At 41.1% G+C, this 121,896-nt stretch overlaps 1 protein-coding gene, 1 non-coding gene and 1 pseudogene across 2 annotated transcripts; 1 reads left to right on the top strand and 2 right to left on the bottom strand.

Moving 5' to 3' along the window:
* The first annotated feature begins 2,366 nt into the window (after window positions 1-2,366).
* On the top strand, window positions 2,367-2,500 carry LOC142452292 (small nucleolar RNA SNORA84). Its single transcript, XR_012785309.1, has one exon. It is a non-coding gene; the product is annotated as a small nucleolar RNA SNORA84 (small nucleolar RNA).
* Window positions 2,393-94,442, bottom strand: LOC142451655 (antigen WC1.1-like). The gene is given in 20 exon segments (XM_075553367.1): window positions 2,393-2,496; window positions 17,021-17,119; window positions 19,612-19,758; window positions 20,983-21,066; window positions 21,290-21,385; window positions 21,776-21,913; window positions 22,275-22,307; window positions 22,515-22,829; window positions 22,906-22,947; window positions 28,719-29,033; window positions 31,061-31,375; window positions 31,480-31,563; window positions 33,127-33,441; window positions 33,531-33,839; window positions 44,018-44,332; window positions 53,367-53,681; window positions 75,898-76,212; window positions 76,290-76,382; window positions 93,972-94,286; window positions 94,364-94,442. Coding segments are annotated over 20 exon segments (3,828 nt in total).
* On the bottom strand, window positions 81,049-81,695 carry LOC142450320 (small ribosomal subunit protein eS8 pseudogene; annotated as a pseudogene).
* Window positions 94,443-121,896: the final 27,454 nt, after the last annotated feature.

Below are 121,896 nucleotides of genomic sequence, written 5' to 3'. Positions count from 1 at the left end.
TTATAGTCTTCTTTAATGACTGTATTTAATGACTTAATGATTTATATGTAAATCCAATATTGTATGGTATATTCTAGTCTTTCACCTCCCACTGTGATCCAATTGTTGTTATTGTATCCCTCCGCCCCCAAAACACATTACTGTGCTTAAAGAATTTTTTATGCCTTTTGCATATATCTGACAAATGTAAACATATGTAGATATGCCTGCCAGATAAATGATATAATCATTCATTCCTAGTCTTGCTGTCTTCCTTCTTAATGTTTTCTTTTAAAGAGAAAAAGGTTTTAAAATAAGATATGTATTTTCTTTTACTGTTAGTTGCTTTCTGTGTCTTATTGAAGGAAACTTGACACATCCCAATATAATGATGATTTCTCTTCCATTTATGTCTGTGGTTCTCAACCTTCCTAATGCTGTGACCTTTTAATACAGTTCCTCTTGTTGTGGTGACTCCCAAACCATAAAATTATTTTCGTTACTACTTCATAACTATAATTTTGCTACTCTTATGAATCGGACGACCCTGTTCAAGGGTCATTTGACCCCTAAAGCATCGCGACCCACAGGTTGAGAACCATTGATGTAGATAGAGCAGGAGGACCACAGGCAGCAGACCTGAGTGAATCCGGGTTCAGCTGAATGAATTCAAAGTTGGCAAACCACTGATGGCTTCAGGGATTGGCAGAAGATATAACAGGAGGTGGAAAAACAGATGCTGGATCTAGAATCCCCCGAAGTGAAGTAGCTTCCACATAGTCAATCTATACTGAGTAGGCCACACCCCTGATTAAACTTCCCTCAATTTTTTTCCAATCATAATATTGGGGGCTCCTACAACTCTTTTCACAATCTATGTTTACAACCATTTATCAAGCACATTTGTACTTTTGTTGCCATCATCATTCTCAAACATTTGCTTTCTACTTGAGCCCTTGGTATCAGCTCCTCATTAAAAAAATCATTTTAATAGGGGCTCATACAACTCCTATCACAATCCATGCATACATCAATCATTTAAGGCACATTTGTACATTTGTTGCCCTCATCATTCTCAAACATTTGCTCTTCCTTCTTACTACCCCCTCCCTCATGAACCCTTGATAATTTATAAATTATTATCTTGTCATATCTTGCCCTGTCTGACATCTCCCTTCACCCACTTTTCTGTTGTCCCTCCCCCAGGAGGAGGTCATATGTAGATCCTTGTAATAGGTTTCCCCTTTGCAACCCACACTCTCCTTCTACCCTCCCGGTATCGACACTCACACCACTGGTCCGTAATGGATCATCCATCCTGGATTCCCTGTGTTTCCAGTTCCTATCTGTGCTACTGTACATTCCTTGGTCTACCCAGACTTGCAAAGCAGAATTCGGAGCATGATAGTGGGGGTAGGGGGAGGAAGCATTTAGGAACTAGAAGAAAGTTGTATTTTTCATCAATGCTGCAATGCACTCTGACTGTCTCATATCCTCCCCAAGACTCTACTGTAAAGGGGATGTCCAGTGGCCTACAAATGAGCTTTGGGTCTCCACTTTGCACTCCCCCGTTCATTCACTAAGTAAGATTTTTTTGTTCTGATGATGCTTGATACCTGATCCCTTGATACGTTGTGATCACACAGGCTGGTGTGCTTCTACATGTGGGCTTTGTTGCTTCTGAGTTAGATGGCCAATTGTTTACCTTCAAGCCTTTAAGACCCCAGATGCTGTCTCTTTTGATAGCCGGGTACCAACAGTTTCTTCGCTACATTTGCTTATGCACCCATTTGTCTTCAGCGGTTGTGTTGGGAAGGTGATCATCATAGAATGTCAATTTAATAGAAGAAAGTATTCTTGCATTAAGGGGGTACTTGAGAGGAGGTCCAATGTCCCTCTGCTACCTTAAAACTAACCTTATAAATATATGCACATAGATCTATTTCTCCATCCACAAGTACAAATATACTTGCATATGTACATGTCTTTATCTAGACCTCTATAAATGCCCTCTGCCTCCCAGCTCTTTCCTCTATTTCTTTTGACTTCCCTCCTGTCCCACTATCATGTTCAGTCACAACCAAGGTCTCAGCAATTCTTCTTAGTTACATTACCCTTGATCAAGCCCAACCAGGCCTCTAACACCTTCCTCACCACCGATTTCAATCGCTTGTTGTTCCCTTGTCCCTGGGTTTATTAACACCACTATCTTTCCCCCCACCTCCCTGTCTCCCATGTCCCCATGGAACTATCAGTCCCGTTGTTTTCTCCTTAAATTGTTCATCCAGCCTATCTTATTTAGACAGACCTGAGGAGATAATAACATGCACAAAAACAAGACAGGGCACAGCCAAGCAACAATGTACCAAAAAACTACAACAAACCATGCCCTGTGGTTGTTGGGTGCTGTTGTTCAGGTACAGCGCTCTAGTTGAGGGCAATGGGCCAGAGCAATACTGTGATGTATGCATGTGGGCTGTTCCTTTTCAGCAGCCTCCATAGCCCGGTCACTGGTACCTGGTGAAAAGAAGAAGAAGAAAAACAAACAAACAACCAAAAACCAAACCAATGACAAAAACTAAACAAGAAAGAAAAGGTTGTAGTTACTTCAAGGATTGTTTGTTGGCCTTTAGATGTGTTTCCAGTCCAGTCTGTTGAGGCACCATGCTCAGTCCCAAAGTCCACCTTCAGCATTCCCTGGTGATCTGGCTGCTCCATTCCCTTGCTGTTCTGTTACACTCTCTTGATGTTTTGCCTCGATGTGGCAGTATCTGATCGGGTGCAATTCCCTCAGTGTATCTCCGGTGTTGTCTCCTGTAGTGTTATGGGTCAATGAGGGATGTCATGTCTCATAGTGGGACCGGCCATGTAGTCCTCTCTGTCGACTGGCTGTTCTAATTGGGAACATTGACCTCCAGGCCTGATGACATGGAGAACAGCCAAGCAGACTTTAACAAATGCAAACAAAAATCTAATAATATCATCAGAGAAGCTGGAGAACACTTAAGATCTATATCTGATGCTGTGAAGTGGAAAAACATTAGAATTATTGACTTACCGGAGGAAGACACATCAAAGAAGTCATCTACAACAATAGTTAGAGAATTCTTGGGGTAGAGCTTCCTCAGTTTTGTGAATGAAAACCAGGCAACCATTCAGAAGGCTGAAAGAACACCAGCTAGATTTGATCCCAAGAAGAAGTCACCAAGGCACATAATAGTTAAATTATCCAACTTTGAGGAAAAGGAGAAAATCATGAGGGTAGCTATCACATATAAAGGTTTCCACATAAGAATATGCTCAGACCTATCAGCAGAAACTATGAAGAAGAGGAGAGAGTGGAGTAACATATTCCAAAAATTGAAGGAAAACAATGCAAACCATTAATACTCTACCCAGCCAAATTATCGATCAAGATAGATAGAGAAGTTAGAGTGTTCTCAGACAAGGAAAAATTCAAAGAATATGTTAGAAGAAACTCAGCCCTACAGAAGATCCTTGCCAACACAGTATGGGCAGAAGAACAACACTCACCAAGCATAAATAAGAGACTACCACATAGAACAACCTGACCCAGAGGGCAAAAAAAGAGAAAACAGACTTCAAAATAGCATTGACTTAAATATAGAAAGACTTGAAAGGCTATTGAGGTAAACTTTAAAAAAAAAAAAAGGCAAATGAGGTTTAGGGAAAAAGCTAAAGTATAGAGATAATCCTGGGGTGAGGACCAGGTAATATGGCAGGTACCAGACCAAATACAGGGATACACATGGTAGACAACTAAAATGGAGGTGGGGAAAGGAAAATAAAAATAAAAAAGAAAAGTGTAGTGCTGATACAGGGCACTAACCCACCCAAGGGGACGGTATTGTTTTTGTCTCCACATGGGTAGAGGTACCAGACTTCAACCCGATGCTACAAATGTGAATGCAACATTCCGGCGTGGAGTAAGGAATCAGTGGAGAGGGCTGGGGGCCGGCTCCAACCCCAACTACTAAGGGGCCATTTGCCCCTCCCCTCAGAATAATTTATTTCAAAGGACGGTCCTGAATCTACAGCTCCGGAAAAGGGGCATATCTGATGGGACACCGGGGAGCAAATGAAGGGGGAGGAGGAGAGAGTGGAGCACATTCTGGCCCAGCAGGCCAGGATTTCGATGTTCCCAATTAGAACATCCCTCAATTGTCTGAAGGCTATGACCAGATTTTTTAAAAATCATTTAATTATGTTTGTTTACAAGTCTTATCACAATCTATCCATCCATCCATCAATTTTGTCAAGCACATGTGTACATATGCTGCCATCATCATTTTCAAAACGTATTCTTTCTATTTGAGTTCTTGGTATCAGCTTATTTCCTCCTTTCCTCACCTTTCTCCCATAAATTATTATCTTTTTCATGTCTTACACCAACCACAGTCTCCCTTCACACACTTTTCTGTTGTCCATCCCCCGGGGGGTTGTTATATGTCAATCATTGTGTTCCGTTCCTCCTTTTCTCCCCCCACCTTACCTGCATCCTTACTCTCATTATTGGTCCTCGGGTGGTTATCTGTCCTGGATTCCCAGTGTTGCAAGCTCTTGCCTGTACCAGTGTACATGCTCCTATCTAGACTGATTTGTAAGGTAGAATTGGGGTCATGACAGTGGGGCGTGGGAGGTAGGTAGGATGGAAGCATTAAAGAACTAGAGGAAAGTTGTGTGTTTTGTCAGTGCTATACTGCACCCTGATAGACTCTTCCCTCTCTTGTGTCCCTTCTGTAAGGGGATGGCTATGACCAGATGAAGGAGGGGGTATTCTTCACAGAAGATCCTATTATGGAATTCACCACATTATGTTACACCATATCATGGGAAAATTCTTACCTAGCCAAGTTGACATAAAACCTATCTTGGAATGTCTATTGAAAATCACTTGCCCATATATATATTCTAACGTTTATTTTTTTTAGTGTCCATCCTTGTATAGGAGTAGAATATAAAATATTTTTCAAAAAATATAATTAAAAGATAAAAATTAAAAGTATACACTTCATTTCTTTTTTTAAAGAACACATGATGTTTATTAACTAATAACCTGTAATATAACCACACTACTGATGTTCCTTTCCCAAATTAGTTACAAGAATATTAATACTCCATATCCAACCTCTTTTTTTAAAACATTTTATTAGGGGCTCATACAACTCTTATTTAGACAGACCTGTGGAGACAATAACATGCACGAAAACAAGACAGAGGGAAACAAAGCAACAGTATACAACCAGACAACAAAACAACAACAATCCACTGACAAAGAACAAAACAAAACACATCAAGAAAGAAAAGCTTGTAGTTAGTTCAAGGATCATTTGTTGGCCCTTAGGAGTGTTTTTCAGTCCAGTCTGTTGGAGCACCGGGCCCTGACCCCAAAGTCCACTTTCAGCATTCCCTGGGGACCTTGCCACTCCATTCCCTTGCTGTTCCACTGCACTCCCCCAGTGTTTTGCCTTGGTGTGGTGGGATCAGGTCAGGTGCAATTCCCACACTGTGTCTCCAGTGCTGTCCTCTGTATCACCCTTGGTCACTGAGAGGCATCATGTCTCATAGTGAGGCAAGCCATGTTGTTCTCTCTGTGGACTGGCTACTCTACTCAGGAACATCATCCTCATGGCCTGGTGGGCCATGCTCTGCTCCACTGTCTCCTCCTGCCCCTTCATCTGCTCCCGTGTGCTCTGACCAGATATGTCCATCTCCCGAAGCTGCAGAATTAATGACGTCCTTTGGAACTAATTCTTTTCAGGGGAGGGGCAGGAATCCACTTAATTTTTGGTGCTGGGGCCATCCTCCCAGACCTCTCCACTGGTTCCCTCCTCCATTCCGGGATATTGCATTCACACCTTGTGGCACTGGGTTGAAATCTGGTCCACTTTCCCTGTGGAGATATAAACAATACCCTCCCCTTGGGTGGGTTAGTGCCCCATGTCCCCACTCCCCTTTTCTTCCTTATATTCATCCTTTTATTTTCCTTTCCCCACCTCCTCCACTGTTGTCTACCATGTGCATCCCTGGTTTTGATCTGATCTCTTCCATACTACACAGTCTTCACCCCAGAAATGTTTGTATACAGTAGCTTTTTCCGCTATGCCACTTTTGCATTTTTTAAAAAATTCTTACCTCAGCGGGCTCATGTTGTACTTGTCCTTTTGTGCCTGACTTACTTCGCTTAGCATGATTTCCTCCAATTCTTCCAATGCCGCTATGTTCCTCATATGTTCATCACTGCTTTTTAGTGATGCGTAGAACTCCATTGTATGTATATACCACAGTTTTTTTAATCCAATCGTCAGTTGATGGAAATTTGGGTTGCTTCCAGCTCCTTGCAATTGTGAACTGTGACGCAATGAATATTGGAGCACAGATGTCTGGTCTTGGTTTGTTTCTTGCCTTTTCTGGGTATATGCCCAGTAGGGGGATTGCTGGGTCATATGGTAACTCTATTTCCATCTGTTTTAAATTTCGCCAGATTGATTTCCATACTGGCTGTACATACTTACAGGCCCACCAGCAGTGGATGAGAGTTCCATCTCCCCACAGCGCCTCCAACACTTGTTGCTTTCTGATTTTTTGAATTGGGCTACCTTTGAGGGTGTCAGGTGGTACTTCACTGTTGTTTTAATTTGCATTTCTCTTATCGTTAAAGATTGTGAACATTTTCTCATGTTTGTTGGCCATTTGGATTTCTGCCCCTGTGAAATTTCTGTTCAAGTCCTTTGCCTACCTCTCAAGTGGGGTATTCGTTTTTTTTCTTTTTGGAAGCTAGCAGAGTATTGTAGATTTTAGTAATAAGGTCTTTGTCTGATGTGTCATTGCTAAAGATGTTTTCCCAGTCTGTGGAATCTCTTGTTACTCTCTTGGTGAATTCTTTCCATGTACTCAAGTGTTTTATCTTCAGTATATCCCAATTGTCAATTTGTGCCTCCTCTGTGTTTGTGTCCTTCCCTATTTCTGATAGCCTGTGTATTCCCTGCGCCAAAGTTCTCAAGTTGGTCCCAATTCCCTCATTGATGGCCCTAATAGTTTGGGGTTTAACTTCAAGGTCTGTGATCCAACTTGAGTTTATTCTTGTGCATGGAGTGAGATAAGGGTCTTGCTTCATTTTTCTGCATGTTGATATCCATTTTTTTCCAGCACCACTTGTTAAAGAGGGCATCTGCTTCCCATTTGATATTTTGGGGCCCTTATCAAAGATCAGCTGTCTGTATGCTGATGCTTTTATTTCTGGGTTTTCAGTTCTTTTCCATTGGTCTATCTGTCATTGTACCAATACCATGCAGTTTTGAGAATTTTGTTTGTATAGTATGTGCCAAAGTTAGGTAAAGCAAGCCCTCCCACGGTGTCCTTTTCTTGAGGAGTTCTCTGCTAATTCTGGGCTTCTTCCCTCTTCATATGAAGTTGGTAATCAGTTTTTCCATTTCTTTGAAGAAAGATGATGGTAAATGTATTGGGATGGCATTAAACTTATATAGTGCTGTTGGCAGAACTGACATCTTAACTATATTACGTCTTCCAATCCAAGAGCATGCGATATTCTTCCATTTGTTGAGGTCGCTCTTGGTTTCTTGTAATAGTGTTCTATAGTTTTCCCTGTATAGATCTTTTTTTTTTTTTCAGTCAGGTGTATCCCTGGATATTTCAATTTGTGTTTGGCTATTGTGAAGGGTACCACCTTTTTGATCTCTTCTTCTGTGGTCTTATCTGATGTGTATAACAGTCTGATGGACTTCTGTTTGTTGATCTTGTATCCTGCCACTCTGCCAAACTCCTCTATTGCTTCCAGTACTCCCCTTGTGGAACTTTTGGGGTTTTCCATATATAAAATGATATCATTTGCAATTAACGATAATTTTACCTCTTCCTTCCCAAGATGAATACTTTTGATGTCACTTCTTTGCCTTATGCTGTTAGCTAAAACCTCCAGCACGATATTAATTAGGAGTGAGGACAAGGGGCATCCTTGTCTGGTCCCCTTTTTCACTGGGATTGTGTTAGTCTTTTCTCCATTGACTACCACTTTGGCTGTTGGTTTTTCATATACAGCTTGTATTGTCTTGAGGAACTTTCCTTCCATTCCTATCTTCGCTAGTGTCTTAAACAGGAATTGATGTTGGATGTTGTCCAATGCTTTTTCTGCATCTATTGATATTATCATGTGATTCTTATACTTTTTCATGTCAATGTGACAAATAATACTAATGGTCTTTCTTAAGTTGAACCATCCCTGCATCCCTGGTATGAATCCCACTTGGTCATGGTGAATTATTTGTTTTATATACTTTTGTATTCTGTTGGCTAGTATTTTGTTAAGGATTTTTGCATCAATGTTCATTAGGGATATTAGTCTGTAGTTCTGGATTCTTGTGGGATCCTTCCCGGTTTGGGTATCAGAGTTATACTAGCTTCATAGAAGGAGTTCGGGAGTTTGCCATCTTTTTCTATGTTCTTGAAAAGTTTGTGTAGGATTGGTATTAGTTCTTCCCTGAATGCTTGGTAGAATTCTCCAGTGTAGCCATCTTTTCCAGGGGATATTTTTGTTGGTAATCCCTTGATCACCTTTTCTATTTCTTCTATCGCTATGGGTCTGTTGAGATTCTTGATGTCCACCGAGGATAGTCTAGGGAGGGATTGTTTTTCCAGGAATTTGTCCATGTCTTCCAAATTGTTGAATTCATTGGAGTACAATCCTTCATAGTACTGTGAAACTATCCTTTTGATTTCACTAGGGTCTGTTGTAATGACCCCTCTTTCATCCCTTATTCTTGCTGTTGAAATTTGTTTCATTCTTTCTTATGTTAGGTTTGCCAGTGGTCTATTGATTCCATTTATCCTTTCAAAGAAGCAACTTTTAGCTGGCTTTACTGAGGTAAGCCAAAAGCCCCCAGCCCCTCAAAACCCCGTGAGTCTGTGCCTACTTATCTTTATGATGCACCTCCTGCAATCCAGCAGCGTTGAATTTCCCTGTAAGCAACACTCCTGGGCTGGATTCTGCGGAGTCCCTCTGGTATGTCCACTTCATTTCTTAACATAAATCTTTTCAAAGTCACTCATTTTTGCAAGCCAACACAGCCAATAATCCATCCCTAAAAAATGAATTCTTGGGAATTTAACCAGGACAACACATTCTTTATAACATTATTGACTTAAAACTTAGTAAGATTAAGGAACAAAAGAAGCCAGTGGAGCCAAATCACGACTGTAAGAGAAGTCTAATCAAGTCCCAGAAAAATTCTTGCAGAATTTCCCTTGTTTGATGAGAAGAATGAGCAGGAGGATTGTGGTGCAGGATGCTCTGGTAAAGCTTTCCTAGGGATTATTCTACTATAGTGTCGACTACTTTTTCAAAACATTCCGCTTGCAAGCAGACGTTATTGTTCTCTGACTCTCTAGAAAGTCAACAAACAAAATGTCTTGAGCATTCCCTGAAACTGTTGTCATGACCTTTGCTCTTGACTGGTCCAATTTTGTTCTGACTGGACTGTGTCCCCTTCTTGGTAGCCATTTATTTGATTTTGTTTTGTTTTTAAAATGATATCAGAAAAGCCATGTTTCATCTCGTGTTACAATTCTCCAAAGATACTTTTCAGGCACTTGATCCCACTGTTTAAGATCTCCAGTGACATCTCTGCTCGAACACACACTTGAGCCCAGGGTGCAGAACATTTGCTCCACTTTAGTTTTTCAGTCAGGATTGTGTGAGCTGAACAATTGAGATGCCTATGATATTGTTATAGTTTCTACTGTTAGTCATCAGGCATGAACAAGATTAATTGTGTCTTATATCAATGTGTGTGGTTTGTTTAAAATATCAAAATGTTGGCTTTAAGTTTATTGCTCTGTGATTTCTTTCCTTGAGGATTTGATTGTCCATTCTCTCTTTTATTCTTGGTGAAGTTTGTATAAGAGTTGTATTCAATATTACTTGACTATTTGAACGAATTTTCCTTCGATATCATCTGAATTGGAATTTTTTTTTGCTGGAGACTTTGTTGTTTCTATTACTATCAAAGGTTTATTTTATCTTTTTAATTTTTTATTGTTAATTGGGAAAAGTTTACAGAGTAGACCAGCTTTCTATTCAATAGTTCACACATATTTTGTTTCATCTCATTTTATTGGTTTCAATCTCCTGTTGGAGGTTTTATGTTTTGTTACTTTTAATAAAGATTCAATTTATTTAACAGAGGTAGACTTATACTTCTTTCTTCTTGATTCTGTTTTTGTTAGGTTATGGTCCTAAATAATTAGTCAGTTTCACCTGTAAGTCAATTTGCTCCAAAGCCAAATCCAAACTCACTGCCATCAAGTTGATGATGAATTACAACAACCCTATGAGATAGAGTAGAATTTCCCTTGTATGTTTCCAAGACAGTAACTCTTTACAAGAGGAGAAAGCCTCCTTTTTTCCTCGTGGAACAGTTGGGGGTTTTGAACTGCAGAGCTTGGTGTTAGAAGACCAAAGCCTAACCACTACACCATAAGAGCTTCTATCTAAATTTACTAGCATAGTTATTTAAAACATGTTCTTATAATAATTATAATGAGCATTGAATCTGAGATATAACATTGATTTAATTCCCAAGGCTTATAATTTGTTGTTTCTTTGTGCTCTCTAAAGTAAGAGACACGCGGCTTGGTCAATTTTATTAGAGTTGTTGAAAAACTAAATTTTATATTTAAAGCACATATAATTACGTAATTTTAAAATTCTATTCTGTTTTTTGTGCCAGCATGACTCCCCTAGGAACATGTGGACAGGTTAGCCTGTCAATCAGGTTGCTGCTCGATTACCAACTTCATATGGAGTGTGAAGAAGGCCAGAATTAGCTGGGTCTTCAGCTCTTTTACATTTGGCTGTATATTTGTCGTTATACCAGTATCACACAGTTTTGACTACTGTGGCTGTATGAAACGTACTAAAGTCAAGTAGAGCAAGCCCTCCCAGAAATATCAGCATAAAGGCAACTGATCTTTGATAATAAATGGAGCTTTTATATATATACAGAAAAATGAAGCAATACCCTTATTTCATTCCATGCACAAGAATAAACTCAAGGTGGATCACAGACCTTGAAGTAAAATCCCAGACAATTAAGGCCATTAAGGAGGGAATTGGGACAAACCTGACAACCTTGGCACTGGGAATAAATTGGCTATCAGAAATAGGGAAGGATACAAATACAGAGGCGTCACAAATAGACAGGTAGGATATACTGTTCAGTTATCTGTGAACATCACGAGAATTCACTGAGTGTAATAAGAGAGCCCATTGACTGAGAAAACATCTTTAGCACTGACACATCAGACAAAGGCCTATTACTAAAATCTACAATACTTTGCAAGCTTACAACAAGAGAAAAACTAACTGCCCACTAAGGAGGTGGACAAAGGACCTGAACAGAAGTTTCACAGAGTCTGAAATCTGAATGGCCAATAAACATATGAGAAAATGTTCCTGATCATTAGCCATAAGAGAAATGCAAATTAAAACAACTATGAGATACCACCTAACACCCTCAAAGATAGCCCAATTCAAAAAATCAGAAAGCAACAAGTGTTAGAGGGGATGTGTTGAGATAGGAACTGTCAACCATGGCTGGTGGAACCATAGGTATGTACAGCCACTGTGGATATTGATTAGGTGATTTCTAAAACAGATGGAAATTGAGCTAGCACATGACTCAGCAATCCCTGTACTGGGCATACACCCAGAAGAGGCAAGAAACAAACCAGGTCCAGACATCTGGGCTCCAATGTTCATTATGGCACCGTTCACAATTGCAAGGAGGTGGAATCAAACTAAATTTCCATCAACAGACAAATGGATTAAAAAACTGTGGTACATCTTACAATGGAGTACTATGCATTGCTAAAAGCAGTGATGAATGCAAAAAGCATAGCACCGTATGGGAAGAACTTGAGGAAATTATGCTAAGTGAAGTAGGCCAAGTGCAAAAGGACAAGGGTGCGATGTAGCATCGATGAAGAATACAGCTTTCCTCCAGTTCCTGAGTGCTTCCTCCCCCCTAACTATCATGATCCGAATTCTACCTTGTAAGTGTGGATAGAGCAGAGGATGTACACTGGTGCAGATAGGAGCTGGTGGCTCAGTGAATCCAGGGCGGATGATACCTTCAGTACCAGGGGTGTGAGGGGCGATACTGGGAGGGTAGAGGGTGAGTGGGTTGGAAATAGGGAACCGATTACAAGGATCTACATGTGACCTCCTCCCTGGGCGACGGACAGCAGAAAAGGGGGTGAAGGGAGACGCCAGACAGAGCAAGATATGACAAAATAATAATTTATAAATTATGAAGGGCTTACGAGGGAGCGGGGAGCAGCGAGGGAGGGGAAAAAGAGGACTTGATACAAAGGCTTAAGTAGAGAGAAAATGCTATGAAAATGATGAGGGCAAAGAATGTACAGATGTGCTTTACACAATTGATGTATGTATGGATTTGATAAGAGTAGTATGAGTCCCTTATAAAAGGTTTTTTTTAAAAAAGGACAAGTACACCATGAGTCTGCTGAGGTAAGTTTATTTAAAAAGAAGAAGAAGAAGAAAAGAAATTCAAAAGGGCCAGAAAGGAAAGATACTGAATACAAACATTCCAGGGGTGAGCTCCAGGTTGTATGGCAGGGGCTAAATCAAATCGAGTGGTGCATATGGTAGCCAACTTAAAGGGAAGGAGAGGGGTAGGAAAGGGGAAATAAAGGATAAAAATGTGTAGCTGGGGAATAGGGCATTGACCCATCCAAGGGGGAGGGGGTGTATATTTTGTGTCTCTGCAGGGAAAGAGCATCCAGATTTAAATCTGGTGTTCTGGGATGTGAATGCAGCATGCCGGCAGGGCAGTCAGTGGAGGGGTCTGGGGGCCCAGCCTAAATCCCAGCTAAGTAAACAACTGCCCCTCCCTCCATAAGAATTTACTTTGGAAGACAGTACTGAAGTTACAGCTGGGGAGAGGGACATGTCTCATCAGAGCACATGGGAGCAAATGAATGGGGAAGGAGAGAGACTGGAGCACATCCTGGCCTACCAAGCCTAGAGGATGATATTCCCGCTAAGAACAGCCAATGCACAGAGTGGACCATATGACTGATCCCACTATGAGACATGATTTCCCTCATTGACCCATGGCCCTACAGGGACAACACTGGGAACTCAGTGTCAGGATTGACCCAGTCCAACCCTAACATACTGAGACAAAACACTAAGGGCGTGTGACTGAGCAGAGTCAGAGTGGGGGAGCAGAGCAGGGAGATTTTGAGGGTATGCATAGGATAGACTTTGGGACCAGAGGAGGGTATGCCATCGGACTCGACTGGAGGAGACTCCTAGTGGTCAAAAATCAGACCTTGATACAGTTACAAGTTTTAATTTTAATTTTTAAAAATCGATTATTTATTTATTTTCGGTCATTTGTTGTCCTTGTTGTTTTCATCATTGTGTTCTCTTGTGTTGCTTTGTCATGCTATGATTAGTTTTTTATGCATATTATTATCTCTGGAGATCTATAGAGATAAGATTGGCTGAATGAACAGTTTGGAGGAGAAAACAATGTAGCCGATGGTTCTGGGGAGACATAGGAGGGGGGAGGTGGGGGATAGGAGGTTGTGTTGACCAACCCAGGGACAAGGGAACAACAAGTGATCCAAAATTAGTGGCAAGGAGAGTGTGAGAGGCCTAGCATGGATTCAGCAAGGGTAATGTAACCAAGAGAAATTACTGAAACCCAAATGAAGGCTGAGCATGATAATGGGAGAAAAGGAAAGTAAAAGGAAATAGCTGAAAGAATAGGAGGTAAAGGGTATTTATAGAGGTTCAAATGTAGGCATGTACATATGTAAATGAATTTATATAGGATGATTGGGAAATAGATCTACATGCATATATATTTATAGGTTTATTATTAAGGCAGCAGATGGGCATTGGACCTCCACTCATGTACTTACTCAATGCAAGAACACCTTATTCTATTAAATTGGTATTCCATGATGCACACCTTCCTGACACAATCACTGAAGACAAAGCAGGTGCATAAGCAAATGTGGTGAGAAAGCTGATGGTGCCCAACTATCAAAGGATACAGTGTTTGCGGTTTTAAAGGCTTGAAGATAAACATGCGGCTTATCTAGCTCAGAAGCAAGTGAGCCCACATGGAAGAAACACACCAGCCTGTGTGACCCCAAGGTATTGAAGGGATCAGGTATCAGGCATCAAAGAACAAAAAAGTCATCATTGTAAATGAGGGTGAGTACATAGAGAAGACTCAAAGCCCAACAGAAGGGTCACGGGAGGAGATGAGCCAGTCAGCATACAGTATAGCAACAATGAAACATAAAACTTTCCTCTACTTTTTAAATGCCACCCCACTCTATCATAACCCCAATTCTATCTTACAGATCTGTCTAGACCAGAGGATGTACACTGGTACAGATAAGGAAGTGGAAACACAGGTAATCCAGGACAGATGATTCCTTCAGGACCAGTGCTGTGAATGTCAATATAGGAGGGTCAAAGGATGGTGGGGTTGAAAAAGAGAAATGATTATAAGGATATACATATAACTTCCTCTCTGGGGGATGGAACACAGAAAAGTTTGTGAAGGGAGATGTCGGACAGTGTAAGATATGACAAAATAATAATAATTTATATATTATCAAGGGTTCATGATGGAGGGGGTAGCGGGAACGGAGTGGGAATAAAAGAGGAGCGGATTCCAAGGGCCTAAGTGCAAAACAAATATTTTGAGAATGATGAGGCAACAAATGTACAAATGTGCTTGACACAGTTGATATATGTATGGATTGTGATAAGAGTTGTATGAACACCAATAAAATGATTTAAAAATAGAAGAAGCCAGAAAATTTTTTATCTTTAGCTGATTGACTAACTTTGGTAAGCATCATGTTCTCCATTTTCCACATCTTGCAGTGAAGTCATCATATTTTTTATGCATAATATTCCATGTGTGATTGTTCCAGAGTTTATTTTTCTATTCAATATAATTGGAGTGCTTGATGGTTTCCATCTTTTTGCTATGATGGAAATTTCTGCAATGAACATAGATGTGCATATGTCTGTCTGTATTGTGTTTTTTTTTTTATTTAGGGTGTATACAAGTAGAGAGATTGCAGGAATGAAAGATAATTGTATTTACATTGATTTAAGGAACACTCCGTCTTTTTATTAGCTCAGCACTATCTTCACTCCATAAATTTGCTATTTGTGAATGTTTCAGAGCTATAATATTTCCTTCACTGCTTTTACAGTATAGCTCTCTCTTCCCAGAATCATGACAGCAGGATCTTGTTTGAATTTAAACACTAGTCAGAGGAAAGCAATTTTGAAGCAATGCATTTTGGAAACAAAGCACGCGTCTGAAATGTATTTTATAGTTTAATCCCGATAGTCTCCTTTATTAACACTTATAACACACAATTCGCTATACGTTCCTGGTATCCGTGTCTAAACTCTCCCTTGTCTTCTTCTCCCTGACGATAGAGCTGTCACCTTCTCTCAGGCTCTAGTTGGCAGTTGTTGGGAGACCCTTTGGAGGGGCTTCTACCCTGACTGTGGCTTACCTCTAGAAGGTCTAATGGCTTTACAATTTCTGCAAACAAACACATGGCATGCAAGATAGAGTTCTGAACATGTTACTGCATTTATGGGTGATGATCTCTAAAGGGGATCATATAGAACATATTTGGGTTAATCTAGCCTATCACTCACTGAGTTAGTTAAACAGGACACACTTATTTGAACTGAGAAGAAAAACACTGTGTTGTTTAACGTTATTTGCCAACTTGATTGGACCAAGATTCTCAGTAATTTGGCAGTTTTATCATGATGTAATTAGTCTGTTCTATAATAATGTAATTATTTCCCATGATGTGACCTGATGTGATCAGTCAATCAATTGTGAGAGGAGTTTCTTCAGAATTGTGGTCTACTTGCTCTGGTATACGAGGGGATTCCCCCCAGCCCCAAACTGGGAAAAAGCTGTGCCGGGTGGAGCTTTTGTAGTAAGCATTTTTCCCATGAGGCAAGCATGGGGCTACTTGCTCTGATTTAGTGTACCTAGTGGTGTAGCCTGGTTATGATCTCTCTGACTTTTTTCATAAAGGCAGTTTCACTTGAAACGTTTTTGTATGTGTTTGATGGCTGATTTAAGAGAACAGCATGTGGTTGTGAAATTTTGTTTCCTACTTAAGAAAAATACCACAAAAACTGTTGTGGTGTTGAACACGGCTTACAGCACTATGGGAAAAACTCAAGTGTTGAGTGTTTTGTCGGTGCAAGACGGCACCCTGCCTGGCTCATTCCTACGTTGTGGCCCTTCTGTGAGGATATGTTCAATTCTCTACACAGGGGCTTTGTGTCTCCATTCTGATCCCCATCATTTGCAACAATATGATTATTTATTTTGGATCTTCTGATGCCTGATACCTGACTATTTGACACCTTTGTGATCACACAGGTTTGTGTTCTTCTTCCATGTGGGCTTTGTTGTTTCCCAGTAAGATGGCCACTTATTTAACTGCAAGTCTTTAAGACTTGGCCGCGATATCTTCCAATAGCCAGGCACCACCAGCTTTCTTCATCACTTTTGCTTTTGCACCCATTTTGTCTTCAGTGATTGTGTCGGAACGTAGAACATCACAGACTAGCAGATGATTAAAACAAAGTGTTCTCGCATTGAGGGAGGACTTCAGTAGAAGCTCAACGCCTGTCTGCTACCTTAATAGTTAACATATAAATATGTGTACATAAACCTATATCCTTATCATTATATACTAATATATATGTATACATGCCTATATTTATACCTCTATAAATGTCTTTTGCCTCCTAGTTCTTTCCTCTATTTACTTTTACTTTCCTCCTGTCTAGGGGACAGACGTTGCCACCATGACAATGCACCTGCTCCCATAGTCATCTCAGTGTGCGAATTTTGGGCACAAAGCAGCATGGCTCTCTTGCCCCACACATCTTACTCACCTGACCTTGCTCCAAGCAATTTCTTTTTGCTTCCACCAATGACGAGGGACATGAAAGGACAGTGATTTGACTGCAAAGAAGTGGTGAAGAAGAAAAAACCTACACAAGGAAGGTATTGTCAACCATTCAAACAGATGAATTTGAAAAATGTTCCAAGAATGGAATCACAGATTTGACATACGTATTAAGGTTAATGGAGAGTATTTAGAAGGTTATAAAGTTGTTTTGTTAAAAAAAACATCTAAATATGTAATTTCAAAAACCAAAATTCTGGGGTTTTGACAGGGTACCCCATTGTATATATTCGTATGTAAATATGTGTATACACACATATATGTGGATAAACACACATATTCATACATGTGTGTTTATGTATGTGTGCATGTATACACATTTATATCACTACTCTGGATCCTGTATTGACCTTATCATCTGACTTCTGATTCTTGGCAGTTGTCAGCCTCTGAAAGTTATGAGCCAGTAGTTTGCCATCTTACCTATGGTAGTGTTGGGAAGTGGTGAATCAGCACGTTGCTTTCTGCTGATTTTGATTCATTAGCCCCTGCAACTACATGAGTCAGAAGAAACCAGATGCCTAATCCACGATTTCTGAACATGCCAGTCTCTATAGCTGCATGAACCATTGCCTGCATCAGAAATCTCACTCGCTATGCCCCAATGATGTTGCCATTCTAGAAAGCTCAGTCTAAGACATTTGTATTTAGAGCGATTCTAGAAAAAAATAGGATGAAATTTCTAAATAAATTTTCAAATTTGGTTTGTCTCAACTATTTGGATGGTTCTTCTTCTAGATAAAAACATGGCATGAGATGATGTTACCCCAAATTTTAGGCCTTTTCCTGAATCAAGGTGTCCATTAATAATCACTTTGGTGAACAATAGGACATGAAAATGGCACGGAGAATGAATTCTTTGAGTATGGAGGTGTAGTGAAGAAAGGGAAAAGGAAGTGAGAATTTATAGTATTTGTTATTTTCACTCTATAGAAAATGAGAACTGTTGCAACTATTTTCTATCCACCTCATCTACCCACGCACTTTGGACCTCACTGCTAGGTTTTGGTAGAATGTGGTATATTCTGGATTATTCACTACACATTTCATAAGTTTGTCTTCCTAAGAGCAAATACTCAGTGTAAGACATGATTTCAGAGTATCATGATACGTAGGGAAAGCATTAACATTGCTGTAAATAAAGACTGAATGGAGTCGGTGGAGCGGTAATATACCGAGATTACAAGTGAGAAATCACACTGGGAAAGGCATTTGGATGAAAACTTACCTTTCTCAATTTAAGAGGGATGAATGGTCCTAGATCATTAAGAGAATGACACTGGGTTTGGAATCTCAGAATATTTATTATGAACTATTTCCAGCATTACAGTAATAGAACAGATAAAATCCACATTTATTTTGTGAAGCAAAATATAAACAAATCTTCACTGCTAAAATTGTCCTGCAAATGGTACTACATTGTGCTAAGCTCAACATCATTGTATCCAAGGTCTTCCCTTTGCCCATGGACCACTGAGCATGCTTTCCCATCCATTTTTGGGTAAGCAGCTTTGCTATGAGACGGCAGAGAGTCCCCTGAAACAAGAAGGATGATTCTGGTTACAGCAGTGAAACAAAGACAGGACAGAGGCCCTTGGTGGAAGGACAGACTAGTACAGAGTGGTCCTCAAGTATCTTGTCTGAAGCACTAGAGCCACCACATACTGACTTGGTGCTCTGTGCAAAGCCATGTGCTGATGTGACTGCTGGTAAGAAGATGAGCCAGCAATGAGAAAGACTGGGTGAGAGATGAAAATTCTTCTTCAATACTACTCAAACTGAAGAATCAGGGCAAAAATCCCTTCTCTAGATACCCTAGTATCTCACTACCCGGACAGTAAACAGACCATCCTTACCTCAAACTCCTCATGAGAATGCTCATAGGTCCTCGGTCAGGTGTCAGGAAGGGCCTCTCATGTTATAGTCCCTTGTTCCTCAAGGACCACATAGTCAAACCTCAGCATTAATCCTGGTCAAGGGAAATGCTACTCTTTTTCTGTCCATTCGTATCCTGAGAAGTCATTATCTTTTTGTTTCCTTTTAGTCCTGAGACTTTCAGACTTAACTGAGGCCACTGTACATTGTACAATAACACTGAGCAATGACACCTGCTCTCTAGGTTACTAGTTTTCCAAGTCAGAAAACTAGCTCAGGCATTCAACTTATTTGCTGTTAAATAGATTTCCCAGATAAGCTCTCAGGGTCTTAAAAAGTCTCCTATTTATTGTCAGACCGCATATCCCAGTAGGGGGTCAAAGACATGAACAAAAGCTCAACATCGCATTATGTAGACCATTCCCATTGAGGGGAGAGCAGGCTTGGAACAGAGGACAGAATGCGATCATTTTAAAGATTCGAAATGGCTACAAAATTCAAAGCTACAGAAGAGCCATCTCTGGGTGTAGGAAGTTACCAAGATTGTGACTGTACGGGAAACAAAAATGAGCACTGGACCGTCGAAACTGAATGTTCTTCTGACAAAAAAGCAAGATTCTGGAGGGAGAGCAGTCCACTCACCTGACTGGGAACATCCAGCATCATTTCTTTCATCTGGGAAAAAATGTTTTTCACTCATTCCTGGGGTAGGAGACGTTTCAGGAAAAGGCAACTCTTCAGTATCATCATAACCATGTTCAGAGGCATCAACAGGGCTTCCTGGAGGTTCTGAAAGCAGGCAAGGGTGTTAGTGGAACAGCTAACATTTGTTGGCCTACGTGGGATGCTCAGTTTCTTCAAACGCAGAGATTCTAGCTGATCTACACAGGCCCCAGATTTCAAAGGCATTCCCAAGACACATATTTGATCTCTATATATTATAATGTTTTTAGACTAATTATGCTTTTATAAAATGGTCTTTCATACCTAATATACAATAAAGTTACTGTGTTATTATTTTCAACATACAATAGAAGAGCTGTAACCCATAATATGTGCACATTAGTGACTGAGGGAGGGTGAAAATAGGCTAAAAGAACCGAGGTTGCTCACTTACCTTCTGAGGCTATGAGAGACACACAGTTCTCAGAGAGACCGCCACATGGGTATCTATCATGTGGAGGCAGGAGACCCACCAGTCCCAGTCACGGAGGTCTGGCTTTTAATCCCCTCCTGTGGTCTGATAACTCAGGATCCCATTTTAACAAAGCTCATCTGGACATCAACCATCCCTAGAGCTAGCCACCTCTCCTCCCTGGGGAAAACTCAGGGGAAAGATCTCCGATCTTACAAAAACAAGCCCCAACCCATAGTTTGAGTCAATTCAGACCCAGTGACCTGGTCGCACAGTGCAGAGTGGCCCCAAGTTTTTCAAGGCTGCTCTCTTTATGGGAGCAGATTGCTGGCCAGCAGCTGGTCCCTGTGAGTTGCTGACCTTGCGGGTAGCAGTCGGATGTTTAAACATGGCCTCACCAGGTCCCTGGGTCTCGCTCTGAGGCCCCCTGTCAGCATGAGCTCCTCATGGTTGATCCCTGTCATCCGACATGCTCCATTTATTCCAGGGCTTTATTACATCAATTTCTCCCTCATCTCAATATACATATAAACATCAAATAATTCAAAAATCATACTACCAAAGGTTCAAAACTCTATTTTCCAGTGTTCTCTCTCACCCTGGAATATTGGAGATTGCTCGATTGAAGTGTTATTTTTAAAACATAGCCTCTGAGGTGATACCAGCACAATAGACGTACATCTGTGCTTGAGTAGAAGTAGTTATGGATACAAAAGTTGAACTGGGTTTTCTCCATCTGGGGTCCCAGAGTAGGCAGAGAATAATGCATTGTTTCACTAGAGATAGGAGACCTTTTCCATCCCAAGCACAGAAGAACTGTTTGGATGGGATTCTTCTTCCACAACCCAACAATCCAAAGGCAGATCTATTCCTATTACCTGGAGCAGATTCAGGATCTTCATCCTCCTCATTGTCCCCAGTGTAATATGGCAGCTTAGTCACTGAGTCATCAGACATGTTTTCTGAGAGGGGAAGAAATCACAAACAACAAGCAAAGCTTTTCCTACAGAAGGAGGTTGAATGTCAAGGTTCAGAAGAAATCCTGAGTCTTTAGATGAGTAGAGACAGGGGGTGGTGTTCCTGCTGAAAACAAAGCTGCCGTGCACAGCTAGAGACTATGTGCTTCCTGAAGAGCCCCACAGCGACAGCCAGGACCGGACAGAAGGGAGGACACAGCATACACACCTGAGAGCTCCAAAAGCTTCCCCTTGTCTGGGTTTACGAGGTAGTCAATGTCCTCATACAAGGCCTCCTCAAGAGCATCTTCAAAAGCTTGTGCGTCTGCGGAAAGCAACGTGAGCTCAGGGGCTAATCTAGATGGTGCACTTATTAATAGGCAAAGCCTTCAGTTGTTCCAGTGCCCACCCTTGGAGAAACCCTCTGGCCTGCCAGGCGCAGTCTTCAGCCTGTGCCCTTGTGCGTTAGAACTAGGTCCTGCATCTTGGTTTGACAGTCAAGCTCCACTGAAAAGAGTCACTCTTTCGGAGACTTCCCACACTGACCCCGGACCACGGATTCAATGATGCAGACACTGGAGTCTATTGTACAGAAGGTGGAGTTTGGCCAGAGCATTAGAGTAAAGACTAAACTTGTGCATTTTTATTGATCTCACAAGTGGCCCAATGCATTTCTTACCTACTTTCCAGTTCCTTTAGAATCCCTGAGGCCTACCTCGGTGCTCTGCTCTCCGTCTGTGCAGCTGCGTTCCCAAGATGATAAAGACCAGGAAGAGAAGAGCCCCTAGGATGACACAGAGCACCCAAGGCAGGGAGAAGAGGCCAGAGTCCTGGGAGGAGGCTGCAGGGTTTCCTGGGGGAAGAAAAGGGGCCTTCAGACTCTAGAGAGGACCCGATGTCCAGGAGCATTCCTGAACTCAGTCTCTCTTTTGTCCATCTGCTCCAGGAGAGTGTCAGCTCAGGTCACATGGGTTTTCTTGTGCCCTAAGAAGTGTCTGACCTAGGAGCTGCTCTCAGTGTGTCACCTGTGTTCTGAATGTGGTCCTAAGGTGCTCTACATGCTGGTCAACATTAGGGTCCCCGTTTTGTTATAATAGGGCAATCAAAACTGCAATGTCTAATTGTATCAGAAATATGGAAAAATTTTGTATTGCAGATCCTTGAGAAATCTGAGTCTCTTCTCTATCACATGACCATATCCAAAAGCCACTTACCTATAATGCTGGGAGGAGATGTTGTCCTCTCTCCTGGAAGGAAGAGAAAGAACATGGGAACACTGGAGAGGCCATCATGTCACACCTATCATCATGTAACATTCTCCCAGTTCTCAGGAGACCACATCTGTCTGTGTCTAAAGCCAGTGCACAGGCAGTCAGGTCTGCCCAGGGAGTGTTTCTGGATACAAACTCAGTCCTTTTTCAACCTATGCTCTTGCTCCCCACTTCTGCACTCACCTGAGCACCTCACTCCAGCATCCTCTTCATGCTTGCACTCACTAGGGCCCCATGGCTGAGCTGCACAAGCCCACAGGGAGATCTCCCTGCCCCTGCACTGCACATTATCCAGCCAGATGCTCCCATTTCCTGGACCGAATGCAGCCTCGTGCAGGGCTTCCAGGGCAGAGCCGCAGCCCAGCTGCTGACACACCACCTGGGCCTCTGCCAGGCTCCAGGAGTCATCACACACGGTGCCCCAGGAGCCATCATGCCAGATCTCCACTCGCCCTGAGCACTTGCTGTCTCCTCCCCTGAGGCGGAGCTTCTCCCTGTCTGGAAGCAGCAACATGTTCATTACTCATCATCTGAGAGGCAGTGAGAACCCATGAGAAGTGAGAGCAGTAACTACCTGTGCACGGAGTCGTGGCTGGGCAGCTCTTGGGTTTCTTTCCTGAAGAAAAAGACAACGGGGAAGAACTGGGTTAGCGAGAGCTGAGCACTGGACAGAAGTTCAAATCACTACCAGGCTTTAGTCTTTCAGGACAGGATTTCCTAGGGCTTATTGCGCATAAAGGAACAGGAAAATCAGGAGCACAGTGAAATCAGAAGCTCCACATCCACCCTAACAAACAAACATGAGGGGCATAAAATGATGCTTTGCATTTTTTCTTTAGCTATATCGTATCATGAAGAATACAGGACTGGGGCTAATGGTTGACCTCTTGATTGTGAGCCCAAACCTTTCTATTTCAGATCAGAGGTGCCTTGGGAGAGAGACCTTGTGACCTGCTTCTGCAAGGACACAGGCTGACCACGCTCAGGAGCAGCTGCACCGAGTACACAGAGCGCAGTTCTGAGTAGGAATCAGCTGGTTGATAAGGAACAAGGACAGTGATAACAGCAGGAGTTCATTAGGCTGAAAAATCACAAGAAGTAAAACAGACACTCGTGGACTTTAGATCTAGGTTCATGGATAAGACGAACGTTAAGGACATTTTGTATTTTTTTGCAGATATTGTTGAGGGGCACAGACAGGGTCACTACTTTTTCTCTAATAATTCTGTGCTTTCTTGCCTGAGATAGGACAAGGTATGTTAATGTTGGTCAGGGTGTGCTCCAGAGTGATGGATATCTGTCCCCTTTCTTACTGTAACACACAGCACATGGCTGCTGCAAATATCTGTAAGTTTGTTGTAGTGTGGAGGCTTGTTGTGTCTTGCTGTAAACCTAGAAGTCTATGCTATAAGCATTTCAAATAACAGCAAGGTCTCCTGCAATGGCCAGGTTTCATCAGAGCTTACAGACTAAGAACAGACTAGGAAGAGGCGGTATACATCTAAAATAGTAGCCACTGTAAAGCTTCTGAATAGCAATAGAACATTATCTGATATTGGGCTGGAATATGACTCTCTTAGGTTAAAAGATACTCAAAATATACCTGAGGAAGGGCTGCCTCCCCAAAGTAGTCCACCTTAACAATGTGATGTAACAAAACTTTTTGGGACCTTCTTTGCTAATGGATGTGACGCAAATGGAAATAAGCAGAAGCAAACATCCATTATTAATTAGAATGTGGTTTCCCTGTTGCTATCCTGCACCCGGATTGGCTCATCCACTCACTGAGACCCTTATGTAAGGATGGTCAGTTGCCTATAGATGGGTCTTGAATCAACAATTTGCACTCCCCCTCATTCACAATGACTTTTTTGTTGTTGTTCTTTGATGCCTGATACATGATCCCTTTGACACCTCATGATCACTCAGGCTGGTGTGCTTTTTATCTGTGGGCTTTACCTCTAATTCTTAAATCCTTCCTCTTCACACCTCAAAGTATCATGATGCCAATCCTACCTTATAAGTCTGGCTAGACCAGAGGATGTACACTGGTAAAGATAGGAACTTGAAACACAGGGAATCCTGGACAGAAGAATCTTTCAGGACCAGTGCTGAGAGTGGCAATACCAGGAAGGTGGAGTGGAAAATAGAACCTGATTATAAGTATCTACTTATAACACCCTAACTGGGGAATGGACAACAGAAAAGTTGGAAGGGAGATGTCGGAGTGTGTGAGATATGACAAAAGGATAATAATTCATAAATTATTAATGGTTCATGATAAAGGGGGTGGTGGGGAAGGAGGAGAAAAATGAGGAGCTGATACCAGGGGTTCAAGTGGAAAGCAACAGTTTTGAGAATGATGATGGCAACATATGTACAAATGTACAAATGATTAAAGAAATAATCAGAATGTGGAATATCCAAAGTATGAATCTCAGAAAATAGAAATTCACCAAAAAATCAAATCGATCACATGTGCAGATTCAGGTTGAAGCTGAAGAAAATTAGAACAAATCCATGAGAGCCAAACTGTGAGTTTGGATATATACCATCCGACTTTGTGACTGCCTCACGAACAGAACTGAGGCACTGAAAACTAATGATTGAAGATCACATGATCTGTGAGATGACATCAAGAATATCATGCCTGAAGAAACATAAAAGTATGGGGGAGGGAGGAGGTAAATGAGGAGCTCATGCCAGAGACTCAAGTAGTAAGAAAATATTTTGAAAAAGATGATGACAACATATGTACAGATATGTGTGACCCAATGGACATATGTACGGATTGTGATAAGAGCTGTAAGAGCCCCCAATGAAATTCAAAGAAAGAAAGATAAAAGTAATTAAGAGACAGGACAGAAAGAAAAGGCCAAAGGACAAAAACCCAATATGCATGTCACAGGAGACTCTGAAACTTGCTCTTGAAAACAGATCAGTTAAAGCAAATTGAAGAAACGATGAACTGTCCTAAAGAGCTGAATAGAAAATTTCAAAAGGCAGTTTAAGAAGACAAAGTAAAGCAGTTTAATGAAATACACAGAGTCCTGCCATTAGAAATCAAAAGTGTAGAACCCAGTCAGCACACTTTAATATAAAAAGACAAAGAGAAAAATTCAAGCCTCAACTTACAATATTGCAAGATAGTCTCTGGGCAAAATATTGAATGATACCAGAAGTATCAAAAGCAGGATACACAGAATCACTGCACCAAAAGGATGAGCTGGCATCCAACCCTTTCCAAGGTAGCATACAATAGAGAAAAGAAGTACTGAAGTAGAAGTCCACGCTGCACTGGAGACGTTAGGGAAAAGCCAGGCTCCAGGAACTGACAGAATGAATACCAACTGAGATGTTTATACAAGTTGATGCACTGCTGCAAACATTCATTAATTTATGCCAAGAAACCTGGAACACCTGGCAGTGGACTGGAAGAGACCTGTATTTGTGCCCATTCAAGATAAAAATAATCCTCGAATATGTGGAATTATTGAACAATAGCTTTAATATCCTATGCAAGTAAATTTTGCTGAAGATATTTCAGAAGTGTTTACAGCACTGGATTGATGGGCAATTCAGAAAGTCAATCAGATCCAGAAGGGGATGTGGATTAAACTGTGGATAAAATTTTGAAGAATGAAATTTTAGAACATTAAAGTGTGCTCACATGGAACCTGTGCATTGACCAAGAGACAGTTATTTGAACATAAGACAGGCAGGTTGGTTTAAAATCGGGAAAGGTGTGCTTCGTGTTGTTTTCTTTCACCATACAAATTTAATCCATATGTTGAGCAAAAAGTCAAAGAAGCTGGGATTTATGCAGAAGAACATATCAGGATCGGAGGGAGGCTCATTAACAAGCGTACGTTGACGTAACCTTACTTGCTGAAAGTTAACAGCTCTTGGAGTGATGAAGACCCAAAGCTACAACCTTTCATGTGGATTGCAACTTAGTGAAAAGAAAATCAAATCCTCACAACTGGACTGATAGATAATATCATGATAAATGGGAAAAGGATTGAAGTTTTCAGATACTCCATTTACTTGAATCCATAATCAGCATTTATGGAAGCAGCAGACAATTGGGCAAGTCAGCTGCACAAGACTTCTTCAAGGTGTTCAGAAAAAATGATGTCACTTGGAGGACTATGCCTGACCAAAACTGTGATATTTCTAATTGCCTCATCTGCATGTGAAAGTTGGACAATGAGGTGAGGAAGGCAAACTGGTGAATAATGGATACATTTGAATTATGATTCTGTCAAAGAATATTGGAAGGATATGAACTGTTAGAAGGGAAATATATCTTCTGGGAGGAAGCACACCCTAATGCTCCTTTGAAACCAGATGGCACGTCTCAGGTGCTTTGGAGGTGTGATCCTGAAAGGCCAGTTCTCAGAAAAAGATACCATGTTTCGGGAAGCACAGAGTCAGTGAAAAAGAGGAAGACCATAAAGGACATGGATTGACAAATTGGCTGTAATCTTGGGCTCAAACATCATAACAGTTGTGATAATGACATTGGAGCAGATAGTGTTTGGTTGTACTGTATATATAGGTTCTGTGATAGTTAGATTTTATATCAATTTGGATGGACTAGGATTCTCCCATGATGTGATCTAACTTCATGATGGCTCTTCGATGAAGTTGCTAAGAAGTTGTGAGGAGAATAGACTTCCTTAATTGAATCACAGCATTGATATCTGTGAGAGCTTTCATTCAAGCTATGGCCTATGATGGGGTACCCCTGAAAGCCCAGATTAAAAAAAAGGTATATATTAAAATTTATTACTATTATTGTTATTATTTTTTTTTACAAAAGAACCTTATCACCTTCAATGCACTCTCCATTCATTGCACGTAATACATTGGTCAAATCTGAGATTCCCTTCCTGGAAACATTTTCAGACTCATCTGTTTGGATGACTGACAGCACCTCCCTCATTTTTTTCATCACCTCTTCTGCATAGTGAAATCATGTCCCTCTTTATTCACAGAAACAAAAGAAGTTGCATGGAGCAAGGTCAGGTGAGTAAGGTGCATGGGGCAGCAGAGGCATGCTGATTTTTGCCCCAAACTTGAGCACTGACCTGGCTTTGTGAGTAAGTGCATTGCCGTGGTGACACAACCTGTGCCCCGTCTGCCACAAATCAGGCTCTTTTGTGTCACACACTGTGACGTAATCTTTTCAGAATCTCTAAATAGAAAGCTTGATTAACAGTTTGACCTGGTGGAACCAAGCCCAAATGCACTCTCCCCCTCACATCAGAGAGCAAATGAGTATCTTTTTGATCTTTGGTTTCACTTCATGAGCTTTATTGGGCGAGGTGATGATGGTGTCCTTTACCGGCTTGACTGATGTTTGCATTGGGGTCATAAGAATCGCACCATGTCTCATCACCAGGAATGACTTTGGGAAAAGTCTGTGTCTCTTCAGAGCTGTTCTTTCAAAGCACAGTATGTTTCTACTCGATGCTCTTTATGTTGCTCAGTCAGAACCCCAGAAACAAATGTTGCATTTACTCTTTTCATTCACAAAGCTTCCATTAAAATTGGAAGCTGAACTGAGCTCCAAGACAGTCCAGATAACTTCCCCATCTCTTCAATGGCCCACCTTGAAGCACAAGTGCACATTTTTTTGGACATTTTCCTCTTTTAGGGAAGTTCATCAGATGTCCAGAATGAGGTTTGTCATCAATCATTATTTCACCTTTTTTGAAATGAATAAACCACTTGTACTATTGAGTTTTTCCCATAGTGCAGACCTTGTAAGCTGTGTTCAAGATTACATTTCCCACGATATGTTCCCAAGCAGTAAGCAAAATGTCACTGCCACATGCTGTTTTCTTAAATTGGCCATCACACACACACACACACACACACACACACACACACACAAAAGGTTCAAGTGAAACTGCTTTTACAAAAAAAAAATCACTGTGACCTGAGAGAACATACCCAGTGCACCCACAGGGTGTACTAACTCAGAACGATTTTCTCAATGCTAGCCTACAGGGAAAAAGGTATATTGTCCTTTTTCATGGATACCCCTTTATATTCCTAACTTTAAGGGACTGTGCATGTCTAATGCGGATTTGGATCCTGATGATTATGAAAAATTATGATCTTTTCAGCAAGAACAAAGCCTAAAAATCACTCTGGCTGTTGTTCACCCTGGAGGTTATCACTCTCCATCACCCTCATTGGGGATCAAGAGTTGACGTTACCTTGCAGGCAGTTAAGTGACTCTAGTGCAATTACAACTTAAAAACATGGGAAAAGAGGTTTTGTAGGCTCATTCTGAAATTTAAATCAAATAACTAAAACAAAATTGCATCAATAAATACTGAGAAGCATGGTATGAAATTCAGATGAATAAATTACCTTCACAAACGATGTGAGCGACTTCATTTGGAGGGCATGATCTGTTGCTCCAGGGATCAGAAGGACACTGCCACAAGGTAGAGTCACTTTTGTGACATTGGATTCTATCCACCCACTGTGGCAGAGAGCCTGTCCTGACACCAGCAGAAATGTTGAGCTGCCCAGTGTTCCCACAGCCCAACTGCCTGCAGATCACAGCCAGAGTGGTGGGCTCCATCAGGTTACTGCAGACGCTGCCCCACGTGCCGTTGTAGAAGACTTCCAGCCACCCAGCACAGTCATGGTCATCACTCACCAGCCTCAGGGCCAGAGACTCTGAAAGTAGAGATTACTATTTAGGAATTTATCTGTGGCCTTTGTGTGAGACCAGTAAATTATGTATACTAATCTCTAGAGTAGTAAACTGTTTGTATGCAGGATGGGGGTGTGTAGATAGTAGAGTTTTCATGGGTTGAGGGTTTCCCTTGTGAGTTTCACCATGGAAGACCGTGGCAAGGCAGTTACAATTGGAGCGCTAGGATCCAATGTGGCACTCTTGACTGCTTCCTCCAATCTAGGAGATGAAACCAAGTGTAAGGGAGCCTCACCCCTTGCAGGAGTTCATAAGTCAATTTCTGTCGCTTTTCTTAATCAGGGCCCCTTTCCCTCCACCTGTGCTCTGCCAACTCTCATAAGCTGCTGTTGGTAGACGGCATCAAGTAATTTCTGACTCAAAATAGCCCTGTGTACAGAAGAACAAAATACTGTGCAGTCCTTCCCAATCCTCATAATTTTTGTTATGTTTGAGCCCATTGTTGCAGCCAGTGTGTCATCTATCTGATGAAGTCTTCCTCTTTTCCACTGCCCTTCTACTTTACCAAGCATGACATCTTTCCCCAAGGACTGGTCTCTCCTGACAACATGTACAAGTATGTATGATAGGTCTTGCCGTCTCTGCTTCTAAGAAGCACTCTGCCCGAACTTCTTCTAAGAGGAATTGGTTTGTCCTTTAGGAAGTTTATGATGCTTTCAATATTCTTTACCAGCACCAAAATTCAAAGCATCAATTCTTCTTTCATCTTCCTCACCCAATATCCAAACTTCACATGCTTATGAAACAATTGAAAATACCATGGGGTGTCTCAGGCACACCTTACGTCTCAAAGTGGCAGCCTTGATGTTCCAAACTTTAAAGAGAGCTTGTACAGCAGATTTATCTAATGCAGAAGGTCATTTGATACCTTGAGTGCTGCTTCCTTGAGCATTGATGATGGATACAAGCAAGATGAAATCCTCGACAGCTTTAATCTTTTCTGCTTATCATAATGTAATCAATGATCGATTGGTACAGTAGTGAGGGTTTTGTTTTCTTACATCTAATGGTAAACCATATTGAAAACTGCAATCCTAGATCGTGATCAAACGCACTTCAAATCCTAATTTTCAGCAAGTAAGATTGTGTCATCTCTATTAGAAGGTTGTAAATAAGTCTTACCTGTCATGCTAATTCTTCCTCATATGGTTCAGTTTCTTTAATGATTTGTTCAGCATACAGACTATATAAGCATGACCAGAGCATACAACCCTGCCACCCAGCTTTCCTGACTTTGAACCACGCAATGTTCCCTTGCTTTGTTTGAGCAGTTGCGTCTTGGTGTACAGGTTCATCGTGAGCAAACTGAAGTGTTCTGTAATTCCCACCTTTCTCCATGCTGTCTATAGCTTGCTCTGATCCATGCAATTGAATGTCTTCTCACAGTCCATAAAATATAAACAAGCAGTTCTCTAGAATTTTCTGCTTTTAGCCAAGATCCATTTGGTGTCAGCAATGAGTCTGTCAATTGCCTGATCGTGTGTCATACGTGTGATTGCTCACATGTTGGTGCCTTGCTGTCAGCTGTTCCACTGGTATTTAAAACACCACCAGATTCCCCTAAAGTGGAGAGATTTCAGCAGAGCGTCCCGACTAAGGGCAGACTATAAAAATGGAATACACTGTCCACTCTGAGCAATTAGCCCTGAAAACCTGGGTCTGAGATAGGGCGTAGAGGAACTGAGGTCAAGGGAAGTAGCTTTCCAGTTATTAACTGAGATGCAAGACGTTAGTGAGATTTGAAATAGATCATTATTTTTACTCTGTCTAAAATCCAAGTCCTGTTTCTTTGGGAAACACTAGAAATGTGTGGTGAAATCAATGTAGGGAGACATTTGTCACCCGCAGGAATGTGAATAGCAAGAACCATAGCCAGAAGCTCCCAGTCTCTCAGACATGTGTAGCTGAGGTTCCCAAAGGCCCATGTCCCAATCATTGTGGAGTTTGAAGATGCCTGCCCCAAATACGGGTACCCAGATAGAGAGCTTACCTGAACACACAACCCCTGCATCCTCCTTATGCCTGCAGTCATGCTGCCCCCATTTCCGGGAAGCGCAGCTCCACACATGGGACTCTTCTCCTGTGCAGTTCAACTCATCAAGCCAGATGGGTCCTGCTCCTTCCCCAAAATGAGCAGAACCAGTTGTGGTCAGGGGCACGCCACAGCCCAGCTGTCTGCAGACCACGTGGGCATCCCTGAGGTCCCAGCTGTCATCACAAATGGTGCCCCAGGAGCCGCCATGGTAGATCTCCACTCTCCCCTCACAGCTGTTGCTTCCATTCACCAGGCGGAGCCATCTGCTCTCTGTGTGAGACAAGTACTTCAGCAGGGCATTTGCAGAGTGGAAATTGTAGAGGAGGCAGCTGAACAAGGATGGGAATAGATTCTGCACCTGTAGGCGCCCTCACCTGAGCAGTTGGCCCCACTGTCCTCTGAGACTGCTGCATCAGACAAGGAGACATTGCACGGGGGCAGCAGCTGCGTCTGATTTCCTATAGAAACGAGACAGTTAGGGGAGCAGAGGGGCTGTACCATGGAAAGTGGAAATAAATAAAATGAATATTTACTGAGGGAGCCTGAGGTGAAAATCTTAATATTGGTGTAAAAGTATCATAATTCCAGAGTTGACCTTCTATATAGAGTCCCACTTTTGACAATGACAAATATGCCTCTTTCAACAAACTATTGTCGTTATGGTGACACAGGAAAAGTCGGCAAAGCTGCACTGACCCATGTAAGGTCAAATTTTGGAGACAAGGTCTCAGAGAAAAGCGAAGGGCTACTGGATACAATGGAGAGTGATTAAGAAAGAAATCCTCCAGTGTCAGTAAGACATGGAAAATATCATAAGTTAGCAAAATGTTCATGAGGAAGTGAGATAAATTAGCTGATACCAAGGACTCAAGTAGAAAGAAAATATTTTGAAAATGGTGATGGGAACATATGTGCAAATGTGCTTGACACAACGGAAGTGTGTGTGGTTAGTTAAAAGAGCTGAACGAACCCCCAATAATATGATTATAAAAAAGGAAAGTGATTAAGGAACTGGATACACTAGAAAGTGATTAAGCAAGTGTGGTATTGGTGAAAGAACAGAGAAGTGATATTGTGGAAAGAATGGAGAGCCTAGAAAAGACAAGAATATACTTGTACTCAGTTTGTGATAAAGGTGGCGCTGCAGGAGAAAAGCATTTTCAAGGAAGGAGGATGAGCCTATTAGAAATCCATGTGAGAAAGCACAGCTAGTCCCCTTCATCACATCAGGTGCAGAAATAAATTGCACGAGAATCTAACTATTATATACAAAATACAGTCAATTAAAGTTCCCAAAATTGTGTAAAAGAGTATCTTCATGATCTCTGCTAATAAAAAGCTCTTTTAAAATGAACATAAGAAATTTCAAGTGTATACAAAATATTGATCAATTTGTATTTCTTTAAAATTAGAAATATGGCTCATTAAAATTTATCAAGAGAGTGAAAACAAAATGGCAAACCTTAAACACCCAAGAAAAGACATATGTATTTACACAAAAAAAACATTTTGACATGATTGGTTATATCATTGCTGGTTATAGTCAGTAATTGGAAACATATCACTGCCAGTAGTCACATGGGTCGATATATTTTCAGGTGATTTTTTTATGGGATACTATACATGAGAGCATGAATGAAACACTGTTTAACCAATGACTTGGATGAATCATAAAAATAATATAGAGTCAAAGAAGTAAGACAAAAAGGAATATACTGAAAGTTAAAGTTTTAAAAATTGGCAAGTAAAGGTTAGAAACACACTCTACCTAATTTCTCTATGACAGAGAATGAAAAAGATGAGTGAAAAACATGGAGATGATAAGCCTTGAGCAAAAGACAAGAATATAAAAAATTGGATTAAAACGTGATTAGAAAAGGAGGCAGAGTAAACAATAGTGACGGAGGAGAGAGAAGGAGCAGGGCTCTGTACTGAATCTGCCCATTTTGAGACACGGAAGGCAACACCCAGGGTGAGGAGAAACCAGAGCAGCCGAGAGCTAGCCCTTACTCCTCTCTCACCTGAGCAGACCACAGAGGCTGTGCTTCCCTGGGCACACGCAGGAATCCCCAGGACAGTCACAGGGCAATTCCACAAAAACGACTCGAGTCCTGAGCAGTGAAATCTGTGTTTCAAGATCTGCTCCCTTCCTTGCTGAGAGGATGCTCTTGGGGTGGAGACTGCGACTCCGCAGTTCAGTTGGTGACAGACGACATTGGCATTGGCCATGCCCCAGTGGGAGGCACAGAGCGGCCTCCAGACCCCAGAAAGATTCATCTCCACTTGTCCTTCACACTGGGAGCTGCCATTTTTCATGAGCCGGACTTCTGTGTACTCTGGTGGAAGAAAATGAATTTCAGAAAAAAATGTGTTTTTCTTATAGCAAGAATATGAAGGCAAGTTAAAGATCCTCTGTGATACTCACCTGAACAGAAAACGTGGACAGTCTTTCTGTGGGGACAAATGTCTCTGGGACAGGGCACTCTGGGACAGAGCCAGAGCAAAGATTCTTCCCCCTTACACTGGAATTGCTCATTCCAGACCTTTCTATTGGCATCTCTCAAGGGCACGTCCCTCAGGACAGATGCAACTTTGCCACACCCCAGCTCTGCACAGATGACCTTGGCAGTGAGGAGTGTAAAATTCACATCAGACACTGGAGTCCAGTCTTCTCCTGAATTCACTTCCACTTGCCCCGAGCAGGGTCCATGCCCTCCAACCAGATGCACAAATCCTAAGGCAGGAAAAACAAACACAGTGAGTGTTCATTGTAGGGAACTGCGTGTCCCCTTACCCTGGATTTAAGCCATGTAAGACCTTTATGAATTTACTCTGTTTCCTGCCATACAAACTGCCCTTTGATTCTACTGCCCTTTGTTTCTTTCCCGCCAGAGGGTGGCTGCCTTAACCCTTGCTAGGATTGGTGCTCTTTCACTAGCAGCTGCTATGTTCATTGGTCAATACATAACTGTTGGCATCACCTCCCAGGTGCAAGGTATGCTTCATTAGCATACTTACCTGTTTGATCAGTTGATCATTTCTTCCTTATTTGGAGATGCATGACTATAGACCACCTCAGCTGTACCTTATTTTACATGTGACGTAATGGTGGCAGCCCTTCACTGGCTATTTAAACCTCTGCTCTCAGCTCAATAAATGAGGCTTATCAGATTCCCGTCTTGCCTCCATTTCTCTCATCCTTGCCCATCTTCATTCCCAGTCCCTCTTTCAGGTATCCACGTTGTTGATGTCCCGTGGGACGGGACAGTTCATGATCCTGCCTTGGCTTTTGGTAAAGACATTACAGGTTATGATGTGAAGATATTACAGGTCATGATGTGAAAACTTTCCTTTCCTTAGTGGTGAAGCATGGGACAGAATTCTAATATTAGTGCAAAAAATGAGAACCAATCAATGTTTCTGAAAAGCTTTCTAAGAAGGTTTGAAAACATTGGCTTAGAATGACTAGCTGGAACATGCTTTGGGAAGAAATAACACTTTCCTATTGGGGTCTGGAACCTTCATGGAACAAGGAAATTCCACAGTCAGAGGACACTGAAACTGTATTTCACAGGGGTGAAAAGCACGACTCACTTAGAGGCTAAAGTTAAAAAAAGGGGGATGAGGTGGGTAATGAGGAGGGTCATCGGGCAGGAGAGAATGTAGACCAATTAGAGAAGGTTAGAAGGTTGTTCTGAGCTGCTGGGGCTAGAATTCTATGTGTCTCTCCTTTCCTATCCAATGCCACTGGAGTTAAGGAAAATCATAAAATCTGGATGTGTCTTGAGGGAGTACTTGAGGAGGGGCCCAATGTCCATCTACTACCTTAATATTAAACCTATAAATATATGCTCATAAATATCTTTCCCCATCACTATATATAAATATATTTACATATGCACATGCTTGTATTTAGACTTCTATAAATGCCCTTTCCCTAGCCGATCATAATGATCTATATATAACCTCCTCCCTGGAGGATGCACAACAGAAAAGTGAGTGAAGGGAAACATCAGACAGTGTAAGACATGAAAAATAATAATTTATAAATTATTAAGGTTCCTTTGTGGAGAGGGGAAAACAGGAATTGATTGCAAGGGCTCAAGTACAAAGAAAATGTTTTGAGAATGATGATAGCAACAAATGTACAAATGTGCTTGACACATGGATGGACATATGGATTGTGCTAAGAGTTGTATGAACCCCCAATAAATTATTTAAAACAAAAATATCTGCATGTGGAAATACATGCCACACTGCTGACAAAAAGACGGCTGAAGAGGAGAAATACAGCGAGTGAAGGGCAGCCTTGTGCTCTTTCCCCGAGGAGGATAACTTGGGTGCAAAGACCGTGTAACCCTGAGTGTGTGACTCTTTACATGTCAGGACTATTGTGCCAGGAACTTGGCAGAAATGCCCAGTGATAACGAGATTTCTTGTCAAAACAACAGGAATCTCCCTAGGGCTGAATGTACTTTATTGTGACAATGTTTCTTACCTACCAACCAGGAGAACACCTTAAACCTGAAGTCATGGTACCCAGAATAGCCCCTGAATTTGAATTTTTGCAAACTTCCTCCTTCAGTGTGCAAATGAAAACTGGCGAGTGGAGAACCTTGAGAGGTCGTCTCTCCCTGGAGTGGCTCTTCCTTTCCTCCTGACTCAATCTCAAGTCTTGAGTAGTTATTCTGTGCGTATCAGGTAGCTCCCTGCTGGCTGGAGTGCTACAGGCTAAGCCACTTTCATGATTGAACACTTTATTTTACAGGCAAGTTTTGATGGTAGAATGTTTCAAGATTTTTTTAGGTGTCCAAGAAGAAAACAAGTTGTTCATATATGAGCCTACATCTTATAGAATCTCAGACAGATAGAAATGTTAGGGATTGGGGGTCTTGGATATCTATCTTGAAAGTCTAGGAATGCCATTCAATCTGAGAGCTAGTTCTCAACGAAAACATATGAGTCAAGTCAACTTGTGGGTCATGTCATGCCAGAGGGTTTTCTCACAAATTTGAGTCTTAATAATTGAGTGTGTAACAGTAATTGATATGTTTTAATTCTATAATTTGTATTTGAATGATGTTGTTCACAAGAATATTGAAAGTATCATGGACTACCAGAGAGCAAATAAATATCTCTTGGACAAAGTATAGCCAGATGTTTCCTTAGAAGCAAGAATGGTGAAACTTCATCTCACAAATTTTGGACAAGTTATAGGAGAGACCAGGCCTTAGAAAAGGACATAATGCTTGGTAAAGATTGCTAAATGCAAAAGCCTCAATAGAGAAGAAAGATATGAATATTTTGGAACACTCTTATTGAACAAGTGTTAAACATATTTCATCAGTGTCCACTTAACCCCAGTGACATCATGGTGGGGTGCAGTGAGGTCAAACCCACGTGATGACACTAAAAGCGGAGTGGACACCGAAAAGGCTGTCTGTAAAATATTTGGTAGGGTTGCAGCAGAAATGTATATTTTTAATAAAAATCTCTGTGGTTAATTATAACAATGAAAACTTTTCTTGGGTAAGGGAAACATATAATATACCAACAAGGCTGAAACTCATTGCTAATCTACATCTTGAGCCTTGTCATGCGCTCGGGGTCAGAGCTGTCAGTATTTCCCAATTTTAATACTGCTGGACTCAACCTGCACTGAGACGTGACTCAATGGTTTGGTTTGGAGATTTGGATGCGGCTGCTTTGAAGGATGCAGCTTTGCCGGCCTGCACTACGGCACGGCACTTTCTTTTTTTAAACTACAGCTTTATTGTCATATAATTCACATCTCATACAATTCAGTAGTTCAATCACATCAAGAAGGGTTGTTCAATCACCACCGCACCACAATAAGTTTTAGAGCATTTCCTTCAATCTTGTACTTAATTGTTATTAGTCCCCTATTTTCCCTAACTTCATCTGCCACACCCCCAAAGGACCTTTAATGCGGTTACTGAAACTATAGGTTTCCTTATCCAGGATTTCATATACAGAAAACTATGAAAAAGTCAATAGATATCAACAATGACAAAAATATCTAGCGAGAATAGCAAAGTAAAACAGATAAGAACCTCGAAAAGAAAGCAGAAAGTATTAAAATGACATCCCAGGACCTAAGTATTTGGGGAGAATTTGAGTCACAAATGAGACTGATGAGAAAAAACAGTCATTAAAAAGATGATGTGCTTATTCATCATTATTTATGCATCTCCCATCTCCCCAAACAAGTTTAATAAGTTTAGGACCACTCTTTTGTCTAGTTGGTAGGAGGTTAGAGTCTTCTCATTCTAATAAAAATACTTTTTATGTAGCAGGTTTTAGTTAGTTCCTATAGTTTACTAATTTCTGTTGAGTTGATTCCAACCAGGAGCAAGCCTGAAGGACAGGAGAGCTCTCCAGGGCTTCTGAGGCAGTATTATTTTCGGAAGCAGACTGCCATAACTGTCTTCCACTGATCAGCTGGTGGGTTTGAAGTGCAGATCTTCCAGTTAGCAATAGAGAGTTTAACCACAGTTCCACCAAGGCTCTGTGTCATATATTAGATATATGTGGATTAGGATCCCTGGTGGTTGTGTGGCTAGTGTTGGGATGTGATCCACGTGGTCAACAGTTCAAAACCACCAGTAGTTCTACAGGAGAAAGATGGGGCTTTCTATTCCCATAAGCAGTTACAGGCTCAGGACACACAAAGGGTCTCTATGAGTCAGCATTGACTCGATGGCGGTGAATGCTGGCTTACAGTAAGATTTCACATCTGTCAGATTAGAGCCCTATGAAGCAGCACTGTGGATGAGCTCCACAGTGATAGCAGCGATGGATGAACCAGTAAGCACAGTAGCAACAACTTAGAGCACGCAAGGGGCACTGTGAGAGTTAGCAAGGTGAAGCTGTGCAGTAGAGATTAGTATATCAGCACCATGAAGCCGATGAGTACTTCGCTTATTGAGGAATCTGCCTCCGAGCAGAACTGCTTCAGAGGATTTCTGAGGCTGTAAGTCATTACAGAAGCGCACTGCCTCCTACTGAAGTAACTGGTATGCTTCAACCGTCAGCCTCCTGACTGCAGCCCAACAGTTGACCCCTAGTGCCACCAGGGCCCTGACTATAAAATGCAGCTGAGAATAATGTATCAGAAATCACTGTTGATATTGTTTGGCTAGGGGATGTGTGCTAGCAACCCCCCTCCTAGTCAGAACAGAAGAATGGTGGCAGCCAGGGTCAGTATGTGGATACAGTTGCATCTCATTCCCTGTATGCTCTGCCTTCCTCTTAATTCTGCCTCTGCACCAGGGTATCAGTACCACCACTGAGGAACAGCAGGAATGTATAACCACACCAGAGCTACTAAATTAATTTGATAGGTACTCAAACTCTTCATTTTCATGAGCTAATTTTTCTTTCCACATTTTTTTTCCTTCTCAAAATAGTAAACGGTATACTTCTGGCTTTCAAGAAGATTGGTAAAATGACTCAATTCAGATGACTGTAACTTTGCTACAATCTATACGAGTGAGTTTCTGGGGGCGCTGATCAGATCCTCCGCTAGTTCTCTTATTCTGATGTGTCTGTGTCTTGATTTCAAGGGACTTTTAAATCATCTCCACTGATGAAAGTTAAAAGCATTATTTCCAATTAATAAACTAGATTTAATCAAAATGTAAACTTTTCTTTTGAAAACCTACATGAAGAATAAAATCCCAAGGTATAGAATAGGAGAAAAAATTCAACATAGAATTGATGTGTAGAATACATATGAAGAACCCTCAAGATCTCAACATTAACAGCAAAAATAACACATAGAACTGCAAAATACCTGAGCAGATATTTCACAGAATTAGATACTGATGAAAAGAAATTTAGTGTTAGTAGCCTTCAAGTAGATCACCCAGTGAAGCTCTTGGCTTTGCCTTCCTACTGTCATAGCCTGTAGACAGAATATGAGCGGCATTCATATCAGGAAGGTCTTCTGAGCATCTGAGTATCAAACTCTGTACTGGGCTGAGTCCCTGAAGTGGCCCCAGGGCAATACCAGTGTCAACCAGTTTAGTCACTTATCTAGAGGATATTTTATTGAGTATTGGCTATCCTTCAAGCTCTTATTATTTTTATATTGCAAATCCCAAGTCTCTGGGTCCGATGTGCTGAAAAACATGTGTCTTAGAAACCTTAGTCACCATTAGCTCCTGACAGAGTCAGTTTCCCCTTTGCCTAACTCAGTGTGCTGCGAACCAGAAGGCCAGCAGTTCTAACTCACTAATCGCAGGAGAAAGAGGAGGCTGTCTGTTCGAATAAAGGTTGATAGCCTTGAGAACCCCAAGGGAAGCTCTACTCTGTCCTCTAGGGTCACTACGAGTTAGTTTCAACTCAATAGCATTAGGTTGGCTTGTTTTGGGGTCCAGGCTTTGTTCTCACAAATCCAATGTTCTAATTCCACTTAATTCTTAAAGATAGGCACACACAAAATCCACTCAGGTCTTTAACTAAATATGTGTGCCTCATAATGATTAAGAAGTTTCATGCATTTTAATTGCAAAAATACCCATTAATTGTTGTATGTTGAAAGCACATAGTAATCTAGACTACCGTTTTTTAAAAGGTACCCCTATCAATTTTCTATTCCAGATGCCTGAAATAAAAAATAACACTGGTTTAGTGTAGATCACTCATTATATATCTTTGTTATGTAGGAATATATTGTTCCTCATCTTGAAGAAGAAGAATGTATTGAAGGAGCTCTGTGGAACTGTCGCAAGGAGATGGCCTGGTGGGTAGGTGTTAGTTGGCAGCTCCAAATGCAGGCAGTTCCAAGGTGTAAAGATGGGAAGGCAGCATTTTGGGGGGGGGGGATCCTGAGGAATGGTCTCCAGGTTCTAGAGAATGGATCCATCCATCCTGGGTGTTCATGATTAGGAAGACCTGAATGGCTCAGCACTCACCTGAAGTAACCATTTCCTGAATCTCCTAGAGCAAATGGACACATGGGTCCTTCCTCTGGGTCATAAGCACTAGTTGCATTGGAAGCTGCTACTTTGAGTTTGAGATACAATGTCGTGCAACCTCACAGTGGCTTTTGCCAATCTCATCTGATCCAATCCAGTCCAATCCAGTCTAAGCATGGAAAGAAGTGTAAGGATGGCTCAGGGCTGGCAGTGTTTCATTCTATTGAGCACAGGGTGTCTGTGGGTTGGAATTGACTGGATGGCGTCTCACAACAAGGACCATTCTGACTCAAAGTCTTGCAAATCAGAGCTGTTTGTTCTTCTGACAATCCAGTACTTTCCATAGTCTCCTCTCACAAGTCCAACATTCCAGATTGAGTGGCTGGTGATAAAAGGACTGAAGATGCTCATTTACATGTGGTTGTTACACAAACACAAAAATCTCTCTTTAGTGGTCGGTTATTCTAGGAGTGACTGAGACGCATAATTCTCAGGTGAGGCATAGAAATCTGATTTTTCTCTTAAGCAACGAAAGTATCCTAATTACTTAGTAATAACCTATGCCCCCTTAACCTTCCTTCCTAGTATCCCCTCTCAGAGTGTTGCGTTTTTAATGTGCTTCCTAATAATGTCCTTTTTCTTTTCTTTTAAAATCATTTTATTGGGGGCTCATATAGCTCTTACCACAATCTATATAATGTCCTTTTTTCATAGATACTGTTAAGATCAAGAAGACTTAAAGATTGTAAATCTTGAGTACAATCATCCCCACTTTATCATGCATTTGTGTTACAATGAACTACATCTATAACCATCTGTTTTTATTTTTGTACACTTTATCAGTAATATTATGCACTATATACAATGTTGTAGCATGTAATTTGCTGATGCTATTCTCAGATATTCACTGACAAATATTCAATGTTAGGATTAACTATTAAAACACGTAATTGAAATAGTAGAATAGTAATTAAATGGAGACAATTTGACTTATATTGGGACCAATTTATGATGCAGTCATTGGAATAGAACGCTACTGCAAGTCAGGAGAGACCTGTACTGTGTTCTTACATGACACCAGAAATGACACAACCTGGAGAGGGTTAGTGACTTGGTGAAACTCAGAGAATAGGGTTGGCATCCAGACTTACACTCCTTGGCTCATCTCTACTGAAACTTCATTTGTGGTTTGGGAGAAAACACATGGATAGCTTCAAGCACAGAGATTAGTTTATGAGAGATAAAGGATAGTGTAGGTTTAGGGTGAGTGCTCCTCAGGGAGCCATGTATTGATTTGAATGAAACCAAACTGAGAATTATAGTCAGATGTAAACTTGTCTGTTATGCTGGTGCTGCTATTCAGTAAGCATTGAATTGCTAATCATAAAGTCAATGGTTCAAACACACCATATGTTCTATGGAGGAAAATGAGGCTAATAGAAAATTCTCTATAGCGTTTCCACGAGACGGAATTGACCTAATGGCAGTTTTTTTTTTTTTTTTTGGCGTGTGTTGTTGTTCTGAGGCAAATTATTCAATCAAATTTCAACATTGGGATATTTTCTGCTTACATTATCACCTCCTCTATACCCCAATCTCAGTCTTTTTCTTTCATTACAACTAGTCATACAGAATTCACATCAACATGCTTGATAGTCTTCACATCACACCTGGGCTTCCAGGTACACAGAGACCACTTAGGTATTCTTAGTCAGCATCTAGTTCTTTTTTTAATTTAATAAATCTTTTTGGGGGCGCTCGTACAATTCTTATCAAAATCCATACATACATCAATTGAGGAAAGCAGCCGTATACATTCGTTGACCTCGTCATTCTCAAAATTTGCCTTCCACTTGGGTTCCTGGAATCAGCTCGATTTCCTTTTTTCTCCCCCCCCTCCCCACTACCCCCTCCCCCTGAACCCTTTAGTTTATAAATTATTAATTTATCTTATCTTACACTGCCCGGTGTCTCCCCTCACCCACCTTCCCATTGCCCATCCCCCATAGAGGAGGTTACACATAGATCCCCAAGATCAGTTCTCCCTTTCTACACCCCCTTTCCTCCCGGTGTCGCCACTCTCACTGCTGGTCCTGAGGGGGTTCATCCGTCCTAGATTCCCTGTGTTTCCAGATCCCTACTGCACCGCTGTGCATCCTCTGGCCTAACCAGGTCCGCAAGGTAGAATTGGGATCATGATAATTGGGAGGGGAGGAAGCATTCAAGAACTAGAGGAAGGTTTTGAGTTTCATTGTTGCTACACTGAACCCTGAGTGACTCATCTCCTCCCCACTATCCCTCTGCAAGGGATGTCCAGCTGTCTACAAATGGGCATTGGGTCCCCATTATGCACATCCCTCATTCATGGTGAAGTGATCCCCCCCCCCCACCTTGGTTGTTCGAAACCTGGTCTTCTCGACCCTTCATGATCACACATGTTGGTGTGCTGCTTCCATGTGGGCTTTGTTGCTTCTGGGCTAGAGGGCCGCTTGTTTACTTTCAAGCCTTTAAGTCCCTGAACGCTGTATCTCTCAATAGCCAGGCACCATAAGGCTTCTTCACCACACTTGCTTATGCACACATTCATCTTCAGCGTTTATGTGAGGAAGGTGATCACACAATGATTGATTTTGTTCCTTGGTGTCTGCTACCTGGTCCATTCAACACCTTGTATTCGCTTAGGCTGTGTGCTTCTTCTCTGTGGGCTTTGTTGCTTCTGAGCTACATGGCCGCTTGTTTGCCTTCAAGCCTTTAAGACCCCAGATGCTATATCTTTTTGATAGATGGGCACAATCAGCTTTCTTAAGCACGTTTGCTTATACACATGCCTGTCTTCAGTCATCATGTCGGGAAGGTGGGTATCATGGAATGACTGTTTAGCTGGACAAGGTGCTACTGTATTGAGCACGTGTCAGCATCTAGTTCTTCACCCTCAGCTACTCTAAGCCGTCTCCACCTTCTTCAACTATTCTACTGATCCCTTTGCCTGCATTCTAAAACCCCACAAAACAAAGCCCCTCAAATTCACTTCTCTTACAGCACTGGGGAAAGGAGCCCAGGTGGCACAGTGGATCACATGTGGGGTTGCTGCCTGCCAGGCCAGCTGTTCAAAGACAACAGCCACTTCTCAGGAGAAAGATGAAATTGTCTGCCCTTGTTAGGAGCTTCATTCTTGGAAATACACAGGGAAAGTTCTCTTCTGTTCTGTGGGTTGCTATGAGTAGGAATCAATTCAGTGGAGGTGAGTTTGGTTTTATATCAAGGGAAGCAGCATTACATATTGACACACCAATTGATACCTATTGTATTTTCTGCTGACTCACAATTGTCTGTGAAGTATTCCCCAGTGTCTGAGATCACAGGGACGTTGTTTCAAAGGAAAAAAGGGGAAGCTTTTCTAGGAATAATGGAAGGAGAACCCTGTGACTCAGGAGAGTTTATTCTTAGTTTTATGGTCCTTATATTTTCTTACTATTTTTATAGAAAGATATTTTTTAAAGTTATGAAATTTGATTTTTATTAGGATAGTACTCATATGAAAAAATTCCCATCATTAAGTTGAAGCCAGCTCAGAGTAAGCCTACAGTGCAGGATGGAATTGGCCCTGTGAATTTCTGAGACGGTAACTCTTTATTCGAGTAGAACCTGCGTCCTTCCTCAGAGGAGGAGCTAGTGGTTTTCAATGGCTGAACTTGATCACAGATCAATGAACAAGCACTGCACCACCAGAGTTTCTCTGGATGACACTAGAGCATACTATTTTGTTAGTCAAGACCACTGGAGATAGAAAACAAGCTGCTTACCACCCAGTGGGAAGTAATGATGTTTGTTCTTCATGGATGCTCTGAGTCACCAAAGACCATGAGTTTGTGGATAAAACACTATGGTTAATCAGTCACCCAATAGTCAAGATATGCTGTGCTCTGCAGCTTTCCTTTCTCCCAGCCAGTGGACAAGACAATAACCATACCTGAGCAGATGACTTCTGCATCTTCATCGTGATTGCAGTCATGCTGCCCCCAGCCACGGGATCGGCATGACCACAAATGAGACTCCATATCTGTGCATTCTAGGTCATCCAGCCAGATAGGACCTGATCCCACACCGAAGTTACCCCCCGGCATGGCTTCGAGGGCTTCTCCACAGCCGAGCTGTCTGCACACCACCTGGGCATCCTTCTTGTCCCAGTTGTCATCACAAATGGTGCCCCAGTAACCTTGGTAATAGATCTCAACTCTCCCTGCACAGCGACTGTCCCCGTTGCCCAGGCGGAGCTGTCTGCTCTCTGAGGAGAGAGAGTCAAGTCAGTGGAGACATTTACACAGACATGAGAAGGGCTATCCTTCTTTTGGGAATGCTCACCTGAGCAATTGACAGCGCTGTTCTTTGACCTTGTGGAATCCACTGGGTCTGACATGAAGTCATTGCACCTTTGTGACATCTCAGTCTGATTACCTATGGAAACCAAAGATACAAGTCAGTAGCACTGAAGAATAATTAATTCAAACTGAAATAAGCTTGTGTATGGAAGCTATTTCATAGGCCCTATCACTGCTAACCTTCTCCTTTGTAGAGTGTGAGTCCAGACGCTAAGAGGATGTACCAGACATGTCAGAAACTCTGCCCTCAGCAATTAGTGTCATTTCCCTCTGTGAGCAGAACTAGAGACTTCAGTCAGGTAGTCGAGGACATGGACCAGCGACTGAACAGACTTTTACAAACCAACCACAAGTGCCATCGAGCTGGGAGCTGAAAGTCTCCCTGGGAGCTCAGAGTCTTTAACGCGGAAGTTAGAGCAACGAGGATGCAGTCAGCACCTGGGCTGCTCACCTGGCAGTGCTTCCGGCCAGAGAAGGAATAAATGGATGCTGGTCAGGAGTGTGGAGTGCTCTGTGAGAGAACGCAAACCACAACAGGAGTTCCTGCACAGAGCGGGGCAACGTGTCAAACAGACTAAAACCCATGAAATGACCAGACTTACAATCTGACAGAGATTGTGGGAACCCCTGAGAGTATGGCGCTTCGATATCCTGCCAACCTGGAACCGAACTTACTCTTGTGGCTCAGAGTTCAGTCAAACAACAGACAGTCCTGTGAGGTGAACAAGGGCACCAGGGATGCATGCTCCCCTGGGAACAGTCAACCACAGGGGACCAACCAGGGAACAATTGCCCCGGGGTGAATCCAAAGGGAAAAAGGCATCAGAAAGAAGGAAGGTGGGAAGAGGTTCCCACAGGGAGGAAGTGAGGAGAGTGCTCTGCCTGGTGGGCACTGACCCTGGGGCCACCGAACCACCTGAGCAGGAGCTATTCAAGGAGAATCAGAATGCTCAGTACATTCTCAGATGGTCTCCACATTGAGTTAAACACATGGAAGAGACATTACGTTTGTGGGAGCCATCGATACTAAATGTGAACTATATTTGTGGAAGCAAGGTAGGCTTCACTTTGGGGGAATAAGTCTGTCAAAGGTTAGCCAAGGACTTGTATGGTCTTTCTTACTCATGGAAGTTTACAGTTTAGCATCAGGGCTAATGGCCTAGGATCTGTGCTCAGAAAGGATGGGAGCTGCTGCTGGACAGAGAAACATGATAATTTTCATGGTTCCTCCTTGTGGGTATGCTGATACATTTTGGGAATTGAGACCACTATCCACTCATCAGCTTTTCTCCTGACATATTTGTGTAATATTGAAGCTATGAAAGAGGGAGCTCAAAGAACTAAGCCATCACATGGGAAAGAAGAGTGAATATGGGTTTATTTTCTTGCTACTGAGCAACAAAGTATAGACTCTGATTTGGAATCTGTGAAGGCTAAGAACGAGAAACAAAAGGCAACTAGAAGTACATGTGCTGGGCTCTGGGTTGGATTTAGAGACCTGAAGCATCATTGTCACCTGCTTTGCTTTCCTTAAAAAATATATATATATATATATATATATATATATATATATATATATATATATATATATATATATATATATATATATATATATATATACCCCACAGCATTCTTTGAGGTGTTTCTATGTAGAATGCAAACGTTGCATTAGGATAGTTACCCTGCATGCAAAGAGAAGGGATCACGTGACAAATTCCCCAATTCGTGAAGAGAGGGCCGACTAGAAAAAGAGAAAGCCCTTGGAGTCAGCACCCAGAGACTTTATGGCTCGATGTCCAGGAGCATGGAGGGAAGGAGAGAGAAAGAGGAGGACCATGGAAAATTTGAATATGTTACAATGTACACGCCAACATAAGACTCTGAGACCCTCTAGGACAGAGTAGAAGTACCACGGAGGTTTTCTGAGACTGTGACAGTCTTTTTTTTTTTAATCACTTTATTGGGGCTCTTATCAGGAGACAGGAACTCTACATGGCAGTAGAAAGTCCCATCCTTCACACACAGAGTGGCTGGTAGAAATTAACTACTGACCTTTCTGTGAGCAGCCAGGTGGGTAGGGCCCCACCAGGCTCCTCAACTGTATTAAAATCATTAAAAGGTCAGTTATTATGGAATATTGAATGTTCCGAGTTATGACATGAATAGTCCATTTAAAAAGCAGGTTGTCTCAAAATAAATAAGAAACAGAGCATGTTCATCACAGCACAGTTATGCAAGAATGAGGAAACGGCTGGAAATAGCAGGAAGCTGGAAGCAGCCTAAATTCCCATCATAGAAGAATGAATCAAGAAACTGGTACAAGCCTGTGCGATCATGAATGAGGTGTCGACCAGATCAGGTAAAAGGCATCAAAAGAAATAAAAACCCCATATTGTTGTGAATGAGGGGGGTTGGAGTAGAGATCCCAAAACCATCTGTGGACAATAGGACCTCCCCTCATAGAAGGGTCTCAAGGAAGGAATGAGTGACCAGGGCGGAATATAGCACTGAGGAAATACACAATATTCCTTCATTTGTTTGAGGCTTCCTCACTCCCACTATCATGACCCCAGTCCTGTCTTTCACTTCAGAATAGACCGGAGCTTGTGCACAGGGACAGATAAGAGTTCATGACACAGGTTTGCAGGTCAGATAAATCCCTCAGAAACAGAAATGGGAGTAGCTTTACCAGGAAGGGAGAGTGAAGGTGGGGGCAGGAGGAGAAAAAGAGGGAAATGATAGCAATGTTCGATGCATATACAAACCTCCCCAGTGATCAGTGGAAGATTTGAAAATAATAATTTATACTTTATCAAGGGGCTGCGAGGGTGGAAGTGGGGTAGGAGGAAGGGGAAAAAGAGAAGCTGATGATATCAAGAGCTCAAATAGACAGTAAATGTTGAGAAAATAATAATGGCAACATGTGTACAAATATGCTTGATACGATTGATGTACGGATTGCTGTAAGAGCTGTAAGAGCCCCAATAAAATGATCTTAAAACAACAAAATTCTGGTCCATGCAGACACTGAAGTACATCGCATCCCTTAAAAACAGGCATGAAACCATGAAACCCCTCAAGCCGTGGAAGGGTCTGGAAGACAGGGTGCTGAGTGAAGCTAGGAATCCATGCGGTAGGAACAGGCAGCAGAATGGATACAGCTCACGTTCGCATGCCATCCAGCCTTCTGGTGGGAGACCAGACAGCCTGGTAAAGAGCTGGACCACCCATCATCACTCCAGATAAGTACAGTGTAGGTCACTTGGCTGGAAGGAACCTCATAACATGTGGGATCAGATGTCGGGGAGAGGGTAGATACTGTCTGCTGAGTGGTAGCCAGGTGGGTCTTGGGTGAGGTCTCCCAGCGAGGGAGGTGGCCCTGCCAGAGGGATGAGGCTTACTGATGGGAATGGGAGGGGCAGCACAAGAGAGGGGAGAGGGAATCGTCACATCAGGGAGAACATAGGTGCATGTCTGTTGGGGGTAGATGTGGAAGGGCTGACAGCCAGGTGTGGGGAGGAGAGTCTCAGGATGCCCTTTGTATCACCAGGTAGGGAGGGCATTAGTGGGGTGCAGCAGGAAGGCAGAATTGATGTAGGACATCTCGGGGTATCCTGGGCACCCAGGCTGGATGCTGCAGAGCACTGGGAAAGTGAGGTGCATGTCCTGGATCTTTGAGATGGATGCTATGCTCCAGAGGCTGCATTGGTGAGACCCCAACTGGGAACTCCACTGGGTGAACTGGACTCTACCCCAGACACACTGGTGACCTGAGGACTTGACCTGGAGAACACACTGTGTCTGAGACAGAGGACAGCTGTCCTAAGAGCAGGGCACTGTTGGTTGGTGAGCAAACGAGGTTTCCGTACATTAGCACCCCGTATCTTTTAGTTATATACATATAATCCTGGCAACCCGGCGGTGGCCATTCTGTTATATTCTGCTTATATTCAGTTATATTAGCGAGTATCTCAGAAGTAGGTCACTATTGGGGCTCACCCTCTTGAACCTGTGTTAGTTGCCTTATTTTTCAGTAAAGGAACCCCAGGGATGTTGAGCCTACAGGGAAACTATAAGAGGGGTTTGGGGAAAGGGGGATATATATATGTGGAGGAGATAATAGGGAGATTGTGTCAGAAATCCAGGAAGGTAATAATGTTATGGAAAACATGTGATTGTGGAATAAATTACACAATTATGCTTGACATGTCTGAATTATGGAATAGTCTGACATATGTATTGGTTCCCAAGTTACAGCAAATTATAAAAATAATAAAAACATGCTGTACACAGTGGGTGACTTACAACTGAGATGAATATAAAATTTAAAAGCAAGGCACTGAGAAAAAGAATGGAAAACTAATGGAGAGTGAAGATCATTTGCCACATGCTCACACTCACCACCATCTCGTCAATGGTGACTCACAGTGACCCCGTGGGTTATGAGACGGTATCTGTTTATGGGAGTAGAAAGCCCAGTCTGTCTCCTCATGCTCAGTACATGTAGCATACAGGGTTGGGGTCATGGAAGGACGGGGAGGAGAGAATAGAGTGGAGAACAGGGGAGGAGAGGAGAGGGAAAGAAAGAGAAGAAACACGTGATATCATAGGAGATAATGGATGGCAGTTTTCTACATTGGGTGGGACGTGTCAATGTTTTATTCAACAAGGTCAGAGAAGGCAGGGGAGGATGAGACAACCCCACACATAAAGGAGCTACACTTCAAAGAGAAGGAGGGGATTCTTTTCTTTTAAAATCATTTTTGGGGCTCTCGCAAATATTACAATCCAGAAATCAATTATATCAAGGAAAGTTGTACATATGTTGCCATTGTCATTTTTTAAACGTTATTTTTGTACTTGTGCTCTTATTATCAACTCGCTTTCCCTCCCTCCCCCACCATCCACCTTCATGTACCCTTGATAAATGATACATTATTATGATTATTCATATCTTACACCATCCACTATATCCGTTCACAATTGGTCCTTTTATGCATCCCCTTGGGAGTGGGGGTGGCGTGTTACATATCCATCATTGCTATAGGCTTCCACTTTCCCCCCTTACTCCCCCTGCTCCTCCTCTCATAGCATTACTACTGTCATTACTGCTTCCGAGGGGTTTATCTGTCCTGGCTTCAGCGTGCCAAAAGCTCTTATTTGTATGGATGTACATATTCTGGTCTAGCAGGATTTGTGAGGTAAAACAGGGGTCACGATATTGGGGCTGGGAGGGGCGGGAGGAAGCATTAAAGAACCAGAGGAATGTTGTCTGTTTTATTGGTGCTCAACTGCACCCTGGCTGAATTGTCCTTTCTGTGTGACCCTTCTGTGAGGGGATGTCCAATTGTCTACAGATGGGCTTTGGGTCTCCAATCCGACCCCTCTCATTCACATTGGTATAATTGTTTTTGATCTTCTGATAACTGATCCCATCAATACCTCGTGGTCACACAGACTGGTTTGTTCTTCCAAGTAAGATTTGTTGCTTCCCTGCTAGACGGCTGCTTGTTTAACTGCAAGCCTTTAAGACCCCAGATGCTATATCTTTTTGTACCTTGGCACCATGAGCTTTCTTCACCACATATGCTTATGCACCCATTTTGTCTTTAGCAATTTTGTCAGGAAGGTGAGTACCATGGAGTGCCAAGTTATTAGAACAAAGTGTTCTTGTGTTGAGGGAAGACTTTAGCAGAGGCCCTAAGTTCATTTGCTACCTTAATACATTAACATATAAGTATATGTACATAGATCAATACCCCTACCCTTATATAGAACATATTTACATGTTTATATGACTATATTTATGCCAAAGTGGGGATTCCTGAAGAGCTTATATTTGTGAAAACAATGTATGCATTATTTTTTCTTGTCAATCACAAATTGTGTGGCTTTTGTTTTCTCTCCACAAAGCACCTTAGGTTGGACGTTATATGTTTGGAAGTGTTCTTTATGTGAGTGTGTTATTTGAAAACCCAATAGAGTTATAGAAACTATATGTAATCTTGGAGATTTGGCCCCAACTCCATCTCTAAAAAGGGGGAACAAGAATCTAGTGATTCATCTAAATGTAATGGTAGGTATTGTCTGTTCAGCTGCACCGAGTGCAATGGATTAGAAAGCCAGAGTGACCATGCGTCCAGATGGAGCAACAGAAGTCATGTGCATGTTGCTGGTGTGATATTCCCTTTCAGAGTCTGAAATAACGCAAAGCTGAAAATAAATGATGGGAAATTATATATGCATTTTGCACAAAAAATAGGAGCATGGATATGTCTATATTGATATTGAGGATGACCCATGAGGCTCTCTGCTCCTGTAATAATTACATCCTTAGAAGCCCTACGTAGGGTCTCTGTGAGTTGGAATTGAAGTGATTACAAAGCCCAACACAAATTTGTATTCTCGGTGTCTAGGTGTTTAGGCCTGTTCCTGGGGTTGCTGGGGTGCGGATTCAGAAAGTGCATCGGAGAGACCACGTCAGCTCATTTCTTGTGTGTTGAGTGACTGGAGAGTGTGCATCAGAATCTGTGATTTCAGTGTGAAACAAGGAGGTTCTCACGCACTCCACTGCTCCTTCATAATCAGTTTCCTTCATGCTCACAAGGCATTAATTTATACACTGCATTAGAGGGTCCCTATTCCTCGTGAGTGAGCAGTGAAGAGTGGTGGTTGGCATGTGCTCCGTATCTTCAAATTCAGAGCTGACTGTGTCATTTGGAGTCAGCAGTTCAAATGTACCCAAGCAAGTCTAGCATTTGGGGCACCAAGATGAGTGCTGGCAGGGGTGGCTGTGACTTTTTTTTTGGTGGTGGGTTGTTATTTATTTTCCCCCCTATGGATGTTTTATTTGATGTAGTTTTTAAAGTCATTTTATTGTGGCCTCATACAACTCTCATCACATTCCATACATATATCAATTGTATAAAGCACATTTGTACATTCGTTATCCTCATCATTCTCAAAACATTTGCTCTCCATGTAAGCCCCTGGCATCAGTTCATTCCCCCCGCCATGAACCCTTCAATTCATAAATTATAATTGTTTTTTCATTTCTTACACTACCCGACGTCTACTTTCACCAACTTTTCTGTTGTCCATCCCCCAGGGAGGAGGTTATATGTAGATCCCTGTAGTGAGTTCCCTCTACATCCCCCCACCCACACTCCACTCTCCTGGTATGGCCACTCTCAGCACTGGTCCTGCAGGGATCATGCGCCCTGGATTCCCAATGTTTACAGTTCCTATTTGTACCAGTGTACATCCCCTGGTCTAGTCAGATTTGTAAGGCAGAATTAGGATCATGATAGTGGGAGAGGAGGAAGCATTTTGGAACTAGAGGAAAGTTGTATGTTTCATCATTGCTACACTGCACCCTGACTGGCTCCTCTCCTCTGTGAGACCCTTCCATAAGAGGATGTCCAGTTGCCTACAAATGGGCTTTGGTTCCCTTTTCCTCATTCCCCTCATTCACAACAATATGATTAGTTTGTTCCATGATGGCTGATACCTCATCCCTTCGACACCTCATAATCACACAGGCTGGTGTATATCTTCCATGTGGGCTTTGTTGCTTCTCAACTAGATGGCCTCTTGTTTACCTTCAAGCCTTTAAAATACCAGATGCTGTATCTTTTGATAGCTGGGCACTATCAACTTTCATCACCACATTTGCTTAAGCACACATTTGTACTCAGTAATTGTATCAGGGAGGTGAGCACACAATGATATGATTTATTGTTCTTTGATGACAGGTAACTGATCCCATCAGCATATCTTGATCACACAGGCTGGTGTGCTTCTTCCATGTGGGATTTGTTGCTTCTGAGCTAGATGGCCACTTGTTTTCCTTCAAGTCTTTAAGACCACAGACACTATATCTATTGAGAGCTGAATTCTATTAGCTCTCTTCAAGTGGGATTGTTCTAGGGCCCCTTATCCAATCAGATTAAGTCAATAGGTTATTTTCTGCCAATATTCTCATTTCCTCTACATCCAGGTCTCAGCTCACAGTCCTTTTATTCTCTACACTACCCCTGGGCCATCAGTGTCCACAGAAAAATCCTAGGTACCTTTTCTCAGCTGCCCCTGCTTCCATCCACAGATTCTATAAGTGATTTTCACCTTTTTCAAAAGATTTACTAGTGTCTTTACTTGCTTTTTAGTAAAACACACGAAGCAAAACAACCATGATATTCTCTTCTCTTATACCCTGGAAGCATTATGTATCGATTTTGTATTATCTTATCATAATACATAGCATTTCATATTTATTTCATCTTTTACTAACCCGTGAGTGCTTGCATGAATGTCCCTCCACATATGAGATCAGTGGCTGTTCTTTCTAAAAACTTTTTGTAAAGGGAGAGAATCTTTTTCTGGAAATAGTGGAAGGAGAATCCTGTGTCTCAGAGAATTTCAAATAGTTTTCTGGTCCTTACAGCCAAGATATTTTGAACACTCTGATCTGATTATTATCTGATTTATTAAGTGAAATACTCTCTTCCTACCAACTCTGTGCAAAGCACTGTCCTCCCTCTATGTGGACAGAAATACTCGACTCAATTGGGCCTCAAACTGAGGGGAAAGCACAGTTCCACTCTCCTCCTTCCCTCGTGGAGGCTCTTGTCACTCAGGGAGTGAGTGCAGTGGTTTTGAAATGTGCATTCTAATAGAAAGAAAATTATAAAAGCAAATATAGGAAATAATTTTGTTTAGGAAAACACTAGAGTGTACTATTTTTTTAGTCAACACCCTGGAGAAGGAAACACCAGCAGCTTACCACCGAGTGGGAAGTTTATTCTTCAAAGAGTCTGTGAGCCTTTAGACCACGAGTTTGTGTTTCAGACACTGTGGTTAATCAATCACCCAAATAGTCACGCTATGTGCTGCTCTGGAACTTTCCATCCTCCCAGTCAATGGACAAGAAAATAACCATACCTGAGCAGAAGACTCCTGCGTCTCTTTGGTGATCGCAGTTGTGCTGACCCCAGCCACTGGATTGGCATGACCACACATGGGACTCCATTCCTGTGCATCTCAGCTTGTCCAGCCAGATAGGGCCTGATCCCACACCAAAGTGAAACCAAGGCATGATTGCGAGAGCTTCTCCACAGCTGAGCTGTCTGCACACCACCTGGGCATCCTCCATGTCCCAGCCGATATTACAAATGGTGCCCCAATAACCTTGGTAATAGATCTCCACTCTCCCTGCACAGCGACTGTCCCCATTGACCAGGCGGAGTTGTCTGCTCTCTGAGGAGAGAGAGTCAAGTCAGTGGAGACGTTTACAAAGACATCAGAAGGGCTATCCTTCCTTTGGGAATACTTACCTGTGCAATTGACAGCACTATTCCTTAAGATTGTGGAATCCACTGGGTCAGACATGAAGTCATTGCACCTATGTGGCATTTCAGTCTGGTTTCCTACATACACAAAATTATCCAAATCAATAACCTTGAAGAATAACAACTTAAATCATAATTTGTTGCAGAAGACCTTTTTAACTATTAAACAGCAAGTGTGTTATGTGCTTGACCCAAGCCATGGTATTTTCCGTAGGCTCATATGTGATGTAGTTTGTAAACTTTGTGCTCTGACTTACATGGTTGGCAGGTGGAACCACTAGCAGCTCTGTGGGAAGAAGACTGAGCTTTCTACTCTCCTTATAAACAGTTGTAGTCTCTGAAACCCACAGGGGGTTCACTATGAGTCAGTATTGACTCAATAGCAGTGATGGAGTTTGACTTCTTGTGCACGTAAAAGTTGGACATTGAATAAGGAAGATCAGAGAAGAATCAATGGATTTGAATAGGTAGTACGGGTGAGTAATATTGAAAGTAACATGGATGCTAAAAGGACAAATCTATCAGTATTGGAATAAGTACAGCCAGAGTGCCCCTCAGAGGCAAGGATGACAAACCTTTGTTTTATATACACCAGACATTTTGTTAGGAGAGGCCAGTCCTTGGAGGATGACATCATGTTTGGTAAGTAGGAGGGAAACACATAAGAGGAAGTTCCTCCAGGAGATTGAGACAATGGGTGCAACAATCGGCTCAAGAATAAGAAAAGTCATGAGGTCCTTGCAGGACCACACAATGTTTTGTGCATAAGGTTCCAATGGGTTGGAACCAACTCAATGACAACTAACAACACCAACAATGAATAGTGGTCTGGAGCTACCATGTATTTACTGTCTATCCCTTTTACATATACTACTATTTTAATGGCCACTTGCTTTTTTGGTGGAGTTGCTCTCACTTTAATTGTTTATTTATTTTAAATCATTTTATTCAAGGCTCCTTCAGCTTTTATAAAATTCCATACAACATTTGTATAAAGCATATTTGTACATATGTTGACATCATGATTTCTAAACATGTACTTTCTCTTTGGACTTGCCTTCTTATGGCATGCGTTAATTTTGTTGGCCTGGTTCTGCCTTAGTGAATGATTAATAATGATCTCTATTATGAAATGATAATGATGTCTCTTAGATAAACCAGAGATATATGCAAACCTTAGATATACTAATGGGTTTGCGGCAGATATAAAAACAATGAATTCTTATGACATGGTCCAGGTTCATGGCTGCCTTCATGAAGAGGTCAATGAAGGTATGGGTGAACAGCAGAGTGTGGTGAGGAAACCAGATGGTGCGGTGCTGGGCTATCAGCAAGAACAGTGTCTGGAATCTTACAGGCTTGTCTTCCAAGAAGCAGTCCTCTAAGTGAGGATCAGCTACGTCCACATGGGAGAATCTCACCAGCCTATGCAATTCAGAGATTGTAAATAATCAAACTCAAATCTGAAGGAGGAAGTGGTATCAGAGCTTAAATTCTGAACACCCAGTTTGCAGAAGACTGTGGATGACAGGGGAAGGTCCAAGTGCATTTGCAGGGTCCTCACGTGGACTGAGTGTCCAGTGAACGCCCTCTGACCATAATCGAGGGATGTGCACAGCCTGCTACCAGACAGAGAGCAATGTAAAGTCAATATAGTTGGGTTAAAACCTAAAACCGCATCGGTTGATCTCCCTTTTGACCTACTTTAACGTTATTTCAGTTTTTAATATTTTTGCTTTCTTATTGAATGAGTTTTTTGTATGTAAGTTATGTAGTCATTGTTATTGTTTGTTTTTTCTGTAGGCTTTTGTATGATTGTGTTCTTTTGTTATTTGTTTCTGTATAAGAAATTCAATAAAGGTAGATCCATACAAACACTAATTGCTAGGGCAAAGCGGAGGAGGAAGGAGGGAAATGGGGAGTGAACAACAATGAGTAAGGGAAGAAAATATTCTGAAATTGATTGTGGTGATGATTGCACTAATCTTCTTACTATGATTGAATGATTAAATTGCATGATATGTGAAAAAAAAAACACTAGTATAAGCCACTACTTCTTAAGTCCTAATAAAGAGCACAGACAATAACAAGTGTTAGCAAAAACGTGGGGAAATTGGAATCTTTTCCCATTGAGATTTTGCTTATAAATTTGTGTTTCTTGGAAACTTCTCATGAATTTAAATAGATCCTCTTCAACTGATGTTTCTATGTTCTGTTTTGTTATTTCTTTATTTATTTATTGCTTTGTGTTATTTCCTGCTCTTCTTCTTTATGTGAAATCCAGGATAGGTGTGGTAGTTACATAATTTCATGTCAACTTGATACCTAAAGTGTAGGGGTCACAGCCAGGATGGTGTCTCCTTGAGGGTGCGGCTTTTTCAAAAGGAGGGTGTTGGGAACGTCCCCTCTCTGTCTGTGCCTTCACCCTCCTGCTGGTGAGCCACTCTGATACCAGCAACCTCTGTAGTTCGGCCTCTGCTGTTGAATCCCCACAACTTAGCACCCACCAGCCTGTGATATTCCTGCATTCTGCATCATTGCATGTGGCTGAGTGAGTCTGATAAGGGACTTATGGTCTAGTATTGAACTTATGGACGCGTCTTGGACTTATGGACTTGATCTAGACTGGGCAGGGATATTTTCTTGATCTACATATCTACGTGTCTCTGAATTTGTATGTCTAGTCAACCCTGCCTGTGGTAGTTACATAATCTGGTGTCAATTTGGGACTTGAGAGGCTGAAGAGTGAAGGGGTGGAGTCTAGTCAGGAAATTTTATCAAAGCCAATGAGGCCTCTGTGTGGGCATGACTTTCTCCTGAGAATTTTGAGAAAGCTAAATTTTCCTCCTTGGTGGCGGGAGAGGCTCGACTGTTGGAGACTCTCTACTGACAAGGCTGTCTCCCTGTGAGACATCCCTGAAGAGAAGCCACATGGACCTACCCTGATGCATCCAGAACCCTGGACCTGAAGAAGCCACGTGGAGACCCCTGGCAGTGCTGAGATGCTTAACATGCCACTGGATGCAAAGATGTTCTACCCACTGGCCTGTGATCCTCCTGTATTCAGTGCCATTTCATGTATTTCATGAGTCTGAAGAGGACTTTATAGATTGGTATCGGACATATGTGCTAATATGAGACCTGTGGGCTTGAACTGGACTGGGTTGGGATGGTTTCATAATGTACAATTACCCTTTATATAAAACTCTTATACACACATGAGAAGCACAAGGATTTGTTTCTCTAGTCTACCTGGACAAACATACTGCTTAACACAATAGGTAAATTTTTAGAGCCAGTAGCTGCATTAATAATTTCTTGGGTTTGAGGTAAATGGAGAACTAATAATAATAAGTATAAGAGCATGGGAATGTTTACATTAATGTAATAATGGTTGCATAACCCTTTCCAATATATTTGAATTATTGTATGATATGTGCATTGCAGGTCAATATATCAATGAAATGGCTAAATTTAAAAATTTGACTAGTTGAGAAAATTAGTAAAATTGATAAACTCCAAAAAAGGTTAATCAAGAAGAACAAAAAGAAAACTAGCATGTTAATGCTAGTAATATAAACAAAGAGATTATGGCAAATAACATGAACATTGTTTGCAAAACAATAAGAATTGTGGAAGCAGAGTGTAGGTGAACATGCGTGGCACTTCAAGGTAGGGGTGGATGAATTTTTTTTAAAAAGATACTGATGCATATATATATATATAATTTATTTAAATTAATCATTTTATTGGGGGTCTTCAATATTATAAAAATCCATCATTCCATGGTATTAAGCACACTTTTACATTTGTTGCCATCTGCATTTCCAAAACAATTTGTTTCTACCTGAGCCCTTGCTATCACTCCTCTTCCCTACTTCGCACCCTCCTACCTTTATGAAATCTTCATCAATTATATATTATTGTTGTCATTTCGTGTCTTACACTGCCCCTTGTCTGAATCCACTCACCCTTCTGTTATTTGTCCCCCTGGGGGTTGCTATATATCCAACCTTGTGATGGGTCCCCTCCCACCCCCAGCCCCCTCCATTCTCATGCCTTCATGATATTACTATTTCCAATACTGTTTCTGAGGGTTTTATCCATCCTGAATTCCATGTGTCGAAGGCTTTTATCTGTACCAATGTTTGTACTCCAGTTTAGCCATATTTGTAAGGTAGGACTGAGTCATGGTAATGTGGGGAGGAAGCATTCAGGAACTAGAGGAATGATGTGTGTTTCGTTGGTGCTATACTGCACCCTGGTTAAATCGTCCCTTCCTTGTAACCATTCTGTGAGGGGATATTCAATTGTCTACAGATGGGATTTATGTCTCCACTCCAATCCCCCTTTTTGACATCAATATAATTGTTTGTTTGGATCTTTTTATACCTAAAAACTGACAAGGTCAACACCTCATCATCACTCAGGCAGGTGTGCTTCTTCCATGTGGGCTTATTTTCTTTGCTGCTACATAGCTCCTGGTTTAACTTCAAACTTTTAAGTCCCCAGACACTACATCTTTTGATATCCAGGCACCATCCACTTTCTTCACCACATTTGCTTAAGCACCCATTTTAACTTTCGTGATTGTGTCAGGAAGGTGAGTATCAAAGAATGCCAGGTTATTAGAACAAATTATACTTGAGTGAAGGGAAGCCTTGAGTAGAGGCCCAAAGTCCGTCTGCTCTCTTAATACTGAATGAAGTTTTGAACCTGAGGGAGAGAGACCAAAGCCAAGATCCACAGTCTGGACACCCAAGTCTGAGCATAGTGTCAAAGAATGAAAAGGACCACCGTGGAAAGCAAATCCCAAATCAAAGTATAACGAATTTTCTTGTAAAATGGCTTGCTATCTGAGTGTGCTCATTGTCAGGGTTACCAGCCCCTAACACATCATCATGGGTCTGGTAGGCGCAATTGTACAGCGATAATAAGTAAAGATTATAGTAAAGTCATAGAGAGCATGAGAGATAGGAGGGATATTGAAATAATGGAGTCACATGTATTTATTGGTAGCATGCACACCTCATCCTCTCTTGGTGGCCCATGTGAAACAAAGAGAGAGAGAGAGAGAGAGAGAGAGAGAGAGAGAGAGAGAGAGAGAGAGAGAGAGAGAGAGATTTATTGTTAACCAAGGCTTTTATATTCTCTGGGGATATGAAAGCCCCCTAATTACAGGTGAGGACATCGTTCACAGGAAAAGGTTGTGCTATAGGTAACACAGTAATGGGAGGGGAGTGATCTAGGTATCCACGTAATAGGAAGGGGAGGTATTGGGGTTACACATGTGACAAGATCGGTAGATCCTAGACTCAGGATGGCAGTCTAAATTTGGATAACGCTGAGCCAATATGACCTGTTCTCTGGCTCACTATAGAAACCCTTTTCAGTAGGGAGTAAACCCACACTACAGGGACCAACTAATGGCTGCAAGCCTTTAGGGAGAAGTGACCTATGGTCCTTAGCAGCAGGGAGTGGGACCTACCTGGGGTGGGACCAGACAGTAGTCTGACAGCTGACTGCCTTCAGGGAGGGAACTTAACAATCATTTATCATTAGCTGCAAATGACATGGGAGAAATCTTTCTGTTTCCCACAGCTCATTATTATTTATGCATTATTAGAGCTTTTGTCTGCTCCAATACACTGATTGTACAGAGATGTACACTGTGAGACGTGAATGATAGCAGTTTCAGAAAGCCTAGTCAAACAGAATGAAATTCTGCTGCAGACAGTGGGAAAGGACAGAAATGTTATAGCAGAAACTACCGTGTATGAGTGATGAGAAGAATTGCTCCATTCAAGGTGAGGGCGAATATAATCTGCTTGTTTCTCATTATTTATGCATCTGTATCTTAACGATGGCTTGGTTAGAGGTCCTTGGATTTTCCGGTTGGAGGTTTGACTTTGCGTTGGGGTTTTGTCTTCTGGTTGGCTCCTCTGGTTGGTTGTGGGTACCTAGTCTTTCTATATATGCATGTATGGTTACATATATAATCAGAGCCATTGAATAGGAATGTGGTGGCACAATGGTTACACATTGGTCTGCCATCTGCAAAATCCGCAGTTTGAAATCGGCAGTGACTCCTTGGCAGAAAGATGGAGCTTTCTCCTCCAGTAAACAGTTACAGTCTCAGAAACCCACAGGGCCAGTTCTATCCTGTCCTCTAGGGTCTCTATGAATTGACATTGATAAGATGGCAGCAAATTTGGTTTTAGTGATCCATTGAAAGTCAACTCAATGAAGGCAATTATCTTTTATAATTTTAATTTTTTTTATGAATTAGGCAAAGGCTTACAGAACAGACAATCAGTTTTACAGTCCACAATTCAGATGTTTTTTGTTTTGTCTCATTCATTGCAATCTCCTCAATTGCAATGAATTTCCTGTTTGCAGTTCCTCCCTGCAGTTCCTGTTTCCTTTTCTACTTTCCTGACCCTTCTGAACTCTGCCCTTGGGTAACAGCTGCCCTTTGGATCTTAAATGGCTGATCACAGGAAGGTGTGAGTACCTCACTAGTGTTATAGTTTCTCTTATATTGCTGTCTATTGTTTAGCTGAAAATTGAAGCACTGGGGTGAGCTGAGGAATGAGCTCACCAGTTTCTTTCTGACCAGTCAGACTGCTTTCTTGGGTGATTTTTAGTTTTGTTCCACATTTTTCTCTGATTCTGCCCAGGACCTTCTAATAGGTTCCCTTTCAGAGTAGTCAGTAGAGGTAGACAGGCAGCATCTACTTCATAGGCTCTCCACCTGTGGATCTCGACCCCCTTGGGGGTTCCAATAACCCTTTAACGACAGTCACCCACTACATAACAGTAGCAAAATGACAATTATGAAGCAACAATGAAAATAATTTTATGGTTGAGGGGTCACTACCACAAGAGCAACTATAGTAAAGGGTCGTGGCATGAGGAAGTTTGAGAACCACTGCTCTAGTTCGTCTGGACTCAGGATTATTGAGACTCATGATCAGATGGTCCATTAGTCCCTTGCACTAATTGTTTTTATGTACTGTTAGATTTTATTTCACGTTTCCTTAGATTTTCATAATCCCCTTTTCCTTTGGATGGGGACAGACTAATACTTGCATTTTACATGGCTACCCATGAGCTTTTAATTTGCTGCTCACCAAAGTAGAATGCAGAATGTGATGCCTCTGTGTGTGTGTGTGTGTGTGTGTGAACTATATTATGCCAACGAGACGCCCTGGTAGTGGAATGGTTCTTCAATGGGTTGCTAACTGCAAGATCAGCAGTTCAAAGTCACCAGCCACTTCTCAGGAGAAAGACGGAGCTTCCTAATCCTGTAAAGGATTGACCATCTCAGTGACTCTCAGAGGCAGTGCACCCTGTCCTGTGGGGCTGCTGTGAGCCAGTGTTGACACATGATGGCAGTGAGTTTGGTTGGGATTTCATTTGTTTATGTCAATTGACCTTTGTGTCCTCTGAGACTATGTTCCTGTTCCCCCAGGACCAACCACTCATTCATTCCCTCAAGACATTCACGTGTGTCTAGGAGTTTTCACAAATTTGCTCCCAGTATGTGCTCCCACATGCATGGATACATGCATTCATGGATAACGTTTTTTCAGCAAAGGCAAATACACACATATAGATATTCCCTGTCAAACGTATTTATATTCATGAGTCTACTCTTTTCTCCCTCCCATTTCTGGTCCATCTACTCTCAGTCCATGTATGAACTCATAGATCACAGGCATTGCAGGATCGTGTATTTAACAGTTCTTAACTCTGTTGCTTTTCATTCTTGCAAACCTTCCAGTGTGTGCTCTTGCTCCATCATTTTTTACCAACCTCCATCTCATCGTTCATTCCCCAGCATCCATTAACACTTCTCTCTTCTCTAGACATTTATTTCCCCTCTCAGCCTTATGACCCTCAAAGAAAATTTCTATTAATGTGAAAATATGTTATTGACTTAAAAAATACAAGTTGCAAACAATCTCTGTCCCTTGTGGTTGACTAATTTTTCAGCATAGTATTCTTCATTAACATTAAATAGTTCACAGATTCATTGCTATATTTTAAATGTTGTAGAGTGTTATGTCTTGGCTATTTCCCTAGGATGTGCACGAAGTGGCGGGATTGCTTGTTATATACTATATCTTTTCCAATTTTTTGAGGATATACTGTTATCCAGAGTGGTTGTACAACTTCACAGTCCCACCAGCACTGTATCAGGGCTCCACAGAGCCAGCATTTGTTGCATCTGTGATGGGTTTTTTTTTAACATTACAATTAATGTTGTGGCAAAGTGATATCTCCTTGTTTTTTGATTTTGTTTGTTTGTGTGTGTGTTTTTGCATCTCTCCAATGGCAAAGCATCTTGTGCATTTCTCTATGTGTTTGCTGACTGCCTGAAAGTCTTCATGGATGTGCTCTGTGCATGTATCGATTAGATTATTTCTTTTTTCTTGTTGATGTATTGGACTTTTACAAAATTCCAGAGAATCATCTCCTCTTATATATCATTGCCAAACTTTTTCCAAAATTGTTTTGATTTTATTGTAGGAGCCCTGGTAGAGTAGGTAATGAGTTATGTTGTGCTACTAACCCCAAGGTCTACTGTTCAAGGACCTCGTTTCTCTGTGGGAGAATGATGAGGTGTTCTGCTCCTGTGAAGATTTATAGCTTTGGAAGAAGCTCGGTGCTCCAGTCCGACTTACTCAATGGTAGGGAGGGTTGTTTTAAAGTTGGTTTTATGCTTAGTATTTGTATCCATCTCGAGTTTGTTTTTTGTAAAAGGTATAAGATGTGGATTATATTACATTTTTCTGCAAATGGATATTTAGTTTTGTCAGCTTTTGTTAATGAATACTGGCCTTTTGTCAAAGATCAGCTGTCTGCAGGTAGAAAGATTTACTTTTGGGTTCTTAATTCTGTTCCATTGGTGTGTGTCTATTGTTGAACTGGTAGCAGGCGATGGTGAGCATTTGGGGGGAAAGGCTGTGAAAAATTGTTTTACACATAACCAAAAAGGTTGAAGAAATGACTGCTTTGGTTTGGGGGTTCAGGACTACACCATAGTCTCAGGGACACCAAGATCAATCAATTGGCACAACATTTTCCACAATGATTATATTCTAAATCCTACTTTGGTAGGTATTCATTGGGCCTTAAAAATGCATGTGCAGTGTCCTAAGGTGCAATGAAGAAGGAACATTGACCTCCACAAGTGGAAGAATAACAAGGTGCTGCCCAGCTACTAATGCCAACTGCTCCAAGAATTCCTGTAAAGAGTGGGAAAAAATCAGGGAACAAAATCCAAAATCACAAAAATAACTAGGTTTACTGGTTATGTAGAGACTGGTGGGGCTGCTGAAACAATGGCCTTTAGTTGCCTTTCAGGCCTGGAACTAAACTCATCCCCTTGCCTCAATGCTCAGTCAAACAATAGACAGGCCTACAGAAGGAACAATAAGATTAGCAAGGTGAAGAAATGGTGTGGAAACCATGTCTGGCCTCTCTCAGCAGCAGAAAGAAGAGTGAGAATCCAATTCCCTATCTGTCCAAGGATAATTCTAGTGAGGAAAAGATTAGACAAGCCTCCACCTCCATCCTTCTTGTTCCTATTCTGACACCAACTCTCCCTCCCGTGGCATTCTACTTCTCTACTGGGTTTGCTCCTCTGTTGCACAGACCAAAATCGGGATTATGAGAGCATATTAGGGAAATTAACTGGTTACAAGTGCTCAGGATGAGAAACTTTAAGGATATGAGTGGGTATATAGCCACCGCTAAATTGAAAAGTACTAAGTCTTATCTCTGGCTGGTTTTTGACCTCTCAGGCATGGATGCTTTGCCTCTGCCCTGCTCAGGAAATTGTTACAAATATACTTTATTGTTGACAACTGTCCACTCTGTCTGTAAGCTAGACCCCTGCCCACAAGTTCTCAGCTTGCTTTTTTCTGTGGACCAGGAAGTTGCCACCATTGCTCTTTCATCATTATCCCCGTTCCTGCTTCTCTACACAGAGATACTGGATGAATTTGGCTCCTTTTTCTGGTTATGTGATTCTTTTTCTTCCTTTTAAACTGGCTCATTTCATATCCATAAGAGTAGTAAAACTGATCATTCACTGAATAATTGTCTTTTAACTTTGTTTATATGATCCCATCAAGTCATCTCACAGGAACTATAAACACTATTGGTAAAAGAGTCATATTAAGTATCACTGCAAGAGGTACACACTCCTTAGAATAACCAACCAGTGAACATATAAAAGGGCAACATTTACCCACCACCAAAGTTAAGTAGAATTAGGAAAGAAAGAAACAGAAACCAGAAACACAAGGAGGAAGAGGGATAAGTGATGTCGCATTGTGGGGATCGCAAATAATGACATGAAACAAAACGTGTATGACTTATTGAGTGGAAAACTGATTGGCTCTGTAAATCTTCACCTAATTCACAGAAAAATACAAAGGTCTTTTTTCTTTAGAAAGTTAAAAATATATTTTCAGTTTTATTCTAAAAATGTGTATATTTGATATGATTCAGGACAATCATCAAATATTTATGTTTCTCGTGTGATTTTAATATGCACAAGGAAAAATAATAAGAATATTTCAAGGCCCCAAAGAGGAACCTGAATGTGGGATTAGGTTAGAATTTAAAGTATAATGAAGAATATTAAAATAATAAAAAGAACAGATGAAAATCTAAATCCTAAGTTTTGCAGGGATATGAAAACAAAGCACCAAGAAACTCACTGCTATGAAGTCAATTTTGACTCATAGTGATCTTATAGGACAGGGTAGAACTTCCCCTGTGGGTTTCTGAGACGCTAACTCTTTACATGAGTTGAAAGTCTACCCTTCCCCCTATCAAGTGAGTATTGGTTTTGAACAACGAATTTCATGGTCAGTAGACCAAGGCTTAAACATTACTCCACCAGGGATCCTCATATAGCATGTAATATGCGTAATATTTGGATATAGTAGTATTTTTAATTCATTGTGAATAATAGTTTTTTCACTAAATAGGGCTGAAAATGTAGCACTAGGTTGAAAAATAATGGGATACCCACTTAACTCACATTGCTAAACTTGCCCTAAAATAAATTGAATTATAAGCACATAATATGTTACTCAGCCATAAAAAGATAGGAATCCTCATACATTTAACCACATGGATGAACTTTGAAAATACTATATTCCATAAAAACCAATAAATCTCAGAGATATAAACATAGGTCAGTATGTATGTAAACATTAATTCATAAAAATAGAGCTATTGGCCTATGTACATGTATTTAAATGACAATACATTGAGGTAGTAGATGAACTTTGGAACTCTGCTCAAGCCCTCCTCAAAGCTAGAACACTCTGTTCTAACAACCTGCCTTCTATGATGCTCACCCACCCGGCACGATAGCTGAAGACAAAATGGGTGCATAAGCAAATGTGGTGCAGAAAGCAATGGTGCCCGGCTATCAAAAGATGTACGGTTAGGGGTCTTAAAGATGTGAAGTTAAACAAGCATTCATCTAACAGCGAAGCAACAAACCCACATGGAAGAAGCACACCAGCCTGTGTGATCATGAGCTGTTGATGGGATCAGGTATCAGGCATCAGAGATCAAAAACAAAGAAACAAACAAACAAAAAACATTGTTGTGAATGCGGGGATTCAGAGCGGAGACCCAAAACCCATCTGTAGACAAGGGACATCACCTCACACAAGGGTCACAAGGAAGGAAGGAATCAACCAGGTTGTAATATAGCTCCGATGAAACACACACAATTTCTCTGGTTCTTGAGGTTTCCTCAACCCCCACTATCATGACCACAGTCCTACCTTTCACTTCAGGCTACCTAGGAGCGTGTACACAGGTACAGATAAGAGCTCATGACACAAGGAATCCCTGTCATATAAACACCTCAGGAACAGAAATAGGAGTATCAATACCAGGAGAGTAGGGGGTAGGTAGGCACAGGAGGGGAGGTTTCGGGGACCTAACACAATGTTCATCATATTACCACCCCTCCCCGTCTAGGGGGAAGAACAAAGAAACCCTGAGGAAAGGTGTCAGATATGAAATGTGAAAATAATTTATAATTTATCAAGGGGTCACCAGGTGGGAGGGGAACAGAGGGAAAAAAGAGGGTCTGATACCCAGGCCTCAAATAGAACATAAATATTTTAAAATAACGATGGTACATATGTACAAATATGCTTGATTCAACTGATGTATGGATTATTTTAAGAGCTGTAGGAGCCTCCAATAAAATGATCTTTAAAAAATAAAGCAAACAAGTAAACAAAACGATCAATTACAAAAAGATATTGTATGATCTCATGTATATGACATGACAACAAAGGAATATTCAGAGACTAAAACTAGGGGTGAGGGGGAAGAGAAGGTGAGCCGTCATTCAGGGTAATGACTCTGTAAAATTATTAATGTAATTGATATCATGAAGTTGTTTCTGACAAAAGTATTCACAAATGTGTTATCTACATTTTCACACACACATGCACGCAATACAATGAATACAATGAATACACTCCAGCATTTGTATTCATCATAGTATTGTCTCTATTGATTCAGGATTAGGATAATGGCTTAATGGTGCATTCCATCAATTGTCCTAAACTTCTTTTTAGTACTCCTGTTCTGCCTTCTAGTATGTTGTGTAGTGGGACGGATCATTTTTTTTAATTAAAAATAAAAATCATTTTATTGAGGATTCGTACAACTCTTATCGCAATAGAGACATCCATCCATTGTGTCAAGCACATTTGTACATTTGTTGCCATCATCGTTCTGAAAAAATTTATTTCTACTTGAGCTCTTGGTATCAGCTCCTCATTGTTCCCCACCCTCCCCACATCATCCCTCTTTCACGAATCATTGTTAATTTATAAATTATTTTTCATCTCTTACACTGACCAATGTCTCCCCTCACCCACTTTTCTGTTGTGCATTCCCCAGGGAGGGGGTTATATGTAGATCATTGTGATTGGTTCTCCCTTTCTACCCTACCTTCATTTTCCCCTCCTGCTATCTCTACTCTCATCATTGGTCCTGAGGGGTTTATCTTTCCTGGATTCCCTGTGTTTCCAACTCTTGTCTCCACCAGTGTACATCCTCTGGTTTAGCCAGATTTGTAAGGTAGAATTGGGATCATGAAAGGGGCGGCGAGGGCATTAAAGAAGTAGAGGAAAGTTGTATATTTCATCCGTGCTACACTGCACCCTAATTGTCTTATCTCCTCCCCAAAACCATTCTGTTAGGGGTTATCCTGTTGCCTACAGATGGGCTTTGGGTCTCCACTCTGCACTCCCTGTCATTCACAATGATATGATTGTTTGTTCTTTGATGCCTGATACCTTGTCCTATTGACACATCATGATCACACAGGTTGGTGTGCTTCTTCCATTTGGACTTTGTTCTTCTGAGATAGATGGCTGCTTGTTTATCTTCAAGCCTTTAAGACCCCAGATGATATATCTTTTGATATTCGGGCACATCAGCTTTCTTCACCACATTTGCTTATGCCCCAGCTTTGTTTCCGCCATCATGAGAATCATGGAATGCCAGTGTAATAAAACCAAGTATTCTTGCATTGAGGGAATACTTGAGTAAAGGTCCAATGTCCATCTGCTAAGTAAATACTAAACCTATTAATATATGTGCATAGATCTATTTCCCCATCTCATATATGAATATATTTACATATGCACATGCCTGTATTTAGACCTCTATAAATGTCATTTGCTCCTAGTTCTTCACTCTATTTCCTTTTACTTTCCTCTTGTCCCACTATTATGCTCAGCCTTCATTTATGTTTCATTAATTCCTCTGGGCTACATTGCTTTTGATCAAGTCCTACCAGGCTTGCTACACACTCCTCACTATCGATTTTGGATCACTTGTTGTTCCATTGTCCCTGGGTTTGTTAACACCTACTTTCTTTCCCATGCCTTCCCCTCTCCCATATTCCCCCACCCCCGAACAATTTGTCCCATTCTTTTCTCCTTCTGCTTGTGTATCCTATCTATCTTAGATAGACCTGCAGAGGTAATAATATGCCCAAAAAACAAGACAGCAAAACAAAGCAACGAAAAAAAGAACACAAAACAACAATACAAGGAAACCAATGACAAAAAAAATGCAAAGAAAAGCCTGTAAATAGTTCAAGGTCTGTTTGCTGACTTTAGCATTGTTTTCTGGTTGAGTCTAATGGGGTGCCACGCCCTGGCCCTAAAGTCTGCTTATGGTGTTCCCTGGGAGCTCTGTTCCCCTCGCAGGTCTCTTGTACTCTTTTAGTGTTTCTCCTCAGTGTGCTGGGGTCAGATCGGGCACAATTCCCACACTGTGTCTCCAGTGTTGTCCACCGCAGGGCTATGGGTCAGTGAAGGACATCAGGTCTCATAGTGTGGCCAGCCCTACGGTCCTCTCTGTGCTTTGGCTGCTCTGAGAGGGAATATCGTCCTCAGGTCTTGGTGGGCCAGCATGTGCTCCACTCGCTCTATCTCTTCCTGCATTTTCGAGTTGGATCTTAAATGCTTGAAAAGTATCATCCAAGGCAAAAAAAAAAATGGTTTCTCTTTGGTTGGAGTAGCAAAGGAAAGATAAGAGTCCCAGAAGGAACTGGAATGGGTGCTTAATTGCTGGCATGAACAACTGCCTCATTTGCCATGAGACCAGATGAAGTGAATGATGCATGTTGTTAAAAGATTTCTTTGAAGAATCCTGAGCAAAATGGGAAATGTATGGAATAGAACTTCAGAGTCTCCTGGAGTCCATTCATTCTGGAGGCAGGATGATCAACTGAAGCTGTGACACTCTTGTTCTCTGTCAATCTTTATACTTTAAATCTTAAACTGAAACTGTCCCTCGAAGCCATCTTTAAAGCAAACAATAGATGAACTAAATTAGAAGACAAAGTTTGCTTTCAACATTATATTCTTTTAAAGGTTTGTCTATATGTGATCACATTGACAGCAGCAACTGGAAAGGTTAAGTGAGAAAATTAGAGGGTAGTAAATTTGTGCTACTAGAGATGAAATAATTTGGAAAAAGAATGGTGATACAATTGGAAAAATTTAGCAATATTACTGAGTTTTACAGGCAGAAAATTTGTAATTGGTGTAAGGTTTGCCCCCTATATTTATATCTTCAGCAAAAAGTAAAGAAAAAGTTAATTACAAAATTATAATTATGTATTATAAGATAGACAAGGGGACCCTGCTGGCAAAGTTGGTCACAAGTTGGGCTGCTAAAGCAAGGCTAGTAATTTGCAACCACCAGCTGCTTCCCAAGAGAGAGATGAGCTTTCTACTCCCATAAGATTGACAAGCTCAGAACCCCAGGGACAGTTCTTTTCTGTGCTATGGGGCACTGTGAGTTAGAATCAACTCAATGGCAGTGCGTTTGGTTTTGAGAAAGTCAAAGAATATAGGTAGGGGGGGTCTTCAAAAATTTTTGAGGAGAGGATGTACAGCAGTGCAGAAGGGATCTGTAAACACAGTGAATCTAGGACGGATGAATCCCTCAACACCAGCGGTGGGCGTGCCGACACCCAGAGGGAATGGGTGGGAGAAAGGGAGAACGGATCTCAGAGCTCCATGTGTTACCTCCTCTCTGGGAGATGGGCAATGGGAAGGTGGGTGAGGGGAGACGCCGGGGAGTGTAAGATAAGATAAAATAATTATTTATAAACTACTAAGGGAGCAGGGGGAAGGGGCAATCAGGGAGGGTGGGGGAAGGGAAAAAAAGGAAACCAAGCTGACTCCAGGAACCCAGGGGAAGGCAATTTTGAGAATGACGAGGGCAACGAATGTATAAGGGTGCTTTGCTCAATTGATGTATGTATGGATTGTGATAAGAGTTGTATGAGCCCCAATAAAAAGATTTACTAAAAATTTTTGAGCAAAAATGGGGTTAAAAAATTAAAACTATAAACTTATCTTTCAACATAAGCACCACAAAGGTGAAGACAATTTTATATGATGATACCAAACATTTCGTTTATCCTTCAAATAGTGAGATATCCTGGGAATTTAACCATGTCAATACTATATTTTTCTACATTATTTTCTTTCAATATTTTTTAAGATTAAAAAATAATAGGAAATCAGAAGGAACAACATTAGGACTTTCTAGGCCAGCAGTTCTCAACCTGTAGGTCATGACCCCTTTTGGGGTCGAATAACACTTTCAGAGGGGTCAACTGATTCATAACAGTAGCAAAATTACAGTTATTAAGTAGCAACAAAAATAATTTTATGGTTGGATGTCACGATAACATGAGGAACTGTGTTAACTGTAGTAAAATATTTTAGGGAAGGTTGAGAACCACTGCTCTAGTGGATACTTCCTGATTTCTCATCAAAACCTGTTTTGTTGAAAGGAATGACTATTTGTGATGGGAGGGGACTCTGGTATAGTTTTCTTGGGTATTTTTCTGATAAAGTTTCGGAAAATATTCTCAAAACATTCTCATAATTCACAAATGCTTTTGGCCCCTCCAAACGCCATCAAGGAACATGCCCTGAGCCTCTCAGGAATCGTTGTCTTGACCTTGGATTTTGACTGATCCACTTTTGATGCGGCTGGAGGATTCTGATTCTCTGTAGCCACTCCTTTGGTTGTGCTTTGCCCTCAGGATTCTACTGGTTTAGCCAGACTTCATCTCCTGTTACAATAGTTTGAAGAAATTCTTCAGGATATTGATCCCACTTGTTTAAAATTTCCATTGGAACCTTGTTCTTGTCTGTCGCATTCCAATGCAGTATAAATTTTGCTCAGCTTTAATTTTTCAGTAAGGAATGTGTCGGTTAAACCATATGAGATGCCTGGCGTAGGGCTATTGCTTCTGCCATTAATCACTTATCCTGTTCAATTAGGACAATAACAAGATTGTTTCCTAGCAAATTGATGTGGATGAGCTGTCATTGTGAGCTCATCTTCACCATTGTCGAGTCTTCTCTTTAAAGAAGTCATCCATTTGTAAACTGCTGAATTCTTTGGAGCGTTGTACCCATAATCTATCTTTAACGAATGACTTCACGATTCATTTACTCAAGCTTCACCACAAATTAGACGTCTGTTCCTCACTCACCTTTAGCAGAATTCATGTTGCTCTCATATGGGGGTCCTTTCCATGCTACTTCTTTTTCTTCTTCGTGACACAAACTAGTTAGTACATGTTTATTTTGGTGCAAAAATTCGAAATGCATTCACATTTTTCCGTACTATGCAGCTTCTATGAGCATATTAAAAAACTTCTAATATTTGCTTAAAATATATCACAGTTGATCATAAAATTCTCGCTCTAGAACGTTCTATTATAAATGTTTTCATCCTGATCTACCATGCTCATACCTTTCCATATGAAGAAAAGGGAGTGATTTCTTTGAAGTGATAGAATTTCTTTCATTAGTCCATGATGTTAGTAAGGTCATTTTCATATCTGCACAAGACAGAAGTTCCGAAACCTATCTTTATGTAAAATAAAATAGCATTTGGCGAAGAAAAAACAGCATTTGGTTTTGAATTTTGAGCAAGCAGTTTGTCTTTGGACGAATCAGTGCAGAAAATGCCTATGTTCATCAGAGAAGGCCCTCTTCTAGGTCTGAAGCTTAAAGGGAACCAGTGAGCAAAACACCCTGTTATTGTCATTGTGGCAACCATCCAGGTACACTTGTTGGGTGCAAGTGGGGGAGATGCAGCTATGAACAGACAGACTGGGTTAGGACATTTCCCTTGGCACACATTGACTTGGTCCACAGAGGCTAGAGTTGACTGGTCTGAAGTCATGGGTTTGTGTGGACTCCTGAACTTATACTCATGACATAACCCAGGAGTCTAGGGCTGAGAGAGAGTGAGAAAGGAGAGCTAGTCTGAGGAGCAAGGGGTTATGTGAGGACTTCCAAGCTCAAAGCTGAATGCCTATGACTGAGATGTCTAGAATACAAACAAATGTAGAGGTAAAGATGTTTGACACCATGAACTGGTGTAAACTGCTGAAATGTGATGACTTGCTCTGGACTGAATATTGATTATGGATACCAGTATCGACTCCTGTTTTTCCCCTCCCTCCTCCACCATCCCACCTCCATGTAGCCTTGATAAATGATGTATTATCATTATTCATAGTTACACCATCCACTATATGCCTTCAAAACTATTTCTTTTACGCCTCCCCGTGGGAGGGGTGGCATGTTATGCATTCATAATTGCTATAGGTTTCCACATTCTCCCCGCTTACTCCCCTCCCCCTCTCCTCATAGTATTAATTTTCCATTACTGCTCATGAGGGGTTTATTTGTCCTGGCTTCTGTATGTCAAAAGCTCTTATTTGTACTGACGTACATATTCTGGTCTAGCAGGATTTGTGAGGTAAAACTGGGGTCATGATGGTGGGGCTGGGAGTGGCAGAGAGGGAGCATTAAAGAAACAGAGGAATGTTGTGTGTTTCATTGGTGTTCAACTGCACCATAGCTGAATTATCCCTTCTGTGTGATCCTTCTGTAAGGGCATGTCCATTTGTCTACAGATGGCCTTTGGGTCTCCACTCCAACCCTTCTCCTCCACATTGGTATAATTGTTTTTAATCTTCTGATAACTGATTCCATCAACACCTCGTGGTCACACAGACTGGTTTGTTCTTCCACGTAAGCTTTTTTGCTTCCCTCCTAGATGGCAGCTTGTTTAATTTCAAGCCTTTAAGACCCCAGATGCTATATCTTTTCATAGCTGAGCACCATCGTCTTTCATCACCATATTTGCTTATGCACCCATTTGGTTTTCAGCAATTGTTTCAGGAAGGTGAGTATCATGGAGTGCCAAGTTATTAGAACAGTTTTCTTGTGTTGAGGGAAGACTTAAGCAGAGGCCCAAAGTTCATTTGCTACATTAATAAATTAACATATAAATATATATACTTAGATCAATACTCCTATCCTTATATAGAATATATTTACATGTGTACATTCCTATATTTATACCAAAGAGGGATTCGTGAAGAGCTTACGTTTGGGAAAACAATGCATGCCTTATCTGTTCTTGTCGATCACAAATTCTGTCTTTGTTTTCTCTCCACAAAGCACCTTAGGTTGGACATTATATGTTTGGAAGTGTTCTTTATGTGGGTGTGTTATATGAGTACCTAATACAGTTATAGAAACTATATGTCATCTTGGAGATTTGGCCCAACTCCATCTCTTAAAAAGGGGAGGAAGAATCCAGTGATTCATCTAACTGTAATGGTAGGTATTGTCTGTTCAGCTGCACCGAGTATAATGGATTAGAAAGCCAGAGTGACCATGCGTCCAGATGGAGCAACAGAAGTCATGTGAATGTTGCTGGTGTGATATTCCCTTTCAGAGTCTGAAATAACGCAAAGCTGAAAATAAATGATGGGAAGTGATACATGCATTTGGCACAAACATAGGAGCATAGATTTGTCTATATTGATACTGTGGATGACCCATGAGTCTCTCTGCTCCTGTAATAGTGACATCCTTAGAAACCCTACATAGGGTCTCTGTGAGTTGGAATTGAAGTGATTACAAAGCCCAACACAAAATTGTATTCTTGGTGTCTGGCTGGTTAGGCTTGTTCCTGGGGTTGCTGGGGGTGCCGAATCAGAAAAAGCGTCGGAGAGACAACATGAGCTCATTTCTTGTGTGTTGAGTGACTGGAGAGTGTGCATCAGAATCTGTGATTTCAGTGTGAAACAAGGAGCACTCCACTGCTCCTTTCTAATCAGTTTCCTTCATGCTCACAATGTATTAATGTAGACACTACAGAGTGTCCTGATTCCTCATGAGTGAGCAGTGAAGAGTGGTGGTAGGCATGTGCTCCGTATCTTCAAATCCAGAGCTGACTGTGTCATTTTGGGGTAAGCAGTTCAAATGTACCCAAGCAAGCCTAGCATTTTGGGCACCAAAAGGAGTGTTGGCAGGGTATGCTATGACTTTTTTTTGGCGGTGGTTTGTTACTTTTTTTTCTTTCCCTATGAAGGTTTTATTTGATTTATTTATTTTTAATCATTTTATTGGGGTGTCATACAAATCTCATCACGTTCCGTACATATATCAATTGTATGAAGCACATTTTTACATTCGTTATCCTCATCATTCTCAAAACATTTGCTCTCCTTGGAAGCCCCTGGCATCAGTACATTTCTGCCCCACCCTCATGAACCCTTCAATTCATAAATTATTATTGTTTTGTCATATCTTACACTACGCGATGTCTCCTTTCACCCATTTTTCCATTGTCTGTGCCCCAGAGAGGAGGTTACAGGTGGATCCCCGTAGTCGGCTCCCCCTTTCACTCTCACCCTCACGCCACTCTCCTGGAATCGCCACTCTCAGCACTGGTCCTGTAGGGATCATCTGCCCTGGATTCACTGTGTTTACAGTTTCTATCTGTACCAGTGTACAACCTCTGGTCTAGCCAGATTTGTAAGGTAGAATTGGGATCATGATAGCTGGGGAGGAGGAAGTATTTAGGCACTAGAGAAAAATTGTATGTTTCATCATTGCTACGCTGCACCCTGACTGGATCCTCTCCTCTGAGAGACCATTCCATAAGGGGATGTCCAGTTGCCAACAAATGGGCTTTGCTTCCCCACTCCGCACTCCCCTCATTCACAATTACATGATTTTTTTTTTGTTCTTTGATGCCTGGTACCTCATCCCTTCAACACCTCATGATAACACAGGCTGGTGTATTTCTTCCATGTGGGCTTTGTTGCTTCTGAGCTATATGGCCGCTTGTTTACCTTCAAGCCTTTTGACCCCAGATGCTATATCTTTTGACAGCTGGGCACTATCAACTTTCTTCACCACATTAAGCAAATGTGATCGTATTGGGGAGGTGAGCACACAAAGATATGATTTTTTGTTCTTTGATGCCTGGTAACTGATCCCTTTGGCACATCGTGATCACACAGGCTGGTGTGCTTCTTCCATGAGGGCTTTGTTGCTTCTGAGCTAGATGGCCGCTTGTTTCCATTCAAGTCTTTAAGGCCACAGACACTATATCTTTTGATAACCAAGTTCTATTAGCTTTCTTCAAGTGGGATTGTTCTTAGGCAACTTATCCAATCACATTTCATCAATAGGATATTTTCTGCCAATATGCTCATCTCCTCAACACCCCAGTCTTAACACCCCAGTCTGTCTCTTTTTAATCCCATGCAATGATTCCTAGAGAATTCACGTAAATGCAACCCTGATATCCTCTACACTACCCCTGGCCATCAGTGTCCACAGAGAATCCCTATGTACCTTTTGTCAGCAGCCCCTGCTTCCATCCACAGATTCTATAAGTGATTTTCACCTTCTTCAAAAGTCTTTCTAGTGTCTTTACTTGCTTTTTAGTAAAACACACGAAGCAAAACACCCATGATATTCTCTTCTCTTATACCCTGGAAGCATTGTGTATCGACTTTTTATTATCTTATTATAACATATACCAGTTCATATTTATTATATTTTTTACTGACCTGTAAGTGCTTGTATGAATGACCCTCCATATTTGAGATCACTGGCTATTCTTTGTAAAAAGTATTTTAAAAGGGAGAGAATCTTTTCTGCAAATAGTGGAAGGAGTATCCTGTGTCTCAGAGAATTTAAAATAGTTTTCTGGTCCTTACAGCCAAGACATTTTGAACACTTTGGTCTGATTCTTGTCTGATTTGTTAAGTGGAATACTCTGTTCCCGCCAACTCTGTGCAAAGCAGTGTCCTCCCTGTATGTGGACAGAAGTACTAAACTCAACTGGGCCTCAAAGTGAGGTGAAAGGACAGTCCACTCTTCTCCTTCCCTCCTGTAGGCTCTTGTCACTCATGGAGTGAGTGTGGTGGTTTGAAATGTTCGTTTTATGGAAAGGAAATTTTAAAAACAAATTTAGGAAAATACTAGAGTGCACTATTTTGGTAGTCAAGAGCACTGGAGAAGGAAATACTAGCAACTTACCAGTCATTGGAAAGTTTGTTTTTCATGGATGCTGTGATCCATCAGAGACCATGAGTGTGTGTTTAAGACACTATGGTCAATCAATCACCCAAATATTCCAGCTATGTGCTGCTCTGGACTTTCCATCCTCCCAGCCAGTGGACAAGACAATAACCATACCTGAGCAGAAGACTCCTGCGTCATCGTAGTGATTGCAGTTGCTCTGCCCCCAGCCAAGGGATTGGCATGACCACACATGAGCCTCCATTCCTGTGCATTCCAGTCCTTCCAGCCAGATAGGGCCTGATCCCTCACCAAAGTGAGCCCAAGGCATGACTGCTAGGGCTTCTCCACAGCCGAGCTATCTGCACACCACCTGGGCATCCTTCATGTCCCAGCCGTTACTACAAATGGTGCCCCAGTAACCTTGGTAATAGATCTCCACGCTCCCTGCACAGTGATTGTCCCCGTTGACCAGGCGGAGCTGTCTGCTCTCTGAGGAGAGAGAGTCAAGTCAGTGGAGACATTTACACAGACATGAGAAGGGCTATCCTTCTTTTGGGGATGCTCACCTGAGCAAATGACAGCACTGTCATTTGAAGTTGTGGAATCCACTGGGTCAGACATGAAGTCATTGCACCTTTGTAGCATCTCAGTCTGGTTTCCTACAGACACAAAATGATCCAAGTCAGTAATATTGAAGAAATACAACTTAAATCATAATTTGCTGCACAAGACCTTTTTAGCGTATTAAACAGCAACGTGTTTTTTTGAGGACACAATTGTGCTTGACCCAAGCCATGGTATTTTCTTTAGGCTCATATGTGGTGTAATTTGTAAACATTGGGCTCTGACTTACATGTTGACAGTTGGAAACACTAGCAGCTCCGTGGGAATAAGACTGGGCTTTCTACTCTCCTTATAAACAGTTGCAGTCTCTGAAACCCAGAAGGGGTTCGCTGTGAGTCAGTATTTTCTCAATAGCAGTGATAGAGTTTGACTTCTTGTGCATGTATAAGTTGGACATTGAATAAGGAAGATCAGAGAAGAATCAGTGCATTTGAATATGTAGTACGGGTGAAGAATATTGAAATTAAGTAAAAGGACAAATCTATCTGTCTTGGAATAAGTACAGCCAGAGTGTCCCTCAGAGGAAAGGATGGTAAACCTTTGTCTTATATACATCAGACATTTTGTTAGGAGAGACCAGTCCTTGGAGGATGACATCATGTTTGGTAAGTAGGAGGGGAACACAAAAGATTGAGGTGCTATGGAGATGGATTGAGTCAGTGGGTGCAGCAATCGGCTGAAGCAGAAGAAAAATTGTGAGGACCTTGCAGGACCAGACAATGTTTTGTGCATAAAGTTGTAATGGGTTGGATCCAACTCGATGACAACTAACAGCAACAGCAATGAATGGTGGTCTGGAGCTCCCATGTTTTTCCTGTCTATCACTATTACATATATATTACTATTTTTATTGGGGGCTTATACAACACTTATCACAGTCCAATCATACATCACTTGTGTAAAGCACATTTGTACATACATTGCCCTCATCATTCTCACGTTACTTGCTCTCCACTTAATATATATTACTATTTTAATGTCCACTTTCTTTCTTTGGGGAGTTGGTCTCACTTTTATTTATTTTAAATCATTTTATTGGCGGCCCCGACAGCATATATAAAATTCCATATATCAAATGTATAAAGCATATTTGTACATATGTTGCCATCATAATTTCTAGACATTTTCTTTCTCTTTGAACTTGCTTTCTTATAGCATTGATTAATCTTGTTGGCCTGGTTCTGCCTTAGTGAATGATTAATATTGATCTCTATTATGAAATGATAATGATGTCTCTCAGATAAACCAGACACATATGCAAACCTTAGACATATTAATGGATTGGGGGCAGATATAAAAACAATGAATTCTTATGACATGACCCAGGTTCATGGCCGCCTTCATGCAGAGGTCAATGAAGGTATGGGTGTACAGCAGAGTGTGGGGAGGAAACCAGATGGTGCGGTGCTGGGCTATCAGCAAGAACAGTGTCTGGAGTCTTACAGGCTTGTCTTCCAAGAAGCAGCCCTCTAAGTGACCATCAGCTACGTCCACATGGAAGAAGCACATCAGTCTATGTCATCCAAAGAGTGTAAATAATCAAACCCATATCTGAAGGAGGAAGTGGTATTAGAGCTTAAATTCTGAACACCCAGTTTGCAGAAGACTGTGGATGAAAGGGGAAGGTACAAGTGCCTTTTCAGGGTCCTCACGTGGACTGAGTGTCCAGTGAACGCCCTCTGACCATAATCGAGGGATGTGTACAGCCTGCTATCAGACAGAGAGCAATGTAAAGTCAATATAGTTAGGATAAAACCTAAAACCTTATCGTTTGATCTCCCTTTTGACCTACTTTAACGTTATTTCAGTTTTTAATATTGTTTTGCTTTCTCTTTGATTGAGGTTTTTGTATATATGTTTTATGTAGTCGTTGTTATTGTTTGTTTTCTCTGTAGGATTTTGTATGATTGTGTTATGTTTTGTATTTTTTCTGTATAAGAAATTCAATGTAGGTAGATCCATACAGACACTAATTGCTAGGGGCAAAGCAGAAGGAGGAGGAGGGAAATGGATAGTGAACAACAATGAGTAAGGGAAGAAAAAATTCTGAAATTGATTGTGGTGATGATTGCACTAATCTCCTTACTATGATTGAATGATTAGATTGCATGATATGTGAATAAACACTAGTATAAGCTATTACTTCATAACCCCTAATAGAGAGCAGAGACAATAACAAATGTTGGCAAAAATGTGTGGAAATTCTAATCTTTTTCCATTGATATTTTGCATATACGTTTATGTTTCTTAGAAAAAGTTGGCAACTTCTCAGAAATTTAGATATGTACTTTTCAACTGATTTTTCTACTTTGGTATCTATCTATCTATCTATCTATCTATCTATCTATCTATCTATCTATCTATCTATCTATCTGTCTGTGCTGTTGCCCGCTCTGTATGTGAAATCCAGGATAGGTGTGGTAGTTACATAATTTCGTGTCAACTTCATACCTAAAGTGTAGGGGTGGAGTCTAGCCTGTGCATCATGTCACAGCCTGGATGGTGTCTCCTTGAGGGTGCACTATTTTCATAAGGAGGGTGTTGGGAACCTCCCCCCTCTGTCTGTGCCTTCACCCTCCTGCTGGTGAGCCACTCTGATACCTGCAACCTCTGTGGTTCGGCCTCTGCTGTTGAATCCCCACAACTTTGCACCCACCAGCCTTGATATTCCTGCATTTTGCATCATTGCATGTGGCTGAGTGAGTCTGATAAGGGACTTATCCTCTAGTATTGAACTTATGGACTCGTCTTGGACTTATGGACTTGTTCTAGACTGGACTGGAATATTTTCTTGATCTATGTATCTAAGTGTCTCTGAATTTGTTTCTCTAGTCAACCCTGCCTGTGGTAGTTACATAATCTGGTGTCAATTTGGGATTTGAGAGGCTGAAGAGTGAAGGGGTGGAGTCTAGTCAGGAATTCTTATCATAGCCAATGAGGCTTCTGTGTGGGCATGGCTTTCTCCTGAGAATTTTGGGAAAGTTGAATTTTCCTCCTTGGTGGTGCGAGAGGCTCCACTGTTGGAGACTCTCTACTGACAAGGCTGTCTCCCTGTGAGACATCCCTGAAGAGAAGCCACATGGACCTACCCTGATGCATCCAGAACCCTGGACCTGAAGAAGCCATGTGGAGACCCCTGGCAGTGCTGAGATGCTTAACATGCCACTGGATGCAAAGACTTTCTACCCACTGGCCTGTGATCCTCCTGTATTCAGTGCCATATCATGTATTTCATGAGTCTGAAGAGGACTTTATAGATTGGTATCGGACATATGTGCTAATATGAGACCTGTGTGCTTGGAATGGACCGGGTTGGGATGGTTTCTTAATGTACAATTACCCTTTATATAAAACTCTTATACACACATGAGAAGCACAAGGATTTGTTTCTCTAGTCTACCTGGACAAACATACTGCCTAACACAATAGGTAAATTTTTAGAGCCAGTAGCTGCATTAATAATTTCTTGGGTTTGAGGGAAATGGAGAACTAATAATAATAAGTATAAGAGCATGGGAATGTTTACATTAATGTAATAATGGTTGCATAACCCTTTCCAATATATTTGAATTATTGTATGATATGTGAATTGCAGGTCAATATGTCAATGAAATGGCTAAATTTAAAAAAATGACTAGTTGAGAAAATTAGTAAAATTGATAAACTCCAAAAAAGGTTAATCAAGGAGAACAAAAAGAAAACTAGCATGTCAATGCTAGTAATATAAACAAAGAGATTATGGCAAATAACATGCACATTGTTTGCAAGACTATAAGAATTGTGGAAGCAGAGTGTAGGAGAACATGCGTGGCACCTGAAGGTAGGGGTGGATGAATTATTTTAAAAAGATACTGCTGCTATATATATATAATTTAAATTAATAATTTTATTGGGGTCTTAAATATTGTAACAATGCATCATTCCGTGGTATTAAGCACACTTTTACATATGTTGCCATGTGCATTTCCAACACAATTTGTTTCTACCTGAGCCCTTGGTATTACTCCTCTTCCCCGCGTCGTACCCTCCTACCTTTAGGAAATCTTCATCATTTATATATTACTGCTGTCATTTCGTGTCTTACATTGCCCCTTGTCTGAATCCACTCACCCTTCTGTTATTTGTCCCCCTGGGGGTTGCTATATATCCAACCTTGTGTTGGGTCCCCTCAACCCCCAGCACCCGTCCTTTCCAATGCCTTCATGATATTACTATTCCCAATACTGTTTCTGAGGGTTTTATCCATCCTGAATTCCATGTGTCGAAGTCTTTTATCTGTACCAATGTGTGTACTCCCGTTTAGCCATATTTGTAAGGTAGGACTGAGTCATGGTAATGTGGGGAGGAAGCATTCAGGAACTAGAGGAATTATGTGTGTTTCGTTGGTGCTATACTGCACCCTGGTTGAATCGTCCCTTCCTTGTAACCTTCTGTGAGGGGATGTCCAATTGTGTACATATGGGATTTATGTCTCCACTCCAATACCCCCTTTTGACATCCATATAATTTTTGTTTGGATCTTTTTATACCTAAAAACTGACAAGGTCAACACCTCATGATCACTCAGGCTGGTGTGCTTCTTCCATGTGGGCTTATTTTCTTTGCTGCTACATAGCTCCCTGTTTAACTTCAAGCTTTTAAGTCCCCAGACACTACATCTTTTTTTTTTTTTTTTTAGAATAAACACCTTTAAGACATGTGCTAGGATGGGAAGATTTATCTCCCTTTTCCAGCTTTGATTTTCCTCAGATACAATTCCAGCTCCTTCCCCTCTAGCACGTAGCCGTCTGCTCGGCCACACTGGCCTGGCCTTGAAGCAAGACAGGCGAGCAGCTTGCCCTGCTGGAACTGCTCCTCCAGAAGACTGCTGATTTTTGCGTTCTTTTTCCATTCATCGTATTTCTTCTGAATTTTCTTTGACCGCTTCTTATTTAGTATCTCTTCCTCTTCAGGAGTCAGCTTAGCCCCCTTTTTCCGGCCCAGGGGCAGTGCATAGTGGGACTCGTACCACTGTCGGTACAGTGTGCTGTCAACGAGCATGATGCAGTTCTTCACCAGCGTCTTGGTCCGGACCAGCTCATTGTTGGATGCGTTATAGACAACATCAATGATTCTGGTTTTGCGGGTACAACACTCGGAGCCCCAGGAAAAGTTCCCCACGTCCAGCCTCAGGGCCCTGTACTTCTTGTTGCCTCCTCTCACACGAACCGTGTGGATGCGGCGGCCGAGCTTAGCGTTGGCACCCGGGCGCCCCAGCTCATACTTCCGCTTCTTGTGGTAGGGCGTCCTCTTGCCCCCGGTCTTGCGGCGCTTGTGCCAGTTGTCCCGAGAGATGCCCATCGCTCGGCGCTGGCAGCAAAGAGGACACTACATCTTTTGATGTCCAGGCACCATCCACTTTCTTCACCACATTTGCTTAAGCACCCATTTTAACTTTCGTGATTGTGTCAGGAAGGTGAGTATCAAAGAATGCCAGGTTATTAGAACAAATTATACTTGAGTGAAGGGAAGCCTTGAGTAGAGGCCCAAAGTCTGTCTGCTCTCTTAATACTGAATGAAGTTTTGAACCTGAGGGAGAGAGACCAAAGCCAAGATCCACAGTCTGGGCATCCAAGTCTGAGCATAGTGTCAAAGAATGAAAAGGACCACTGTGGAAAGCAAATCCCAAATCAAATGATAACGAATTTTCTTATAAAATGTCTTGCTCTCTGATTGTGCTCGTTGTCAGGGTTACCAGCCCCTAACACATCATCATGGGTCTGGTAGGCGCAATTGTACAGCGATAATAAGTAAAGATTATAGTAAAGTCATAGAGAGCATGAGAGATAGGAGGGAGATTGAAATAATGGAGTCAGACATATTTCTTGGTAGCATGCACACCTCATCCTCCCTTGGTGGCCCATGTGAAACAAAGAGAGAGAGAGAGAGAGAGAGAGAGAGAGAGAGAGAGAGAGAGAGAGAGAGAGAGAGAGAGAGAGATATTTATTGTTAACCAATGCTTTTATATTCTCTGGGGATATGAAAGCCCCCTAATTACAGGTGAGGACATCGGTCACAGGAAAAGGTTGTGCTATAGGTAACACAGTAATGGGAGGGGAGTGATCTAGGTATCCACGTAATAGGAAGGGGAGGTATTTGGGGTACACATGTGACAAGATCGGTAGATCCTAGAGTCAAGATGGCAGTCTAACTTTGGATAACACTGAGCCAATATGACCTGTTCTCTGGTTCACTATAGAAACCCTTATCAGTAGGGAGTAAACCCACACTACAGGGACCAACTAATGGCTGCAAGCCTTTAGGGAGAAGTGGCCTATGGTCCTTAGCAGCAGGGAGTGGGCCCTACCTGGGGTGGGACCAGACAGTAGTCTGACAGCTGACTGCCTTCAGGGAGGTAACTTGACAATCATTTACCAGTAGCTTCAAGCAGTGTCCTAAGTCTAACATATATTTGCGGGAGATGACATGGAAGAAACCTTTCTGTTTCCCTCAGCTCATTATTATTTATGCATTGTTAGAGCTTTTTTCTGCTCAAGTACCCAGATTGTACAGAGATGTGCACTGTGAGACATGAATGATAGCAGTTTCAGAAAGCCTAGGCAAACAGAATGAAATTCTGCTGCAGAGAGTGGGACAGGACCGAAATGTCATAGCAGAAACTACTTTGTTGGGGTGATGAGAAGAATTGCTCCATTAAAGGTGAGGATGAATATGATCTGCTTGTTTCTCATTATTTATGCACCTGTATCTTCACCAAAGGCTTAGGTTAGTGGTCCTTCGCTTTTCTGCTTAGAGGTTTGACTTTGTGTTGGGGTTTTGTCTTCTGGTTGGCTCCTCTGGTTGGTTGTGGGTACCTAGTCTTTCTACATATGCATGTATGTGAACATATATAATCAGAGCCATTGAATAGGAGTGTGATGGCGCAGTGGTTACCCATTGGCCTGTCATCTGCAAAATCCGCAGTTTGAAACCAGCAGTGACTCCTTGGCAGAAAGATGGGGATTTCTACTCCAGTCAATAGTTACAGGCTCAGAAACCCACAGGGCCAGTTCTATCCCGTCCTCTAGGGTCTCTATGAATTGACATTGATGCGATGGCAGCGAATTTGGTTTTAGTGATCCATTGAAAGTCACCTCAATGAAGGCAACTACTATGCTGATCTTTTTTAATTTTAATTTTTCTTGTGAATTAGGAAAAGGCTTACAGAACAGACAATCAGCTTGTAGTCCACAATTCAGATGTTTTTTGTTTTGTCTCATTCATTGCAATCTCCTCAATTGCAATGCATTTCCTGTTTGCAGTCACTCCCTGCATTTCCTGTTTCCTTTTCCACTTTCCTGACCCTTCTGAACTCTGCCCATGGGTACCAGCTGCCCTTTGGATCTTAAATGGCTGATTATAGGAAGGTGTGAGTACCTCACTAGAGTTATAGTTTCTCATATATTGCTGTCTATTGTTTGCTGAAAATTGAACCACTTGGGTGAGCTGAGGTATGAACTCACCAGTTTCTATCTGACCAGTCAGACTGCTTTCTTGGGTGATTTTTAGTTTTGTTCCACATTTTTCTCTGATTTTTCCCAGGACCTTCTAATATGTTACCTTTATGAGTAGTCAGTAGTTGTAGACAGCCAGCATCTACTTTGTCGTTTTTCCATCTGTGGATCACTGCACTCAGAATTATCGACACTGATGATCAGATGGTCCATTAGTCCCTTGGACTAATTGTTTTTATGTACTGATAGATTTTATTTCACGTTTCCTTAGATTTGTATAATCCCCCTTTCCTTTGGATGGGGACACACTAATACTTGCATTTTACATGGATACCCATGAGCTTTTAAGTTGCTAATCACCAAAGTTGAATGCAGAAAGTGATGCCTGTCTGTGTGTGTGTGTGAGTGTGTGTGTGTGTGTGTGTGTGTGTGTGTGTGTATGAACTATGTTATACCAACCAGAAGCCCTGGTAGTGGAATGGTTCTTCATTGGGCTGCTAACTGCAAGATCAGCAGTTCAAAGTCAGCAGCCACTACTCAGGAGAAAGACAGAGCTTTCTAATCCTGTAAAGAGTTGACCATCTCAGAGACTCACAGGGGCAGTGCACCCTGTCCTGTGGGGCTGCTCTGAGCCAGTGTTGACACATGATGGCAGTGAGTTTGGTTGGGATTTCATTTGGTTATGTCAATTGACCTTTGTGTCCTCTGAGACTATGTTCCTGTTCCCCCAGGACCAACCACTCATTCATTCCCTCAAGGCATTCACGTGTGTCTAGGAGTTTTCACAAATTTGCTCCCAGTATGTGCTCCCACATTCATGGATACATGCATTCATGGATAATTTTTTTTCAATAAAGGCAAATATACACATATAGATATTCCCTGTCAAACATATGTATATTCATGAGTCTACTGTTTTCTCTCTCCCATATCTGGTTGTCTACTCTCAGTCCATGTATGAACTCATAGATCACAGGTATTGTAGGATCCTGTATTTAACAATTCTTAACTCTGTTGTTTTTAACTCTTGCAAATCTTCCAGTGTGTGTTCTTGCTCCATCATTTTTTACCAACCTCCATCTCATCATTCATTCCCCAGCATCCATTAACACTTCTCTATTTTCTACACATTTATTTCCCCTCTCAGCCTTGTGACCCTCAAAGAAAGTTTCTATTAATGTGAAAATATGTTATTGACTTAAAAAATACAAGTTGCACACAATCTCTGTCCCTTGTGGTTGACTAATTTTTCAGCATAATATTCATTAACATGAAATATTTCACAGATTCATTGCTATATTTTTAATGTTGTAGAGTGTTATGTCTTGGCTATTTCCCTAGGATGTGCACAAAGTGGCTGGATTGCTTGTTATAAACTATATCTTTTCCAATTTTTGAGATATACTGTTATCCAGAGTGGTTGTACAACTTCACAGTCCCACCAGCAGTGTATCAGGGCTCCAGAGAGCCAGCATTTTTTGCATCTGTGTTGGGTTTTTTTTTTTAACATTACAATTAATGTTGTGGTAAAGTGATATCTCCTTGTTGTTTGATTTTGTTTGTTTGTGTGTTTTCGCATCTCTCCAATGGCAAAGCATCTTGAGCATTTCTTTATGTGTTTGCTGACTGCCTGAAAGTCTTCATGGATATGATCTGTGCATGTATCGATTAGATTATTTCTTTTTTCTTGTTGATGTATTGGACTTTTACACAAATTCCAGAGAATCATCTCTTCTTATATATCATTGCCAAACTTTTCCAAAATTGTTTTGATTTTATTGTAGGAGCCCTGGTAGAGTAGGTAATGAGTTATGTTGTGCTACTAACCCCAAGGTCTACTGTTCAAGGACCTCGTTTCTCTGTGGGAGAATGATGAGGTGTTCTGCTCCTGTGAAGATTTATAGCCTTGGAAGAAGCTGAGCGCTCAAGTCAGATTGACTCAATGGTAGGGAGGGTTGTTTTAAAGTTGGTTTTATGCTTAGTATTTGTATCCATCTCGAGTTTTTTTTTTGTAAATGGTATAAGATGTGGATTATATTACATTTTTCTGCAAATGGATATTTAGTTTTGTCAGCTTTTGTTAAAGAATATTGGCCTTTTGTCAAAGATCAGCTGTCTGCAGGTAGAAAGATTTACTTTGGGATTCTTAATTCTGTTCCATTGGTGTGTGTCTATTGTTGAACTAGTAGCAGGCTATGGTGAGCATTTTGGGGGAAAGGTTATGAAAATTTTTTTTACACATAACCAAACAGGTTGAAGGAATGACTGCTTTGGTTTGGGGGCTCAGGAGTACACCATAATCTCAGGGAAACCAAGATCAATCAATTGGCACAACACTTTCCACAATGATTATATTCTAAATCCTACTTTAGTGGGTAGTCATTGGGCCTTAAAAATTCATGTGCAGTGTCCTAAGGTGCAATGAAGAAGGAACATTGACCTCCACAAGTGGAAGCATAGCAAGATGCTGCCCAGCTACTAATGCCAACTGCTCCAAAAATTCCTGCAGAGAGTGGGAGAAAATCATGGAACAAAATCACAAAAATAACTAGGTTTACTGGTTATGTAGAGACTGGAGGAACTGCTGAAACAATGGGCTTTAGTTACCTTTCAGGCCTGGAACTAACTCATCCCCTTGCATCAATGCTCAGTCAAACAATAGACAGGCCTACACAAGACACAATAAGATTAGCAAGGTGAAGAAATGGTGTGGAAACCATGTCTGGCCTCTCTCAGCAGCAGAAAGAAGAGTGAGAATCCAATTCCCTATCTGTCCAAGGATAATTCTAGTGAGGAAAAGATTAGACAGGCCTCCACCTCCATCCTTCTTAGTCCTATTCTGACACCAACTGTCCCTCCCGTGGCTTTCTACTTCTCTACTGGGTTTGCTCATCTGTTGCACAGACCACGATCGGGATTATGAGAGCTTATTAGGGAAGTTAACTGGTTACAAGTGCTCAGGATGAGAAAACTTTAAGGATATGAGTGGGTATATAGCCACCGCTAAATTAAAAAGTACTAAGTCTTATCTCTGGCTGGTTTTTGACCTCTCAGGCATGGATGCTTTGCCTCTGCCCTGCTCAGGAAATTGTTACAAATATACTTTATTGTTGACAACTGTCCACTCTGTCTGTAAGCTAGACCCCTGCCCACAAGTTCTTAGCTTTCTTTATTCTGTGGACCAGGAAGCTGCCACCATGGCTCTTTCTTCATGGTCCCTGCTCCTGCTTGTCTACACAGAGATCCTGGATGAGTTTGGATCCCTCTTTTTCTGGGTATAGGATTCTTTTCCCCCCTTTTAAAATGGCTCACTTTATACCCATAAGAGTAGTAAAACTGATTAATCACTGAATAAGTGTCTTTTAACTTTGTTTATATAATCTCATCATGCCATTTCACAGGAACTATAAACACTATGGGTAAAGAACCATATTAAGTATCACTGCAAGAGGTACACACTCCTTAGAATAATCAACCAGTGAACATAAAAAAAGGGCAACATTTACCCACCACCAAAGTTAAGTAGAATTAGGAAAGAAAGAAACAGAAACCAGAAACACAAGGAGGAAGAGAGATAAATGGTGTCACATTGTGGGGATCGCAAATAATGACATGAAACAAAATGTGTATGACTTATTGAGTGGAATTCTTATTGGCTCTATAAATCTTCACCTAATTCACAGAAAAATACAAAGGTCTTTTTTCTTTAGAAAGATGAAAACATTTTTTCAGTTTTATTATAAAATGTGTATATTTGATATGATACAGGAGTATGTAAAATTATCAATTATTTGTGTTTCTCATGTTATTTTAATATGCACAATGATATCTCTACTCTCAGCATTAGTCCTGAGGGATTTATATGTCCTGGATTCCAGGTGTGTCCAATTCTTATCTTCACCAGTGGACATCCTCTGGTTAAGCCAGATTTGTAAGGTAGAATTGGGATCATGAAAGTGGGGGTGGGAGGAGCATTTAGGAACTAGAGGAAAGTTATATATTTCATCCTTGCTACACTGCACCCCAATTGTCTTATCTCCTCCCCAAAACCGTTCTGTCAGGGGGTATCCTGTTGCCTACAGATTTCCTTTGGCTCCCCACTCTGCACTCCCTGTAAGACACAATGATATGATTGTTTGTTCTTTGATGCCTGATACCTTAACCTATCGACACCTCATGTGTCACAGGCTGGTGTGCTTCTTCCATTTGGACTTTGTTTTCTCAGCTAGATGGCTGCTTGTTTATCTTCAAGCCTTTAAGACCTCAGACACTATATCTTTTGACAGCCGGGCACATCAGCTTTCTTCACCACATTTGCTTATGCATCAGCTTTGTCTTCAGCAATCATGAAAATCATGGAATGCCAGTGTAATAGAACCAAGTGCTCTTGCATTGAGAGAGTACTTGAGTAGAGGCCCAATGTCCATCTGCTACATTAATACTAAACCTATAAATATATGTGCATAGATCTATTTCCCCATCCTCATATAAGAATATATTTACATATGCACAGACTGTATTTAGACCTCTATAAATGCCCTTTGCCACCTAGTTCTTTCCTCTATTTCCTTTTACTTTCCTCTTGTCCCATTATCATGCTCATCTTTAATTTATATTTCAGCAATTGCTCTGGGTTACATTGCTCTTGATCAAGTCCTACCAGGCTTGCTACACACTCCTCACTATCGATTTTGGATCACTTGTTGTTCCCTTGTCCCTGGGCTTGTTAACACCTACATCCCTTCCCTTGCCTTTGCTCTCTCAAGTCCCCCCCGGAACCATTGGTCCCATTCTTTTCTCCCCCTGCTTGTTTATCCTGCCTATCTTATACCTGCAGAGGTAATAATATGCCCAAAACACAAGACAGCAAAAGAAAGCACCCAAAAAAGAAAACAAAACAACAACACAGCAAAACCAATGACAAAAAAGGAAAGAAAAGCCTGTAAATAGTTCAAAGTCTGTTTGCTGACTTTAGCATTGTTTTCTGGTTGAGTCTAATGGGGTGCCATGTCCTGGCCTAAAGTCTACTTATGGTGTTCCCTGGGAAATCTGTTGCTCTGTTCCCCTGGCAGTTCTCTTGTACTCCCGTAGTGTTTCTCCTCTGTGTGCTGGGTCAGATCAGGCACAATTCCCACACTGTGTCTCCAGTGTTGTCCACCGCAGGGCTATGGGTCAATGAGGGACATCATGTCTCATAGTGTGGCCAGCCCTACAGTCCTCTCTGTGCTCTGGCTGCTCTGAGAGGGAATATCGTCCTCAGGTCTTGGTGGGACAGCATGTGTTCCACTCTTTCTTCCTCTTCCTGCATTTGCGGATTGGATCTTAAATGCTTGAAAATGATCATCCAAGGCAAAAAAAAAATGTTTTCTATTTGGTTGGAGTAGCAAAGGAAAGATAAAAGTCGGAGATCCCAGAAGGAACTGGAATGGGTGTTTAATTGCTGGCATGAACAATTGCCTCATTTGCCATGAGACCAGATGAAGTGAATGAAGCATGTTGTTAAAAGATTTCTTTGAAGAATCCTGAGCAAAATGGGAAATGTATAGAATAGAACTTCAGAGTCTCCTGGAGTCCATTCATTCTGGAGACTGGATGACCAACTGAAGCTGTGACACTCTTGTTCTCTGTCAATCTTTATACTTTAAATCTTAAACTGAAACTGTCCCTCGAAGCCATCTTTAAAGCAAACAATAGATGAACTAAATTAGAAGACAAAGTTTGCTTTCAGCATCATATTCTTTTAATGTTTTGTCTATATGTGGTCACAATGACAACAGCAACTGTAAAAGTTAAGTGAGAAAATTAGAGGGTAGTCAATTTGTGCTACTAGAGATGAAATAATTTGGAAAAAGAATGGTGGCACAATTGTGAAATTTAGCAATAATACTGAGTTTTACAGGCAGAAAATGTGTAATTGGTGTATGTTTTGCCCCCTATATTTATATCTTCAGCAAAAAGTAAAGAAAAAGTGAATTACAAGATTATAATTATGTATTAGGAGATTATAAGACAGACAAGGGGGCCCTGTTGGCAGAGTTGGTCACAAGTTGGGCTGCTAAAGCAAGGCTAGTAAGTTGCAACCACCAGCTGCTTCCCCAGAGAGAGATGAGCTTTCTACTCCCATAAGATTGACAAGCTCAGAACCCCAGGGACCGTTCTTATCTGTGCTATGGAGCACTGTGAGTTACAATCAACTGAATGGCAGTGTGTTTGGTTTTGAGAACGTCAAAAAATACAGGTAGGGGTGTCTTCAAAAATTGTTTAGGAAAAATGAGATTGAGAAATAAAAACTATAAACTTATCTTTCAACATAAGCACCACAAAAGTGAGGACAATTTTGTATATGATGATACCAAACATTTCATTTATCCCTACAGAAGTGAGATATCCTTGGAATTTAACCATGTCCATACAGTATTTTTCTACGTTATTGTCTACAGCAAAATAGGGGCCCTTTCAAGATTTTATAAGATTAAGAAATAAAAGGAAATCAGAAAGAGCCACATCAGGACTTTCTAGTGCAGTGGTTCTCAACCTGTAGGTCATGACCCCTTTGGGGGTCGAATGACCCTTTCACAGGTGTCACCTGATTCATAACACTAGCAAAATTACAGTTAATAAGTAGCAATAAAAATAATTTTATTGTTGGATCCCAATAACATGAGGAAATGTATTAAACTGTTTTAGGAAGGTTGAGAACCACTGCTCTAGTGGATACTTACTGATTTCTCATCAAAACCTTTTTTGACAAGAGAAATGCCCATTTGTGATGGGAAGAGACTCTGGTATAGTTTTCTTGGGTATTTTTCTGACAAACCTTGGAAAACATTCTCATAATTCATTAATACTTTTGGCCCCTCAAAACGCCAACTAGGAACATGCCCTGAGCCTCTCAGGAATCATTGCATTGACATTGGATATTGACTGATCCACTTTTGCTTTGGCTGGAGGATTCTGATTCTTGGTAGCCACTCCTTTGGTGGTGCTTTGCCCTCAGAATTCTACCCGTTTAGCCAGACTTCATCTCCTGTTACAATTGTTTGGAAAAATTCTTCAGGATATTGATCCCACTTGGTTAAAATTTCCAATGAAACCCTGTTCTTGTGTGCCGCGTTCCTGTACTGTATAAACATTACTCAGCTTTAATTTTTCAGTCAGGAATATATAGGTTAAAGCATATGAGATGTCTGGTGTAGGGCTATTGCTTCTGCCATTAATCACTCATCCTGTCAATTAGGGCAAGAACAAGATTGTTTCCTAGCAAATTGATGTGGATGAGCTGTCATTGTGGGCTCATCTTCAACATTGTCGAGTCTTCTCTTTAAGGAAATCATCCATTTGTAGACTGCTGAATTCTTTGGAGCGTTGTACCCATAACCTATCTTTAACGAATGACTTCATGATTCATTTACTCAAGCTTCACCACAAATTAGACGTCTGTTCCTCACTCACCTTTAGCAGAATTCATGTTGGTCTCATATGGGGTTCCTTTCCATGCTACTTCTTATTCCAAATTCATTCACATTTTTCCATACTATGCAGCTTCTATGAGCATATTTAAAAACTTTTTATATTTGCTTAAAATATATCACAGTTGATCATAAAAGTCTCGTTCTAGAACGTTCTATTATAAATGTTTTCATCCTGATCTAATATGCTCCTACCTTTCCATATGGAGAAAGTGGAGTGATTTCTTTGAAGTAATAGAATTTCTTTCATTAGTCCGTGATGTTAGTAAGGTCATTTTCATATCTGCACAAGACAGAAGTTCTGAAACCTATCTGCATATAAAATAAAATAGCTTTTGGCAAAAGAAAAAACAGCATTTGGTTTTGAATTTTGAGCAAGCAGTTTGTCTTTGGGTGCATCAGTACAGAAAACACCTATGTCCATCAGAGAAGGCCCTCTTCTAGGTCTGAAGCTTAAAGGGAACCGGTGAGCAAAACACCCTATTATTGGCATTGTGGCAACCATCCAGGTACACTTGTTGAGTGCAAGTGTATGAGATGCAGCTATCAACAGACAGACTGAGTTAGGACATTTCCCTTGGCACACATTGACTTTGTCCACAGAGTCTAGAGTTGACTGGTCTGAAGTCATGGGTTTGTGTGGACTCCTGAACTTATACTCATGACACAACCCAGGAGTCTAGAGCTGAGAGAGAGTGAGAAAGGACCACTTATTCTGAGGAGCAAGGAGTTATGTGTGGACTTCCAAGCTTGAAGCTGAATGCCTAAGACTGAGATGTCTAGAATTCAAACAAATGTAGAGGGAAAGATGTTTGACACCATGAACTGGTATAAACTGCTGAAATGTGATGACGTTCTCTGGACTGAATATTGATTATGGATACCAGTATCGACTCCTGTTTTTCCCCTCCCTCCTCCACCATCCCACCTCCATGTACCCTTGATAAATGATGTATTATCATTATTCATAGTTACACCGTCCACTATATGCCTTCACAACTATTTCTTTTACGCCTCCCCATGGGAGGGGTGGCATGTTATGCATTCATCATTGCTATAGGTTTCCACTTTCTCCCCGCTTACTCCCCTCCCCCTCTCCTCATAGTATTAATTTTCCACTACTGCTCCTGAGGGGTTTATTTGCCCTGAGTTCTTTATGTCAAAAGTTCTTATTTTTACTGATGTACATATTCTGGTCTAGCAGGATTTGTGAGGTAAAACTGGGGTTATGATAGTGGGGCTGGGAGGGGCAGAGAGGGAGCATTAAAGAAACAGACAAATGTTGTGTGTTTCATTGGTGCTCAACTGCACCCTGGCTGTATTATCCCTTCTGTGTGACCCTTCTGTGAGGGGATGTCCAATTGTGTACAGATGGCCTTTGCGTCTCCACTCCAACTCCTCTCCTTCACATTGGTATACTTGTTTTTGATCTTCTGATAACTGATTCCATCAGCACCTAGTGGTCACACAGACTGGTTTGTTCTTCCACGTAAGCTTTTTAGCTTCCCTGCTAGATGGCTGCTTGTTTCCATTCAAGTCTTTAAGACCACACACACTATATCTTTTGATAACCAAGTTCTATTAGCTTTCTTCAAGTGGGGTTGTTCTTGGGCAACTTATCCAATCAAATTTCATCAATAGGATATTTTCTGCCAATATGCTCATCTCCTCAACACCCCAGTCTCAGCACACAGTCTTTTAAATCCCATGCAATGATCCCTAGAGAATTCACGTAAATTCACCCCTGATATCCTCTACACTACCCCTAGCCATCAGTGTCCACAGAGAAGCTCTAGGTACATTTTGTCAGCTGCCGCTGCTTCCATCCACAAATTCTATAAGTGATTTTCACCGTCTTCAAAAGTTTTGCTAGTGCCTGCACTTGCTTTTTAGTAAAAAACACAAAGCAAAACAACCATGATAGTCTCTTCACTTATATCCCTGGAAACCTTATGTATCAACTTTTTATTATCTTATCATAACACATACCAGTTCATATTTATTACATCTTTTACTGACCTGGAAGTGTTTGCATGATTGTCCCTCCATATTTGAGATCACTGGCTGTTCTTTCTAAAAAATATTTTAAAAGGGAGAGAATCTATTCTGGAAATAGTGGAAGGAGAATCCTGTGTCTCAGAGAACTTCAAATAGTTTTCTGGTCCTTACAGCCAAGACATTTTGAACACTTTGGTCTGATTCTTGTCTGATTTGTTAAGTGGAATATTCTCTTCCTACCAACCCTGTGAAAAATAGTGTTGTCTCCCTATGGGGCCAGAAATATCAACTGGGCCTCCAAGTGAGATGAAAGCACTGTTCCACTCTTCTTCATCCTTCCTGTAGGCTCTTGTCACTCAGGGAGTGAGTGTGGTGTTTTGAAATGTTCATTTTATGGAAAGGAAATTTTAAAAACAAATTCAGGAAATGATTTTGTTTAGGAAAATACTAAGTGTACTATTTTGGTAGTCAAGAGCACTGGAGAAGGAAATACTAGCAACTTACCAGTCATTGGAAAGTTTGTTTTTCATGGATGCTGTGAGCCATCAGAGACCATGAGTTTGTGTTTAAGACACTATGGTCAATCAATCACCCAAATATTCCAGCTATGTGCTGCTCTGGAGCTTTCCATTCTCCCATACAGTGGACAAGACAATAACCATACCTGAGCAGAAGACTCCTGCGTCATCGTAGTGATTGCAGTTGCTCTGCCCCCAGCCAAGGGATGGGCATGACCACACACGAGCTTCCATTCCTGTGCATTCCAGTCCTTCCAGCCAGATAGGGCCTGATCCCTCACCAAAGTGAGCCCAAGGCATGACTGCGAGGGCTTCTCCACAGCCGAGCTGTCTGCACACCACCTGGGCATCCTTCATGTCCCAGCCGTTACTACAAATGGTGCCCCAGTAACCTTGGTAATAGATCTCCACGCTCCCTGCACAGTGATTGTCCCCGTTGACCAGGCGGAGCTGTCTGCTCTCTGAGGAGAGAGAGTCAAGTCAGTGGAGACATTTACACAGACATGAGAAGGGCTATCCTTCCTTTGGGGATGCTCACCTGAGCAAATGACAGCACTGTCATTTGAAGTTGTAGAATCCACTGAGTCAGACATGAAGTCATTGCACCTTTGTAGCATCTCAGTCTGGTTTCCTACAGACACAAAATGATCCAAGTCAGTAATATTGAAGAAATACAACTTAAATCATAATTTTCTGCACAACACCTTTTTAGAATATTAAACAGCAAGGTGTTTTTTTGAGGACACAATTGTGCTTGACCCAAGCCATGGTATTTTCCGGAGGCTCATATGGGGTGTAGTTTGTAAAAATTGGGCTCTGACTTACATGTTGGCAGTTGGAAACACTAGCAGCTCCGTGGGAATAAGACTGGGCTTTCTACTCTCCTTATAAACAGTTGAACTCCCCAGAGGGGGTTCACTATGAGTCAGTATTGGCTCAGTAGCAGTGATAGAGTTTGACTTCTTGTACATGTAAAAGTTCGGCATTGAATGAGGAAGATGATAGAAGAAGCAATACATTTGAATATGTAGTATGGGTGAGTAATATTCAAAGTAGCATGGACTGCTAAAAGGACAAATCTGTCTTGGAATAAGTACAGGCAGAGTGTCCCTCAGAGGCAATGATGACAAACCTTTGTCTTATACACATCAGATACTTGGTTAGGAGAGGCCAGTCCTTGGAGGATGACATCATGTTTGGTAAGTAGGAGGGAAACACAAAAGATTGAGGTGCTATGGAGATGGAATGAGTCAGTGGGTGCAGCAATCAGCTGAAGAAGAAGAAAAATTGTGAGGACCTTGCAGGAGCAGACAATGTTTTGTGCATAAGGTTGTAATGGGTTGGATCCAACTTGATGACAGCTAACAGCAACAACAATGAATGGTGGTCTTGGGCTCCCATATATTTCCTGTCTATCACTATTACATATATATTACTATTTTTTATTAGGGGCTCATACAACACTTATCACAGTCCAATCATACATCAGTTGTGTAAAGCACATTTGTACATTCATTGCCCTCATCATTCTCAAGTTACTTTCTCTCCACTTAATAAATATTACTATTTTAATGTCCACTTTCTTTCTTTGGGGAGTTGGTCTCACTTTTACTTATTTTAAATCATTTTATTGGCGGCCCCGACAGCATTTATAAAATTCCATATATCAATTGTATAAAGCATATTTGTACATATGTTGCCATCATAATTTCTAGACATTTTCTTTCCCTTTGAACTTGCTTTCTTATGGCATGCATTAATCTTGTTGGCCTGGTTCTGCCTTTGTGAATGATTAATATTGATCTCTATTATGAAATGATAATGATGTCTCTTAGATAATCCAGAGACATATGAAATCTTTAGATATAGTCATGGATTTGGGGCAGATATAAAAATTATGAATTCTTATGACATGTCCCAGGTTCATGGCCGCCTTCATGCAGAGGTCCTTGAAAGTATGGGTGTAAAGTAGAGTGTGGTGAGGAAACCAGATGGTGCGGTGCTGGGCTATCAGCAAGAACAGTGTCTGGAGTCTTACAGGCTTGTCTTCCAAGAAGCAGCCCTACAGGTGAGGATTAGTTATGTTCACATGGAAGAAGCAAACCAGCCTATGTCATCCAAAGAGTGTAATTAATCAAACTCAAATCTGAAGGAGGAAGTGGTATTAGAGCTTAAATTCTGAACACCCAGTTTGCAGAAAACTGGATGACAGTGTAAGTTCCAAGTACATTTTCAGGATCCTCACGTGGACTGAGTGTCCAGTGAACGCCCTCTGACTATAATCGATGGATGTGTATAGCCTGCTATCGAACAGAGAGCAATGAAAAGTCAATATAGTTAGGTTAAAACCTAAAAACTTATCATTCGATCTCTCTTTTGACCTACTTTAATGTTATTTCAGTTTTTAATATTGTTTTGCTTTCTCTTTGATTGAGGTTTTTGTATGTATGTTTTATGTAGTCATTGTTATTGTTTGTTTTCTCTGTAGGATTTTGTATGATTGTGTTATGTTTTGTATTTTTTCTGTATAAGAAATTCAATATACGTAGATCCATACAGGCACTAATTGCTAGGGGCAAAGCAGAGCAGGATGGAGGGAAATGGGGAGTGAAGAACAATGAGTAAGGGAAGAAAAAATTCTGAAATTGATTGTGGTGATGATTGCACAAATCTCCTTACTATGATTGAATGATTAAATTGCATGATATGTGAAAAAACACTAGTATAAGCTATTACTTCATAACTCCTAATAGAGGGCACAGACAATAACAAATGTTGGCAAAAATGTGTGGAAATTCTAATCTTTTTCCATTGATATTTTGCATATAAGTTTATGTTTCTTAGAAAAAGTTGGCAACTTCTCAGAAAGTTAGATTTGTACTTTTCAACTGAGTTTTCTATTTGGCTATCTGTCTATCTATCTGTCTATCTATCATGTATCTATCTATCTATCTATCTATCTATCTATTTATTGTGTTGTGTTATTTCCTGCTCTTCTGCATATGAAATCCAGGAGAGGTGTGGTAGTTACATAATTTCATGTCAACTTGATACCTAAAGTGTAGGGGTGGAGTCTAGCCTGACAATCATGTCACAGCCTGGATGGTGTCTCCTTGAGGGTGCGGCTTTTTCATAAGGAGGGTGTTGGGAACGTCCCCCCTCTGTCTGTGCCTTCACCCTCCTGCTGGTGAGCCACTCTGATACCTGCAACCTCTGTGGTTCGGCCTCTAGTGTTGAATCCCCACAACTTTGCATCCACCAGCCTTGATATTCCTGCATTCTGCATCATTGCATGTGGCTGAGTGAGTCTGATAAGGGACTTATCCTCTAGTATTGAACTTATGGACTCATCTTGGACTTATGGACTTGATCTACGTATCTAAGTGTCTCTGAATTTGTTTCTCTAGTCAACCTGCCTGTGGTAGTTACATAATCTGGTGTCAATTTGGGACTTGAGAGGCTGAAGTGTGAAGGGGTGGAGTCTAGTCAGGAAATCTTATCATAGCCAGTGAGGCTTCTGTGTGGGCATGGCTCTCTCCTGAGAATTTTATGAAAGTTGAATTTTCCTCCTTGGTGGCGCGAGAGGCTCGACTGTTGGAGACTCTCTACTGACAAGGCTGTCTCCCTGTGAGACATCCCTGAAGAGAAGCCACATGGACCTACCCTGATGCATCCAGAACCCTGGACCTGAAGAAGCCATGTGGAGACCCCTGGCAGTGCTGAGATGCTTAACATGCCACTGGATGCAAAGACGTTCTACCCACTGGCCTGTGATCCTCCTGTATTCAGTGCCATTTCATGTATTTCATAAGTCTGAAGAGGACTTTATAGATTGGCATCGTACATATGTGCTAATATGAGACCTGTGGGCTTGGACTGGACTAGGTTGGGATGGTTTCTTAATATACAATTACCCTTTATATAAAACTCTTATACACACATGAGAAGCACAAGGATTTGTTTCTCTAGTCTACCTGGACAAACATACTGCCTAACACAATAGGTAAATTTTTAGAGCCAGTAGCTGCATTAATAATTTCTTGGGTTTGAGGGAAATGGAGAACTAATAATAATAAGTATAAGAGCATGGGAATGTTTACATTAATGTAATAATGGTTGCATAACCCTTTCCAATATATTTGAATTATTGTATGATATGTGAATTACAGGTCAATATATCGATGAAATGGCTAAATTAAAAAAATGACTAGTTGAGAAAATTAGTAAAATTGATAAACTCCAAAAAAGGTTAATCAAGAAGAACAAAAAGAAAACTAGCATGTCAATGCTAGTAATGTAAACAAAGATATTATGACAAAAAACATGCACATTGTTTGCAAGACTATAAGAATTGTGGAAGCAGAGTGTAGGTGAACATGCGTGGCACCTGAAGGTAGGGGTGGATGAATTTTTTTTAAAAAGATACTGATGCTATATATATATTATTTAAATTAATAATTTTATTGGGGTCTTAAATATTATAACAATCCATCATTCTGTGGTATTAAGCACACTTTTACATATGTTGCCATCTGCATTTCCAACACAATTTGTTTCTACCTGAGCCCTTGCTATCACTCCTCTTCCACGGTTCGCACCCTCCTACCTTTAGGAAATCTTCATCATTTATATATTACTGCTGTCATTTCGTGTCTTACACTGCCCCTTGTCTGAATCCAATCACCCTTCTGTTATTTGTCCCCCTGGGGGTTGGTATATATCCAACCTTGTGATGGGTCCACTCAACCCCCTGCCCCCATCCATTCCCATGCCTTCATGATATTACTATTTCCAATACTGTTTCTGAGGGTTTTATCCATCCTAAATTCCATGTGTAGAAGTCTTTTATCTGTACCAATGTGTGTACTCCAGTTTAGCCAGATTTGTAAGGTAGGACTGGGTCATGGTAATGTGGGGAGGAAACATTCAGAAACTAGAGGAATTATGTGTGTTTCGTTGGTGCTATACTGCACCCTGGTTGAATCGTCCCTTCCTTGTAACCTTCTGTGAGGGGATGTCTGATTGTCTACAGATAGGATTTATGTCTCCACTCCAATACCCCCTTTGACATCAATATAATTGTTTGTTTGTATCTTTTTATACCTAAAAACTGACAAGGTCAAAACCTCATGATCACTCAGGCTGGTGTGCCTTTTCCATGTGGGCTTATTATTTTTTTTTTTTTGCTGCTACATAGCTCCTTGTTTAACTTCAAGCTTTTAAGTCACCAGACACTACATCATTTGATATCCAGGCACCATCCACTTTCTTCACCACATTTGCTTAAGCACCCATTTTAACTTTCGTGATTGTGTCAGGAAGGTGAGTATCAAAGAATGCCAGGTTATTAGAACAAATTATACTTGAGTGAAGGGAAGCCTTGAGTAGAGGCCCAAAGTCCGTCTGCTCTCCGAATACTGAATGAAGTTTTGAACCCGAGGGAGAGAGACCAAAGCCAAGATCCACAGTCTGGACATCCAAGTCTGAGCGTAGTGTCAAAGAATGAAAAGGACCACTGTGGAAAGCAAATCCCAAATCAAATGATAACGAATTAATTTTCTTGTAAAATGGCTGGCTCTCTGAGTGTGCTCGTTGTCAGGGTTACCAGCCCCTAACACATCATCATGGGTCTGGTAGGCGCAATTGTACAGCGATAATAAGTAAAGATTATAGTAAAGTCATAGAGAGCATGAGAGATAGGAGGGAGATTGAAATAATGGAGTCAGACATATTTCTTGGTAGCATGCACACCTCAGCCTCCCTTGGTGGCCCATGTGAAACAAAGAGAGAGAGAGAGAGATATTTATTGTTAACCAAGGCTTTTATATTCTCTGGGGATATGAAAGCCTCCTAATTACAGGTGAGGACATCGGTCACAGGAAAAGGTGGTGCTATAGGTAACACAGTAATAGGAGGGGGGTGATCTAGGTATCCTAGGAAGGGGAGGTATTGGGGGTACACATGTGACAAGATCGGTAGATCCTAGACTCAGGATGGCAGCCTAACTTTGGATATCACTGTGCCAATATGACCTGTTCTCTGGCTCACTATAGAAACCCTTATCAGTAGGGAGCAAATCCACACTACAGGGACCAGACTAATGGCTGCAAGCCTTTAGGGAGAAGTAGCCTGTTGTCCTTAACAGCAGGGAGTGGGCCCTACCTGGGGTGGGACCAGACAGTAGTCTGACAGCTGACTGCCTTCAGGGAGGTAACTTGACAATCATTTACCAGTAGCTTCAAGCTGTGTCCTAAGTCTAACATATATTTGAGGGAGATGACATGGAAGAAACCTTTCTGTTTCCCTCAGCTCATTATTATTTATGCATTGTTAGAACTTCATTCTGCTCAAGTACCCAGATTGTACAGAGATGTGCACTGTGAGACATGAATGATAGCTGTTTCAGAAAGCCTAGGCAAACAGAATACAGAATGAAATTCTGCTGCAGAGAGTGGGACAGGACAGAAATGTCATAGCAGAAACTACCGTGTATGAGTGATGAGAAGAATTGCTCCATTAAAGGTGAGGGTAAATATGATCTGCTTGTTTCTCATTACTTATGCACCTGTATCTTCACCAAAGGCTTAGGTTAGTGGTCCTTTGCTTTTCTGCTTAGAGGTTTGACTTTGGGTTTGGGTTTTGTCTTCTGGTTGGCTCCTCTGGTTGGTTGTGGGTACTTAGTCTTTCTATATATGCATGTATGTGTACATATATAAGCAGAGCCATTGAATAGGAGTGTGGTGGCGCAGTGGTTGCGCATTGGCCTGTCATCTGCAAAATCCGCAGTTTGAAACCAGCAGTGACTCCTTGGCAGAAAGATGGGGCTTTCTACTCCAGTCAATAGTTACAGGCTCAGAAACCCACAGGGCCAGTTCTATCCCGTCCTCTAGGGTCTCTATGAATTGACATTGATGCGATGGCAGCGAATTTGGTTTTAGTGATCCATTGAAAGACAGTTCAATGAAGGTAACTACTATACTGATCTTTTTTAATTTTAATTTTTCTTGTGAATTAGGAAAAGGCTTACAGAACAGACTATCAGCTTATAGTCCACAATTCAGATGTTTTTTGTTTTGTCACATTCATTGCAATCTCAATTGCAATGCATTTCCTGTTTGCAGTTCCTCCCTGCATTTCCTGTTTCCTTTTCTACTTTCCTGACCCTTCTGAACTCTGCCCTTGGGTAACAGCTGCCCTTTGGATCTTAAATGGCTGATCATAGGAAGGTGTGAGTACCTCACTAGTGTTATAGTTTCTCTTATATTGCTGTCTATTGTTTTGCTGAAAATTGAAGCACTGGGGTGAGCTGAGGAATGAGCTCACCAGTGTCTATCTGACCTGTCAGACTGCTTTCTTGGGTGATTTTTAGTTTTGTTCCACATTTTTCTCTGATTCTGCCCAGGACCTTCTAATAGGTTCCCTTTCTGGGTGGTCAGTAGAGGTAGACAGGCAGCATCTACTTCATCGCCTCTCCCCCTGTGGATCACGACCCTTTGGGGGTCCAATAACCCTTTCACGAGGGTCACCCACTACATAACAGTAGCAAAATGACAATTATGAAGCAACATTGAAAATAATTTTATGGTTCAGGGGTCACCACCACAAGAGCAACTATAGCAAAGGGTCGCGGCATGAGAAAGGTTGAGAGCCACTGCTCTAGTTCGTCTGGACTGAGGATTATCGAGCCTGATGATCAGATGGTCCATTAGTTCCTTGGACTAATTGTTTTTATGTACTGTTAGATTTTATTTAATGTTTCCTTAGATTTGCATAATCCCCTTTTCCTTTGGATGGGGACAGACTAATACTTGCATTTTACATGGCTACCCATGAGCTTTTAAGTTGCTGCTCACCACAGTACAATGCAGAATGTGATGCCTCTGAGTGTGTGTGTGTGTGTGTGTGTGTGTGTGTGTACTATGTTATGCCAAAGAGACACCCTGGTAGTGGAATGGTTCTTCACTGAGTTGCTAACTGCAAGATCAGCAGTTCAAAAACACCAGCCACTTCTCAGGAGAAAGATGGAGCTTTCTAATCCTGTAAAGAGTTGACCATCTCAGTGACTCTCAGAGGCAGTGCACCCTGTCCTGTGGGGCTGCTGTGAGCCAGTGTTGACACCCGATGGCAGTGAGTTTGGTTGGGTTTTCATTTCATTATATCAATTGACCTTTGTGTCCTGTGAGACTATGTTCCTGTTCCCTCAGGACCAACCACTTATTCATTCTTCAAGGCATTTACATGTGTCTAAGAGTTTTCACAACTTTACTCCAGGTATGTGCTACCACATTCGTGGATACATGCATTCATGGATAACGTTTTTTCAGCAAGGGCAAATACACACATATAGATATTCCCTGTCAGATATTCCATCTGATCATCAGTATGTATATTCATGAGTCTACTGTTTTCTCCCTCCCATATCTGGTCCATCTACTCTCAGTCCATGTATGAACTCTTAGATCACAGGTATTGCAGAATTGTGTGTTTTACAGTTCTTACCTCTGTTGCTTTTAACTCTTGAAAACCTTCCAGTGTGTGTTCTTGCTCCATCATTTTTTTACCAACCTCCATCTCATCGTTCATTCCCCAGCATCCACTAACACTTCTCTATTCTCTAGACATTTACTTCCCCTCTCAGCCTTGTGACCCTCAAAGAAAGTTTCTATTAATGTGAAAATATGTTATTGACTTAAAAAATACAAGTTGCACACAATCTCTGTCCCTTGTGGTTGACTAATTTTTCAGCATAATATTCATTAACATGAAATATTTCACAGATTCATTGCTATATTTTAAATGGTGTAGGGTGTTATGTCTTGGCTATTTCCCTAGGATGTGCACGAAGTGGCGGGATTGCTTGTTATATACTGTCTTTTCCAATTTTTTGAGGATATACTGTTATCCAGAGTGGTTGTACAACTTCACAGTCCCACCGGCACTGTATCAGGGCTCCACAGAGCCAGCATTTGTTGTATCTGTGTTGGGTTTTTTTTTTTAACATTACAATTAATGTTGTGGTAAAGTGATATCTCCTTGTTGTTTGATTTTGTTTGTGTTTTTTTGCATCTCTCCAATGGCAAAGCATCTTGAGCATTTCTCTATGTGTTTGCTGACTGCCTGAAAGTCTTCATGGATGTGCTCTGTGCATGTATCGATTAGATTATTTCTTTTTTCTTGTTGATGTATTGGACTTTTACAAAAATTCCAGAGAATCATCTCCTCTTATATATCATTTCCAAATTTTTTCCAAAATTGTTTTGATTTTATTTTAAGAGACATGGTAGAGTAGGTAATGAGTTAAGTTGTGCTACTAACCACAAGGTCCGCTGTTCAAGGACCTCATTTCTCTGTGGGAGAATGATGAGGTGTTCTGCTCCTGTGAAGATTTATAGCTTTGGAAGAAGCTCAGTGCTCCAGTCCGACTGACTCAATGGTAGGGAGGGTTGTTTTAAAGTTGGCTTTGTCCTTAGTATTTTTAACCATCTCGAGTTTGTTTTTGTAAAAGGTATACGATGTGGATTCTATTACATTTTTATGCAAATGAATATTTAGTTTTGTCAGCTTTTGTTAATGAATATTGGCCTTTTGCCAAAAATCAGCTGTCTGCAGGTAGAAAGATTTACTTTTGGATTCTTAATTCTGTTCCATTGGTATGTGTCTATTGAACTACTAGCAATCTGTGGTGAGCATATGGGGGGAAAGGTTATGAAAATTTTGTTTTACACATAACCAAAGATGTTGAAGGAATGACTGCTTTGGTTTGGGGGCTCAGAACTACACCATAGTCTTAGGGAAACCAAGAATAATCAATTGGCACAACATTTTCCACAATGATTATGTTCTACATCCTACTTTGGTGGGTAGTCAATGGGCCTTAAAAATTCATGTGCAGTGTCCTAAGGTGCAATGAAGAGGGAATATTGACCTCCACAACTGGAAGAATAGCAAGATGCTGCCCAGCTACTAATGCCAACTGCTCCAAAAATTCCTGCAGAGAGTAGGAGAAAATCATGGAACAAAATCCAAAATCTCAAATATAACTAGGTTTGCTAGTTATATAGAGACAGGTGCTGCTGCTGAAACAATGGCCTTTAGTTAGCTTTCAGTTGTGGAACATAAGACACAATAAGATTAGCAAGGTTAAGAAATGGTGTGCAACCCATGTCTGACTTCTCCCAGCAGCAGAAAGAGTGAGAATCCAAATCCCTCTCTTCCAAGGATAATTCCAATGAGGAAAAGATTAGACAAGCCTCCACCTCCATCCTTCTTAGTCCTATTCTGACACCAACTGTCCCTCCCGTGGCATTCTACTTCTCTACTGGGTTTGCTCATCTGTTGCACAGACCACAACCGGGATTATGAGAGCTTATTAGGGAAGTTAACTGGTTACAAGTGCTCAGGATGAGAAAACTTTAAGGATATGAGTGGGTATATAGCCACCACTAAGTTGAAAAATACTAAGTACTTCTCTCTCCTGGGTTTTGACCTCTCAGGCATGGGATTCTCTGCCTCTGCCCTGCTCAGGAAATTGTTATAAATCTCCTTTAGTGTTGACAAATGTCCACTCTGTCTGTAAGCCAGACACCTGCCCTCAGGTTCTCAGCTTTCTTTTTTCTGTGGACCAGGAAGCTGCCACCATGGCTCTTTCTTCATGGCCCCTGCTCCTGCTTCTCTGCACAGAGCCTGGATGAGTTTGGTTTCTTTTTCTAGTTATATCATTCTTTTCCCCGCTTTTAAAATGGCTCACTTTATGCCCATAAGAGTAGTAAAACTGATTAATCACTGAATAAGTGTCTTTTAGCTTTATTTATATGAGCTCATCATGTCATTTCACAGGAACTATAAATACCATGGGTAAAAGAGCCATATTAAGTATCACTGCAAGAGGTACACACTCCTTAGGATAATCAATCAGTGAACATAAAAAAGGGCAAAATTTACCCACCACCAAAGTTAAATAGAATTAGGAAAGAAAGAAACAGAAACCAGAAACACAAGGAGGAAGAGGCATAAGTGATGTCGCATTGTGGGGATCACAAATAATGACATGAAACAAAATGTGTATGACTTATTGAGTGGAAAACTGATTGGCTCCATAAATTTTCACCTAATTCACAGAAAAATACAAAGGTCTTTTTTCTTTAGAAAGTTGAAAATAATTTTTTCAGTTTTATTTTTAAAACGTGTATATTTGATATGATTCAGGGTTATGAAAAATTATCAATTATTTGTGTTTCTCATGTTATTTTAATATGCACAATGAAGAAGAATAAGAGTATGAATATTTGAAGGCACAAATGAGGAACCTGAATGTGGGATTAGGTATCCTCAAAGAGAAAGTAAAAGGCTAAGTAGAATTTAAAGTATAATGAGGAATATTAAAATAATAAAAAGAACAAATGAATATGTAAATCCTAAGAGACTGAAATATACAGTGATATGAAAACAAACAAAGCACCAAGAAATTCATTGCTATGAAGTCAATTTTGACTCACAGTGATCTTACAGGACAGGGTAGAACTGCCCCTGTGGGTTTCTGAGACAGTAACTCTTTACATGAGTTGAAAGCCTACCCTTCCCCCTATCAAGTTGGTGTTGGTTTTGAATGGCTAATCTCATGGTCAGCAGTCTAAGGAATAAATATTATACCATCAGGGATCCTCATATAGCATGTAATATGTGTAATATTTGGATGTAGTAGTATTTTTAACCATTGTGAATAATAGTTTATTCACTAAATAGGGTTGAAAATGTAGCACTAAAATAATGAGACAACCACTTAACTCACATTGCTAAACTTGTCCTAATACAAATTGAATTGAATCATAGGTACATTCAATGTTACTCAGCCATAAAAAGAAATAAATCCTCATATATTTAACCACATGGATGACTCTGAAAACACTATGTTCCATAAAAAACAATAAATCTCATAGAGATATAAACATAGGTGTATATGTATGTAAACATTAATTCACAAAAATAGAGCTATTGGACTATGTACATGTATCTATATGATAATACATTGAGGTAGTAGATGGATTTGGGACCTCTGCTCAAGCCCTCCCTCAATGCAAAAATACTCTGTTCTAACAACCTGCCTTCTGTGATGCTCACCCTCCCAGCATGATAGCTGAAGACAAAATGGGTGCATAAGCAAATGTGGTGAAGAAAGCAATGGTGCCTGGCTATCAAAAGATGTAGGGTTAGGGAAATTAAACAAGCAGCCATCTAACAGCGAAGCAACAAGCCTATGTGGAAGAAGCACACCAGCCTGTGTGATCATGAGCTGTTGATGGGATCAAGTATTATGCACCAGAAGATAAAAAACAAAGAAACAAAAAACAAAAATCATTGTTGAGAATGTGGGGATTCAGAGCAGAGACCCATAACCGATCTGTAGACAAGGCACAGCCATCACACAAGGATCACAAGGAAGGAAGGAATCAACCAGGGTGTAGTATAGCTCTGTTGAAACACATACAATTTCTCTGGTTCCTTGAGATTTCCTCACCCCCCACTATCATGACCCCAGCCCTGCCTTTCACTTCGGAATACACAGGAGCATGTACACAGGTACAGATAAGAGCTCATGACACATGGAATCCTGGTCATATCAACTTTTCAGGAACAGAAATAGGAGTTTCAATAGCAGGACAGTAGGGGGAAAGTAGGCAGAGGAGGGGAGGAAAGGGGAACCTATCACAATGATCATCATGTAACTCCCCGTCCCCGCCTAGGGGGAAGAACAAAGAAACGCTGAAAGGGAGACAGCAGTAGGTGTAAGATATGAAAATAATTTATAATATATCAAGGGATCACCAGGTGTGAGGGGGACAGAGGGAAAAAATGATCTGATACCCAGGCTTCAAATAAAACATAAATGTTTACAAATAATGATGGTACATATGTACAAATATGCTTGATACAATTGATGTATGGGTTATTTTAAGAGCTGTGAGAGCCTCCAATAAAATGATCTTTAAAAAATAAAGCAAACAAACAAAGCAATCAATTACAAAGGATATTATATGATCTCATGTATATGACATGACAGCAAAGGAATATTCAGAGACTAAATTTAGGGATGAGGGGGAAGAGAAGGTGAGCCACCATTCAGGGTAATAACTCTGCAAAATTATTAATGCAATTGATATCATGAAGTTGTTTCTGACACCGGTATTCACAAATGTGTTATCTACATTTTCATACACACATGCACACGCACACGTACACACAAGTGCGGCTACATATGCTGCTCATGTACAATCCAGCATTTGTATTCATCATAGTATTTGTCTCTATTGATTCAGGTCTAGTATAATGGCTTAATGGTGCATTCCATCAATTGTCCTAAACTTCTTTTTAGTACTTCTGTTCTGCCTTCTAGTTTGTTGTGTAGTGGGTCAGATCTTTATCTTAAAATTAAAATCATTTTATTGGGGATTCATACAACTTTTATCACGATACAGATATCCATCCATTGTGTCAAGCACGTTTGTACATTTGTTGACATCATCATTCTCAAAATATTTTATTTCTACTTCAGCCCTTGGTATCAGCTCCTCATTTTTCCCTTCCCTCCCCATCTTCCCTCTTTCACGAATCCTTGATAATTTATAAATTATTTTTTCATGTCTTATACTGACCAATGTCTCCCTTCACCCACTTTTTCTGTTGTGCATTCCCCAGGGAGGGAATTATATGTAGATCATTGTGATTAGTTATCCCTTTCTACCCTGCCTTCCCTTTCCCCTTCTGATATCTCTCCTCTCAGTATTAATACTGAGGGATTTATCGGTCCTGGATTCCATGTGTTTCCAATTCTTATCTTCACCTGTGTACATCCTCTGGTTTAGCCAGATTTGTAAGGTAGAATTGGGATCATGAAAGTGGGGGTAGGAGGAGCATTTAGGAACTAGAGGAAAGTTATATATTTCATCCTTGCTACACTGCACCCCAATTGTCTTATCTCCTCCCCAAAACCGTTCTGTCAGGAGGTATCCTGTTGCCTACAGATTGCCTTTGGCTCTCCACTCTGCACTCCCTGTCATTTACAATGATATGATTGTTTGTTCTTTGGTGCCTGATACCTTATCCTATCGACACCTCATGATCTCACAGGCTGGTGTGTTTCTTCCATTTGGACTCTGTTCTTCCCAGCTAGATGGCTGCTAGTTTATCTTCAAGCCTTTAAGACCTCAGACACTATATCTTATTGATAGCCGGGCACATCAGCTTTCTTCACCACATTTGCTTATGCATCAGCTTTGTCTTCAGCAATCATGAGAATCATGGAATGCTAGTGTAATATAACCAAGTGTTCTTGCATTGAGGGAGTACTTGAGTAGATGCCCAATGTCCATCTGCTACATTAATACTAAACCTATAAATATATGTGCATAGATCCATTTCCCCATCTTCATATAAGAATATATTTACATATGCACAGACTGTATTTAGACCTCTATAAATGCCCTTTGCCACCTAGTTCTTTCCTCTATTTCCTTTTACTTTCCTCTTGTCCCATTATCATGCTCAGCTTTAATTTATGTTTCAGCAATTGCTCTGGGTTACATTGCTCTTGATCAAGTCCTACCAGGCTTGCTACACACTCCTCACTATCGATTTTGGATCACTTGTTGTTCCCTTGTCCCTGGGCTTGTTAACACCTACATCCCTTCCCTTGCCTTTGCTCTCTCAAGTCCCCCCCGGAACCATTGGTCCCATTCTTTTCTCCCCCTGCTTGTTTATCCTGCCTATCTTATACCTGCAGAGGTAATAATATGCCCAAAACACAAGACAGCAAAAGAAAGCACCCAAAAAAGAAAACAAAACAACAACACAGCAAAACCAATGACAAAAAAGGAAAGAAAAGCCTGTAAATAGTTCAAAGTCTGTTTGCTGACTTTAGCATTGTTTTCTGGTTGAGTCTAATGGGGTGCCATGTCCTGGCCTAAAGTCTACTTATGGTGTTCCCTGGGAAATCTGTTGCTCTGTTCCCCTGGCAGTTCTCTTGTACTCCCGTAGTGTTTCTCCTCTGTGTGCTGGGTCAGATCAGGCACAATTCCCACACTGTGTCTCCAGTGTTGTCCACCGCAGGGCTATGGGTCAATGAGGGACATCATGCCTCATAGTGTGGCCAACCCTAGGGTCCTCTCTGTGCTTTTGCTGCTCTGAGAGGGAATATTGACCTTGGGTCTTGATGGTACAGCATGTGCTCCATTTGCTCTTCCTCTTCCTTCATTTGCGGGTTGGACCTTAAGTGCTTGAAAATGATCATCCAAGGCAAAAAAAAAAAAAGGTTTCTATTTGGTTGGAGTAGCAAAGGAAAGATAAGAGTCAGAGATCCCAGAAGGAGCTGGAATGGGTGTTTAATTGCAGGCATGAACAATTGCCTCATTTGCCATGAGACCAGATGAAGTGAATGATGCATGTTGTTAAAAGATTTCTTTGAAGAATCCTGAGCAAAATGGGAAATGTATGGAATAGAACTTCAGAGTCTCCTGGAGTCCATTCATTCTGGAGGCAGGATGATCAACTGAAGCTGTGACACTCTTGTTCTCTGTCAATCTTTATACTTTAAATTTTAAACTATCCCTTGAAGCCATCTTTAAACCAAACAATAGATTAACTAAATTAGAAGACAGAGTTTGCTTTCAACATCACATTCTTTTAAAGGTTTATCTATATGTGGTCACATTGACAGCAGCAACTGGAAAGGTTAAGTGAGAAAATTAGACGTAGTAAATTTGTGCTACTAGAGATGAAATAATTTGGAAAAAGAATGGTGGCACAGTTGTGAACTTTAGCAACATTACTGAGTTTTATAGGCAGAAAATGTGTAATTGGTGCATGTTTTGCCCCCTATATTTATATCTTCAGCAAAAGTAAAGAAACAGTGAATTACTAGATTATAATTATGTATTATAAGATTATAAGACAGAGAAGGGGGCCCTGCTGGCAGAGTTGGTTACAAGTTGGGCTACTAAGAGCAAGGTTAGTAATTTGCAACCACCAGCTGCTTCCCAAGAGAGAGATGAGCTTTCTACTCCCATAAGATTGACAAGCTCAGAACCCCAGGGACAGTTCTTTTCTGTGCTATGGGGCACTGTGAGTTACAGTCAACTCAATGGCAGTGTGTTTGGTTTTGAGAAAGTAAAAAAATGCAGGTTGGTGTGCCTTCAAAAATTTTAGGAAAAATGGTATTGAAAAATAAAAAATATAAACTTATCTTTCAACATAAGCACCACAAATGTGAGGACAATTTTGTATATGATAATACCAAACATTTCATTTATCCCTGAATAAGTGAGATATCCTGGGAATTTAACCATGTCAATGCAATATTTTTCTACATTATTGCCTACAGCAAAATAGGTACCCTTTTAATATTTTTTAAGATTAAGAAATAAAAGGAAATCAGAAAGAGCCACATCAGGACTTTCTAGGTCAGCGATCTCAATCTGTAGGGCATGTCACCTGATTCATAACAGTAGCAAAATTAAAGTTACTTAGTAGCAACAAAAATAATTTTATGGTTGAATCACGATAACATGAGGAACTCTATTAAAATGTTTTAGGAAGTTTGAGAACAACTACTCTAGTGGATACTTACTGATTTCTCATCAAAATCTTTTTTAATAAGAGAAATGCCCATTTGTGATAGGAAGAGACTCTGGTGTAGTTTTCTTGGACATTTTTCTGATAAATCTTGGAAAACATTCTCATAATTCACGAATACTTTTGGCCCCTCCAAACGCCAAGGAACATGCCCTGAGTCTCTCAGGGATCATTGCATTGACCTTGGGTCTTGACAGATCCACTTTTGCTTTGGCTGGTGGATTCTGATTCTTGGTAGCCACTCCTTTGGTAGTGCTTTGCCCTCAGGATTCTACTGGTTTAGCCAGACTTCATCTCCTGTTACAATTGTTTGAAAAAATTCTTCAGGATATTGATCCCACTTGTTTAAAATTCCATTGAAACCTTGTTCTTGTCTGCCGCATTCCCGTGCAGTATAAACTTTGCTCATCTTTAATTTTTCAGTCAGGAATGTGTAGGTTAAACCATATTAGATGCCGGGTGTAGGGCTATTGCTTCTGCCATTAATCACTTATCCTGTTCAATTAGGGCAACAACAAGATTGTTTCCTAGCAAATTGATGTGGATGAGCTGTCATTGTGGGCTCAACTTCAACATTGTCGAGTTTTCTCTTTAAGGAAATCATCCATTTGTAGACTGCTGAATTCTTTGGAGCGTTGTACCCATAATCTATCTTTAACGAATGACTTCATGATTCATTTACTCAAGCTTCACCACAAATTAGACATCTGTTCCTCACTGACCTTTAGCAGAATTCATGTTGCTCTCATATGGGGCTCCTTTCCATGCTCCTTCTTATTCTTCTTCATGACACAAACTAGTTAGTACACGTTTATTTTGGTGCAAAAATTCGAAATGCATTCACATTTTTTCATAATATGCAGCTTCTATGAGCATATTAAAAAACTTTTAATATTTGCTTAAAATATATCACAGTTGATCATAAAAGTCTCATTCTAGAATGTTCTATTATAAATGTTTTCATCCTGATCTAACATGCTCCTACCTTTCCATATGGAGAAAAGGGAGTGATTTCTTTGAAGTAATAGAATTTCTTTCATTAGTCCATGATGTTAGTAAGGTCATTTTCATATCTGCACAAGACAGAAGTTCTGAAACCTATCTTTATGTAAAATAAAATAGCTTTGGGCAAAGAGAAAAGAGCATTTGGTTTTGAATTTTGAGCAAGCAGTTTGTCTTTGGGTGCATAAGGGCAGGAAACGATTTTGTCTATCAGAAAAGGCCTTCTTCTAGGCCTGAAGCTTAAAGGGAACCAGTGAGCAGACACCCTATTATTGTCATTGTGGCAACCATTCAGGTACACTTGTTGAGTGCAAATGGGAGAGATGCAGCTATCAATAGACAGACAGAGTTAGGACATTTTCCTTGGCACACATTGATGTGGTCCACAGAGGCTAGAGTTGACTGGCTGAAGTCATGGGTTTGTGTGGACTCCTGAACTTATACTCATGACACAACCCAGGAGTCTAGGGCTGAGAGAGAGTGAGAAAGGGCCAGCTACTCTGAGGAGCAAAGAGTTATGCGAAAACTTCCAAGCTCAAAGATGTATGCCTAAGACTGATATGTCCAGAATTCAAACAAATGTAGAGGGAAAGATGATTGACACCATGAACTGGTGTAAACTGCTGAAATGCAATGACTTGGTCTGGACTGAATATTCCCCTCTCCTCATAGTATTAATTTTCCTTTACAGCTCTTGAGGGGTTTATTTGTCCTGGCTTCTGTATGTCAAAACTCTTATTTGTACTGATGTACATACTCTGGTCTAGCAGGATTTGTGAGTTAAAACTGGGGTCACGATAGTGGGGCTGGGAGGGTCAGAGAGGGAGCATTAAAGAAACAGAGGAATGTTGTGTGTTTCATTGGTGCTCAACTGCACCCTGGCTGTATTATCTCTTCTGTGTGACCCTTCTGTGAGGGGATGTCCAATTGTGTACAGATGGCCTTTGCATCTCCACTCCATCTCCTCTCCTTCACATTGGTATACTTGTTTTTGATCTTCTGATAACTGATTCCATCAGCACCTCATAGTCAAACAGACTGGTTTATTCTTCCATGTAAGCTCTTTTGCTTCGCTGCCAAATGGTCGCTTGTTTAACTTCAAGCCTTTAAGACCCCAGATGCTATATCTCTTCATAGCTGAGCACAAGCAACTTCTTCACCATATGTGCTTATGCACCCATTTGGTTTTCAGCAATTGTTTCAGGAAGGTGAGTATCATGGAGTGCCAAGTTATTAGAATGAAGTGTTCTTGTGTTGAGGGAAGACTTAAGCAGAGGCCCAAAGTCCATTTGCTACATTAATAAATTAACATATAAATATATATACTTAGATCAATACTCCTATCCTTATATAGAATATATTTACATGTCTACGTTCCTATCTTTATCCCAAAGGGGGGATTGGAGACGAGCTTACGTTTGTGAAAACAATGTGTGCCTATCTGTTCTTGTCGATCACAAATTCTGTCTTTGTTTTCTCTCCACAAAGCACCTTAGGTTGGACATTATATGTTTGGAAGTGTTCTTTATGTGAGTGTGTTATATGAGTACCTAATACAGTTATAGAAACTATAAGTCATCTTGGAGATTTGGCCCAACTCCATCTCTAAAAAAGGGGAGGAAGAATCCAGTGATTCATCTAAATGCAATGGTAGGTATTGTCTGTTCAGCTGCACCGAGTGCAATGGATTAGGAAGCCAGAGTGACCATGCGTCCAGATGGAGCAACAGAAGTCATGTGAATGTTGCTGGTGTGATATTCCCTTTCAGTGTCTGAAATAATGGAAAGCTGAAAATAAATGATGGGAAGTGATACATGCATTTTGCACAAACATAGGAGGATAGATGTGTCTATACTGATACTGTGGATGACCCATGAGTCTCTCTGCTCCTGTAATAGTGACATCCTTAGGGTTTCTGTGAGTTGGAATTGAAGTGATTACAAAGCCCAACACAAAATTGTATTTTTGGTGTCTCGGTGGTTAGGCTTGTTCCTGGGGTTGCTGGGGGTGCCGATTCAGAAAATGCGTCGGAGAGACAACATGAGCTCATTTCTTGTGTGTTGAGTGACTGGAGAGTGTGCATCAGAATCTGTGATTTCAGTGTGAAACAAGGAGATTCTCACGCACTCCACTGCTCCTTTCTAATCAGTTTCCTTCATGCTCACAAGGCATTAATTTAGACACTACAGAGTATCCTGATTCCTCATGAGTGAGCAGTGAAGAGTGGTGGTTGGCATGTGCTCCGTATCTTCAAATCCAGAGCTGACTGTGCCATTCGGAGTCAGCAGTTCAAATGTACCCAAGCAAGTCTAGCATTTTGGGCACCAAAAGGAGTGTTGGCAGGGTTTGCTATGACTTTTGTTTGGTGGTGGTTTGTTACTTTTTTTTTTCTTTCCCTATGAAGGTTTTATTTGATTTATTTTTTTAAATCATTTTATTGGGGTGTCATACAAATCTCATCACGTTCTGTACATATATCAATTGTATAAAGCACATTTTTACATTTGTTATCCTCATCATTCTCAAAACATTTGCTCTCCACCTAATCTGCTGGCATTAGTTCATTTCTGCACCACCCTCATGAGCCCTTCATAATTCATAAATTATTATTGTTTTATCATATCTTATACTACGTGATGTCTCCTTTCACCCATTTTTCTGTTGTCCTTCCCCAGAGAGGAGGTTACAGGTAGATCCCTGTAGTCAGTTTCCCCTTTTACCCTCACCCTCACGCCACTCTCCTTGTATTGCGACTGACACCACTGGTCCTGAAGGGATCATCTGCCCTGGTTTTACTGTGCTTACAGTTTCTATCTGTACCAGTGTACAACTTCTGGTCTAGTCATATTTGTAAGGTAGAACTGGAATCATGATAGTTGGGGAGGAGGAAGCATTTAGGCACTAGAGGAACATTGTATGTTTCATCATTGCTACACTATACCCTGACTGGCTCCTCTCCTCTGAGAGACCCTTCCATAAGGGGATGACCAGTTGCCTACAAATGGGCTTTGCTTCCCCACTCCGCACTCCCCTCATTCACAATTACATAACTTTTTTTGTTCTTTGATGTCTGATACCTCATCCCTTCCACACCTCATGATAACACAGGCTGGTGTATTTCTTCCATGTGGGCTTTGTTGCTTCTGAGCTTGATGGCCACTTGTTTACCTTCAAGCCTTTTTGACCCCAGATGCTATATCTTTTGATAGCGGGGCACTATGAACTTTCTTCACCACATTTGCTTATGCACCCATTTGTCTTCAGTGATCGTATCCGGGAGGTGAGCACACAATGATATGATTTTTTGTTCTTTGATGCCTGGTAACTGATCCCTTGGCACATTGTGATCACAAAGGCTGGTGTGCTTCTTTCATGTGGGCTTTGTTCTTCTGAGCTTGATGGCCGCCTGTTAGCATTCAAGTCTCTAAGACCACAGACACTATATCTTTTGATAACCAAGTTCTATTAGCTTTCTTCAAGTGGGGTTGTTCTTAGGCAACTTATCCAATCAAATTTCATCAATAGGATATTTTCTGCCAATATTCTTATCTCCTCAACACCCCAGTCTCAACACCCCAGTCTGTCTCTTTTTAATCCCATGCAATGATCCCTAGAGAATTCAAGTAAATTCACCCCTGATATCCTCTACTACACCCCTGGCCATCAGTGTCCACAGAGAATCCGTAGGTACCATTTGTCAGCTGCCCCTGCTTACATCCACAGATTCTATAAGTGATTTTCAACTTCTTCAAAAGTTTTGCTAGTGCCTGTACTTGCTTTTTAGTAAAAAACACAAAGCAAAACACCCATGATATTCTCCTCTCTTATATCCCTGGAAGCCTTATGTATTGACTTTTTACTATCTTATCATAACACATACCAGTTCGTATTTATTATATCTTTTACTGACCTGTAAGTTCTTGTATGAATGTCCCTCCATATTTGAGATCACTGGCTGTTCTTTCTAAAAATATTTTAAAAGTGAGAGAATCTTTTCTGGAAATAGTGGAAGGAGAATTCTATGTCTCAAAGGATTTCAAATAGTTTTCTGGTCCTTACAGTCAAGACCTTTTGAATACTTTGGTCTGATTCATTAAGTGGAATACTCTCTTCCTACCAACTCTGTGCAAATCAGTGTCCTCTCTCTAGGTGGACAGAAACCCTCAACTCAACTGGGCCTCAAAGTGAGGTGAAAGCACAGATCCACTCTTCTCCTTCCCTCCTGTAGGCTTTTGTCACTCAGGGAGTGAGTGTGGTGGTTTGCAAATATCCATTTGAATAGAAAGGAAATTTTAAAAACAAATTTAGGAAATTATTTTTATTAGGAAAATACTAGAGTGTACCATTTTGTTAGTCAAGACCACTGAAGAAGGAAACACCAGCAGCTCACCACACGTGGGAAGTTGGTTCTTCATGGATGCTCTGAGCCATTAGACCAAGAGTGAGTGTTTCAGACACTGTGGTTACTCAATCACCCAAACAGTCAAGTTACGTGTTGCTCTGGAACTTTCCATCCTCCCAGTCAATGGACAAGACAATAACCATACCTGAGCAGAAGACTCCTGCGTCTTCATCATGATCGCAGTCATTCTGCCCCCAGCCACGGGATGGGCATGACCACACATGAGACTCCATTCCTGTGCATCCCAGGTTGTCCAGCCAGATAGGGCCTGATCCCTCACCAAAGTGAGCCTGAGGCATGACTGCGAGGGCTTCTCCACAGCTGAGCTGTCTACACACCACCTGGGCATCCTGCATGTCCCAGCTCTCATCACAGATGGTGCCCCAGTATCCCTGGTAATAGATCTCCACTCTCCCTGCACAGCGACTGCTCCCGTTGACCATGCGGAGTTGTCTACTCTCTGAGGAGAGAGAGTCAAGTCAGTGGAGACATTTACACAGACATGAGAAGGGCTCTCCTTCGTTTGGGAATGCTCACCTGAGCAATTGACAGTACTATTCCTTAAGGTTGAGGAATCCACTGGATTAGACATGAAGTCATTGCACCTTGGCAGCATCTCAGTCTGGTTTCCTACAGACACAAAATGATCCAAGTCAGTAACACTGAAGAATAGCAAATTAAATGGTAATTTTCTGCACAAGACTTTTTCAGAGCATTAAACAGCAAGGGTGTTATGCTGGAACCAGGCCATGGTATTTTCCGGAGGCTCATATGTGGTGTAGTTTGTAAACCTTGAGCTCTGACTTACATGGTTGGCAGTTGGAACCACTAGCAGCCCCATGGGAGGAAGACTGGGCTTTCTACTCTCCTTATAAACAGTTGTAGTCTCTGAAACCCACAGGGGGTTCACTACGAAGCAGTATTGACTCAGTAGAAGTGATAGAGTTTGACTTCTTGTGCATGTAAAAGGTGGACATTGACTAAGAGAGGGAAAGAATCAATGCATTTGAATATGTAGTACGGGTGAGGAACATTGAAAGTAACATGGACTTCTAAAAGGACCCATGTATCTGTCATGGAATAAGTACAGCCAGAGTGCCCCTCAGAGGCAAGGATGGCAAACCTTTGTCTTATATACACCAGACATTTTGTTAGGAGAGACTAGTCCTTGGATGATGACATCATGTTTGGTAAGTAGGAGGGAAGCACATAAGAGGAAGATCCTCAAAAAGATGAGACAGTGGGTGCAACAATTGGCTCAAGCATAAGAAAAATCGTGAGGACATAGCAGGACCAATCAATGTTTTGTGCTTAAGGTTGTAATGGGTTGGAACCAACTTGATGGCAACTAACACCAACAATGAATAGTGGTCTGGAGCTACCATATATTTACTGTCTATCACTTTTACATATATTACTATTGTAATGTGTACTTTCATTCTTTGGGGAGTTGATCTTACTTTTAATTGTTTATTTTCAAACATTTTATTGGAGGCTCCTTCAGCATTTATAAAATCCCATACATCAATCATATAAAGAATATTTGTACATATGTTGCCATCATAATTTCTAGACATTTTCTTTCTCTTTGGGCTTGCTTTCTTATGACATGCATTAATCCTGTTGGCCTGGTTCTGCCTTTGTGAATAATTAATATTGATCTCTATTATGAAATGATAATGATGTCTCTTAAATAAACAGAGACATATGCAAACCTTAGATATAGTAATGGAACTGGGGCAGATATAAAAACAATGAATTCTTATGACATGGCCCAGGTTCATGGCCGCCTTCATGCAGAGGTCAATGAAGGTGTGGATGTACAGCAGAGTGTGGTGAGGAAACCAGATGGTGCGGTGCTAGGCTACAGCAAGAACAGTGCCTGGAGTCTTACAGGCTTGTCTTCCAAGAAGCAGCCCTCTAAGTGAAGATCAGCTACGTCCACATGAAGAAGCAAACCAGCCTATGTCATCCAAAGATTGTAAATAATCAAACCCAAATCTGAAGGAGGAAGTGGTATTAGAACTTAAATTCTGAACACCAGTTTGCAGAAGACTGTGGAAGTTCCAAGGACATTTGCAGGATCCTCACGCGGACTGAGTCTCCAGTGAAGGCCCTCTGACTATAATCGAGGGATGTGTATAGCCTGCTATCAAACAGAGAGCAATGTAAAGGCAATATAGTCAGGTTAAAGCCTAAAATCTTATCGTTTGATCTCCCTTTTGACCTACTTTAACGTTATTTCAGTTTTTAATATTTTTTTGCTTTCTCTTTGATTGAGGTTTTTCTGTGTATGCTTTTGAAGTCATTGTTATTGTTTCTTTTCTCTGTAGGATTTTGTATGATTGTGTTATGTTTTGTATTTTTTCTTTATAAGAAACTCAATAAAGGTAGATCCATACAGACACTAATTGCTGGGGGCAAAGTGGAGGAGGATGGAAGGAAATAGGGAGTGAAGAACAATGAGTAAGGGAAGAAAATATTCTGAAATTGATTGTGGTGGTGATTGCACAAATCTCCTTACTATGATTGAATTATTAGATTGCATGATATGTGAATAAACACCAGTATAAGCTATTACTTCATAACTCCTAATAGAGAGCAGAGACAATAACAAATGTTGGCAATAATGTGTGGAAATTCTAAGCTTTTTCCATTGATATTTTGCATATAAGTTTATGTTTCTTAGAAAAAGTTGGCAACTTCTCAGAAATTTAGATATGTACTTTTCAACTGAGTTTTCTATTTTGCTATCTATCTGTCCATCTGTCTATCTATCTATCTATCTATCTATCTATCTATCTATCTATCTATCTATCTACCTATCTGTCTGTGTTGTTGCCCGCTGTTTATGTGAAATCCAGGATAGGTGTGGTAGTTACATAATTTCATGTCAACTTGATACCTAAAGTGTAGGGGTGGAGTCTGGCCTGTCAATCATGTCACAGCCTGGATGGTGTCTCCTTGAGGGTGCGGCTTTTTCATAAGGAGGGTGTTGCGAACCTCCCCCCCTCTGTCTGTGCCTTCACCCTCTTGCTGGTGAGCCACTCTGATACCTGCAACCTCTGTGGTTCGGCCTCTGCTATTGATCCCCACAACTTTACACCCACCAGCCTTGATATTCCTGCATTCTGCATCATTGCATGTGGTTTAGTGAGTCTGATAAGGGACTTATGGTCTAGTATTGAACCTATGGACTCGTCTTAGACTTATGGACTTGATCTAGACTGGGCTGGGATATTTTCTTGATTTACATATCTAAGTGTCCCTGAATTTGTTTTTCTAGTCAACCCTGCCTGTGGTAGTTACATAATCTGGTTTCAATTTGGGACTTCAGAGGATTAAGAGTGAAGGGGGTGGAGTCCACTCTGTCAATTGGATCATAGCCAATGAGGCCTCTGTGTGGGCATGGCTCTCTCCTGAGAATTTTGGGAAATCTGATTTTTCCTCCTTGGATGCGGGAGAAGCTCGACTGTTGGAGACTCTCTACTGACAAGGCTGACTCCCTGGGAGACCTCCCTGAAGAGAAGCCACATGGACCTACCCTGATGCATCCAGAACCCTGGACCTGAAGAAGCCACGTGGAGACCCCTGCCAGCACTGAGATGCTTACAACACCACTGGATGCAAAGACTTTCTACCCACTAGCCTGTGATCCTCCTGTATTCAGTGTCATGGCATGTGTTTCCTGAGTCTGAAGAGGACTTCATAGATTGGCATCGGATATATAGGCTAATATCAAAACTTATGGGCTTGGACTGGACTGAGTTAGGATGATTTCTTAATGTGCAATTACCCTTTATATAAAACTCTCTTTTATACACAAGTATGTTTCTATGGATTTGTTTCTCTAGTCTACCTGGACAAACATACTGCCTAACAAAATAGGTAAATTTTTATAGAATGTAGCTGGAGTAATAGTTTCTTGGGGCTGAGGGAAATGGGGAACTAATACTCATGGTGTAAGAGCAAGGGAATGTGAAATTAATGTAATCATGGTTGCACAACTCCTTCCAATTTTTTGAATTATTGTATGATATGTGAATTGTTGGTCAATAGATCACTAAAATGGTTAAATTAAAAAATTGACTAGCTGAGAATATTAGTATAATTCATAAACTCCAAAAATGGACCTGATGCAAAGGGCTTAAGTGGAGAGCAAATGCTTTGAGAATGATTGGGGCAAAGAATGTATGGATGTGCTTTATACAATTGATGTATGTATATGTATGATTGTGATAAGAGTTGTATGAGTCCCTAATAAAATGTAAAAAAAGAAAAAAAACCTCCAAAAAAGGCTAACCAAGAAGAACAAAAAGAAAACTACTATGTTAATGCTGGTAATGAAAACAGAGAGATTATGACAATTAACACACATATTTTTCACAGCTATAAGAAATCCAGAAGCAGAGTGCAGGTGGACATGTGTGACACTTGAGGGTGGGACTGGAGGAAGATTTTTTGAAATACCTCTCTCTCTTTCTCTCTCTCTCTTTATAAATAATTTATTTAAATTCAAAATTTTGGGGTGTCCTTAAAAATCTTGTAACAATCCACCCTTCACAGGTATTAAGCACATTTGTACATGTGTTGCCATCAACATTTCCAAAACAAATTGCTTTTACTTGAGATCAGGTAGTATGGCAAGCAGGGGCCAGACCAAATCCAGGGTTCATATGGTAGCCAACTATAAAGGAAGGAGAAAAGAAAAAAGAAAAGGAATGGGTAGTGGGGGTACAGGGAACTGAGCCATCCAAGGGGAGGGTATTGTTTATATCTCCACTGGGAAAAAAGGACCAGACTTCAAACCAGTGCTCCAAGATGTGAATGAATCATGCCAGCATGAAGCAGTGAACCAGTGGAGAGGTTGGAGGTGCCAGCCCAAATCCCAACTATATGGACACCAGCCCCTCCCGCCAGAAGAATTTATTTCAGAGCACAGCACTGAATGTGTAGCTCTGATCAGAGCACACAGGAGCTAATGAAGGGGGAAGAAGTGAGAATGGAGCATATGCTTGCCCACCAAGCCTTGAGGACGATACCTCCACTCAGAGCAGCCAATCAACAGAGAGGACCACATGGCCGGCCCAACTCTGAGACATGATATCCCTCACTGACCCAGAGCCCTACAGGGGACCACGCTTGAGACACAGTGTGGGACTTGCGTCCGATCTGATCCCAGCACACTGAGGCAAAACACTAAGGGCGTGCAACAGATCAGGAAGGGGAACAGAGCAATGAAGTCCCCAGAGAATGCCGAAAATAGACTATGGGGCCAGGGCTTAGCGCCCCATCAGATTTGACTGGAAAATACCCCTAAAGGCCAACAAACAGTCCTCGAGCTAACTACCAACTTTTCTTTCATTCTTTCTTTCGTTCTTTATCATTTTTTTAGGGGCCCAAACAATTCTTATCATAATCCATACATACATCAATTGTGTAAAGCACATTTGTACATTCATTGCCCTCAACATTCTCAAACATTTGCTCTCCACCTAATCCCATGACATCAGGTCCTCATTTTTCCCCTCCCTCCTAGCTCTCCTCTCCCTCATGAACCTTGATAATTTATAAGTTATTATTTTGTCATATCTTGCCCTGTCCAATGTCTCCCCTCACCCACTCTTCTGCTGTCCGTCCCCCAGGGAGGAGGTCACATGCAGATCCTTGTAATTGGTTCCCCCTTTCTACCCCACCTACCCTCCACCCTCCAGGTACTGCCACTCTCACCACTGTTCCTGAAGGGATCACCTACCCTGGATTCCCTGTGTTTCCAGTTCCTATCTGTACCAGTATACATCCTCTGGTCTAGTCAGCTTTGTAAGGCAGAACTGGGATCCTAATAGAGGTGGGGGAGGAAGCATTTAGGAACTAGAGGATAGTTGTATGTTTCATCATTGTCTCATCAACCCCTGACTGGCTCAACTCATCCCAGAGATCCTTCTGTAAGGCATGTCCAGTGGCCTATGAATCAGCTTTGGGTCCCCATTCCGTACTCCCCCCTCTCATTCACTACAATATGATTCGCAAACTTTTCTTTCTTA

The sequence above is a fragment of the Tenrec ecaudatus genome, chromosome 6 (genome assembly GCF_050624435.1).
Source record: "Tenrec ecaudatus isolate mTenEca1 chromosome 6, mTenEca1.hap1, whole genome shotgun sequence".
Classification (NCBI taxonomy): Eukaryota; Metazoa; Chordata; class Mammalia; order Afrosoricida; family Tenrecidae; genus Tenrec; species Tenrec ecaudatus.
The sequence above is the reverse complement of the archived record's forward strand: the minus strand, read 5'-3'. Positions and strand labels throughout refer to the sequence as shown.